At 45.9% G+C, this 144,179-nt stretch overlaps 2 protein-coding genes across 2 annotated transcripts; one reads left to right on the top strand and one right to left on the bottom strand.

The window, feature by feature from the left end:
• Positions 1–415: 415 nt before the first annotated feature.
• Positions 416–20,924, bottom strand: POLI (DNA polymerase iota). Its single transcript, XM_054986716.1, has 10 exons — positions 20,837–20,924; positions 18,037–18,162; positions 16,081–16,245; positions 13,773–13,925; positions 10,963–11,199; positions 10,118–10,296; positions 8,322–8,413; positions 5,840–5,973; positions 4,776–4,975; positions 416–2,100 (listed from the first exon to the last, which is right to left on the bottom strand). The coding sequence occupies exons 1-10, from the start codon at positions 20,922–20,924 to the stop codon at positions 1,273–1,275; spliced, it is 2,202 nt and encodes a 733-aa protein (XP_054842691.1). The 3' UTR covers positions 416–1,272.
• Positions 20,925–30,721: 9,797 nt separating this feature from the next.
• On the top strand, positions 30,722–93,548 carry MBD2 (methyl-CpG binding domain protein 2). The gene is made up of 7 exons (XM_054987313.1): positions 30,722–31,215; positions 56,179–56,338; positions 59,386–59,523; positions 70,689–70,779; positions 72,335–72,512; positions 90,137–90,281; positions 92,690–93,548. The coding sequence occupies exons 1-6, from the start codon at positions 31,100–31,102 to the stop codon at positions 90,264–90,266; spliced, it is 813 nt and encodes a 270-aa protein (XP_054843288.1). The 5' UTR covers positions 30,722–31,099; the 3' UTR covers positions 90,267–90,281; positions 92,690–93,548.
• The last annotated feature ends 50,631 nt before the right edge of the window (positions 93,549–144,179 follow it).

Genomic DNA, 144,179 nt, shown 5'->3' with positions numbered 1-144,179 from the left:
CACCGCCTGGAGGCTGGCAACCCGACCTAGTCTGAAATCAGAGAGATTATTTGCAGGATATTGAGAAGTTCAAAATGAACTAAGTACATACAAGGATAAAGACAATACAGACCCACCCTCAGTTGCTTTACAGGAACTAGGGCCTTATTGCAGGCAATATTTAAATCCAATCTATGAAGGAGAAGAGGCCTATTTGGAGGTTATACCCACCCCCCACCAAAGCAGGCAAGGCTTGTGTTTCTTTAACAGAGGCTGGTAAACATCTGGTACCTCTAATTATTTCCCCCAAATACAGCTTATGAATTGGTAAGAGGTGCTGCTATAAAACTTTTTTCCTATTTCAAAGCTCCCAAAGGAGTGAGGGCTCCTTCCAGGACAATCTTGAGGCTCGCTCCGGCAGGAAAGAAATATTTATTTGCCATAGAAATTTACAAGCTTTTAATGTAGGGAGGTATTTCTGTTGTAATAACACACGGTTTATTTGTGCAGTTCACATTTTAAGGACAGGATTCAAAACCTTGAGCGTTCCCCCCCCCCCACACACACAGACACACACAGAGACACACACACACACACAGAGACACACAGACAGTGCCAGAGAATCTACAGCTAAAAATTATTGTTGAGGTGGTTTCTTAACCATTGTTCCCCACTTTGTAGGGCTGACCTATAAGATGGGGGGGGGGGTGTTTGAAAATCAGAGTTCTTTGGAACGCTTCTGTTTCAAACTGTAGGTGGAGATGGGTTGCAATTTTGCACACACTCTTATGTTAACAATTTTTTTTAAAAAAAACCTTGCCATTCAGAAAAAATGGTACATTGCAAAGTTCTAGCCTAACTTCACATTTATATGCTAGCTTTCTATGTGCAGGGAGTGTTTTGCTACCATCCCCATCTAGTCTGGTGTATGCATACTGCCAGTATGTCTAATTTTTCTAATTATACACTTTCTTATCGTATTTCTTATGATGAAAAATATGACAAGAATGAGATAAATATTTGAGTCCAAGGAGATAGGGACCTAAAGACCTCACTGTACATCCTGCCGAAGTTATTTAGCATCTTCTCCCCTTATTAAGAGAAAATGTCTTTCCTTTAGGGCTGTCAGTCCTTATGAGATCTGGCAAACCACAAGCATAACATTATCGTTCCAGAATAACTCAGCCATACAAGTGGCTAAACGCACGGATTAGCTTTGCACCTCTTACTTTGCCACAGTCCTATTCAAACCAAATTTCCATCACCAACTACTGTGCCAAGCATACAAAATAATCAGGTCGGTTTAAAATATCTTAATAAACTGTTGGACTGCCGGGGCGAAGGCAGGCCTCCTGGTTTTTTTGTCTTCAGTTTGTTGGGAGTCGTAGCATGCATTTTGGAAACCGGTTCCCGGCTCTCCCATTCCACCAATAGTTCCTTTTGTATCTCTGTAGGTAACTCAGAAAATGTTTTGGCATCAACACTAGAAGGGAGGTTGCATTTTGACTCTCCTTTCCAACCTCCCTTTTGGGGTCCTCCATCGGTTTGTTTCTGTGGCTCCAGAACACAGGCTTGGTGAAATGGAGGCCGAGACGGAGATGAGTTTTTAAAAGCCGTATGCATTGCATGCTTGCTTGCCGATGCATTTTCAGCAGCCTCAAGAGGTCTCTGTGATGGAAGAAGACACCTGCAAACAGACCCAAGTGCAGCAGTTGGTGATGCCTCAATGGGGGATTTAATATCAGAGGATGCCAAAGAGCTCATGTTTTGATGGGTGCTTCTAGAATGCAGAGGAGCATGGCTCATTTGGTCTTGCGCCTTGTCCGACCGCTCTTCCCTTGAGGCAAACGATGGGTTACTCGAAACACTTGCTGCGGTATTTCTTTCCCCCTTTTGGCTAGAAATTATTTCTTCTTTAATTTCCCTCGGAAGCTGATTAAACACATCGTAGTCGATGCCAGCGGGAAGCAAGTGACTTGGGAATTCAAGATCTCTGGTTTGTTCTGGGAGGTTTGGGGTTTCCGGTGGCATTTGTGTTACCCTTGTGTTTCTGTCATCTGGCAAGATTTCACAGCTCCCCATTTGACCTTCTGGAGTTACACTTTCTGTGTCTTCCATTTTCTGCAATGCAACACAATGCAACACACAGTCTCAGACATTTAAAGAACAGCCTTCAGTTTACTGTAAGCAAATTACTGATCCCTCACTACAGTTACCGTATACTCCATAAACACAGTGCTGTGGCACCATCTTGAAAATAAGATCCCCCCCGCCCCCAAATTACTACTTGATAAAAATGTCTGCTAGGTTACCTACCACATGCATATATTTACCCATTTTGGTTCCCAGATCATGGAACTCACTAACTTCCAGTTTCCGAATGTTTCTGGTCACCTGGAGAAAATATTTATTCGCCAGAGGTGACCAAGCAGCTTCCTCCAGCTTTTAGAAGCAATTTTCAAAAGCAGATTAGACTATAAACAGAAAGCCCATCAGGATTACTGGGGGATTTGACAGGTCAATGACTGGGAAATTCCTCCCAACCCAAATCTTCCCACCATGTCACTATAAACTTTTGGGGGGACCGAGCAGATGGGTTTTTTTTCCATCTCCATGTCCCCCCACCCACAACTCTCAACAATGAAGGCAATGAGCATGCTCGGTCCTCAGATTGTGAGAGGGAGGGGTGATCTTAGCATTTCTGAGGCCCCAAGTGAAAGTACAGCGTGAGGCCCCAGAACCACTGCAACACCCCCCCCGCCACCCCGACACACTGCTACACCCATATGGGGCCCTTGCCCTGTGTGTGGTGCACGGGAGCCACGATTACCACTGGAAACCAGCTTCCCAAGCTCTAGATGGGGCAAGTCTTTTCCTTTGAAGGGGCAGGTCTGTGGGCTCTAGTCTCCCCTGTGTGAGGCCCCTGCTGCCCATTGGCTGAGACCTACCCCTGAGTAGGGGTGGGGGGATGATTTTTTAAAAATTTACAAATTTAATGTTTAACGTTTTTCTATATGTTTGATGAATCCCACCAGTATACAAAACTCCATACCGTCTCTCTCAAAAGCCCCATTTTGCTGCCTTCTGGATACATCCAGTTCAGGGAAAAAGCTGAAGAGGCCCGTGTGAAATTAAAAAGGGGGGGATAGCACAGTTTGGAAATTCTACCCCAACCCCAATTTTTACCCCATCTGTCTGGAGCTGGCCTCACGGCAGGGCCTGGACTGCCTGCAGGCCTCCCCCTCCCTGGCCAGCAGCACTCATTTGGAGGCCGAGCAAGATGGTGGTGATGACCAGCTGGGTTGTCACGGTTGGAGGAACCAGCCCGATGCCCGCATACAAGGCGGGTGGCGGGCCCAGCCTTGAGGGACGCTCACACTGGCCTCCAGATTTTCAGGCTGTCTCAAGCAGACAAATTCTTTCCCCTTTCCCCTTTAACATAGAGCAGAACCACAAGTGACAAAAGGCACAGGTTGGACACTTGTCTGCTTCCCTCAAGTTTTGATGGGAAATGTAGGCAGCTTGGCGGAATGTTGGACAAGTGACAGTTGAAAAGTTCACTGGACAGCAGTCAGAGAGCGAAGCTGCGAGACCAGGATGCCTACATTTCCCATCAAAACTTGAGGGAAGCAGACAAGTGTCCAATCTGTGCCTTTTGTCACTTGTGGTTCTGCTCTTACTCTCAACTCCTCTACATCCCTACTGGAACTATTCAGTACTCATTCTTTTTTTAGGAGACATGTTTTTTTCCTTTCATGAATTTCCTATGTCACGGTTTTCTAAATGCCTTGGGTGTCCCCCCATCCACATCTGTGGGTGGCCCAGTTGTGCTGCTTTCATTACCTGCACAGGGCCCAGCTAATTTACTACGAGAGTGATTACGATTTATACCATCCTGTAGGGACAGCTAAAGCTAGTGCTGTTATTTATTTAACCAGCATTATTTTAAAAGTTGCCCAAAATTGCGTTGTTTGCACCAAATATATACCATATGTTCAAGCAGATCATGGAAAGAAAATGAAGGCATAAAAATGTGAACAAGGAGTGTTTTTTTAAAAAGACTGTGGCCGTTTCCGCACGGCTTACCTCAACCCGGAACGCTGCGCAACATGCCAAAAAACCCGCGGAAGATCGCGTTTTCTTGCGCGAGTTTTGTGCAATGTTGCGCAGTATCACGCAAAACTCGCGTGAGAAAACGCGCTCTTCCACGGTTTTTTCGGCATGTTGCGTAGCATTCCGGGTTGAGGCAAGCCGTGTGGAAACGGCCTGTGTGTGGGGAAGGGGGTCTGCATTTAAGACTGTTATGAAGTAATTGTTAGAGTAGGACTGGTGTGAGTTCAAATCCTCACTTAGCCATGAAGTTCAATGGGTAACCTAACTCACAAGGTTGTAAGGGGTTTAAAAGGGGGAGAAGGGAACCAAGTACGCCAAGCTAAGCTCCTTGGAGGAAGTGCAAGATAAAAATGTGATGGACAGGAAAACTATATCCTGAAACTTGTGCCGCATATATCCCATAGAGAGAGGAAACAGTGAAGAATGTGGCATTAGGCACAGAACACAACTTTTGTGAAATGAAGGTCACATTTTTAAGCTGCCTCAGGCAGACGCCATGGAGAGGAAGTGTAGAAATTTCCTAAATAAATAATTTAACAGAACAAAGCAAAAGGCAGCTATTCCACTTAATTGGCTAAATGTTTTATATTCTGCTCTGCTGGGTTCTTTCAGTTCCTGTAACCTCTCCAGCGCCTTCAGGATATGCCAGGCTAGAGATTTCAATAAATCACTTCTGAACTGACCTGAACCAGTTTGCTGCCCTTTGAAGGAGATGGCCGAGTCAAATAAAATCCAATTGACTGCTTGGTGGAAGCAAGAGAGGATTTCAGGTTGGAGAAGCAGACGCTCAGAAGGGTTATGTGAAACGAAGCTTTCACATTTATCATCTTATGAAACAGTTTCATAGCTATGGCTACCAGCTGAGTCTGGACGCTGGAGTCATCTGAACATTTAAACCAGAAAAAAAAATCAGTTACTCAAAGTCTACAGTATCAAACAAGATCCAAGCTGTAATTCCAACAACGATTCTCTTTATTCTGTTATACCGGTGGTGGGGAAGCTTCTGGTACTGATTGGCTGAGCTGGTTTGGCAGCACGAAACGTTCAGAAGCTTCTGGAATTAAACACTTGGCAGTCCAAGTACCACGAGGAAAATGACAGTTATCAGTTTGGCTGAACAGAACCCACTAAACAGGGAAGCTAAGGCTTGGGTCCAACATACAATGACCGTCTACTCCCCTATTAATTTACCCAACCACTGTGGCCATGTTTAGAGCTCTTCTTTGGGTGCCCCTCATCATCTGAGGCTAAATACGTAGCAATCTGAAGAAAGGGCCTTTTCAGTTGCGGCACCAAAATAATGGGATTCCCTCCCCAAAAAGATCCAGCTATCATCCTCTGTCGTCTTAAGTTAAGACTTAACTGTTGCGAGGGGCATTCCTTCACGGACCCTCCTTCCTGTATATGTATGCGTTTTAACCATGTATGCATTTGAATTGTTTTTAATATTATGTATTTTTAAAAAAACTTGTTTTAATATTTTTGATTGTTCGCCACCTTGGGGGCCATAAGGCAGGTGGGAATGCAATATAAAAATAATTAATTAAATAAATCGATGCTGCTCTGAGCTCCTTGGGGGGAAAGCTGGGATAAAAGTATCAGTTGTGGCTTCTACCATCGCTCCAGCACTAGGAAAGGTTGGTACCCAGTGCTTGCAGAGGAATAAATAGGGATTTATAGTTTCCATTGCTTGACATAATTCTTTGCCATACTGCAAACTGTCATAGGGACAAAATGAAGCAATTACCTGCTCCAATCCTTTGGACCACATGAGATGGAATTGGACATTGGCGGCTCTCCCGACTAAGCCATTTATTGGTTGGAGAAAATTTACGAAGAGATAATCTTATTGTATGTGGCTTTCTTCCATCCTTGTATACTCTAAAAGACATGGAGAAATTGATAGAGACTTTTATGACCAGCATTTTGTACTTGTTCCAGTTGGCTCAAGAAAAGAATTCTTTTCCCGGATAAGGAAAACTAGCAAATGATTATACACATCTTGAACTCAAACTCTGTTGCTAAATTCTGCAACACATTTCATTTAATCCGTAATTCATATGAACATCCTAAAAAAGACAAGCTGTTGTGAATAGCCAGATATTACAGAGATGAGGAGCTGGGACTATGGGGTGGGGCTAGGGCCATTGGGGGCACAAAATTTCCCAAGCTGGGGTTGTTTGGGGTGGTAGAAGTTTACCTGACTCATTTTGTTCTGTTTCCTGGCACGATGTGTGTAATCTTGAGGCTTCAGTAACAGCTAGAAGCCTCTCCAGGAATATGCAGTCAACTAAATTTTTGTGACTTGAAATCGTAAGTGTTGAAGCAAGAGTACATTTACTAAGCTTTCTAGTTAAACCCATTCTTTGTGGTGGCTTCCCCAGATTAGAACAGGGGTCCCCAACCTTTTTGATCCTGTGGGCACATTTGGAATTCTGACACGGTGTGGTGGTTGAACCACAAAATGGCTGATGCAGGAGGCAGAGCCGGCCACAAAACAGCTGCTACAGTTTGCCTTCAGTCACACAGTGAAGATCCCTGTACTGTGGAAGCCACTTCTGTCAAAGCAATGTTTTTAGAAATCTGCACAGCTGATGAATACTCCAACAGCCAATATGAAGCCATACTTTGCAAAACCCCACTGGTCCCCACCTGTTTTCTAAAAACACTTGGTGGGCACCATGAAAGGTGTCAGTGGACACAACTGTGCCCATGGGCACAACGTTGGAGACCACTGGATTAGACCTATAGTAGAATGGGACAATGCAGGAAATTGCCTTTCAAGGGAAAGTTTTGTAATCTGTTACAATTGTTTTTGTATGTATCACCTTTGTTATACTCTACCATCTTCTAACTTTATAACCACTTTCTGGATTACGGTAGATCAGTCTTTAAACAGTTTTTTAATCTCCATTGTTTTCCAGTTTCGTAATCCTAGTTCTACTGCCTTGTTTATTGGAGGTCTTTGTTGTCTGATTGAACTTTTTATGTTTTGTAATCTGCCTTGAGTTTCAGCAAGAGAGGTGGGCTACTAATGAAATAAAAGTGAAATGAAAACAAGCAAACGGTTGGAAAGTGGATTGCTCTGGATTCCTAGAGAGAATTTTTTTTCCTATTAAAGGTTATAATCTCTCTTATTTAAACGAGGAAGGCCCAGCTGGAATCTTTTCCAAGGGGCCCACGCTGACTCTCAACTCCCACCTAAGACCAACCACAGTTTTCATGAGAGACATGAGATCTGAATTGAGAACTCTCTAGCTCATGCCTTTAACCATTATGTTATACCAACTTTAGATACCACAGCCCCTGCCCAGCTGGTTAGACCAACCTGGAAGGGAAGGAATAGGGAAAACGGAAACGGATATAGGGAAGGGTTAAAGCAGAGGTTCCCAACTTTTTTGAGCACGCGGACACCTTTGGAATTCTGACACCCACTAGTGGGTGCAACTGCAGAATGGCTGCCACGAGAGGTGGAGCCAACCACAAAATCTCAGCAAGTGAGACCATGCATATACTAATAGCAACTCTTCAACATGTTATGCAGAAGTTCTTTTTAACAGGATGCCTTTTTAAAGGAAATATTGTTTTAATATTTTTTTTTTGCATACACACAGCTCATCTTCAGTGAAGAGCTCTGGTAGCAACGGCTGCAGAAGCAATATTTTAAAATTCTGCACAGCCAATGAAAAGCCCAGCTGGGCAAACCCTCACCTGGCTCTACTCACTTTCAAAAAACACTGGGTAGGCACCATGGCACTTATGGGCACTATGTTGGGGGACCAAGTTAAAGCAATAGCAAAATGAGGTCAAATTAGAGAAGGTTCAACTCCTTTTTGCCTTTTTAAAATATTATTATTTTTATCATCATCATCATCATCCCACCCTCCCCACAAGCAAGGCAGCTATGTATTCTCCACCAGCGTATTTTAAAACAACCCCAATCACCGTTTTCCCACCAATTGCCTGTGAACTCATCTGTAAATGTTGTGTACAGATGATACGGGTCTTTCCAGGGTATCACCATTCAAACGGTAACGCGTGGCGAGGGGGTCTTTGGCATTTATACATGAATAATGCATGAACCCTTTGGCAAAACAAGCAGTACAGACTGAGAAAAATTAAACACATGCACAACTGTAGTGAGTTAACGTGAATCTAGTGTGTGCTCGGTTGCATTCTGTCGGATCACAGACTCGACTGAAGCCAGGCCATAGTAAGGTAACCATTACCTGTCCAAAAGATTAGCAATCAGCTCTCCAACTTTCTTCTTAACTTCTGCTTCAGAAGAGCACTTTTTAAAGGAATCTTCATCACTAAAAGACTGCAAAATATGCATTTTAAAAACTGAATCTAATTATCATAATAAATGGGACGACCAAATCCACAACTTGCAAATGAAGAAATGGAGCAAGGCAGTTATGTATTCTCCACCAGCGTATTTTAAAACAACCCCAATCACCATTTTCCCACCAATTGCCTGTGAACTCATCTGTAAGAGATTCTGCATTGGATAGACTGCAATCCACTTTTGTGATAAATCACCTGCAAGAATCTCACTGTGACAGCTGCTGCATGCTTACACACATGCTGTGTTATGACCAGGGGGAGGCTGTGTGTGTTTGCTGTGTCCGCACGGGAAAACGCCCACACTTCCTTCGGTTTTGCTACCACCAAACTGATTGGTCATGCTTTCCTTTTAGCAGCAGTTTGGACTTGGTGAGTCTCTAAGAGTGCACAGAGTGCCAACAATGAATGGGTAATTAGGCATGGAGGGAGGAATCTTGGACACAACTTAGTCTTAACCAAAGAAAGCTCTTTATTATACTAAACAAGCATAATTCAGAGCACAGAAGATGCAAGGAAGGAGATATCATGGCATAACAGTTAAGCAGCTAATACAAAGAAAAGAAAACATTCTAGCTAAATTAACCTGAGAGTCGCTGATGTTAAATCAGCATACCCAAGGGCATCTGCCAGAACATTAGGAAATAGAGGAAAGCTGTCCTCCTATCTCCCTTACTCCTAGTCTCCAATGAACACGCACAGACAAAGGTCCACACATCCTTTTTAAACTCTTCCCCTGAGAGGGTGGGTCCCCCCATACACCAAACCTGAGCTGGAAAACCTCCCTCTATGTCTACCATGGCACCTCTGTACTGTGGTTTTATTAGGCCATCAGAGAGTTGGAAAACCATTATTTCTCTAGCGCAGGATAACATTTGGAGCAAATGGTTAGAAACACGGCTGTTTTATGGCCCATCCTCTTCCTGAGAAGAGATCAGCTTTCTCAGGGTTTAATCCTAGTAGTTTCATTCAAGTCCAGCTTGATCTCTCTCTAACAACAACAACAACAACATTCAATTTAACACCCACTGAGAGCAGTTTACAAAGTGTGTTATTATTATTCTCACAACAATTGCCCTGGGAGGTGGGTGGGGCTGAGAGAGCTCTGAGAAGCTGTGACTGTCCCAAGGTCACCCAGCTGGCTTCAAGCGGAGGAGTGGGGAATCAAACCCGGCTCTCCAGATTACAGTCCTGCCGTTCTTAGCCACTGTACCAAATACAACACATAGCATCTACATTCTGGTCTGCAGGACCTCAGCCACTGATTGTCAGGGATGGAAGGAAGAATTTGCGCTCATCACTATCTTTCTTATGCAGTATTTTACTTCCTTCCTATAATAATAAATGACAGGATTCAATTTTACAAGAGAAGAAAGTGAAAAGGTTGCATTTGGGGACTCAGAATCGGGGGTGAGAGTTTAATTCGTTACCTCCAACTATCAGTCACATTTCAGAGTGACTAAATGTTAGGAATTAGCTTATAGACAGAATTTCTCAAGGTAAGAGACAATATCCATCTATCCAGTTTTATCTTGCTTTTCTTCCCCAAGGAGTTCAGGGCAGCTTATGTGATTCTCTCCTGACCTATATAAAATCACTATTGAGTCTCATAGATTGGAATCTGGTCTCTCCAGTCCTAGTCCAAGACACTAGCTGCTACACCACAATGTTACACAGATACCTGAGGAGGCCTCGATGGAGTAACCGGAGAGTCATCTTCTCCGTAACTCAGTTTCTGCAGATGCCGTGCAGCCGAAACTCCCAGCTCTCTCTCTAACACTGCAGATGAACACCTCTGGAGATCCCAAATGGTGAAAAGTCCCAGCACTGCAAGACGTTGTGCGGTTTTAAACCCAATACCTGTGCATGAAAAAAAAAACTGCTGTCACTGCAGTACCACAACAAGACAAACCTGAGAACTGCTAAAATTTTAGTAAGATTACGAGTGCAATCAATGGGCTCAGACTGAATGGGCTTAGAATAAAATCAATGGGCTTAGATTGCTCTATAAATGTTAATAACATAACATTCGATTTATATATCACCCTTCAGGACAACTTAATGCTCACTATGAGCAGTTTACAAAGTATGTTATTGTCCCCACAACAATCACCCTGTGAGGTGGGTGAGGCTGAGAGAGCTCTGAGAGAGCTGTGACTGCCCCAAGGTCACCCAGCTGGCTTTGAGCAGAGGGGAATCAAATCCAGTTCTCCAGATTAGAGTCCCGCACACTTAACCACTATACCAAACTGGCTCTATGTAATGTAAAACATTAAATGTTTTTAATGTTTAGGATTTAAACACAGTACAAAGAACACTATTTCTCCCTTGTCATACCTAGAACTGCTCTTGGTCATGCTACAGTATGGCAAAATAATGACAGAGAGAAAACAGGGATCCACAAAACACTATTTGGGAGGGGGAGAGAAGATTTTCTCATTCTCCCCCACCTGAAACGCCCCTTCTGTCGTAGATACACAAAACAAGGCAAAAGAATCCCCCACCACACACACACACACTTCATACCAGGCACTTTCGTTATGTGGTCTAGGCTGGCCATCAAGTCCTGCTGGCTCTCGGGTAACAGAACAGTTTGCTGATTTGGTTTAAAGGTCCCACACACCATCTTGGACAGGAGTTTGTTAGAAGCGACTCCTGCGCAACCCGTCAGGCCCAGCCTGGTGCGCACGGCCTCTCTCATCTCCGCTGCTATGTGAGATCCAGCTGCCAACCTTCTATGTGCCGAATCATGGAAATTGAAAGCTGCAAAGTAAACAGAGACTGGTGGTAACAACAACAACAACAACAACAACATTTGATTTATATACCGCCCTTCAGGACAACTTAATGCCCGCTCAGAGCGATTTATTTATTTAATTACACTTCTAGACCGCCCTCCCCATCAGACAGGCTCAGGGTGGTGTAACAACATATGATTTTTACATAAAGATTAAAAGCAATAAAAACATTAAAACATTCTTCCATATACAATTAAAATTGGCAGATATAAATATTAAAATACAGCATTTTAGACACAGGGCTTGGCTCTTGCATCATGCCCTGTGTCACACTTGTGAGCTCCTGCATGGGTGGTAGATGGTCTTCAGTGGTATGGCTGGCAAGAGGACAGCCTAGCCCCCACCAAATGCCTGGCGGAACAGGCATTTGGTGGCGTTTACAAAGTATGCCAATATTATCCCCACAACAAAACACCCTGTGAGGTGGGTAGGGCTGAGAGAGTTCCAGAGAGCTGTGACTAGTCCAAGGTCACCCAGCTGGCTTCAAGTGGAGGAGTGGGGAATCAAACCCGGCTCTCCAGATTAGACTCCCACGCTCTTAACCACTACACCAAACTGTATTTCTATTTATCAGGCTTTAAGTGTTCTTGACTTACTTCTACCTTGATATGTCATCTTAGACATGACAGCAATGTTCAACATTCTCATAATCCCATCACTAACGTAATTTCCAACAAGATCTTATACATTGTCTATTTTCCCTCTTTCTTGTTTCTTGATAGCAAAGACATGCCACCAAGTCGCAATCAACTTATGATGACCCCTTAAGGGGTTCTCAAGGCATGAGATGAACTGAGGAGGTTTGTCATTGCCTGCCTCTGGACTTCCTTGGTGGTCTCCCATCCAAGCACTAACTATGGCCAACCCCACTTAGCTTCCAATGTCTGACGAGCTTGGACTAGCCTGGACTATTCAGGCTGTTAACCATAAAATAAATACAATTTAAAAAATAAAATACATGTAATCAACAGGAGTCCTGACCTGGATAGCCCAGGTGAGCTGATCTCGTCAGATCTCAGAATCTAAGCAGGTTCAGCCTTGGTTAGTAATTGGATGGAAGACCTTCAACGAAGACTAGCTTCTGCAGAGGCAGGCAATGGCAAACCACTTCTGTTAGTCTCTTGCCATGAAAACCCCACCAGGGGTCGCCATAAGTCAGCTATGATTTGAGAGCAGGATTTCATTTTCAATCAACAGGGAATATATTCTACTTTTATCCCACTTGTCCTCCAACAGTTCAGGAGTGGCAGACACAATTCCTCTTTTCTACTTTATTCCATCCAGAACATTTATATCCCATTCTTCCTCCAAAGAGCTCCAGGCAGCACATGTTTCCCCGTTCCCATTCTCACAATAACCCTGCAAAAAAATTTAATCTGAGAAATATCAACTTGCCCTAAAGCAGCCAGCAAGCTTACAAGGCAGAGGTTTGAATCCTAGGATCCCAGGTATTAGTTTGGCACTTTAACAACAATATCATATTGACTCTCTAAGAAAAAGAGAGCCTGATCTCGTCTGATCTCAGAAGCTAAGCAGGGTCGGCCTTGGTTAGTAATTGGATGGGAGACCTCCAAGGAAGACCTGGGTTGCAGAGGCAGGCAATGGCAAACCACCTCTGTTAGTCTCTTGCCATGAAAACCCCACCAGGGGTTGCCATAAGTCAGCTATTACCTGAGGGCAGGATTTCATTTAAGGACACTCTCTAACAATGGATCTCCTAAGAGTGGCTGAAAAATAAAATAGTATAAAGAGTCCAGTAGCACCTTTAAGACTAACCAACTTTATTGTAGAATAAACTTTCGAGAACCACAACTCTCTTCATCAGATGCAAGGGAGGAACACTTTCCCACCATTATCTCTGAGTCCTCTCTTCCTCTCTTGAGAGAGGCACATGGACGACCTTGGAGGCACCAACATCATACCTGCTATTCTCCTGCTTTGCTGAAAGTTAGAAAAGGGGAGGAGGCTAAAACCTTTGAAAGCCTATATATGTTGATGCTTGCATGTAACTTATTCCTGGCAAAGATCCAGACGAGTTAGCCGTGTTAGTTTGTAGTCGCAAAATAGTAAAGAATCCAGTAGCACCTTTAAGACTAACCAGTGCTTTTTTTCTAATAAAATGTTTAGGGGTACTCTCAGATGGAGTTGGTTTAGCGGGAATTCCAACATTTTAAAATTTTTACTTTCTCCCATTAGATTCACAAAATGTTTAGGGGTATGCGTACCCCTGCGTACCCCCAGAAAAAAAGCACTGAGACTAACCAACTTTATTTTAGCATAAGAGAAGCTTTTGTAGCATAAGAGAAGCTTTTGAGAACTACAGTTCTCTTCATCAGATGCATCTGACGAAGAGAACTGTGGTTCTCGAAAGCTTATTCCTGGCAAAGACAGCGTAAGTCTATGATCCCTAACTTTTTGAGTAACTTGGTTTTGCATTGTTTATGGAAAGCCAGGACAGCGGAGGCTCTCCATGATGGCACGGGCACATCTTAGTCCAACTTGAGATTTCGGCCAACCCCCCCTCCCCTCCCCACTTACCCTGATTATTATATATGTGACCAGAGATAGAGATCTGAGAAGTAGCATCCTTTCCCCACTCTTCCAGCCTCTTCTCTACCATCTCAGTGACGTCCACAAAGTTTTCATCAGGTCCAAGCCTTTCCACCAGTGGAGTAAACTCTTCCAACAGTGCTAAGGATTAAAAAAGCAAACTGTGCAATGGAGCTAATGGGGTAACTTCAGAAGAAATCTTTTCACACACATGAAATTTCCATAAGCAGAACATCTAAGGCGTCTATAGTTTTCAGTATAAGATTTCTGAGGGAGAAAGATCACAGGAAAGTCAGAATGCCCGATGACAGAGCAGCGGGAAGGCAGAAACGCTAGGCCCCAAGCCTTGACCAATCCAGAGTCTTCAACCTGCCAAGTCAGAGAGGTGTATACTTAACATTCCTAGTCCCTTTTAACCTCCCGAATAAGATCTGGACGCCTGAGGACACTGAAGATCACTAGGTTAGACTTCAGCTTCAGATCTTGAAGTTCTTGGTTCCTTTCTGGAGTAACCAGGTTTCCTAGGAATTTGGCGTGAAAACTGCTTTCACTTCCATGGACCAAATGGGAGTTTCTCTCTGTTCACGGATGAAACTCATTCATGGGAGACCGGCAATATATTTCGTACATGGAAAAGAATTTGGCAAAAACCAATCCTATTTGGAGACAAGGGTGTTTCCCTGGACACAAGCTGTTCCCTTACTAAGACGTGTTAAAAATTTTCCTCACAAAAGCCCTGCTAGGCAAGTTATTCCTCTGGAGAAGCAACAATAAAAGACTGGAACTTGCGCAAGGATGACACGGGACAATACAATGGGAAGAGCCCATGGCTGAGTGGAAGAGCATCTGCTTGGCATGTAGAAGGTCCTAGATTTAATTCCCGGCATCGGCAGCAAGCTTCAGGTTGCAGTTGAGGTGAAAAACCTCTACCTGAAGCTCTGGAGAGCCACTGTAGTCTGAGTAAGACAATACTGACTTTGATGAAACAATGGTTCATATGTTCATGTGAGGGGGGGGGGACTTTCACTTAGGGCCAAGCTACAAGTGACGAATGACACTTGAACGGCAAGTGGATTGAGTGGAGGGCAAGTGAACAGGGAGAAATACACTTGCCGTTCAAGTGTCATTCGTCACTTGTAGCTTCGCCCTCAAAGCTTCAAAGTCCAAAACTCCAGATTGTCTCACAAGGAACAACTCTTCTCCAGGCCTTCCTGAAATGAACAGAAATTCTCTGCAGATCGCATCCTTTATTAACAAAGATTGTTTAGAGGAGACGATCTGTTGTTTAGGGACTGCTTTGTATCGCACTTTAGACCGTAACACAATGACATCATCCCTACAGAATGAATAGCCGCCTATGATCCCGCCTATGACACCACAAAACGGGGGGAGAGGGGACCAAAGAGATGAGACATGTAAGTCACCCGTTCTGTACATTAAACCAGAAGGGTGGTGAGAACAGAAGAGCCCCACCAGATCAGACCAGTGGCCCATCTAATCCAGCATCAGTTTCACAGTGGCCAGGCTAACCAGTTACTCCAGAGAGCCAACAAGACTGCATAGAGACTGAGGTCTTCTCTTGATGTTGCCTCCTGGCACTGGGCCTCTGAATATGGAGGGGTTTTTTGGACGCCAAGGCCACTGATAAGACCAATGCTCCATGAATCTCTTTGGTGGTGGCGGAGAACACGCTCAAGTCATAGCCAACTTGATGGGGTTTTCCAGGCAAGAGACTAACAGAGGTGGGTTGCCATTGCCTGCCTCTGCAGCCCTGGTCTTCACTGGAGGTCTCCCATCCAATTACTAATCAAGGCCGACCCAGTTTAGCGTCCGATATCTGATGAGATCAGGCTCACCTGGGCTATCCAGGCCAGGGTATGAATCTGTTTAATCCCCTTTTAAAGCTATCTACTTCCGTGGCCATCACTACGTCCACTAGAAATGAATCCCACAATTAAATTACTAATTAAGTTAATACTTACTTCCCCCCCACTCTAAATCTATTGCCCATCAATGACATTGGGTGCCCCTGAATTCTAGTACTATAGGACAGGAAGAAAATATTCTCTCTCTCCCCCCCACCGCCGCCCCTATAAACAGATCTATAAATGTCTATTGTATGTCCCCTTAGATAGAACAACTTGTGTTTATTGCAAACTCTGGAACAGAGAAGAGTATAAATATAAAGATGAACATGATTTTCTCTTTCTTTTTTGTTTTGCATCCCCGTTTTTCTCCCCAAGAGGAACACAAAGCAACTTATATCATTCTTACTTACAAAGAAGTAAGGCAATACCTGTAACTTTGTAAGACATTTCCCTGTATTTGGTCAAGTCTTCTCCATTAACTAACACCAGTTCTGGGCACTTTTTTTTGGCTTCTTTGAGAGACATGAGTTTCTTGACGCTGACACCCCTGGCTTCATAATTACAGGTGATGACATAGCTTTTCTGCTGCACACCTGAAAGAAGGAAATGACAAAACTGAAAGATCGCACCTGGAATTGTCAACATTTCAAAGCATTTTAAATAAACCCCCAGTTCTTTTTCTTTATATTTGTTCCCATGTTCCCTTTCCCCCTACAAGTACTATAATTTTTATTTTTATTTACTAATGCCATTTACAGTCTGCCCAAGGACATTTCAACAAACAATGCCATAGAGTAAATAAATGCAAGTTTACAAAGGCATAACATTAGCAAAAATCCAATACAGAGTTGAAGAAATGCTGAAACAGAGTGCAAGCAATTCTAGAACTGACACTACCCAATAGAATCATACTTAAAGCAACAGGTAGTACATAGAAGCACATACTTAAAGCAGTAGATAGGATGTACGGCAACATAGACTTGACTATTGTAATGCACTATACATACTTCTCCTGTCTAAGTAGGAGACTCCAGTTAGTGCAAAACACTGCAGCTTGGCTCTTATCAGGAGTAAACAAGAGCATGAATATTATTCCCATCCTGAAGTCACTCCACTGGCTACCTATCAGTTACCGTGCTCAGTTCAAGGTACCGGCTATCATATACAAAATTCTTCATGGCCTTGGACTAGCATACCTCCAGGACCGCCTCTCCCCCTATGTTCCTCCACAGCAGCTACGCTCATCTGAACAGGGTCTCCTGCAGGTGCCAGCTTGCACACAGGCAAAATCAACAGCAGCCCGTACATGGGCTTTCTCTGTGGTGGCCCCTGCCCTATAGAACGGCCTGCCTGAAGAGGTCAGGAGAGCCCCCACTCTCCTGGCTTTCCACAAATGATGTAAAACTGAATTATTCAAAGGGGCTTTTTTACACAGAGCTGTATTGTAGGGAGGTGGTCTCAAAGAGATGCTTCACTAACAAGTTAGGGACCATAGACTACACCAGACACACACAGTGCAATCCTATTCCCAGTTACTCCAGTCTAAGCCCATTGACTTCTATAGACTTAGACTGGAGTAACTCTGCATAGGATATAGATCCAGGAGTTAGCTATATTAGTCTGTAGTTGCAAAATAGTAAAGTGTCCACTAGCACCTTTAAGAATAACCAACTTTATTGTAGCATAAGCTTTCGAGAACCACAGCTCTCTTCAGCAGATGCATCTGACAAAAAGTTCTCGAAAGCTTATGCTACAATAAAGTTGGTTAGTCTTAAAGGTGCTACTGGACTCTTTACTATTCTGCATAGGATTGCACTGTCATTGTAGCCAAGGTTAGCAATTTGGGGTTTGCATACATGTAATAAGTTACTGAAAGAAAATCTCTCTACCAGGGTTTAAGTGAAGGTTATTAAAAGCCCGTTTCCACCAAGTTTGGAGTAGTAATAAAATGCTTTGTACAAGTTGTAAAATTTCAGCTTATGAAAAGGAATCCCATGCAGGTCGTACCTAGCTCTGCAAACCGACATCTATGATCAACAAAGGCTGCTAAAAGTGTGTTGTGATCTTGTATCACTGCTGCAAAGCTCTCCAGAACATTTCATTGTACCGATATAACTATACAGCACAAGTTTTTGTTCAGGACTTGGTGCACAGAACAGTCAAATAAGAACAGGAAGAGGGAACGTGACAGTTAACTTGTAATAGGATTTTCTTGAGAATGCAAATTCAGAAGAATGTTCGATAAAATGTATAGGGAATTCAGTATATTTTACTATTGTTGACTAAGTGCGAAAGAGCTAACGACACAGGGGGGAAATGGTAGAAATACACCCACAGTTTCAATACATCTGAAACTTCAAAAGCGTCCAATGACAAAAGATTACCTAAAGGTTTGCCTCTTAATTCAGGATTGCAGATCATTTCAACCTGCGCATAATAACAGTCTAGGTCCAAATGCACGACAACTCGGTGCAGGGAGCTTACAGACGACATCACTTTGCCATGACCAGCTGTAAAGAAAAGCCAGAGTTCAGTGGGATCATTTTCACAGCATCCTCATGGATGTTTCGCATTGCTTCCCCATTGAGCACTTTTTAAAGCATTCACACGGCATCATCGACCAACTGTCCACTTTTCAGGCTTTCCTCTGCTTTGCTCCGATCTTTCCCAAACCTGCTTTGTCATAATCTTTAAGAACACAGCCCAAGCACATTTGCATGGCATTTGGATGGGAAGGAGTGCATTTTCTAAGGTGCAATTTGCTTTCTTCCAGCCCTACACAGTCACCTTTTCACCACCTTAAAAAAAAAAGGTAACTGCTATTTCAGTATAGCAAAATAACATAACAATCTACTGTCATGATTTACCAATTTCTCTGAAGGCCAGTTCTCCCTGCCGCTACACTTTATTATTTACTTTTTATTTATATTCCACTTGTATCTCTAAAGGGGACCCAAGGGGGCTTACATAATTCGCCTCTCCTCTATCTTATCCCCACAATAACCCTTTTAGATAAATTAGGCTGAGCGTGTGTGAGTGGCCCAAGGTCACCCAGCAAATTTGCATGGCAGAGTAGGGATTCAAACCTAGTTTCTCCAGATTCCAGTCCAACGCTCTAACCACTATACCAAGCCAGTTCTTTAAAACTAAGCCTCCAGCCTTTTTCATTGCAGAGGTATAATGGGAAAAGTGCAGGCTTTTGGTCCAGGTTTTCTGGAAAGGAATGTGGAAACCGCAAGATGCCTGGAGCAGGACAGGAATTCACTGATCAACAGACCATACAAACGCAGCAACGAACAAGCCAGAGAACGGTTGTTTGGCGCATGCAGCTCGTCAAGAGGCAGCAATGATGTAATGAAAGTTGCCAGCTTTTCTTCTTAGCTCTGCTTCTGTGCCTTTAGCAACAACTACCCAGGATGCAGATGTTTCCCCAGCATGGGGGTCAGAGGCAGGAAAGGCTCCTGTTTGTCTAGCAGCTGTTTTAAGGGCACAGAAGCAGGAAAGGTAAAAATGGCAGCAACTTGAGCTATCACGATGCACCGCAAGTGAAACATTTACAGATTGCCATCACTGCTCAAGCCAAACTCTGCACGGCAATTCAATTGCCGATGCACAATTTATTATTTACACCCTGCTTTTCTCCCCAGCAGAGGACCTGATGCCCCTTACAACATCGTTCCCTGTTGCCTCCATTTTATTCTCACAACAGCCCTGTGAGGTAGGCCATGCTGAGAAAGTGAAGAGCTGCTGGCCCAAGATGACCCAAGCAAGTGGCCTCTGCAGAGGCCAGATTCCAAACTAGGTCTCTCAAATCCTAGTTCAACACACTAATCAGTACACTGGCCGTTGTGTTACCAAGCTATCTGGTCACAATGTAACAGACAACACTGAATGTTAAGATGTCACAAAACTTTCCAAAACGGATGCCAGGCAACAACAAAAATTCTGTTTAGGAAAAAGAAAGGTAACTATTTCGAGGAGACATGGAAAACACACACACACGGGAGTAAGTCCTAGAACAGTGGGGTTTACTTCTAAGTAGGCATACTGAAAGTTGCACTAAAAATACATTTGCTCAATGCACACAGGAGTTCCATACTGCCTACTCCCAAAGAGTTGCCTTATGCCTCATGCAGGGGAAGGAACTGGCAGCACCTATTTCCAAAAATTCAGCCCCGTTTCAAAGAGGATAACCTGCTGCAGTCCTTACAGGAGTGATTTGTTAAGTATGCTCCCGGCAAGGTCACAGCAAAGGGGGATGGTTGAAAGTGTGAGGGGGAGGGGTGGATAGACCAGGTGGGAAATTCTGTAGCAAAGGATCCATTGATTCACCTTTAACTTTGGGAGCATTGCCAGCCTCCAGGTGGAACGAAAACGAGAGTGACTGGAGACCTGGAATTAGAACTGATCTTGAGACAATACTGATCAGTTGCCCTGAAGAAAATGGCAGTTTTGGAGGGAAGAATGTCTGACACTATACCCCAATCAGGCACCTCTCTTCCTCACACACCCCGACCTTCACCCCTCAAGCCTCCCGGAATTTTCTAAACATGAGTTGGCAACTCTGGCAAACTCCTCTTCCCTCAACCAGCAATCCCGGCCAGGTTTTCCGAGCGCTGCAGCTTCATTCGACTAGGGCTACCCAACGGGCGTCCAGACCAGCGCCGATTTCTGTCTCATCCGGTAGAAAGGTTTGAAAAGGGAAAGGGAGGCGCCCTTTCTAACGCCAGCGCTGGATGAATGTCTGGATGGAAAAAATTTTTTGCACCCAACAGCAGGAGCCGTTGGGCAAGAATCTTTGGCGCACAAAAACGCCCAGGGACCGACGGTCAAAACAAGCTTCAGAAATCTTGCTTTCTGGTAACAGGAGTTGGGGACACCGTTCCCATGGTCGAGCGCCCATAAATATGGTTGCCAACCTCCAGGTGCGACCTGGAGATCTCCCGGAATTATATTTGCTCTCCAGTCTACAGAAAATGGCTGCTTCGGAGGATGGACGCATTATACCCTGCTAGGGTCCCTCCCTTGGCCAAACTCTGTCCCCTCCAGGCTCCACCCCCAAATGTCCAGGAATCTCCCAACCCGGAGGTGGCATCCTTCCTATTCCCGCCCGGGTCAGTTCGAGGCCAGCGAGAAGCAGGTCTGAGCCGCAGCAGAAGCAAAAGCCACGCGAGGCGCATTTACTCGAGCCTCTCCCAAGTCTGCCGTGGGGCGCCGGGAGCAGCCAATCCGGTTCCCCCGCCGCCGCCTCGTCCTCTCCGGAGCTCTCCATGTTACCCGCTTCTGCGCAGCGGGAAGCCGGCGCCGCCTCCGTCTGGGGCAGCCAGGCTGGGAGTGGCTGGGCAGGCTGGGAAGGCGGAGTTGGAGAGGAGGAGGCCGGCCGGCCTTGCCTTCCTTCCTATCGTTGTGCGCCTTCCACCCTGGCAGGTCTCTGCGAGTCGTTTCCTTGCCCTCGCCCTGGCCGGGTCAGCTGCACCCGATATGGCACAGTTGCAACAATTCACCTTTCCCTTGATGAGGATTTCAAGCGGGGTCCCGAGATATCCAATCACGTGTGGATCGAGCCGGGAAAGACGCTTCGAGTGCAATCTTAGATCAAGATGGGCAGCCCTGTTAGTCTCTGTAGCAGCAAAAAAGAGCAAGAGTCCAGTAGCACCTATAAGACTAACAAAATTTGTGGGAGGGTATGAACTTTCGTGAGTCACAGCTCGCTTCTTCACATTCTCGCAGTCTAGCTGTACCTGAAGAAGTGAGCTGTGACTCACGGAAGCTCATACCCTACCACAATTTTTGTTGGTCTTATAGGTGCTTACTGGACTCTTGCTCTTTTCTAGTGCAATCTTAAACTGAGTTACTCCCGTCTAAGACCATTGAAATTAATGAATTTAGACTGGGTTGATTCTGTTTAGGATTGCACTGTTACTCACGTATAGTCCGCCTTTCTCACTGAGACCCAAGGAAGATTACACAGTGTAAGCTATACAATAAAATCAACTGCTCGGATATTCAGTGAGCAAAATACAATATGAGCCACAGTTAGGATATTCAGTGAACAAATACAAGTGGGTACAGTAGCAGAAAACTCCAGAGAAGGCCTTCCTTCCTCTTATCACTGACTCTTCTCTTTCCACCCTGGCAGGACTCTAGAGCTATTCATTTTCTCTCAGTAGACTAATCCAGGTCAGTTACGCCTAATATTGCACAATTGCAACCATTCACCTCCCCCTGGATATTTCAAGCTCGCTGGCATGATTTCCAACCACGCATGAATCCAGCCGGAAAGTCGCTTACAGTGCAATCCTACACAGCGTTATTCCAGTCTAAGCACCTTATTTTCTCGCAGTTGACTAATCTGGGTCAGTTACACCTGATGTTGTACAATCGCAACCATTCTTCCCCTGGATATTTCAAGCACAGTCGCAGGAAATCCAACAACATGTGAAATCAGCCCCAAAGATGTTTGCTTGTTTGCTTGTTTGTAGTCCACCTTTCTCACTGAGACCCAAGGCGGATTACACAGTGCAAGTGAATACAATATAATTAACAGCAATGACATTCACTGAGCAAAGTACAGTAATAACCAACAATTAGGACGTGCAGTGAACAGATGCAATAGGGTATAGTAGCAGAAAACAAGCATCAAGCCGATTTCCCTTTCTTCCTGGCTGTCAGAATGGGTTTTTCTCTCTCCAGCCACGCACAAAATGGCAATGATCCTATGCTTGCTTCACCTGGGCAAAAGTCACGCTGGATTTCCTACTGAGTAAAACAGACGTGCATAAAAATCAGGCCACGCTTGGGGATCCTACTTCATCCCTTTGACTTGGAACTAGAAGGTCAGAGTAATGAATCCAGAGTAGCAAGAGTGTGAGTTTGTGTAGGATGTGCCACTCTGCATAAGGGATCCATTTAAAAATGACAACCCGGGTTAGCAAATTGATAAGGTACGAGGGGCTCAGGAGGGTCAGCCCTAGGGCTTTCTAGTCTAATATTCTGTTTCCAGCAGCAGTCACGGCATATGGCCCTGGACAGGTGTCTGTGATGATAAAAACCACCCCAACAATTGTGACAGGCAAGCTGGGAAGAGTTGCTTCCGAAGGGGGAAACGGCTTGTCTGCATTTACAAGCACACAGCACAAAAACTCAACATTGACGTTTTTTGTAGGCCAACTTTGCACCTTGATCACAGTGTGCGATGGTCGTATGGGAGAGGGTTCCCTTTTGCTTCTCACGTTCATACCCACAAATGGCTTTAAGAACACAACAGAGGAAGATCCCTGCTGGATCAGACCAGACCAGTGGCCCGTCTTGTCCAGCATCCTGTCCATGGCCAACCTGCTGTCCTGGAAAGCCAACAAACAGGGCATTGAAGCCGGGGTCTTCCCCTGCCGCTGCCTTCCAGCATTGGTATTTAGAAGTCTGCAGCCTCTGAATGTGGAGGTACCCTTTACTCACCATGGCTGGCAGCCATTGATGGACCTCTCCTCTGTGAATCTGTCTAACTCTCTTTTAAAGATGCTTGTGGCCATCACTATAGCCACGGACAGCGAATTCTACAATTTAACCACACATTGAGTGAAGAAGTAAAGTAAGTAAAGAAGAACTGCCGTGGCCTAGTGGTTAAATGGTTGGGTTGTTTTTTAATCATCTGCTGGTTCGACTCCCGTTACTACCTAAGCTCTGCAGGTGGCCTTGGGTAGGCCACTCCTCTCAGCCCCAGCTCCCCAGCTGCATTGTGGGGATGATAATAACATTGACGTTGTTCACTGCTCTGAGTGGGGGCTCTAATCTGTCTAGAAGGGTGGTATATTAGCACAGTTATTATTATAAGGTGCTGTAGCATAATGGTTAAGTGGTTGGGCTGTGCATCATCACTCTGCTGATTTGACTTCCATGACTGTCATGAGTTCAGCAAGTGGCCTTGGGGGATCCACTCCTCTCAGCCCCAGCTTCCTGGCTGGATTGTGGAGATAATAATAACACTGGCTTTGTTCACTGCTCTGAACGGGGCACTAATCTGTCCAGAAGGGCGGTATATAAGCACATTGTTACTATTATTGTTATTACTTCCTTTTATCTCTCCTGATGCTATTTCCCAACAGCTTCATTGCGTGCTCCCAAGCTCCAGTATTATGGGAGAGGGAGAAAATCTCCCTGTATCTATTTTCTCCACCCATGCATAATTTTATAAACCTCTCCATGTTCCCCTCTTACCCATATATTTCTAAACTAAAAAGTCTCAGATTCTCCAACCTTTTCTCATAGCCCTTAATCATCTTCTGTACTTTTCCACTGAAATATCCTTTTTAAGTTACAGTGCCCAGAACGATGCACACTTTTGCAAATGAGGTCATACCATGGCTCTGTACAACGGCTTTACAATATTGGCTGTTTTATTCTCGGCCTCTTTCCTAATAGTCTCTCCAGCATGGAGTTTGCCTTTTTCACCACAGCTACACATTGCACTAACATTTTCACTGAGCTATCCACTGTAAGCCTGGGATCTCTTTCAATCTTGGTCTCATCTGGTTCAGAACCCATCAGCACATTCTTAAAGTTAGGATTTGTTTGGTTGTTGTTCCAGGGAGAATCACCAAACACTTACCAGCTTTGAGCTTCATTTCCCATGTTGTTGTCCATTCACCCCATTTTGATAGATCCTCCTTTAGCTCTTTGAAATCCACTTTGGTTTTTAATCATCAGCAGCAGGGGTCGTTCTGTAGAAAAAGAGCTGGAGGAACTCATTAGCATAACTCATTAGCATAACTCATTAGCATATGCCATGCCCCTTGCCATCACCAGAAGTGTGTCATTAGCATAACTGATTTGCATATGCCACACCCCCTGACATCACGTATCCTGGCTGTTTTGTACCCAATCATGGGCATTCAGGGCCGAAATTGGGCCCAAAATGGCAAAAAGGGGTTGAAAATGGCCAAAAGGGGCCCAAAATGGTCAGGATTGGGCTGCTGCTGAGCAGGAGAGTGATCCACCACCCATCCTGGCCATTTTGGCCCCAATCCAGGCTGCAATGGGCCTCAAATGGCTGAAAATCAGGTAGGTGGGGCCACCTGACATGTGACCTCTTTGGAGAACTACCGGAACTGCATTCCTGTATGTTCCCCCTCAAAATGAGCCCTGATCATCTGGAATAATAGGGTGTCATCTGCAAACTTGGCTGCTGCGTTGCTTACCCCACAACAACAACAAGGTTGCTATGCAAACCATCCTTGAATGTCTCTTGCACTACTGGGTCGCCATAAGTCAGCTGCAACTTGATGACACTATACACACACACGTGCACACAATTCAAAATAATGAGTTTCACGGCCCAGTCTTTATCCTCTTAGGTGCTATCACATAAAGTGAATTCGTCACATCTATACTCATAAAGTTGAGAAAAAACTGAATTTAGCTGGGCTGGTCCATAGAAATAACTAGCTGCTATGCAATGCCTTCTGATTAGAACCAGCCAAAAGATCACAAAATAGCAAATGCTGTTTGCTACAGACCGACATGTCTGTAGCAAACAGCACTTTAGCTACAGACGTGTTGGGCTGTAGCAAAAGTGCTGTTTTTTATCTACATGAAAGTACAGGTTTTTTAGCTAATTTTTGAGTTCTCCAAAATGCTTGCTCAAGCTAGATGTTCAGTGCAAAAGCACAAACCTGTGTTATCACTAGAGCGTGTATATGAATAAAAAGTGGATAACATGTGTCGATTCAGTTCGGTCTTTTCTATGCTGCTCAGTGTGTGTGTTTGTTTCTAAGGCCACATCAAAAGTATGTCACCTCCCCATGCGTGATGTTGGTACCATGCACACACACAACTGGCTGACCGTTGCCTGGAAGCTTGATGCCTGCAGAGATTTCTGGAAGCCCTTCCGTTGTAGAGAGTGTTCCTTTGAAGCTGCCCTTTGGAGACTGGTTATCTGCTATCCAAAGATTTTTACTATTGAGCCAACTGGCTGGGAGTTAACCCTGAAAGGGTGCAAAATCTCTTTCTGTTTCGAGATATCTTGCGTACTGTTCATTTCCACCATGGAAAGCACTTCTGTGCAGGATACAGTATAAAAGCAGTACATAGATTATCACGATCATTGGTGAAAACAGGCAATAGTAAAGCATAGCACAGCAGGTGGAATGCTAGACTAGGATCTGGGTGACTCAATTAAAGATTCTCAATCAGCCATGAAACTTTCCTAGTGACCTTGGGCTACATATTCTCTCCCAGCCTAGCATCTTGCAGGGCTATAGGAGGATAACATGGACAGGAAAACAATCAAGATTGAACTCAATAGAAGAAGGGGGTGGGGGGTAAACAGTGCAATCCTAAGTAGAGTGGCTCCAGTCTAAGCCCATTGAAATCAATTAGCTTAGACTGGAGTAACTCTGTTTGGGATTGCAATGAAAATGCACTATGGTGCCTATCCTTTGTGGAGCCCAAGGCAGCATATAGGTGAAAACACAGATGGTGCTGCCTTATACTGAATCAGTCCACTGGTCCATCAAGGTCAGAATTGTTTACTCAGACTGGAAGCAGCTCTCCAGGGTCTCAGGTAAAGGTCTTTTACATCACTTCCTGGAATGGAGAGTGCCCTCAAGTCATAGATGACTTATGGCGCCCCCTGGCGGGGTTTTCATGGCAAGAGACTAACAGAGGTGGTTTGCCATTGCCTGCCTCTGCAACCTTGGTCTTTGTTGGAGGTCTCCCATCCAATTACTAACCAAGGTCGGCCCTGCTTAGCTTCTGATGATATCAGGATCTCCCGGGCTATCCAGGTCAGGGCACATCCCCTCCTATCTGGACCTTTTAAAACTGAAGATGCCAGGGACTGAACCTGGAGCCTTCTACAGCCAAAGCAAAGACTCTTCCATTGAGCCACAATCTCTTCTGGTCTGCCAGCCATTCTGCTACTTTTTACTAAGCACAGACTTTCTCAGTGTCAACAAAGTTGCCAAGTTGTTTACCAGTTATATATAATTTCTAGACTGCTTTTCCAAAACACTCAGGCTGGGAATAAAATACAATTGAGAGGATTCAACAGATGCATGGGTGAGAAGGACCCATCAATGGGGGTTAGCCATGATGGCTAAGAGGACCTTTCATGTTTGGAAACAGCATAGAATCAGAGGATCCTAGAGTTGGAAGGGGCCTTACAGACCGTCTAGTCCAACCCCCTGCCCAATGCAGGAACAACCTAAAGCATCCCAGACAAGTATTCTTCCTGTTGCTCCTTGAAGACTGCCAATAAGGGGGAACCCACCACATCCCCTGGCAGCCGATTGCAGTGCTGAATTACTCTTTAACATGAAGAAGTTTTTCCTAATGTCAAGCTGGTACCTTCCCTCCTGTCGTTTAAACCCATTGTTTTGAGTTCTATCCTCTGCTGCCAACAGGAATAGCTCCCTTCTCTCCCCTAAGTGCATACCGTTTTTTTGGGGTGGGGGTGGGGGTGGCACATCTCGGGGAGGCTTTGACTTCTGGCCTATTTTTATTGCCTTCCATGAGTATCTGATTGGCCTATATGAGGAATAGCATACTCCATTAGGTGGGCCGCTGATCTGACCCACCAGGGCTCCCTTGTATGTTCTTAACTAAACATCAGTTCAGATATGAAAAGTGGGTAGAAAACGGCACGTGGCAGCTCTATTGCCGATGTGTCGGTCTCCGCATTTGCAATGGCGATGAACACAAAATAAGAGAATCCTTCCTATGTGGGTGCTGCCACGCACAGGTTTGGTGCTAAATTCCGGGACAGAGAGCTTTCCTTATGGGGAAAAAGTCTTGCGGCACCCAGAAGACCAACAACATTGTATCCCAGCACAAGTTTTCATGGCCTACAGCCCACTCCTTCCAAAGCTGTGATTGAATTCTCTCTGTGCCGTCATGTTATATAGGTTTGAGGGGGACGGGGGAGCAGTTGAATAAGAAGCCAGTGCCCTCTTGTCTCCATTTGAGGGCTCTCAACATGGCGCTTGTGGGCACCATAGCACCTGCCAAGGGTTTTCAGAAAACTGATCGGCCTCTTGCCCCTCAGGGCTTCTGATTGGCCTTTGGAGATCTGATGGGCAGTGCAGATTAAAATCATGCTTTGTTGGCAGCTGCCACCAGTGTTGGTCTCATTCTGTCTCTCACTCCTCTTTCTCAGTGTATTGTTTAAAGTGCCCCTCTTCTTCATGCACTCAGGAGCTGCTGTAGCATGGTGGTTAAGTGACTGGGTTGTAAATCAGCACTCTGCTGGTTCAAATCCCACTACTGCCATGAGCGCTGCAAGTGGCCTTGGGTAAGCTACTCCTCTCAGACCTACCTAATAATAATAATTGTGGAGAAACGCCATTCTCTTGGTGAGTTTAACTTTCTAGGTGCTGCAGGAGGGAAGGGCCAGTTCTGGAGTGGAATGTGATTGGAGGGAGAGCGAGTCAGTTGGTGGAGGGGAGTTGGAAGTTGACAGTTGGTGGCTGGAGAGCGGAGGGGGAGATGGCTCTGAGGGAAGAGGGAGATCTAGTGTAACCCCAGGTATCAAAGGATTGGGCCTGCCCACACAACATCTAATTAGGGCATGAGGGAGAGAGAGTAGGGGTTTCTGTTTAGGTTTTATTAGTCCTTCTGTCCACTGTATATTTGCCTGTGTATAGTTAGCAGTTCAATAAATGAGTTTTGGAATTGATGACGGAGGAGAGCTCTTCTGTTCCACATGGTCCCCCAACCGCTTGGGCCCACTAGCAGAGGAGGGAGGTTAGGAGGCTGTCCCGCCTAACCAGGACCCCATACAGGGACAGTGGTGGCAGCAACTACCCGGAGACAGGAAAGGGAGACGGCTCCTCCAGGTGCTAGGCTAGGCAGGGGAGGGGTAGGCAGAACAGGGTCTACCAGTTAAGACAAAAAAGAAGGGAGAGGTCCCATTTCGCCACAACAACAACAGTGACTTTAATATAGCCAGAAGGGTGGTATATAACCACAGTTGTTGTTATTTCTCTCTCTGTGTGTGGGGAAGGCTCTGCCTCCCATGCCAGCCATTTTGTCATTGCACCCACCACCCCGTGTCAGAATTCCAGAGGTGCCCATAGGCTCAAAAAGGTTGGAGACTCCCGGGATAGCTAGTGTCCACTTGTATCTGTGTGAGATTTTTCATGAAGCGGATGGATTTTTCTATTGCATACAGGTAAAGGCAGCACCTTCCCGAAGAGTAGCTGGAAAAAAAGAAACAAGAGTCTTGGAGCATCTTAAAGATCAACAACGTTTTTATTCCAGTAGAAACATTTGTGGACCAACGTCCACTTCTTCAGATGCGATCGGAGCAGTTTTTAATAAGGGGAGGGTGAATCTGCTCATTTGACAACCATGTCTTTGAGGCTCAGAACCTTTCCCCAGTCCCAGAAAGGTAGGGTTTGATTAGGGCTAGCTGTAACAAGAGAAAGGATTTCTGCACGTGCTCAAAGGCAGTCTTTCTCTGTTGCTATCCACACATCACAGGCGTGAGACTTAAATTGTCAACGTGGCGGCACTTGGCCCGGAAGATGAGGGTTCACACCCACCCTCAGCCATGGCTTTCACTGAGTAACCTTGACCAGTTTCTACTATTTCAGAGGGTCATTGAAAAGACAAAATGGAGGACAGAGAACCCCCGTATGTTGCCCTGAACTCGTTGTAAGGGGGAGGAAGATAAAAATGCAGTACAGAAACAGAACAGATTCCAGGAGGCCTGATCTCAATCCCTTCTTGATTCCATGCCTGTAATTTCTTCTAAAGCTTCCCACAAGACATTAGCAAGGGAGAGCATGTTCAAAGCCTTCCCAGCTTGCACCTGAATCCTTAGGGTGCAGTCCTGTGCAGAGGAGCAAGGTTAGGCTCCAGTAGCACCTTAAAAGACCAACTAGATATGAGCTTTGACTCTTGAAAGTGCCTACCCTGGAAATCTAGTTGGTCTTTAAGGTGCTACGGGAGGCTAATCTTGCTCTTCTACTGTAGACCAACACGGCTACCCTCCTGATCTTATGCAGAGGTACTCTAGCCTAAACCCACTGGTTTCAACAGGCTTAGGGAAGATGGAAGTGTTTTTTGCAGGGGTGATTTTTTCTGCCAGTGGACTCCAGACCTCTTCAGGTTTTCTTCTGAATTCTTGACGATTAACTCCCCCTCCAGATTCCAATGTGGCGGTTCTTCCTAACTGCAGGCAGAAAATTTGGAAGAGAACCCTTGAAACCCCCCATTGAAAACTGGAGGGGGAGTTAATAATCCGGAATTCAGAAGAAAACCAGAAGAGGTATGGGGCCAGAAGCAGCAAAGATCGCCGGTGCAAAAAAAGGCCTTACTCTGCACAGGGCTGCAACTTGAGAATTGTGTTGACAGCTGCCTTGGCCAAAGCATGCCTTTGCGTGCAAAACATAAAGATGATTTGGAAATGTCAGCAGTTTCCCACCATATGTGAGGAGGACCCACCCTTAAGTCCACCTTCTTTAACAACCTTCACGCCTTTCCTTTGCATTCCATTTAACCCATCTCCATCCTTTGCGGCCACTGTCATCCCTGCGTGGGTTCCCCGTTTCACTCCCTATGTGCATCATCATCATCATCATCATCGGTAGTCTGTCTTTCTCCCTGAGATCCAAGGCAGATTACACCCTGCAATAGAATACAACTGGGTGGCTGACCGCTTTCGCACACGCTGGATAACGCCCTTCCATTGAACTTTCAATGCGCTTTAGCAGTCGCTCGCAAACGGATTTTCCAGTCCCGCAAAGGAAAACCCGCGTGCAAAGGATCGCTAAAGCGCCTTATCCAACGTGCAGGACAGCGGCCGCCCTTCCCGATGGCGCAGCCGAGCCGGACCCAGCTCCACGGCCCCGCGGCCGAAGCAGGAGCCCCGCGGGCGCGGAGGGCACTTCTCCCCACGTGGCGCGCCCGGAAAGCAGCAGCGCCGCCCGGGCTGGGAGCGTAAGGCTGGCAGCAGGCGCGGTCGGCAGGGCCGGCTCCGCCCCGGCTGGCCCGAGGGGAGAGGCGGGCTCGAGGGCGCAGCCGGGGCGGGCGCTGGCTGCTCGCCCGCCCGCCTGCGTGCCGTCATGCTCCCCTCCCCGGGCTGCGCCGCGCGGGCTCTATGACCCCGAGGTTCCGAGCGCCGATGACACGGATTCCGAGGCTCAGTTACGGAAGCAGCAGCCGGAGCCGCCGCCGCCACCGGGCAGCAGGGGAGCCGCGCGCGCGCGCCGGCCCGGACCCGGGAGAGTGCCGCGGAGGCGCAGGCGCAGGCGGAGGCGCAGGCGGCGGCGAGGGGAGCCGGGCGGGCGCCCCGACGGGCTCCGGCTAGCGGGCGCCGCCGGGGGGGACGCGGGCGCTCCTCTCGCCGGGCGGCCCCCCGCGCTCCCTCGCGCGCCCCGGGCGGGGAGCCGGCCAGCAGGCCGCGGCCGGCGCGCTCTGCCTCCGCTCGGGCTCCCGGGAGCGCCAGGCATGGAGAAGCGAGGCAAGCGGGTGGACTGCCCGGCGCTGCCCCCCGGCTGGAAGAAGGAGGAGGTCATCCGCAAGTCCGGGCTCAGCGCCGGCAAGAGCGATGTCTACTATTTCAGGTGCGCCCCGAGGGGAGGGCGCTTGGGTCCCGATTGCCTGTTGCCAATTCCGGGAGGGATGGGGGGGGGGAGAAGCTGTTCCAGTGAGGCCACTCTCCGAAGCTGCCGTTTTCTCCCGGGATCTCCGTGGCCTGGAGATCAGCTGGAATTCCGGGACAACTCCAGCCCCCACCTGGAGATTGGCAACCCTACCCAGCTCCGGAAGTACGAACTGGAAGGCTAGAGACTCGGCGTCACCGCCCCTCCCGGCAGCATGTTTCGCCTGGCTGCCCAACCAGATAGGCGGTGGTGCCTCTGAACATGGGCAGAGCGCCTTGCCTCCCCTTCGCCTTGTTTCCTATCTATCTTAAGGCGCCGAGTCCACGCATTTGGGCGGTAGAGGATTCTGCAAGAAAGACGGAACTTTCAGTCTGTGACTTCCCCCAGCACGTGTGGAGTCGGACTTTCCCATTTGACTTAGGGTTGCCAACCTCCGGGTGTGGTCTGGAGCTCTCCCGAAATTACAACTGATCTCCACACTACATAGATCAGCTCCCCTGGAGGAAATGACTGCTCTGGAGGAACGACTCTGCCACATTGCACTCTGCTGAGACCCCTCCCTCCCCCCAACTCCATCCTCTCCAGGTTCCACCCCCAAATCTCCAAGAATTCTCAGCCTGAAGTTGGCAACCCTAACTTCATGAGGACTAGCAATGTGGAGAGACTCTGCTTAGCGACTTCATGAAACCACTGGTCTGATCCAACCAGGCTCCTCTTATGTTCTTATGAAAATAAAACGGGGAAGGAAGAACGATGGACCCTGTCCTAAGATCCCTGGAGGAAGAGATGTTTGTGTGTGTGTGTCCCTTCCAAAGGCCTCTTTAGATTTTTCTTTCCCAGAAAATTTACACCACATCTCTGATTTGACAACTCCAGTGGTGTCTGCGTAGTGTGGAGTTGCTGGACTTTGCTGCTGGGGCGGGGTGGGTGGGTGAGTGGGTGGAGGGGTGGCATAAGATGCAGGGTAGGCCAGTCATGATAATACACCCCGCCGCCTCCTCCCTTTCCTTCCGGGTACCAATCCCTGAGCCCTACGACTTGGGTGCCTTCCTCTCCCAAACCCCAGTCCCATCTTTCCTGTACTTTCAGTCTCTTAGCTTCTAAAGAACTGCCTTTTCCGGCTCTTATGCCTGGAAGCCCGCCATCCTTGCTTACCTGTCTGTCTGGATGACTAATCAGAGGCCTAAGGGCAGGATCTGGCAGCTGAAGCTCTCTGACCAGATAGTTTTGCCACCCTTCGGTGTTTGTTTGGCTCTCACCCTGCCCTTCTTTTAAGCAGCAGTGTCGCCTCGTGGTGGCTCTCTGTGGTGTGCTAAGCATTGCTCACAGTTTTGTTGGCAAGGAAAAGAAAACGTGTTGTTTAAAAGTTGCCGGAGAAATGCTCCGCTCTTAAATGCTAATGTTGTTCGGTGGGGTTTTGTGCAAAATGCCCCTGGATGCGCTGTTCAAGATCTGCTCAGTGGTGAGCATGATTGTACAACCGGATCAGGGCGTGTGACGAGATGCGTCCCCCACTTCTCCTGACCTGATTCTCTCTGGAGGATGGTTGCCCCTGAAAAATGCAGACTGGCTTGCCAACTCTGGGTTGGCAAATTCCTGTAGGTGTGGAGTGGAGCCTGAGGAGGGCAGGGCTTGTGGAGGGGAGGGACTGCAGCAGGATATAATGCCACAGTCCATGTCCACCGCTAAGACAGCCATTTTCTCTAGAGGATCTCTGTACTTTTGAAATTGGTTGTAATGCTGGGAGATCTCCAGGCCCCACCTGGGGGTTGGCAACCCTAGCTTTCTCCATGCTCTCTGAGGGAAATGTGGAAGGGACTTGAGTCCACAGTATGGTACCATCCCCTCTCTTGTAGGAGGGACTCTGGCCTGGCCTGTATGTCACAAAGAGCTACTGTGACATAGCGCCCACAGGATGATATCACTGCCAGAAAGTGGGACAAAGCAGAAGATAAATGGCCCTCTCTGGGTCCCCTGACCCGTTTTCCCAAATGGTGTGTTCCCCACACCGCATACTAGCACCATTCAGCTCACTTCCATCCTTCACTAACCCCTGCCACTCCCTTGCTGTGTTCCACCTTTAAAACGCGTACCCCGCTTTTCAGGCTTACGGCAAAAAGTTACAAATGCAGCCTAAATGTGACAACGTGTTGCAACGCACTGTTCCATGCAACAGCCCCCATGCCCAGGAGCTCAGGCCATGCTTGAGACTATGGGCCTAGAACACACGAGGTAGCCTGACGGGAATTGCGTACCCCTGCGGCACTCCTCTGTTCTTGCTCAGCCTATCCCCAGGACAGGCTGTCCCACCTCTGTTTCCTGCAAGGAAAAAGGTCCAATCCGATGTCCATCCATCGACTCCTTCCCGTGGATCTGTTACCTCCAGATGCTGCCAATTTCACTCCACCTCCCTCCCCATTCTTGGCTGTTCCCAGGTGACACTGCCCCGCACCCCTTCTTCTGCTGCCACGTTGCATTCTTCTGCCACTGTGGCTGGGACTGCTTTTGTTGCTCAGCGTGAACACTTGTTTCTCACTCTCTAGCTTTTCCCTTTTTTTGAGGTTGTCCTTGCGGCCTCCTGTGAGTTTAAAGACCAAAGCTGTGTGTTATGCACAGCCCTACATAACTTTGTTCTGACTTTTTTTTAATGAAAAGGAACATTTGGAAGCTGCAGTTAGGAACGGTGGAAGGATAAGTGGGGAGAGGGGTGTTTAGCTCTTTGCCAGCTGATATTCTTCCAAAATATTTCCTCTGCTTTTTTTTTGTCCCTTTTTACAAAGGGAAAAAATACAAGAGTCTCAATATTTTTCACTCTAGGGAAGGGTGGGGACAGCTTGGGGAGGAAGAATAGCTAGTAGGGAAAGGGTTAAGCTTCTCTCAGTTGCCCCCTCCTTACTAATCACAGACTTCAATAACTTTTTTTAAAGAAAGCCACAAATCCAGGGAAAGTTACTCAAAATGCTGTGTTGTAGTTTTTTTCCTTCATAATATGGATTTTAAAAATCTACAGGGTTTAGAATGACACAGTATTTTTCAGGTTTTATGCATGGGGAACTGAGTTAGCAAGAGGGGGATTTGGCCGCCATCATACCATAGCAACAAGGCCCCAAACCACTTATCTGGAACTTCTCATTTCTTTCTCGGGTCTCACTTCCTGCAGCCTCGAAAAGGACTCTCCTACGTAAAATTGTGACTTCTGTTGTATCAGAATTCTGTAAAGCGTAACCCTTACAGCACTCGTGAGAGGTGATCTCCTGTCTCAGTTTTTATAGAGGAATTTGCGTAATGTCTGAGCGGTTCAACTCTGGGTATTGTGGAATTCATCCTGGTGTACTGAATTGCCTGTGAACGAGACTCGTGTAACTTGTTTCCCCTCTGCATAGGCACAGGTGATGTTCGCTGCCCGCATGTGCAACACTTACAGAAAGAGTAACCTGAAAATGTCCCCAGGGTAGCCCAACAAATCTGTACCTAGTTATATGGAGGAAGCAATGAAGGCAGGTGATAACTGTAGGCCCATGCTTCTGCCGCGCTCCTTTCATGCGCAGAAACTGATACACTGCGGCTGTTTTTCTGATGAGTGGCAAGTTCTGACCACTCCTGGATCCATTATGCAAGTAGCTAGGACGCTGACATAAACTTTTAAAAGCTTAATGGGTTAGGGGAACAGTGTGCTTCCATCTCACTTCTCAGCCACAGTTCGTTTCCGTCACGGATTTGTCTTTGCTCATTTCCAAAATCCTTTTTGCTGGCATTTGAGGATCAGGCTGCATTTGATCCTAGCACATTCCGTGCTCCTTTAAGAATGAGCTTGTCAGGGCCGGAGGCTTGTGCTACTTCGGAGGGAAACTTCCCTTTCTTTGGGCCTTGCCTACCTTTGTCCTCTAGTGACCCACAAAGTGATAGGAGGCGGGTGCAGGCAAGGGTGGGAGGAGGAGGGAGAGCCCAGCGAGAGCTGTTCCACCACTGCTGAGCACTGCACGCAACACAGGTGTGGCTCCTAAAGGCTGATGTCGCTTTGCCCAGTTTTGGCAGAACTCCCAACTATACTGGGGCGTATCCAGCCATGTGCAGCCTCTGAAGATGTGCCCACTTCTCCTTCCAGGTGCAGCAAACCCTCAGGAGCAACATGGGGGGGGGGCAAAGGGGAGAGTCTGCAGTAGTGGGAGAAGGAACCGGTGGAAATCATGACTCCCTCTTCTGCAAACAGAAGTGCCGTTCTGTCCGAGGAAGTGCATGGTTGAGTAAACTCCACGGCATCTAGTGTGGGGAGAGTTAGCCCAAAGTAGGTGGGGCTGTGGCCTGGGCACCGTAATGGAAATGCAGTAGCTTTTGACCAATCATTCTCCTGCATTTCCATTGTGGGCGGAGTTAACCCAAAGTAGGAGGGGCTGTGGCTCTGGTACTATAGTGGAAGTGCTAGCAGCAGCTTTTGACCAGCCCTCTTGCATTTCCAACCCTGTGCCCCTTTTTCTCCTTGAAATGTTCCCCAACTAGGTAGCTCCCTGACCTTTCCCCCTCTCTAAAGTTTTCCCCTGTGCTCCGAAGTTCAGGGCCAATGTCCACAACCATGGCAGGTTTGCCAACCGCTGCTCATGCTGTCTTTGTAGCTCCTTTACATGTGGATTCAGTTGTATGCAGACCCAACGGCAGGCCAGTTTTGTGCATGCCCATTGGTACACATGCCGTTCTGACTATGTGTGGCTAGATTTGTGCCAGGCTGCTGCGAGAGGGTGGTGAGTGCTGTTCCAGAGCACCCTGCAAAGAAACTAAAATTTCTCCCTCCCCCCTCCACTCCTAAGCCCTAGCGCCATCCCAGGTGTCTCTCCGTGTCCTTTTAAAAGAAGGTTAGCGCTGGGTTTTCCAGTCAGGAAAACAGCAACACTGTCTCATGGTAGTTGTGCCTGCGCTCTGTGCGGGTCAGTGCCACAATAATAGTAATTTTCTCTCTCCAGAGAACTCTGGAAGTTGGCAGGGAGTGTTGGGAGAGGGGGGAGCAGAAGCTGGCAGACGCTGCCACAGAAGAGCTATGTGGGAAATTCTTGGCCACCCCACCCAGACCAAGCGAACAGTTCCCAGGATCTCTTGAGGGAAGCCATGCCTGCTAAGAAGATACAGAAGTGGTGTACACTGGTAGTGAAGATATTTCCTCATGTCTCCTGGGGTGCCGTAGCTTAAGGGCTGTGAGTTATGATTTAGGAAAGCCCCGTTTTAACTTGTGCCTGTGCTGGGAGATGAAGCCAGTTCTTCCCCTCTCCCCGTCTCAATAGCAGCTTCACCTCTCAATTGCAATCTGGGTCTAAAAATCCTGACTAACTGTACATGCTTCCCATTTTAATCCTTTACAAGATAATGTATCGAAAGTGTTTTGGACTCTCTAAAGTGATATGAATGGAGAAGTGGGGGCAGCATGGATTTAAATGAACCAGAGTGGGGCTGAGAGATGAGATAGGACCCACCAAATCAAGATCTGCAAGGCTGGATTGCCTGTCGGGCGGCTTTTTAAGTTGTGGCGGCAGAGAAGCTGTTGTGTTGCAAGATGGTCAGGTAGTCCTAGGTGCTGAACACACAGCTCTGCTAGCAAAGAAGGGACAGGTATGATCAGGTGTTTGTCGGCCATCTTGGTTATGTTATAAAACTAGGAGCTGAACGTTTGGTGAAGAGGTTTGGAATGTCCTTGAGGGGGCCAGGCATCAACGTATGCCTCCCCCAGTTAATAACAACATCATTTGATTTATATACTGCCCTTCAGAACAATTTAACGCCAACTCAGAGCAGTTTACAAAGTATGTTATTCCCACGACAATCACCCTGTGAGGTGGGTGGGGCTGAGAGAGCTCCGAGAGAGCTGTGACTGACTCAGGGTCACCCAGCTGGCTTCAAGTGGAGGAGTGGGGAATCAAACCCGGTTCTCCAGATAAGAGTCCCGGCACTCTTAACCAGTATATGACCACATTGATAGCTGGTACAGCGCAGCAATTAGAGTGACACACTTGGATGGCTCATAGTGCAATCCTAAACAGAGTTTCTCAGAGTTACTTAGAGCAGAACCACAAGTGACAAAGGCACAGGTTGGACACTTGTCAGCTTCCCTCAAGTTTTGATGGGAAATGTAGGCAGCTTGGCGGAATGTTGAACAAGTGACAGTTGAAAAGTCCGTTGGACAGCAGTTGGAGAGCCAAGCTGCAAGACCAGGATGCCTACATTTCCCATCAAAACTTGAGGGAAGCTGACAAGTGTCCAATCTGTGCCTTTTGTCACTTGTGGTTCCGCTCTCAGTCTCATGGTCCCTTCTTACATCCCAGGGTAAGGCCAATTGCCACCTTGGGGTCAGGTAGCAATTTTCCCCAGGCCAGTTTGGCTAGAGACCCTGATGGTGTTTTGTTGTCTTCTGGGCATGGAGTAAGGGTCAATGGGTGTGTGGTGGGAGAGAAATTTGTGAATTTCCTGCATTGTGCAGGGGGTTGGACTAGATGCCCCTAGAGATCCCTTCCAACCTTACAATTCTATGATTCTGTAAGCCCATTGAAGTCTGTTAGGATTGCAAAGTTAGAACACAATCCGAAGCAGACTTCAGTGATCCTAGAAGTGCGTAGCTCTGATGAGGATTACACTAGCGGGTCCTAATGCCTTCTCCAAGAAACTCCTTATGAGACGTTAACTCTCTTTCAGCTGAACAGACCTCACAGAGTTGTTGTGAGGATAAAAATGATTGGACAACCGTCTGTGTCACCCTGAGTTCTTTGGAAGAGGGGAGGGATAAAAACGGGCAGGAGACTAGGGATCACTGCCTCTAATTTGGACTCATGGAGTCACTTTACATTTTTTCCCTCTAGATATAAAGGTATTTGAAGTGTCCACCTCCCCAAAAGCTTTAGTGAACATAGGTATCAGACAGGCAAACATGCCAGGGAGTTGGGATTGGTTGCAGTTGTCTGTTGAGTAGAAAAGCCTTGGATCTGCCCAGGTTGTGAAATAGGTTTCTTCTCTTGATCTCACAGGGCAACCCCTCTCAAACTTAAACTGTTGGCCCAGTTTTTTTGGGCCTGAGGGCCACGTTTGGGCATCCGCCCGCTTTTGAGGGCTCCAAGCTCTTCCTGTTGGATGTCACTTTTGCTCATGCTAGAAAAAGGAAGGGGTTGCATGCAACTTAGATCTCCAGAGTGGACTGAGACTTAGGTGTGGCTCACTTCCTTAATCTACTGCTTCCGGTGCCCTGCCAGTTGTTTAACCATTTCCCAGGATTTTTGGCCCACTAGCCAGGGCTGTGGTCTGGGGGTCCCTTTCTCCTGGCAAATAGTTATGCCACTCAGGTACCATATGAAAAGCTCCTGCAGGCTGGCTGCAGCCCCTAAGAGCCATGCTACAAGTGACGCCTGACACAGGTTGGATACTTGTCAGCTTCCCTCAAGTTTTGATGGGAAATGTAGGCATCCTGGTTTTACAGCTTGGCTCTCCATTACAGCTGCAAGAGCAGGATGCCTACATTTCCCATCAAAACTTGAGGGAAGACAAGTGTCCAACCTGTGTCAGGTGTCACTTGTAGCTTGGCTCTGACTTGCCCACCTCTGGTCGAGTTTGGCATATTCCCCAGAGAAGGTGGACGTGGACTTGTGATGCAATTGCTGCTTTCCCAAGAACCGCCTGTGAAACGTGTTGATAAATTCAACAAAGGGCTTATGCAATTAGCGCGAGAGAGCACGCTTTTAAGACCTTAACTAGCTGAACTGTAAATACTGTACGGAGACTCGACAGCGACTGAAGAGGCAGACCAAATTAGCAAATCTCCATGTTTTCTTTCTGCTGGAGGAAAAAAAAATAGAAACCTCTGGGCTTTCATGTCCTTGTAGGTCACGTCCTGTCTTCCTTCTCTGCCCCGAATCCTTTGCTATGGCCTATAATGAGCCACTGTGAAAAGGCCCTCCTGTTCGCTTTGTTTACTGTGGGGAAACGCTGGTTGTACTTAGCAAGCAAAGGCATTTGGACTTCGTCTGCCCCCTCCCCGCTCTCTTGGGAAGGGGAACGTTTGCATCCTGTCTGTCGGTCACAGCTGTCGGGTTCTTTAGAAAGATGCCTGTGCCGCACCTCTTAAATGTCTCACTGTCAAAGCTCTGTTTTTCCCCCCAAGTCGAAACCCTCGGATTTGGTCATTGTGTCTGCGTGTATTGGACCCGAGGCCACCAGGCACATGTAAATGCGGTGACATGTGATTGGCCGACGCCTGGCACCACTTCTTGGCCCTGCCCTCTGTGACGCAGGCCTGCCGGGAAGCTTGCCTGAAAATAGGAAATGTTGGAACCCGCAGCTGTATCATCAGCATTGATAAGACAGGAAGTTTCACTTTTATTCGTGGCAGTCTGTTTCCATGCACGAATCCTGGGACAGGGAAGACCTCTTGTGTTCAGTGGGGCTCACTTCCAAGTGCATGTAATTTTTGCAGGCTAAGATGTAATAGATCAAGATGCGTAGCCGTGTTAGTCTGTCTGTAGCAGGAGAAAAGAGCAAGAGTCCAGTGGCACCTATAAGACTGACGAAATTTGTGGTAGAGTATGAGCTTTCGTGAGTCACCAATCATTTTTCCAGATACCGTATCTGAAGCGATGACTCACGGAAGCTCATAAGATGTAATAAATTATTACATGGACTCACATTCTAGCGGTATCTGAAGAAGGGAGCTGGTTGTCAAATTAGATTGCACGTGGATGCTCCTTATCTATGCAGGAATAACCCCTGGCAACAGAGAAATGTGCTTGTATTGGTCCAGGAATGTGTGTTTGTGGAAGAATGCATTCCCTGGACAGTAGGGATTTTTGAAAAGGTAACTTTGGAACCACACAGTAGTATGTGGCTGGGATGCACTTCTGTCGTTTACGCTGCTATGACACCTGTGGAGGATGCAGGCAATGACTTTTTGACAGGTAAAGGTCTCCTAGGTACCATGGTTAGGATCTGAGGTTGTAGAGGACTGTAGGCCACTCTCTCAGCGGCTGACTCCGCACATGTTGGATAATGCACTTCCAGTCCTCTTTATAGATCATTTGGAACGGATTTTTTCATGTGCGGAACAAAAAATCCACCTCAAACGACTGATAAAGTGCATTGAAAGTGCATTATCCAACGTGTGCGGAATCAGTCCACCTTTTCGCTTGACAATCACTTTTTATATTCAGCAATGTAATTTTTATTTTGTGTGCCTTACTGCCCAGGTGCTCCATTGGAACTGTGCTACACCTGTGCGGTGAAGTGGTTAGAGTGTCCAACCAGGATCTAGGAGAGACCCCAGTTCGAATCCCCATTCAGTCGTGGAAGCTTACTGATCTGATCTTGGGCAAGTCACACACTCTCAGCCTAAGCTATCTTATGGGGCAGTTGTCAGGGTAAAATATCGAAGAGGAGAATGAGGTAAGCTGCTTTGGGGGTCCCCGTTGGGGAGAAGAGCAAAGTATAAATGAAGTAAATAAATATAATTTCCTTCTGGAACTGAACATTTTGTGTATAGTTCCACATTTTTTAAAGAAGTCCTGCTGAGTAGAAGGTGATGATGGAGGACTTGGGCCTGTGGGAGAGGGTCTTTCAATACCCTGTAAAATTCTGCTTTTGGTTTGAAAAAGGCCTTACTTCTTTGCCTCCTCAAAGATCACAATTGGAGGGGAAAGTCTTTCTGCGGTAAAAATGGTGAGCAGAGGGGGAACTGGGGATTTGTTGCAGAGGAAATGAAGGGACAAAAGGGGCCCCCTTACTTGTAATTCCCTCTCCGCCACTGCGCTTGAATTATCTACAAAATCATCTACAAAATTTGATTGCATTTATTTCTATAGGAGGGCTGTGGAACCGAAGATCTTCTTCTTTCACAGCTGTTTTTAATTACATTTTTTAAAACCCACCCTTCCACAAAGCAGCTCAGGCTTACAATGTTCCTTGTGCTTCTATTTTATACTCACAACAATCCTGCAAGGTAGGCCAGGCTGAGTGTGTGTGACTGGGCCAAGGTGCCCCAGCGAGCATCCATGGCAGAGTGGAGATTCCCACCTTGGTTTTCCCAGATACTAGTCTGACACTTTAACTGACACACCAAATTGGTTGCAATGCTGTGATCCTGCCCAGCACAGTAAAATTTATTTTATTTATCTTTTATTTTACTTCATTTATACCCTGCCTTTTCCTCCAATGAGGACCCAAGGTGGCTTACACAATTCTCCTCTCCTCTGTTTTTTCCTCACATCCAACCCTGTGAGGCTGCAAGTTTGCGACTGGACCGAGGCCACCCAACAAGCTTTCGTGACAAAGCCAGGAATCGAACCTGGTCCTCCCAGATGCTAGTTTGGCTAAGAGCGGCAGGACTCTAATCTGGAGAGCCTCGTTTTATTCCTCACTCCTCTACTTGAATCCAGCTGGGTGACATTGGGTCAGTCACAGCTCTGTCAGCCCTACCCACCTCACAGGGTGATTGTTGTGGGGATGATAATAACATACTTTGTAAACCGCTCTGAGTGGGCATTAAGTTGTCCTGAAGGGCGGTATATAAATCGAATGTTGGGTGATGTTGGGTCAGTCACAGCTCTCTCGGAGCTCTCTCAGCCCCACCCACCTCACAGGGTGATTGTTGTAGGAATAATAATAACATGCTTTATAAACCGCTCTGAGTAGTGTTAAGTTGTCCTGAAGGGCAGTATATAAATTGAATGTTATTATGTAAATCGAGTGTTGTTATTATGTTATTATAGTCTAGTACTCTAACCACTACACCACATTTCGGAAGAAGGAGGTTTTCTGCACGTAGCTTGGCACCCATTGGGCCTCATATACTTGCAAGGTGGTATTAAAGATTTGGGCCTGAGGAAAATGCACAGTGCATTCCTAAACAGAGTTATGCCCCTAACCCCATCGACTCGGCTTAGCATCGCACTGTCAGTATCTTAATGCTGCTTGGGGAATTGTTCGATCTTCCCTGGGCTTTGTAGTTAGGGGGGGAGGCAAGTGAAATGGAGGCCACAGCAGCCATTTCAGCCAAGAAGGAGTTTGTACGTAAGTGCTGCAGCTCTAGCTAGACTTCAAAAGATTCGTGTGGTGCAATCGGTATCATTTGCATTTTGGAAGTTTTTTTCTTTTTAGGCTTGCCCAATATAATTCTTCCATACGGTTTCATCATATGGAGGGGTGTATTATGCACAGTATAGAGCCCTAAGGCAATGTAGCATAGGATAAACAGAATTTCCCAGCTTTCAGATATGAAACAATGATTAGTTCTACAGATTTAGCTTATCAAAGGCTGTTATTAAAACGTGAGTTGGGAATACTGTCTAAGCAAAGATTCTCTAGATAGGCATTTTATGTATTTTCCCCTCACCCTATTGGCTTGAAATCTTTAATCAGTTGGGTTAATCCAAGAATGCTGTTCTGTATTGATTGGTAGAGGCAAATTTTAATTGGAAGAACTGCCGGTTAAGGACACTTTTTTATATTTAAGTGATTCCGATCCTGGTGAATTGCAATAATATAGAATGAAGAAGAATTAAAGATGGCTTTAAAGATGGCTTTTCCTTCTGACAAGGAGCAGCAGCTCTTTTTCATTAAATTGTACCACTGTCTTGTACTATTTTTCCTCTTCTCTATGCCTTGGTCTGAATAATATGGTCACTTGGATTAAACTATATTGTAACAGATTAATTAATCGTATTAAAGATTCTTTTAATTGGTTGATAGTCCTTAGGATTGCCAGGCCAGTTTGGGCAATCAGCAGGAGACTGGAGTGGGGGGAGAGGAATGGCATGATGTCACTTCTGGGAAAAATCAGGAAGTGAAATTGTACCCCTCTAGAAGTTACTGGAAACTCTATGGTAAAAACATACTCTGCCGATGTTGTAGCCCAGGAGTCCCCAACGTGGTGCCCGTGGGTACCATTGTGCCCGACAGCACCTTTCTTGGTGCCTGCCAAGTGTTTTTAGAAAGTGGGTGGGGCCAGGTGAGGCTTTTGCCAGGCCTGGCTTCTGATTGGCCATTGGAGAATCGATTGGTTGTGCAGAGTTTTAAAAACACTGCTTTGCCAGAAGCAGCACAAGGATCTTTACTATGTGACTGAAGGGAAGCCGTAGCAGCCATTTTGTAGTTGGCTCAGCCGTTTTGTGGCTGCGCCTAACACAGTGTGTCAGAATTCCAAATGTGCCTGCAGCCTCAAAAAGGTTGGGGACCCGTTGTAGCCGAAGAGCCAGACTACATCAAAATTCAGAGCGAGATCAACAGAGAGCCAGTATCAGAAAGCCCATTTACCTAATCATAGCTAAACAACTTAACCTTACTGATAGTTGATAAGTTTATAAATAATCCATAAAATTTATGCAGCCCAAATACTGGTGATTGTGAGTATTTAAGAGTGGCTCTCAGAAGGAAGAATAAATATACTGAGGAGAAACTTGCAGGGTTGCTTTAGTGCAGAGGCATAAATCTGCACATTTGCGCTTCGATGACCTTTATTGTTTCGCTTCTTGTAAATAACAACAACAACAACATTTGACTTATATACCACCCAGGAAAACGTAATGTGCACTCAGAGTACAAAGTATGCTATTATTTACAAAGTATGCTATTATTATCCCCACAACAACAATCACCCTGTGAGGTGGGTGGGGCTGAGAGAGCTCTGAGAGAGCTGTGACTGACCCAAGGTCCCCCTGCTGGCTACAAGTGGAGGAGTGGGGAATCCAATCCGGTTCTCCAGATTAGAGTCCCGTGCTCTTAACTGCTACACCAAACTGGCTTTTTAAAATGCCCTTTAGTCTCATAAAAAACTTTGCTTTCTATTCCCTTCATATTATTCTAGCCTCTCTCCTCCCTCTCCAATGTACCTTAACTGTTAATATTTCAATTTGCTTTTTTAAAAGAGCCATATTTGGTTCTGCATTGAGCCCAGGTTGTCAATTCCTATCGTCAAGGGTGAATCCAGGGCTGAAGGTCCCCAGCCTCAAATTCTCTCACTGATTTCAGGGTGCCTGCTTTGGCTCTTATAAATATGACTATATATGCGATGGAATAAATCTTGAACATGTTAAAAGGTAGACTGGATTATGTGACCTATATTAATAGTAAGGAGATCATATTCAACCACATCCTTCCCCCCTGCATGGTTCTGTGAGAGCTAGTAACCTGATTAACCTAAATTTGAGACTTTTGTAAATTGTGTACAATAGGAGAGATGTACAGTGGAATCTTAAGCAGAGTTACTCCAGTCTAAGCCCACTGATTTCAGTGGGCTTAGACTGGAGTAACTCTTCTTAGGATTTCACTGTTAAGCATGTGCTTAATTCTCCCATGGAAATCAGTCGGCTGTAAAGGCGACTTTTTTAGCTTTTCAGGGTGCTGAATTGTACACCCAAAACATCATATTGTACTGGCACAGGGTTGTGCAATACATACCGGCCAAGTCGCACTCTTTTAAGGTGAACTACATTATAGCTTGTGGACCCCTTTGGTAGGAGACTTCCCGTCTCCTGACAGCTCTTCCCACTACCACTCAACTCAATGGTAGGGGGGAATGGGAGGTGATCAGCATTATGGCGGCACTGTTGCATTACTTCCGGTGAAACCTAGAAGTGACATCATTGTGTAGTGGCGACGCTCTATCATTTGTCCAAAACCTTATGGTTGAACCATAGAATTTGGAGCGAGTGCTAGAGCATTGCTTCTACAAGATGACGTTGCACTGGAAGTAGCATCGCTGCCTCGCTGGTGATGCCACAACAGCAAGGCCCCCCTCCACCCGTAAAGTCTCCTGCTGGTTTTCAGCCGTGGGTGCTATTTCAGAATGGGGGCTAGGAGAACAATCCTAGGCCTTTCTACTTGGAAGCAAGTCCCATTTGATTCAACAGGAAAGCGTTCTTGGGATTACAGCTGTAATAGTTTACAATACCTTGAGAAACAAGTTATGCAGAAAGCTTTTCCAGTAATGCTGAAAGAGGAACCTTTCTGAACTAATTTTAACATGTCTGACTGTACATGTGTTTTTAAAAAATGACAAAAATGAAATCTTGCTCTGAGATTCCATGTGGGAAAACGGCTACGCACATATTTGATCCAGGGCCCTGAGCAATGCTGTAGATTTTCTGCCAAAAAAGAGGAATGAAATGAAATGCAAAACCAGGCAGCTCGGGGCTTGTTGCTTGATGCCTATTTTACAGACATGAGTGTCTTGAATGAAGGGCCCGCTCTTGCGAAACAGCTCTGAATATATTGAATGCTAATTGTGGTTTAACCCAGCAGCAAGGCATAACAGCGTGAGAAAAAGCCGCATTTAAACTGGTATCAACAAGCAGGGAACTTTTATGCCTGGAAAGTTCATAGCCGAAGCCTTCAACAGTTGGAAGCTGCAAAGCGGGATCTACTTAAACAACTGTATTTATTTGGTTATTTAAAACATAAGTTTAAAAAGGTTTTAGCAAAATATACCTCTCCCCACATGGGATATAGATGCCTTGTACCCTAAAAAGAGAAGGTACATTCCAAACCCCCCGTTCCAGCTTGCCCCCTTAAGCCATGGGTCTTATACAAGTATAGTTTTTCCTAACGTGCTAGCAGTTTACGGGTTAGTTTTAATTCTTTTAGGCGTCTCTTAATTTCGACGCTTCCACTCGTGTGTTATTATACGAGACTGCTCTGCTATTTTAAAATCTTGCTTAGGACCATCTTGCCCCCCTGCTCCTGGCTACTCTAGAGAAAAGAGGAGTGCAGGGCTGTTGTAGTTTTGATATGAGGGGAGGGAAGGAAGCTGTTCTTGTTTGCAACAGAGGACAGGACTTGAAACAGTGGGTTTAAACTATAGAAGGGAAGGTACCGGCTGGAGTTAGGAAAAACTTGGTCACGTTAAGAGTAAATCAGCAGTGGAATCAGCTGCCTAGGGATATGGTGGGTTCCCCCTTATTGGCAGTCTTCAAGGAGCGGCTGGACGGATACTTGTAGGGGATGCTTTAGGCTGTTCCTGCATTGGGTAGGGGGTCTTAGAGACCATCTAATCCAACTTTATGATCCTATGATAGCTGGTGAAGGAGGAGAAGAGTTAAGATTTCCTGTTCTCTGCACTTGTTAAAGTCCATGAGCTAGGGTTGCCTGGCAACCAGCAGGAGACCGGGGTGTATGTGTCAGCAATGGCATGCCATCATTTCCGGGTTTTCCTGGAAGTGATGCAACACTGTTGCTGATGGCATTTAAAAAAAAAATTCTTTCTCCTCTTAGCTGCTAGAGTGCCAGCAGGAAAGGCCTGCTGGGAGCAGGAGATGTCCTGCCAGCAGTGGGCACAAAGCAATCGTGCCTTGGGCCCCATTTAATCTCTCTGTGGGCCAGAGTTCCTTATATTCTGCCCCCTCCAAATCTTGAGTTTGAATAAATGGCTGCTGATAGAGGATGCAGTAGGGGCAGAGGGGTAGGCAAGGAGGGGTTGCGGAGTCTTTTATCCATAGGCTGTTTTTCCTATCAAAATCACCTGTAGCTGTTTTTCCTATCAAAATCAGGCCTGTTTTTCCTATCAAAATCAGGCCTGTATCTTTTCCACCTGCTGTGGGGGCTTGGCAGCTTCCCCGGGGGTGTCCTGGCCCCTCTTTTTAAATATTGCGTGGGTGTTTTATGTCACGTGTAGCTTCGTGACTCTTCTCTCTTTCCTTTCTTGTACCTTGAGAAAGAAAAGGCTGGTGTCACAGGCGAGACCTTCGTTGGTTTGGCTCATGGCCCTTTTCTGGGCCTTGATCCCCCCCACCGTTGAAGATTAGCGACTGAGTACGGCGCCACCTGCCTCTCTTGGAACCGTCGCTGCCTGTTCTCAGTTGCTGGCGCTGGAATCTGACGCGCTTTTTTCATGCTCTTCCCAGGTATTGGTAACTTGAGCTGGTTCCACAGCCGTGTTTTGACTGCTAGGTAATGAGATTTGGCAAGAGCGAAGTAAAGCTTGAAAGCGCCGTTCTACTTCAAGAAGTTTTCTCTTTCAAGCTTGGTTCCTTCTGACTGAACAAATCCGGTGCTTTGGGATATTGGGTTGCACTTTTCCTGCATCCCTTGTTATAGAGGCAGCCTTTGGAAGCAGCGCTGGCAACGGAGCCCTGTTAACAGAGCCCAGGGCTTGGCAGCGGAGGCTGGCACAGCCTCCCTCCCCCAGTGAACTTTCTGTGTCTGTTATATTGTGCAATCTCATTGGAAGAAAGGGGATTAACCAGGCATCCTTTAAAATCATAGGCTCAGAGGTGGTGGGCTTTACTGACGAGCGTGTGGAAAATAATTGTTCCTCAAGAAAGGCCCCAAACTTCTTTTTGTGGATTCTCGAAACAGTTCAAGTAATTACTGGTGTCTCTTCCTTCAAACCTGTTCAACAACAATAACATCAACACCATTCAGTTTATGTACAACATTCAGTTATATATATTAAGTTGTCCTGCCCTTCAGGACAACTTAACACCCACTCAAAGCGGTTTACAAAGTGTGTTGTTATTATCCTCACGACATTCACCCTGTGAGGTGGGTGGGGCTGAGAGAGCTCCGAGAAGCTGTGACTGACCCAAGGTCACCCAGCTAGGTTCAAGAGGAGGAATGGGGAATCATTGTCGAAGGCTTTCACGGCCGGAGAACGATGGTTGTTGTGGGTTTTCCGGGCTGTATTGCCGTGGTCTTGGCATTGTAGTTCCTGACGTTTCGCCAGCAGCTGTGGCTGGCATCTTCAGAGGTGTAGCACCAAAAGACAGAGATCTCTCAGTGTCACAGGGAGACACTGGAGAACTGTGACACTGAGAGATCTCTGTCTTTTGGTGCTACACCTCTGAAGATGCCAGCCACAGCTGCTGGCGAAACGTCAGGAACTACAATGCCAAGACCACGGCAATACAGCCCGGAAAACCCACAACAACCAATGGGGAATCATATCTGGTTCTCCAGATTAGCATCCTGCCGCTCTTAACCACTACACCAAACTGGCTCATAGGACGAGTTAGGGGGTAGAGATTTCAGCAGCCCTCCCAAAACTGGGGACAAGAGGTAACTTTAGTCTAGTTAGTTGTAATTGGATGCCCCTAGGCCATGATGTGAGCCTTCAGTTGCAAAACTAGAAGCAAAAAGAGGGGCGCAGAAAATTGCCTCTGGGGCAGTTGACCATGCTAGCAGGAGTGGAAAGGATGCCCCATCTTCCTTGCTTCCTCTCAAGTGTGGCCTTCCAAAGAAGTTCAGCATAGCAGTAACTGTAACCCTCAATCTGTGGTTGACTGAATTGGGCTAACAAATCCTCAGAACTTTTGGGTTGGGGTGGGTGGGTGGGGACCTCTGGAACTATAACCCAGACATGCGTATGATTCAGACCCCCGTGATCAGCTCATATGCTGTTGTCCTTGGCTATGGCAGCTTAATCATTTTGAGCCCTCAATATTCATTCAGTCACTTCAAGCGGTTTGGGTGGGCGTTGTCACGCTGGCTACCATATTCAGCGTCACTGTGAAAGAGACTTCTGGCATGCTTGTAAATGCTTGGAAAAAGTGAGCTTTGTTGAACCAAAAGAAAAAACTGTAAAGTATTTTTTAACCTTTAATTAATCCCTCTGTTTGGGATTTTGCTTGGTAGGCTTGACCGTTGCACACATATCCCCCCGCCCCTGCTTCTGTGTCTATCGTAAATAGATGAACAGGATCCAGAGTAGCCACACTATTAGATCTGTGCACCCAAGGAGAATTGGAATTGGTGTGCTGGTACATCAGCTCTTTATGTCATGTGGTGAATTTCAACCTTGTGGCTCTTGGTGCAGTGGGCATGCTTGGAACTCCCTCTCTTAATGCGCTGTAACATATCAACGAATCAAAGGTCATTACGCTGCAGTCATGTTGCTCGGTGGCTGCAAGAGGAAGCGACAGCATTAAGAAGCAAACGGCTTCAGGGGTCCCTGCCCCTCAAGGGGAAAAGGGGAAAGAAGAGGCAGCGGGGCCCAAAGCATTCTGCAGTGTGGATAGCATGCCAAGGGCACAGGCAAGACATTAGGCGGAGAGAACACCTTACATTGGGTTGCTTCCTCTCCCTGCCTGCTTGGCTGGCTTCCTGCCATTGCTGCCGCCACTGCCTCCCCACAGGAAGTGTGACCGTAGCGGATTCGGTTTCGTTTTCTCAGCCATGCCGGATGCTCCTCTCGGCTGGTCCGGGAGGAAACGACCGGGCACCCTGACCGGGCGGCTGATCCGCAAGGATTAGCCCCCAGGACTCCCAGGGAGGGAGCCAGGGTCCGGGACGCGGCGGGAAGAACTCCCCGAAATCAATGCGGGGGGGGAATTGCCCGTTTGTCCCTATGGAGGCCGGCAGATGTGCGCGGCGCCTCGAGTGCCGCCGGGCAACGAGAAACGGCAAGTAAAAGAAACAGGCGGAAGCCTGTAAACAAGCGAATCCCTTCTGTTTTACAAGCGTTTGTGAAGGAGAGGTTGATCTGAAGAAGACTCGCTCTTCCCCTTCGTTGAGTTCCAGAATTTTGTTGGCGCCCCCCCCCCCCCCAAAATGGCAGCAAGGAAGCAAAGTCCCGCTCTCGGTAAGTCAATCTCGGCTACTTTGAAGGGGGAGTCGCTCGAAGAGTTGGTGCGCAGGGCGGTGGTGGAAGCCATAAAACCCTTTGTTGACAAGCTGAACGAAACTGATCAAAGGGTGGGCTTAATTGAAAGCGAGGTGAAAACCATTAAGGCAGCAGCGGGGGAGGCAGAAAAGTCTGCTCTGGAAAGTGCGTCACTTGTGAAGGCTACAAAAAAGGAGCTGAAGTTGGTGGAGAACCAGCTGATCGGGCTACAGGTGGAACGAACGCAGACAATTTTGCGTCTCCAAAACGTGAAAGAGGAGGAAAATGAGGATCTGTGGGATTTGGTCTCGGAACTACTGGCGACACCCGCGAGGACGACTAAAGAAGAGGTTAAAAGCGCCATTTTGGAGGTCCGTCGGGCTTCTTCAAAATATGCAACAAAGCGACAGTTGCCTCGTGAGATCATTATTGACTTTTCATCTAAAAAGATTCGGGACACCATCCTATATAACTCATACAATGCGGATTTGGACTTTATGGGTTTGAAAGTCAAGATCTTGAAGGACGTTCCATTTCTAGTCCGGAAACGGCGTTTTAAATATAAAAAGTTTGCAGCTCTTCTGAGGGACCATGGAATAAAGTACAAATGGTTATTCCCGGAAGGAATATGGTTCAGATATAAAGATCAGGCCTATAAGATATTATCAGAAGATCAACTAAAGGATTTTGAGAATAAAAACCCAGAACTCTGCTGCACCGAGAACGAAGAAAAGGAGGAGCCGGAGGGGGGGGAGGAGGAGGAGGAGAGCACCGCAACAGCGGTTGCACAGAGAGAATTGCGTCCGGGACCTAGAAGGGGGAGGAAAGTTTAATCAGAATTTGAAATGTTTATTCTCTGTATGATTAACCACTCCATCATTATTCTATGGAGCTATTTTTGTATTATGACAGTATGAAGGGAAACATTGAAGTGTAGTGTTTAGTGTTTGTAGTTCATTCCCCCCCCTTTTCTTTTTCCACCCCCATTTGTCCCTTCCCTCTCCCCTTTCCTTGTGATAGTCTGGTGTAGTGTTTTGTAGTTATGAAAATAAAAAAATTTATAAAAAAAAAAAAAAGGAAGTGTGACCGTAGCAGAAGATTCACTGTTATGTACATTAGAGAGAGACCTCAAAGCACATACATTGCACGGCAACCCTCTTTGATGTATGTCTGGGTTCACTTGCAAAGGCTTTGCAAAAGCATCTCCTCATTGCCCAGATGTCTGCAGTTCAAAAGCCACAAATTGTACTTTTTGTGTGTGGGTTTGTGTGTGGTCAAGCCCTTGGGTAGGCCTAAAACTTCTCTTTGAATCTGCATGTGGATGCTGAACGTACTGTGAAAAGGTGGTGGTTTTGTCAGAAAATCTAAGGGAACGTCCCCACCTCCTGGTGTATTACAGTTCTTTATGGATTGAAATAGACATGTGTCAAGAACTCGCCTAGTTCAGTTAAATAGACGTGTCAAGAACTCGCCTAGTTCGGTTTAATTTTGAGCTATATTAAGGCTCAGCTACTTTCATTCTGACTCTTTCCTGTTAGCCAACAAGTGTGGCGCATTTGCAAAGTCGCACCGCTTCATACCAGACTCCTAAGTATATGGCTTTGTTGTGCAGTTCAAAGCCACACTGCAAAAACAATAAAACCTCATATTTTGCAGTCTGGGTGTTAATTTCTAAGCCCATGTTCCATTTAAAATGCTGAACACGTTTTGCATTTTGGTAAAAAGGTGCATAGGCTTCTGGAAACACTTTTGGCACAGCTGCAGAAGACATTTTGGGAACATGGAGGAGCCCCTACCAGTTTCTGTTGGCTGGTTCACACATGCAAGGAGCTCGCAAGATCTGGTTGTCTCATGTTTGCTTCACATACGCATGTTTGTCGCTTGATGAGACTAGCATGGAGTAATAGCTTACTAGTGTGGGTGCGCCATTACAGTTCTAGCCCCATGGATGGATCGTTGAGATGGCTTCGTATCATCTTAATAGTAATATTTTTCAACAGAGTCCGTTCAGCTGCCAGTAACTGTGCAGAGAAAAGGAGAGACGTGTGAATGAAGCCCTGAGGCTTTATGAATGTGTGAACTGAGTTGAAGAATATCCAATCTGTGCTTAATCAGGGAATTCTGAACAAATTATGGTATGTTGGTGGTAGCTACCTTACAGAGTTGTTGTGAAAATCAAATGTGTGCTGGTCTGAGCTCCTAGGTGAAAAAATGGGCACACCAGCCCCTCATTTGATGACCTGTTATATTTTCTTAATCCCGCCATTCCCTCAAGGAGCTCATGTTAACCTACATAGTTTTCCTTTGCTTTGTCCTCATAACAGCCCTGTGAGATATCTTAGTCTGAGAAAGAATGTGTGAGTGGCCTGTGGTCATCTTGCAAACTTAACAGGCGAGCGGAGATTTGATCCTGAGTCATGCTGGTCCAGCATGATAACTACTATACCACACACACGGTATTTATCACCTGTCTGTAGCTTCCAATAGTTGGTGGAGGGGATTCTTTTGCTTAGCGCATTTTTTTTGGTTCCACTCCAGTTTCTTCCTCTTCTTAGTTCACGTTTCTAAAGTCCTGGAAATTCTACCCTTCTCCCATTAAATTTTCCACCCAACAAAACAAGTATGGTATAATAGTTCACATGTTAGACTCAAATCTGGGAGACCCAGGTTAAAACCCCATCCTGCAATGGATACGTGTCAGGTTATCTCGGGCTGGTTGCTCTTTTCCAACCTCGACCAGCTCATCATAGTGTTGTGAGATTAAAACGGGGAAGGGAGACCCACGGATGCCATGGGTCTTTGGAGGAAGGGTGGATTAAAAATACAGAGATCAATGATCCCAAACTCAGAGAACAGAAAAACAATTATCGTACAATCAGATGGTGCCACGTTACATAGACCTGGCAACGTTTTTTTTCTTCTGGAGATGGAACCGAAAAAAACTATATGTAGAGAGCAAGCAGATAGTAACGGTGCCAGAGCTATGTAATATGGCACCATCTGGTTGCACCATAATTGTTTTTCTAACGAGAGACTTTTCTGATCTCTGAGTTCGGGGTCATCTAAGGCAGTATCTCGATACAGACTTTGCAATGTTGTTAGCGGCTCTTGAATTTTTCAGTATACAGCGAACGTAGCTGGTGAGCGAGTAGGCTTCGAGCTGGCCATCTGCTAAAAAAGTCCATGGCAAAACAGGGCTAATTTCAGAGCCAAGCTACAAGTGATGCGTGACACAGGTTGGACACTTGTCAGCTTCCCTCAAGTTTTGATGGGAAATGTAGGCATCCTGGTCTTGCAGCTTGGCTCTTCATTTAATTGAAGTTGACAGATCGGCAGTCTATGGGAGGGAGAACATGCGGTTGGGAGGGGAGTGCAGGCGTCAGGCTCTCGCCGGGCACCCCCCTTCCCCTTCACTGTGTGTGTGTGTGGGGGGGTTGTAAACTTCAATTAAATGGAGAGCTAAGCCGTAAGACCAGGATGCCTACATTTCCCATCAAAACTTGAGGGAAGCTGACAAGTGTCCAACCTGTGTCAGGCGTCACTTGTAGCGTGGCTCTCAGTCTTTATTGCAGCAGGCATCTGGCGTTGACTCCCAATGCTTCCTGCGAGAAATGTATAAAGGAGAGGTACGTGCTTCAGTTTAAGGCTGGCACATGGGCCAGTTGACAGAAACCAAATGCTGTCCCTTGGCTGGCCAACGGACTGCCTGTTTGGTTGGCTTCATCCATGGCAACTAGCCGTGGTGATTAAAGGGGACCTTCCATGTTCAAAAGCAGTAAGCCTTTGAATGCCAGTGCTAGAATTCAGCTTCGGGGACGGGGGAGGCCTCTCTGCCCTGGTTGGTTGGCCAGTGTGTGAAACAGGATACGGGACTGGATAGGCTACTGGTCAGATCTAACAGGGCAACTCCTAGGTTCTTCTAGCAGCAGTAGAATATTGTCAGGTATACACTGGTCTAAGAATATCACTGTATAGGCAACAGATCAAGATGGTTAGCCGTGTTCATCTGTCTGTAGCAGTAGAAGTGAGCCACAGCTCCCACTTCTTCAGATGGGCAACAGTTTACATTTTTATGTCATTTTGGTGTCACTTGTGAGCAAAGGGAAAAATATGGGCTGCTTGCCCCCTAGGATCTTTTACCAGCTGCCTGCAAGGTCTGAAGGTATTACCCAGTGGGAAAAATGGAGAGGATTGCCCGCTTATATCAGCTCTTTAAAAACATACTTTGGATTTTAATGTGTATATATTCACTTCATGTATACCCTGCATTTCTTCCCTGTTGAGGCCCCCTGTTGGAGAGCCTACAGCATTCTCTTCTCCCTCATTTTACCTTTACAACAACCCTGTGAGGTAGGCTAGGCCGACAGAGAGTGACTGGCCCGAGATCACTCGATGAGCTTCCGTGTCGGAGGGGGGATTCGAACCAGACTCACCCAGATCCAAGTTCAGCACTCTAAACATTACACCACACTGGCTGCTTTTCTTTTTCCTGTTATTTGATTTTACTTTTCCCTGATCTGGATCACGCAGGAGATCCTGATCTCGTCAGATCTCAGAAGCTAAGCAGGGTCGGCCTTGGTTAGTACTTGGATGGGAGACCTCCAAGGAAGACCTGGGTTGCAGAGGCAGGCAATGGCAAACCACCTCTGTTAGTCTCTTGCCATGAAAACCCCACCAGGGTTGCAGAGGCAGGCAATGGCAAACCACCTCTGTTAGTCTCTTGCCATGTAAACCCCACCAGGGGTCGCCATAAGTCAGCTATGACTCAAGGGCAGGGTTTCATTTTCAATTTCATTTTTAATTTTTTTTTTTTTTTTTAGAAATTGAGATTGATTCAGGTGTTCTAGGAAAGCAGTCCGGTAGAAGAATTTTCCCGTGGATTGTCCATATTTACACCCGACCTGACATTGTTAAGCGAATAGCGTTCAATTACAATTTCTAGCAAGTTAATTCCTTCCACAGTATGTTTTTGAAATGAGCTTAAGTATCGGATTTGTTGATGAGAAACGCCTCCCTTGTTCTAGTCGCTGCAGTGTTTTAAAAAGACTGGATGATGTGTTTTGACTAGTCTGATGGCCAACCATCCTGCCAATGCCTGTGAGATATGTAACGGGGAACCGGGGCTAGTTGCAGGAGCCAAGAATATGTCCTTCATGTGTCTCCAAGTATTTGGACATGCTTGTCTGTCCTTCCCACTTCACATATTCCATGCAGGAAAGGAAATGCCAAAACAAATACACTGAAGACGGTGCCGCTGCAAAGAGTGAATCTGTCTCGCTGACATTGTTTGAGGACTTCCCCAAATGCACCTTGGTAAATACATTTGTTTCAAGCACAGTTGGCAACCTTCCATGTTCTCAGTAGATGCTCTTATTTTCCCAAGACTAAACCAAGAGCTGGTGCAATCTGACAACCGTGTGGACGGTCAGGAGGCTCTCTAATAAAGTTGGCGCCGGTTACCACGAAAGGGTTTTGCTCTAATGGGGCTCGTGTGTTCAGATTTTATGAGATCAAGATCATTGGAGCAAAGGAGCCTGAAAGGAAAAGGAAAGGAAAGGATCATCAGTTATGGCGAGGGAAGGCTAAAGGATGCGCATATTTCCAGAAAGGTCTCCTAAAGAGTTGGGCACAGTTTTGGCTTTCTAGAGCTCTTGTAAAAGAACAAAACTTGGGTGAAATGCACACATCTTAAACAAAGAGTCATTGCCACATTTCCTTTCAAGCAAAACCACAAGCAAAAGGTTGGGCCGGAAGGTGGCTCAAACTTGGCATGACCACCGGGTGCCAGGTAAAGAGACCCAGTTTGGTGTAGTGGTTAAGAGCGTGGGACTCTAATCTGGAGAGCCGGGTTTGATTCCCCACTCCTCCGCTTAAAGCCAGCTGGGTGACCTTGGGCTAGTCACAGTTCTCTGGAGCTCTCTGAGCTCCACCCACCCACCTTGTTGTGGGGATAATAATGACATACTTTGTAAACTGCTCTGAGTGGGCATTAAGTTGTCCTGAAGGGTGGTATATAAATCGAATGTTATTAACGTTGTTTTGGAGCAGGCTCTGGGCTTAGTAGCTGGCCACCTCTCTTTCTACATGTAGATACTAAAATTATGGGAATGTAATCTAAGGTCTGAGCTTAACATTACAGGTTGAATATGGACTGAAGTTCCTTCTCCCCCTGCACTGTCCCAATCCTAATTGGGGCCTCCACGTTTGGGAAACAAGTTTCTTTGCACCTGACGTGTGGCTGTGAATCAGGTGGGGGGACCCCTGGCTCCGCTTACTAAACGTCATAATATGTAGTTTGGCCGTAATGAAAACCAAGACTTCGTTGCCTTGCATCAAGCATTTTTCTTTTCTGTGTTTATTTTTTTAACCATCTGTAGTCCAAGCGGGAAGAAATTCCGAAGCAAGCCTCAGCTGGCGAGGTACCTGGGGAACACGGTCGATCTCAGCAGCTTTGACTTCCGGACAGGGAAGATGATGCCCAGCAAACTACAGAAGAACAAACAGAGATTAAGAAATGATTCGCTCAGTCAAAATAAGGTTTGTTGGCGAATACGCTTTATGAACGTGCAAGTTCCAAAAAGTCTAAAAAGCTCTTTTTTATTAAAGAGGATATGCACCTGACATCTTTGTTCATGGTAGAAGTTGGTGTGTGTGTGTTTAATTGCCAAAATAAACAAGAGGAAGTGTAAAACCTGAAAGAATTGAAAAAATGAACATTTATACCTAATTAAAAGATACAATATCTAGTGCTTTTATCTTCAGACCTGCTGTCCAGTTAATATTCCACATCTGTTCTCCATTTTCATCTTTTGGCAAGTTCCTACAGCCCTTTGTCTTCATGTTGCCACCCCCTGTTGGCTCCTATCCACTTCCGGGTTGCTTCATGTAATCCCTGAAGATTGTTGTCCTGTCCCTGGTGGAAGTCATATCCTAAGAGTTTGCCTCTCTCTAAAAAGGAGAGCAGAATTCATAAGACGAAGAACAGATTAAAGGGAATTGAACAACATTTCTAGGGGTTGGCAGGGAAATGATGTGACATCAGTGCCCTGTATAAGCTCCTTTGCTATCTTCACTGCTAGCAGAAAAAGAATCAATTGTGCGAATGTGTATAATTTGATAGGTCACAGAATCTATTTCTGTTGTTGTTGTGTCGGAGCATTTGTCTATCCATTTATGGACAGTTGAAGAATCTACCACGCTGTGCCATGTCAAAATGCCATGTTGTGATTATCTGGCATTTTCTCCCAAGGAGCCCAGGTTGACATACACGATTCTTTATCTCCCACCACAGTTTTGATGTTTGATAATAAACCTGTGAGGCAGATTAAGCTGAGAGGTCAGGGAGCTGAATGGCTGAATAAGGATCCGAACCGGAATATGCCATTCCCGGCCCTGTGCTGTTAGGATTGCTTGCTCAAAGCAAGGGCATGGTGGCCTGAAACGTTCAATCAAAATACCCTGAAATCCCTTTTTTCATGGCTGTTTTTGCAGCTATTATTTTCTCTCTCTGCTGCTGTTTCAGTGGTCTTTGCCTGTGGTGGCACTGATTCCTCTCATGCCGAATTAACAACATTATTTAAAGTTGGAATGCTGTCTTTTTGATGCTGTTTCTGAAAATTTGTCTCTGTGTGTGCACTTCCTGCCACTGTTGAACAAGTTTGCAAAAGGTGCTCCCTCTCAGGCTCAGATTGCAATAGCGGGAGAGCTGGGGGTGGGGACAAGGGGGCATGCATGTGACATCGGTGACATCACTATGTCATTTCCTGGTACAACCTAGAAGTGACAAAGGGTAGCTCTAGCAATTGCCATAGAGTTTCTGGTAATTCCTAGAGCTACCACTGTCAGTGACATAGTGCCTGGAAATGACGTTGTGATGTCGGTGACACTGTGTTTTATTTTAGTTTTCTCCCCCCACCTCTCTGAGCAGTGGCCGGTTTGCCAACAGGAGGTCTTGGCAGGAGGCCGGGCAAGCCTATATTGAAAACATCCAAATCTTCCTGTTCCCAAATTTACAGTGTTGTGTAGTGGTTAGGGAAGGGGAGCTGGGAGTGTGTGCATTACGCGCCGTCAAGTCGCCTCTGATCTATGGCAACCCTATGAATGAAAGACCTCCAGAACGTCCCATCATTAACAGACTTGCTCAGATCCTGCAAACTGGAGGACGTGGCTTCTTTTATTGAGTCCAACCATCTCGTTTTAGGTCTTCCTCTTTTCCTACTGCCTTCCACTTTTCCTAGCATTATTGACTTTTCCAAAGAATCTCTTCTCATGATGTGACTGGGAGATCCAGGTTCAAATCTTGACTTGTCATGAAAGTCGACCGGCGACTCCGGGCCAGTTGTTCTTTCTTTGCCTAGCCTACTTCACAGGGTTGTAGTGAGGATAAGCTGAGGAAGAGGGAACCACATACAGAATCTTGGAGGAAGGCTTTGTTTTGGTAGTGGTCCAAGAAAGCTTCTACAGGCCAAGAGCTTACTAACAGTTATTCAGGTGAAATAAATTGTGGTGGGCGGTCTTAGTTATCACATACAAGTGTGAGTGGAATTGGGGACTGCGGTAGGGGGAATTATGTTGAAGCTACTGCTGGGGAATCCAGAGGTGGCAAATTTAGGTCCCTATTATCCTCTTAAGTTTGTGGCACCTGCCCACACCTTCATGGGAGGTGGCTGGACGGAGGCTTCTCCAGTTCCGCCGGCATCCTTGCAGCCTGTACCTATTCACTGAGAGCCAGCTGGAAGAATGGCATGTGGAGGGAGGTGAAGGACAGAAAGATTCAGAAGGGGGGCATGGAAGGGGGAAGGAATGAATGCAAAAGGTGACAAACGGAAAGAGCAGAAAAGGAAGCAGAGGGAAGGGGGCAGAGAAGAAGGAGGGCCTTGAAAAGAGGTGCAGAAGGGGTGGCAAGTAGGGCGGCAAGTGGGTGTAAGATGACACACAGGGCTTTTTTTCAGCTGGAACGCAGTGGAATGGAGTTCCGGAACCTCTTGAAAATGGTCACATGGCTGGTGGCCCCGCCCTCTGATCTCCAGACAGACGGGAGTTTAGATTGCCCTCCGTGCCGCCGAGCGGCGCAGAGGGCAATCTAAACTCCCCTCTGTCTGGAGATCAGGGGGCGGGGCCACCAGCCATGTGACCATTTTCAGCGAGGGCAACCCACTGAGTTCCACCACCTCTTTTACCAGAAAAAAAGCCCTGCTTACATGTAAAGCCGCTTCACCAGCGAGAAGTCTTCGGAAAGTCTCAGCAAACTGAACGCTTAAACGGGCTGCGTGTTTTGCCTCGCCCATCATACGCTAGAACTTCTGTATCTCTTGACATCCCCTCAAGCACGGTGCACTTTGAAAGCAGGTCACACATTAGCTGCGAGTCAGGTGTTGAGTGTGTGGTGTGTGTCAAACGGCCTGCAGAATTTCTGAAAACTTCATTTTATTAGATCTGTTTCTTGTTGAAAAGGTGTCTGGTGTCAGGAGCCAAGATGTGAAAGAAGTTCCTGTTTAACTGTTGTCCCCGTTTATTGCTTCTGCGTGTCAGGATAAATAATCCATTCCTTTCTCTCCCCCCTGCCCCCGCTTTCCTTTGAACAGGGTAAACCAGATCTAAACACAACGCTTCCAATTAGACAAACGGCGTCTATTTTCAAACAGCCTGTAACCAAAGTTACCAACCACCCCAATAACAAAGTGAAGTCGGACCCACAGCGAGTGATTGAGCAGCCCAGACAGGTAAGTGGGGTAAAGCAAGGAGGGGAGAAAATCGCTTAGTACTGCAGAAAAATAGAATCTCGCTAATAAGCCTCCATGATGTAGAATGCCGCGTCGTAGTAGCCCACTTTGAGCTTGGGTTCCAGTCATGGGACTGCGTAGAATTTAAACCCTAATACAGTTCTTTAAAATCTGGAAAATCCTTGGCATGTGTGACAGTCTATGGCTTTCTTTATTGTATCCCAAGAACACTGGGTAGGCGGCTTGGAGGCTGCCATTCTGAACTATCATTTTTACTCATAGAACCTCACCGGTAATTAGGATCACGGCCATGCAGGGCATTTGGGTTTTTTGATACTCATTGCGGGCGCCAGAGTAAAAAGGCAAGCAGTGGCTTGTTTGTGCATCTCAGACTAAGTGGCAGATGGGACAGGACCAAGTCCACCCCCACCAGCGCCAAGATCATTGTGGGCAAAGCCAGCCTTCTCCATGGGCACATACTGTTCACTGCTGATGCCCGGCCATGTATGTTTTGTTTGTTCCTGTTCTGCAAAATGCTTTCCACGCTTTTATCCCATTCGGGCATGAAGCGGCCGCAAGAGCCATAGCTGAGCCTGTTGTGGGATCCAAGACTAAGGCTGTGCAGCAGCTGGAGGGCTGAGCTGGGCTTTGAACTCCAGGATTAAAGCCCAGCTGTCCGCCTGTTAGGCTGCACCACGTTTTTCAGCCACAACATTTGCAGCCGAAAGGGCAGACACGACATAATCGCCAGAATGGTCTTGAAAGCAGACAGAGTTCACCTTGTGAGCATTGTCCAGCTAGAAGGCCACCTGAGAACCCTGTGAAAACCACTCTGAGGTCCTTAGAGGAGAAGTAGGGTGTGGGAACGGCTGTGGTTCATTGCAAGAGGCTCGGCTTTGTATGCAGAAAACCCCTGGTTCAATTCCCAGTATCTCCCATTACAAGGACCAGGTGATATGAAAGACCTCTACCTGAGACCTTGGGGAGCTGCTCTCAGCCTGAGTAGACAGTATAGACTTCGAAGGACCGATGGTCTGAGTCGCCATACGGCAGCTTCTTGTGTTCAAAAATAAGGGTTTTTTTAATGACAGCTGAACTCCGGCAAAGGTACAGTCTGTTGTTCCTCATAAGTCCAAAGATCCTGAAACACCGTAGTCTTGAGTAATGTGGTCTTGGGGGAGACAAAGACTTTTCCTGAATGTCTGTTTCCCCCTCTGGCTTCCAGATGTGTAGTCGGAAGTCGTTTTTTTTTAACAGCCTTTAATCTTCGAACAATTATGCCCTGCTAAAATAAGCTTATCCTTGTGGTTGACCTTGAACTCCAGAAGCCCTAGTTGATTTCCAAAATAAGTACTCCATTGGGAAGAGGCTCAGGAGTTACCTGTAATATCATCTCTCCCTGAGAACCAGCTGTTTTCCTCCTATATTTCCCTGCTGCCCAATCTTTTTTGCGTGAAGACACTGTGATGGCAACTAATGAACATACGGTGGTGCTCCAGATTCTCTACTTAGCTGTGGCAGTTGTTCCCTGTAAATTTGGATGGACTCGGATACACTGGCAGCTTTTTGCTTTTCTGGCCTGTAATTCCTTGAGAGAAAAAAAAACCCCTAGAGTTCAAACTGGCTTAAAACAGCAATCATTTTCTTCCAACCTGTTTAATTTTAATATGAGTGGGGATGTGTGTGCCCCCAATCAGGGCAACCACAGGGGGCAACAGCAAATGTGATGCCCAGGGATATGGCGAGACAGAGCAGGGGGTATGGATTTTGCAGCCCTCACTTACTTACTTACTTACTTTTCCTTCCTTCCTTCCTTCCTTCCTTCCTTCCTTCCTTCCTTCCTTCCTTCCTTCCTTCCTTCCTTCCTTCCTTCCTTCCTTCGATTTTTAGCCCTCCCTCCCCGCGAACAGGCTCACGACAGAGTACAATAAAATGCTCAATGAGCATTTAAAATATATAGACACATATAAATAAGATTTAAAATACAAAAAATGTAAATACCTAAAACAGCGTATCAGATGGCGTCCCCCTCCAATTTCCCCAACCTGAACATAACAAACCAAAAGGAGTGGGTGGGGTCCATACTTGATCATATTCTGGTGATAGCCCTTATGGGGGGACAGATGACTTTGTCGCCCTCCTGGCGGGAGACCGGTAGGGAGGCACCTAAGCAATCAGAAGGTCAAAGACTGGCCTCAGCCATATGCCTGGTGGAACAACTCCCATCTTACAGGCCCACCGAAGGGACATAAGGTTTTGGCGGGCCTGGGTGTCCTCCGACAGAGAGTTCTACCAGGTTGGGGCCAGGACTGAAAAAGCCCTGGCCCTGGTCGAGGCCAGCTGAGCCTCCCTAGGGCTAGGGATCACCAGTAAGTTCTTATTTGCATGCTCTCTGGGGTACATATGGGGAGAAATGGTACCGCAGGTATGCTGTTCCCAGTCTGTTTAGGGCTTTAAAGGTTAAAACCAAAACCTTGATCCTAATCCGGACCTCTACGGGGAGCCAGTGCAGCTGCTGCAGGATGGGAGTAATATGTGCCCTGTGCATACTGACACTTGTATCTTACTGAGATGGAGATGGGGGTGTTAAAAGGAATGTACTTAGAGCAAGAGGCAATGGGAGATTAATGGAAACCCCGTTTTTGTGAAAGGAGATGTCATAGGAGGCTGGGAGTGTTGTATACCCAGGAAAAGTACAATGAGGGAGGGGAGCAGAGCACGGCTCAATGGTAGAGCATCTGCTTTGTGTGCAAAAGGTCCCAGGTTCAGTTCTTGGCATCCCCACTTAAAAAGGAGGAGTAAATAATGTGAAAGACCTCTGCTTGTGATGCTAAAAAAGCACAGCTCTCAGAGTAGACAACACTGACCTTAATATACCAATGACTTGACTCAGCAGAAGGCAGTTTCACAAGGTGCTCATATTCGGGTGCCCTTAAAAAATCTGGGCTCTCAACACCATTGCACACCACATTCCCCCGCCCCCAGTGCGCCTGTATAGTCAAAGCAGAACAGAAACGCTAAATTTATTAGTTCCTCAATTTTTAACGGTATGCAAATGTCCTCTCAGTCTCCCCGCCACACCAGTTGGGCTTTCTGAAATGCACCAACTTGTTTTTCACTTCTCTGATCTTCCTCAAAATGACCGCGTGGCCTTTGGGCTCATGAACACCCTGGACAATCGTGTTGGTCTTCAAGGTGTGTCTGGACCCTAATCTTGTTCTGCTACTATATGGCTAATCACTTGCACGCTCTTGATGATGCCCTATTCTCTCAGTTGCCCGTAAGAGATTGTGGATCTGCCTTGGAAAAGATTCTGTCTGTAGGTTTGTTGATTCCAATGCCAGGCCAGGGTCCACGCTGCTGAAGCTCTGGGCGATGCTTTTTGACGAGATCCCCTTTTAGATGTGGCCCTCGTGCATTGTCTAGGAGCGGCTCTAGCTGCTGATCTGGCATCACAAGTTGCAGCACAGGCAAATTCCAGTTTCTGCAGCTGCTGGTCTTATTGGACATGTGAGTGCTGAGTTATCTGCCATGTGTATACATAGGCTGATACCGAGTGGTGTTTTTGTGTCTTCGTCTTACCCCTGTGCATCTGTGTCAATAGCTGCACATCCATCTCAAAAGTGCTTCTTTCTGTAGTGTGGGGCTCTTTCCTGATCTAATGTAGTGGTAGAGAGTGCCTTTTAGCTGACTTACAGCGACCCCTGGTGGACTTTTCATGGCAAGAGACGAACAGAGGTGGTTTGCCATCGCCTGCCTCTGCAACCCTGGTCTTCCTTGGAGGTCTCCCATCCAATTGCTAACCCAGGCAGACTCTGCTTAGCTTTTGAGATCTGATGAGATCAGGCTCACCTGGGCTACCCGTGTCAGGTCCCATGAGCCAGTAGGGGACCGCTTTGTCCAACCTAGTAGACCTGCTGCAGCATAATGGTTAGGAGGATGAGCTGTGATCCAGGAGGTCCCCTGTGAAAATCTTACCTCATTAAAAGCCCTTAGAGAAGCTGCATTGTCTCAGCTTTTCCTCTGTAACATGCAGGTGATGGTAACGGCCTACCTTGTAGGACTGTTGTAAGGCTTATAACATTAGCCTATGTCTGTGAAGCACCCAAAAAGTGTCATACAAATGTTTCTCATTTATACATCCTCTTTCCAGTTGATCTGAATGGGGTTTCTTGTTACTCTTTTGAGATGAAAATTGCCACAGGCTAACCGTGTTCCACTGAATGGTTTGGAAACTGGGTAACAAAATCTCCTCTTCTTCAAGCATTGTAAATGACCTTTTTATCTCCCCTCCTGGGCTGCCTTGAGTAGAATAGATTTTATTTCAGTTTCCATGCATGAGTTTGTGAGTGAACTTTGGTGGAGAAAACATCTTTATCTGGTTAAAATTTGCAGAATAGGGTTTGCAAAGGGTGGGTGGGATGAGAGCGAGTGGCTTGGGGGGGGTCTGTATTCTCTCTTTCTGCATGGTTTAAATTAAAAACAGGGAGCCATATTTGGTCCATTAGGGGCACAGGCACAGTAAAATACGTTTGTGTTGGGGCCACCCACTGTTTCCAATACAACTTGCAAGCTTCCATTATTACATTAAAATTTATCATTGGTAGTAAACTCAGTTAATACAATTACTATGTCCTGGCAGAGGGGTCGGCCAAAAATATTGTTGGCGAAACCTAGACAAAATATGAAGTCTATTCCATCACAACAAACAGTATCCTGTAATGGCAGCACAGTATCTTTCCTCAAGCAAGATGCTGAAAAAGAAAAAAAGATAGATGTATTGTCGAAGGCTTTCACGGCCAGAGAATGATGGTTGTTGTGGGTTTTCCGGGCTGTATTGCCGTGGTCTTGGCATTGTAGTTCCTGACGTTTCGCCAGCAGCTGTGGCTGGCATCTTCAGAGGTGTAGCACCAAAAGACAGAGATCTCTCAGTGTAGAGACTTCCCTCCTCCATGGGTGAAAGAAATTCTTCACTAACAACTTAGAGACCATAGACTTCACCAATATGTTGCCTTACACACTATCTGTTGCTTTAAAGGATGTGCTCCTATATACTACCTGTGCTTTAGGTATGACCCTATTGGATAGTTCTATGAGTGATTCTGCACACGTTGGATAATGCACTTCCAATCCTCTTTATAGATCATTTGGAATGGATTTTTTTGTGTGTGGAACAAAAAATTCACCTCAAACGATTGATAAAGTGCCTTGAAAGTGCATTATCCAATGTGTGCAGAATCAGCCAGTGTTGTCTAATGTTCAGTTTCAGCATTTCTTCAACACTATTGGAGTTTTGCTGATGTTACGTCTTTTGCAAATTTGCATTTACACACCCTATGGCATTGTTTATTGAAATGTCCTTGATACTGAGTGTGCTAATCTCACACTATGTAATTCGCCTTGAGAGTCAGTGAGAAAGACAGACTATAAATGACATAAATAAATAAGTAAATTAATTAACAAATTGCTGGGCAGGGTCCCTTTGTCTAGTGCTGGCTGTGCTCTCGGCCATGTGAAGGAAGTTGTCATAGATTTGAATGTCTGTACTGGCAGCCAAACCATGCATTATGCCATTTTAGGGGAGAATTTAGCTTTTTATAAATTGCCGCAAGGGCCCAATGCAGTACATTGGCACCATGCGTTTCTGTCTCCTGACCCCCATGCCTTTTCAAGTGCTGAAATAATCATGAGGGTTATTTCAGTACTTGAAAAGACACAGTGAGGGAGGAATATGATCACATGGAGCTGCTGTGCTGCAGGGCCCATCTGGATTGGGTCCTTTTGGCAATTTTTAAACAACCAGGGCTTTTTTTCAGCAGGAACGCGATGGAACGGAGTTCTGGCACCTCTTGAAAATGGTCACATGGCCGGTGGCCCCGCCCCTTGATCTCCAGACAGAGAGGAGTTTAGATTGCCCTCTGCGCAGCAGCGTGGAGGGCAATCTAAACTCCCCCCGGTCTGGAGATCAGGGGGCGGGGCCACCGGCCATGTGACCATTTTCACCGAGGGCGATTTAAACTTTAAAAAACTCCCTCCTTGTTCCAGCTGACCCAAAGTGACATCATTGTGCGGTCCTGAGTTCCACCACCTCTTTCCCCAGAAAAAAAGTCCTGTAAACAACTATGTTAAAATGGTATTGCCTGCTCTCCCATAACATGTAGTTTGGCTCTATGCCACTTGCTTTTTTACAAAACTCCTTTCCATTTTTAAAAAGAAAATCAAGGGCACAGCACCGTACCACATTGCTTGCCTAACAGTGCTGCACAAGGAACCGTCAGAAGAAGGCTCCGTGTGCCATAAGAATGCACCGCTATTGCTGAGTGGCATGGTAGGATATCAACCCCAAGTCTCTGCAAATGTAATACATCATTGATATTTGGGACCGATGAAGGGAAAGCAGGCATTAAATAATTGACTTGTCTTCCAGACATTTGTAAACAGTGAATGAAAGAAACTGCATGACCCAAGTGGTCACTGTCATGATTTCCTGTCTTAAAATTAATCTTAATTGGACATCAAAATATTAATGGCTTGTGTGGGAAGCACTGAAATTAACCAATTATGTGATGTACAAAGCTCATTCATCACATCGTCAACCCAAGCATGCTCTGCAGGGATCACCTAGCTCATCTGACATAATTGTAACCTAAATTGATTTAAAACCAGCTCAAATGGGTTGGAGGGGAGGGGGAGAGCATCGAAGAGGTCCGCCCAGTAACCATGCGAACGAAAGCATCTGTGAAATTTCGTTTCGCTTTCTTTCAACTTAAATGATGTTAAAAATTTACTGTCGTCTCATAACGGATTGCTAGGGGTAGCACATTTTCTCTTTGACGAGGAGCTGCTGCATTGGGAACACTTCGACTTTCAAGGGCAAAACATGATTCGGGATCATTTTTTATTTATTTTTATTGATGTCATTTATAGTCTGCCTTTCTCACTGAGACTCAAGGCGGATTACACAGTGTGAGGTTAGTACAGTCAGTATCAAGGACATTTCCATAAACAATGCCATGAGTAAATAAATCCAAGTTTGAAAAGACGTAGCAACAGCAAGAATTGCTTATCTTCTGTTTCAGCATTTCTTCAACTCTGTATTGTTGAAGAAATGCTGAAACAGGAGATAAGCAATTTTAGGACTGACTTTAGACAACATGAAGCACAGGTAGCACATAGGAGCACATATTTAAAGCAACAGATAGTATGTAAGGCAACATAGTGGTGAGGTCTATGGTCCCTAATTCATTAGCGAAGCATCTGAGACCCCCTCCCTACATTACAGCCCTCCTATCTGAGTAAAAATCCTTTTTGAATAATTTGCTTTTGCATCGTTTGCGGAAAGCCAGGAGGGTGGGGGCTTTCCTGACCTCCTTAGGCAGGCCGTTCCACAGGGCAAGGGCCACCACAGAGAAAGCCCATGCACGAGCTGCAGTTGATTAGATGCCATCATCATCTTCACTTGCGAATCTTTATACACACAGTCGCTGGTATCATCTTCAAGCACTGATAACACTAGAGGTGTACGGACACCTGCTCACATTTTCTCATTGTGCGGACCTTTTCCTTTTGTCCATTTTCGTTGCTGCTGGTTCCCGCTTGTTCACATGCCCTTACTGCAAAACAGGAGTCCATTTTAATGGCAATATTTATTTCTATCAGATTTCATTGGTACAGCAGAGTTCCGGTGGGGAGACAATTGCAGTTTCCTCTTGAGTGGGGAGGGAACCCATGTCAGAAACCTCCGTTGAAAAAAATTGAAATAGCGAGGCCACAAAACGCCTGACTTAAGACAAGATATGGCAGGAACAGCAGCAGGTGAAGGTTAAGAGTAATTCCTCTGGAGTGAACCCCTTCTCCTGGAGAGCAGTGATAGAAACACGAGAGCCACGATCAAGGAGTTCTGTTGTTTTATGAAGCAGTATTAGCCCAGCATGTTTCTTGAGCCGTGTGTATATCCTTTAGAAACATTGCACTTAATTGATGTGTCTGGCGGACAGCAGTACCTACGCTGGCTTTTTTCTGTGTTCAGCAAAGGGTGGATTTAAAAAAAGAGAGCTTTTAAAAAAATTTAAATGGGATTTGGTTTCAGCAACATAGTTTCTTTCTCTTTTGGTTTTTGGGAAAAAAGCCTAACATGGTTTGAAATCTAAACTTTAATGCAAACGTATCTTTTCTTAAAATGGAGCTCTTCTTTGTAAGGGACGAACTCTGGGAAAACAATTGTCCAAACAACTTTGGCACAATAGTTCATGGCCTTCTCTTGTGGCTTGGTGTTGGGTGCCGGGGTCTGGCAGCTACCTGCAGATGTTATCCACTAATTCATCTGGGTAAACTTACTCCTGTTCTATGCCTAGGAACCAGGGCTCATTTTGAGGGGGAACACGCAGGAACGCAGTTCTGGCAGTTCCCCAAGGAGGTCACATGTCAAGTGGCCCCGCCCACCTGACTCTCTGCCATTTTGGGCCCGTTTCAGCCTGGATTGGGGCTGAAGCAGCCTGGATTGGGCCTCTGACGGGTGGTGGGTCACTCTCCCGTTCAGCAGCAGCCTGATCCTGACCATTTTGGGCCCCTTTTCGGCCATTTTCAGCCCCTTTTTGCCATTTTGGGCCCAATTTCGGCCCTGAATGGCCAGGATTGGGTCCAAAACAGCCAGGATAGGTGATGCCAGGGGGTGTGGCATACGCAAATCAGTTATGCTAATGACACAATTCCGGTAATGCCAAGGGACGTGGCATATGCTAATGAGTTATGTTAATGAGTTATTCTAATGAGTTCCTCCAGCTCTTTTTCTACGAAATGACCCCTGCTAGGAACTACCTGATTTCTACAACTGATCCAACATTCTCGTTACAAATGCTTCTAAATTGATCTACCATTGAAATAACATGGACCTTTAAATCAATGTGTTTTATGATTTCAGCAACAAATATGCAGGTTTTTGTTCCATATATAATGCGTTGGAAATTTTGATTTAAATCAAAGGTTTTTAATTGCCCTGGTGATTTACACTACTTTTTAAAATCCATCTCTCTGCCAAAGGGTGATGTCGGTATGGAGTACTTCTGGGCCATATCATCTCTTCTTGCTGGGGGGAAGGCTCTTTTAACCCTGATTTGGCACTAAAGCTGTGGATTGGGAAGTGGTGAAAGAAAAAAGTTCCATATTCTAGGCCAGAGTTACAGCTGGGAATAGGGGAATCACAAAAAAGACCCTTTTAAAATTCAGCCTGTATGCTGGCCAAAGGAAAACCTATCAGTCCAGCAAGGAAGTCTTTTGAATAAACCAGGGCAGGGGACGAGAGTTGGATCTCTAAAAGATCTACATCAGATTTGCTCTAAGCAATGATGAAATGTAGCTTGCCCATCTTCTTGTCCACTGACTCTTCTTGTCTTGCCCTCACTTGCTGTGTTCTCAGGACCCCACAGCATCGGCCAATCAGGTGCTGGGTCTGATCGTCCCCTCCAGCCATCCATTATTCCTTTATTTGCCTCGGTCATTGTCCAAAGCAAAATACAGCTGCTTTTAGCTTGGATATAGGGGGCAGCCTAGGCATGTTGAAAGTAACCCTTGAGCTGATCAGTACTAAAACTGAAGGATCTTAATTGCAAAAGAATTTGAAGCCGCAAAGCGTGTGTGAGAGAGAAGGGCTTTTCATGTTACATCATGCAGGCCTATGTTTGTGATGAACGAATATATAGTTTGTGTGAATATCTGGACACATATTCCAATTTTGTACTGTTTGCTAAAAAATCCTGGTTCCCAATCGAACATCAGATATGTTTGTGAGAGATTAAATTTTTCTCTAGCTCTTTTTGGACATTCAGTTCTCAATGAGTTTTTGAAAAATGCACACAAGTCACTGATCAGAACTATCTGCTAAAAACCTCCCCTTGTGGAAGTCCCATTGAAATGAATGAGGGGCAGCTGTATTCTTGGGTTGCCTCTGTACATTTTATGGGTCTTTTCTAGAATAACTCCTTTGAGGAGCTCCCAGGACACATTATGTTTTACACTTGTCTCCCGTGGGGGACTTTTAGTCACTCAATGGACGGGGGCTGACATACCTACGGGACCGTCTCTCCCATTTTGTCCCCAGCAGGGCCTTGTGCTCTGCAGATAATTACTAGTGGTCCCTGGCACGAGTGGTCCCTGGCATGAGCCTGTCCCCAACTAGGGCCAGGGCCTTTTTGGCTCAGGCTTCAGCCTGGTGGAACACACTCCTGTTGGAGATTTGGGCTCTATGGGATCTGTTGCAGTTTCACAGGGCCTGTAAAATGGTGATGGTCTATTGGGCCTTTGGTTGAAGACCGACATCTATCCCCTCTTCCATCTTCCTGACCGCCCTGCCCCGTTTTCCATCCTGCTCTGAGTGCCATTCCACAGCTGACCCTGTAGAATTTAAACGTATGTCCTTTATAGCGGCCTATGTATTTTAACAACACCTGGAATTGAATTACTGTGATTGGTGATAACTTCTATAGTTTTATGTGTTTTTAAGACTGCATTTATTGTTTTGTTGATGTTAGCTGCCCTGAGCCTGTTCATGGGGGGGGGGATATAAATCTAATAAATCTATTAAAATAAATAAACGCATATCGACTGTGAGTCCTCCACTGGGAACTCGGTTCTCAAGCACACAGGTTCTTGATTCAGATCAGGACTGTGGTGCATGAGGAGAACGGGCTTCGACTTCCCTCCTGAACCAACTGGGTGCTGTTCGCCCATTGGGGTTGCACATATATGGATGTGCCACATGTACAGCTGCCAGTGGGATAGATAGTACCCCTGGAGCCATTTTGGGCCAGAAAAATGGTATGGGGAGGCAAGGCTGAATGAAGTTCCTTCTCACGTGCCATGATCCCTGCGCACTTGAGAATAGAGTTTCCGGTAGGCAGCTACCATCTGACTGAAAGTCCCCGCAGAGGACAAGCATGAAGCATAATTTGTCACTAGGCCCTTAGAACTCCAGTAACAATCAGCATGCATAAAATCTAATCCCGTGTTAATCACATATCACTCAAAAACTTCTCTATACCCCTAAGCGATTGACCCAGGAATGCTGCAGATGGTTAAACTTAATACTGAAACGCTGACGATTCAGTCTTTCCTGCAATGCTTTGCCATTTTGATACCTTCTGTATTAATCGGGCCTTTCAATCTTTCAGCTTTTCTGGGAGAAGAGGCTGCAAGGCTTAAGCGCATCAGATGTGAGCGAGCAGATCATAAAATCCATGGAGCTGCCGAAAGGCCTTCAAGGTATTCTTTGCCTCAGTGATGTGTTATGCGCGGACTTATGGGTAGCTTTTAAACCAAGATCCGTAGAAATGCGGGCTGGTCTGCAGCGGCATGTGTGTTGCTTGAGTCCTCATTTGATCACTCGCAGCTGAATGTGTGCAGGATATCCTCGTCTGAATGTGTGAATGATACCACTGAGTGGTGATCAGGAGATGACAGATACTATTCTCCTCCTAGATCAGCACCGCCACTGGCTAGGCTCAGGATAAGTCCTTAAGGCGCTGCCTGGACCTAGAGCTGCTGTAGTACAGCAGTTAAGTTGTTTGGCTAAGAAGCAGTTCTCTCCTGGTTTGAATCCCACTACTGCCATGAGCTCAACAGGTAGCCTTGGGTACGCCATTCCTCTCAGCCTCTACTACTACTACTACTACTACTACTACTACTACTACTACTACTACTACTACTACTACTACTACTATGGTGTTTCACCATCTTCTGGGCATGGAGCAGGGGTCACTGGGGCAGTTGTGCGGGGGGTAGTTGTGAAGTTCCTGCATTGTGCAGGGGGTTGGACTAGATGACCCTAGAGGACCCTTCCAACCCTATGATTCTATGATTCTGTGATTCTAATAATACTGACTTTGTTTATCGCTCTGAGTGGGGCACTAATCTGTCCAGAAGGGTGGTATATAAGCACAGTTCTTATTATAAGGGAGCTGCTGTAGCATAGTGGTTAAGTGGTTGGGTTGTTAATAAGCATTCTGCTGGTTTGACTCCCACTACTGCCATGAGCTCATCAGGCGGCCTTGAGGAAGCCACTCCTCTCAGTCGAGCTCCCCAGCTGCATTGTGGGGATAATAATAACACTGACTTTGTTCACTGCTCTGAGTGGGCACTAATCTATCCAGAAGGGTGGTATATAAGCACACTGTGTTATTATTGTTATTAGACCTATTCAGACCTGGCCAACAGAAGTATGGGAGGAAGCATGGGTATACATTGTGTGGGGTGACAAGACAACCTTGAACAAGCCTTGTTTACAACTGCGGATTATCGTTGCAGCTCTCACATGCCTAATGGTCATTTGAATAACCAGTCTGTAAGAACTGCCATGCTAGGAAACGTAAAACGGTCTATTTCATTCAGTGTTCTGTATATTGATTGTGGCCAACAGTAGCCTTAAAGAGGCTAACGAGCAACACCCTGGGAGTGGTGGTGGTGTATAATCCAATGTGGTGTAATGGTTATAGTGTTGGTCTAGGGCCAGGTTAAAATCTGTGGTCAGCCACTAAACACTCTTGAGTTGGTCACACTTTCAGGGTGGAACCTAACATTGTGGTCTCTGCCTTCTGCTCTACCATGTGCCTTGGCTCACTTGCTGGAGCTACCCAAGAGGGTTTTGGGCACATGTTGAACAATGCCTCTTGTCCTTCTCTCTGTTTATTTTTAGGGTCGTTGAGAAAGCTAGGTATGGAGTGTTCGGTCTTTGGGATCTGAGATCAGATCAGTTGTCCTTCATTATCTAACTCTGAAGCGTATCGAATTGTAACGGGCAAGTATTGTGTTCTTATTTTAGGAGTTGGCCCAGGAAATAATGACGACACCCTCTTGTCGGCCGTTGCCAGCGCGTTGCACACCAGTTCTGCACCCATCACTGGGCAGCTTTCTGCTGCCGTTGAAAAGAACCCAGCCGTGTGGCTTAATACGTCGCAACCTCTCTGCAAAGCTTTCATTGTCACAGATGAGGATATTAGGTAAGCCTCTTTTCAGTCAAATGGGGGCCTCTAGTCTCCCAGCATGGTGCTTGTTCTATAAGATGGAGCAGTTTGTTCTTGTTGTTTTTTGTTAATTAGCAAGCAAGTATAACTCGTTCAGGCTGGATAAGTCCTTCTTTTTATCCTCAGGTGCTCTAAGATGGCTGCCAAAACTTTTTCCTCCTGGTTTATTCTTCCCGATTTCACTGCTCTATGGTTTCTCCTGATAGGTGGGGCTGGATTAAGCTTCCTCACAAGTATGCCAGGTTTTACAGATGATGTCGGAGTGTATGATAATTGTTAGGTTGGGCAAGCGCTATGTTATACATACATAGCTACCCTGAGACCCTTTAATGGGGAAGCCTAGGCCCGAACCCTAGGACCTTCTGCATTCAAAGCAGCCCCTTGAATTTTCTCATCTGGTTTATCCTTCCCTCAGCATCAGTCCCAACATTTAGATTGTAAGCTCCCCGGTGTGCAGAGACGTGTACTTTTAGTGCCATTGGTGTTAGGTTCTTAAAGATCTTCAAGGATTTATCCTTGGTTTGCGTGGCATCTTAGCCAGGCCTGTAAGACCCCTCGCGCTGCTTGGATTGTGAACGCTCACTAGAGCACCCGAGGCTGTGCATTGCAGGAGGAGATCAGACTTTTGAGGAGCAAAGTGTGGTTCTGAGGAGGAGAGGAATCCACAAAATTCCCAGCGCCTTTGCAAAACGAGGCCGGGCTTTTTCCCCTAAGGAGATGCCAGCAGTTTAAATTGGTACACTGAGAAGCAGGTTTCAAGCTGGCAGCATAAAGGGCTCGAGGTGTTGGTTACATGTGTTTTTGTGTGTGTGTGTGGTGAAATTCTCCTTACCATGTGAAAGCATGCTCTAGACCCCAGGCTTATATTGTGTGGCTGTGTGCGCCCCAGGACAAGCTATCTTGCATCTTCCCTTGGTTTCCGTAGCAACAGTGCCACAGTAGGGTGAGTTGCTGACTGCCACTAAAGTGGCCTGCCCTGCAGAGAGAGGTAGAATTCTGCCCACGCTTTTGGCAAGACAGTGCTTCCATCTGACAAAGCTGGTTCTGCTGAAAGAAACAAAGTGGGATAGTTGTTAGAGCATTGGACTTGCCCCGGGAGTGGTGCGTTCAAACCCCTACTCGGTTACGTAGCTTGTTGTCAACCTCTGTCTGCCTAATCTACTGTTGTGAGCAGGGCTTTTTTATGGGAAAAAAGGTGGTGGAACTCAGTGGTGGAACTCAGGACCGCACAATGATGTCACTTTGGGTCAGCTAGAACAAGGGGCGAGTTTTGCCCTTGGTGAAAATGGTCACGTGGCCGGTGGCCCTGCCCCCTGATCTCCAGACAGAGGGGAGTTTAGATTGCCCTCCGTGCCACTGCTCAGTGGGTAATCTAAACTCCTCTCTGTCTGGAGATCAGGGGGCGGGGCCACCGGCCATGTGACCATTTTCAAGAGGTGCTGGAACTCCATTCCACTGCGTTCCCACTGAAAAAAAGCCCTGCTTTTGAGGAAGACTTTAATGTACTTTGCTCCTTGGAGGAAAGGTAGGGCACCAACATAATGTAAATATTTTTCTTCTGAGCCACCAGCTTGGTGAAACCGAATTGTCAGCAAGTACAAGTGATTGAAGAGAAATAACAATTTTTTGTAATGTCCCTTAACCTATCTGTGTGTTATGTGCCGTCATATGGCAACCCTATGAATGAAAGACCTCCAAAACGTCCCATCATTAACAGACTTGCTCAGATCCTGCAAACTGGAGGACGTGGCTTCTTTTATTGAGTCAAGCCACCTTGTTTTAGGTCTTCCTCTTTTCCTGCCGTCTTCCACTTTTCCTAGCATTATTGACTTTTCCAGAGAATCTTGTCTTCTCATGATGTGACCAAAGTACAATAGCCTTAGTCTTGTCATTTTAGCTTCTATATCCATGTGCTAATCTGTACGTGATACCTTGGCAGACCACCTGTCCGTCTAGTCAATGTGGATATCTCTGACTGCACATTTTCAGTAATCGACTTACCTTGTTACTTTTTAAAAAAAAATCCTGTCCTTCCTCCATAGAGAAGAAGAATCAAAAAAGTAGACACAGTCTCTTATCTTCATTAAATACAATTCAATAACCACGTACAAAGTTAGCTGCCATCAAGCACTCCGGGGCACAAATGGTCAACAAGCAATAAAGTCCTTATATCCACCATAAAGTGCACAGCGCAGAAGGTAATAAATGTCAATGAATAACTGTTATACAAAAACTCTAGTAATTTAATATTAATTAAATAATTAATTAATATAAAATTTAATATTTAAAGTGACCGTGCCTAGAGCAACAAAACATGTATAATGCAGTCAAACAAGGAGATGTCCATCAATTTCAACTTTTAATGCAAGTGAAGTTCTGTTGAAGAGTAGCTGAAGAAATCCATTGAGAAGTAACTGCGACGGAGGTACCAGTACGTCCACCTGTTTCCGTCTTCCTTCTTCCTGGCAGTTACCACGGATAAATAGTTCCAATTCAAAATACAGAACATGTCCCAATCATCTCCAATCGGTAAAGAGGCAGCTCCGTGATTTTAGTCAGTTGGTCACGGTGCTGTGTGAGCTTACTGCGTGGTTGACTTTTCCGTGATTCTCTCCTATTACTGCCTTCCTCCATAGAGTTCAGGGCAGCATACATGCTTCTTAGTTAACTTCACGACCATCCTGTGAGGTAGGTTAGGCTGAGAGATCATGACTGGCCCAAGGTCACCCAGTAAGCCAAGTGGGGATTCGAACCCTGATCTTCCAAGTTCTAGTCCAAGATACAGCCACTGCGCCACTCTGATAGAGGGCTTTCCAGAACTTGCCAAGGGAGTGTCTCTAGGTGAGCGAGTCATAGGCTGACCCTGTGACCACTTCCATGCACAGGATATACTTTTGCACGATGAGCAAATTCTCTAGTGCAAGGTGGAGACAGAGGTGCAAAGACGGTGCCAGGGTGCTCTGGGATGTGCCACTGTGGCTCTGGTCAAATAAATTTGCAAGCTTAGGGGGTGGGGGCCACTTCAGATCCACTTTAAACAGATTTGAGCATGAAAGAAATGAAGCAATCTTCTCACGATAGGCCATTTTTCAGCTCTCTTTGAAACTGTTTTCTGCCTCTTGATTTACAGTCAGCAAACATTCTAAGTCACTTACTCTGGGTGCCGAAATGTTTTGGAAACACAATGAAGATGCAGGCATGCTGACGTCCAGCTGTGCTCTCATGCTTGTGTCTGTCGAGCTGGCTTGCCAGATGTTTCTTGACCCCAATTCTCATGATAATCTCTCGTCCAGACTGGAAATGGCTGCAGATGACTGGAAACAGGAATTGTGCTCGAATGTCTGCCCAGGTTCCTTATCACATCTGCAGCCACATTTTTATTTTTTTGGGTATGCCTGCAAGGGAACATTCAGAGCCGTATTATGCAAAGAGGCATCTATCCGAAAGTGGTAACAGGCTTAGGGGATTCCAGTCTGTATGTTGTAGGAAATGTCCGACTAGTTCTTGCCAAGGGTGGTAAATAGGGGTGGTGCACTGAGAAAAATGTTGTTATAACTTCAGATTTGGGCCTTGGGTTGGGGTAATAGTTTTTTTTACTATTTCCAGTTAGAATATTACCAGTTTGGATTCAAATTCATATATATATATTTTAGATTCTGCAGTTTGGGACCATTATTTTCTATGAGGGTCTAGGGCAGCTGTTTATAGGGCGCCAAATTTGCACAGCACAAAGCCCCTCTAAGTTTCAAGCATATTGAACAAAGGAGATTGATTTTACAGATTCCCAAAGTCGCTTCCTTTTTGCACCTGTATGCTCCTTCCATATAGAAAGCTAGCATGTCTGCGACAACGGCTGCGGCCTTGTATTTTCCCTGACATGCTAGTTTGAAACGTGGACATTTTTTATTCTAAAGGAATATTCAGACCTTCCCTGTAATCTGAAGTATTTGGCGTACATGCAGTCTTTTTCCTATTGCCAGGGGCATCTCCCTTGCCCTTCAACCCAGGAACTCTGCTGTTTTCAACTGGGCCTTTTCTCTGGACTCAATATTCAATCCCATCCGATCTCCTCCGCTTCTCAGTACCTACACCCTCATGAGACAAGAGGGGCCATGACTTGGAAAAGGCCCCAAAGACATTTTATTTGATTTACTTTTTTATACCCTGCCTTTCTCCCCAGTTCACAGACCCAAAGCAGCTGACATTGTCCTCCTCTTCTCCATTTTTATCCTCACCCGTTAGGCCCAAGGTCATCCAGCAAGCTTCCATGCCAGAGTGGGGATTCAAACCTAGTTTCTCCAGGTCCTAATCCAACACATTGACCACTACACCTTTCTTTTTAATAATAACATTAATAATAACATTCAATTTATATACCGCCCTTCAGGACAATTTAACACACACTGGCTGAATCCACACACCCTTGGCGTGTCCCGGCGTCACGCTAAATGTTTGCTAAACAACCGGAGGTATAGCATCTTTTGAATCGTGCTAGAAAGACGCCATACTTCCGGGTGTTTAGCGAACATTTAGCACAATGCCGGGATGCGCCAAGGGCATGTGGATTTGCCCACTCAGAGCAGTTTACAAAGAGCATCATTATTATCCTCACAACATTCACCCTGTGAGGTGGGCGAGGCTGAGAGAGCTCTGAGAAGCTGACTGACCCAAGGTCACCCAGCTGGCTTCAAGCAGAAGAGGAGTGGGGAATCAAACCCGATTCTCCAGATTACAGTCCTGCCGCTCTTAACCACCACACCAAACTGGAGAGAGTCGCGCTCCTTTCTGTTCCTATCAGGCTCGGATTCTGTCAAATGTATTTGGAGCTGCTGCTACATCAGCAACGATGCGGCAGAATCAGCCTTCCTAGGATCTTGTGTGTTTTCTGCTGACGCCACAGCAAACGGCTGTGCCGCTTCATAAACAAAGAAATAAATCGAAAGGGGTGCGTGTATGTATATGTGTGGCTTGAATGATATGGAATATGGGAGCAGTCAGACTCGCAATGGAAATTCATCTCATTGAGGCTGCACTGGTGTGTGTGTGTGTTTTGTTGACAAGTAGTCCTTGAGGCCGACTTTAAGCCAATGAAGCTACTGAGGCAGGCCATTAATCCATCTTGTTTAATGTGGCCTGCTTCTGACTCTCAGAGAGAGAGAGAGAGAGAGAGGTCTTTGCTAGAAGCTACTGCTTGGGGAGACCAAAGATTGAGAGCCAAACTAAAAGTGACATCTTACACAGGTTGGACACTAGTCAGCTTCCCTCAAGTTTTGATGGGAAATGTAGGCATCCTAGTCTTGCAGCTGTAATGGAGAGCCAAGCTGTAAAACCAGGACGCCTACATTTCCCATCAAAACTTGAGGGAAGCCGACTAGTGTCCAACCTGTGTAAGACGTCACTTGTAGTTTGGCTCTGAGCTTAACACCTGCAGGCCAACCAGGTGCTCTTACAGAGCCTTGGCCTCTCCCCAAACTATGTTGCATTAGCTGAAAACGAGCAGAGCAGGTTCTTGGCTGGATTTTTTTCCCCATAGGAAACAATGGAGGCGAGTGGATGGCTGGGGGCACCTTGTTCAGGGGCCTGTAGAATTGGACTCCTTGATTCCCCACCCCCAAGTGGACAAGCAGGGAGAGGTTCCAGGCAATTTTTCGTGTCATTGGCTTGAAAAGAGCCGCTCCATCCCCCATAGGGTATAATGTACATGAAAAATGTCAGAATTCGGGGGGGGGGGGGAATCAAATTCGGAATTTGTATTGGAGGCCTGATTAATCCAGAATACCAGTATGGACACCCTTCCTGAAATCCAAATTCGAAAATTCCAATTTTTTTTCAAGTGTGCACCCCTCGTGGGTGGTCCATGCTTTGTTTTTAAAAAGGGCGAACCTTGAGTAATGCAGTAACCCCCCCCCCTCATGTAGAGCCTGATGTGGTGCCATTCCAGAACAACTTCATCCCATGATGTGCTCTTTCCATAGACCAGGCCTCATTTGTTTTATCTTGCTCTGCAAAAGCTCTCGCCAGCCACTTGCTTCATCTGAGCAAAGAGAGAGAGAGCAGTCCTGCTTGCCTAAACACATTTTAACAAAGTAGGGGAAAGTTTTGTTGAATATTGAACAGGCTTAGAACTGTTTGAACTCGAGAGACACGAATGCAGCTTTTGATGTCGTAAATCCCCCAATCCTCCTCTTTCCTATTGAAACTTACTTGGCAGTAATAGGCTCCGGCATTTTTTAAAGTTCAGCGCTAAGCATTTTTTCAGCTCCGCTATGTCCTGTACAGTGTAATGGAAGCATAAAAAGTTAACACAGCATGGTTTTTCCTCCTTATTATTTCTGCCTCCAGCAGGAGTGAAAGAACTCGTAAAATCCAGTGTTATGGTTGAAATGCCCTACCGCCATCGGCAGAGGGCACTCTTCAATCACAATTCTCTGTCGTTCTCCACAGAAGTCAAATACTGATTAATCAGAAAAAGAGAGTTTCCTTGCTTTGGCAAATCTCCTGCACCCTTTCTCATTGTTCTTCTCATTTTCTCTCTCTCTCTCCCATAGCGTGGCATTGCACAGGAAGGGACCGCTATCGATTCAGTTGCCTATAGTGGCAGTTCTCTTCCCTCACTGCTGCATCTGCAAATTAGCATAAGAAATCAAACCGAACACTTTAATGGGAAAGTCGTTTACTTCAGGCCCAGAATTCTTATTTAACTTGCTGTACTGCATTTTCGCTTAAATGTGGTTCCTTCAAGCACAAGTGGGTTATCATGATTTTATGGCCTAGGGCCTCTTCTCTCCACTGCAGTTTTGTGAGGGAGGATGAAGTTGAGCCGCATTTAGAGAAGGGAAACTTCTGCGCTGTTACTTTTTATTATTACTCCATTTGAAGCACGCTCAGGGTATTTCTACTCAGTATCACCTCCTAAAATATTAGAAATTGGAGACACCCAGTGAAGTGGAGGGACAGTTCAGGATAGAAAAGAAAAATCTTTCTTCAAGCAGGGCCTAATTTAACTTGTGGAACTAGGTGCTGCAGGATGCAGTGATGGCTACTCTCTTAGATTACTTTAAAAGGGGACTAGACAAATTCAGACAGCCGGGTCCATCTGCTAAATGGAACCACTATGTTCCAAGGCAGTTTGCCAGTGCCGGGACGGGAGGGCAGGGACAGCAGAAATCGGCCTCTGTATCCTCCTTGTAAGCGTTCTGGTGGAATCTAGTTGGCCACTGGGAAACAGAATACCGGACTAGCTGGGCCTTCGGTCTGGTCCCATTGGACTGTTTGCATGTTGTCCAGGAATTCCATGTGATTTCTGTGCATGTCTGATGTCAGCATCCATCCATGTGTGGTGGAGAGTGCCCTCAAGTCATAGCAGATTTACGGCGATGCCTGGCAGGGTTTTCACGGCAAGAGACTAACAGAGGTGGAGTGCCATTGCCTGCCTCTGCAACCCTGGTCTTCTTTGTAGGTCTCCCATCCAATTACTAACCTAGGCTGACCCTGCTTAGCTTCTGAGATCCAGTGAGCTCAGGCCATCCCAGTCAGGGCATCAATTGCTTTTGAATGCTCAGTTTTAAAAGGTGACCCTTGCTTATTGTTCTCATTGGTTTGGGCCTGACTCTGTTGAGTGAGAAATCTGTTATTTCCTGAGCTTTTAAGCTCCCCATATAAATGCCTGTGGATGATTTGGAAGCATTTAAAACAGCTTTCACGTCCAGTGCTTGTCCCTCTCATCCATCAGGTACTCAGCATGTCGTGGGCACCTCTCTTTGATTTCCATGACATTGCCTACCCACTGCTTAAAAATAAATCTCGTTCCTCAGAACTCACACACACACCACACCTGCCAAGCTTTGCTAAAGTCTGACCTAGTGCAGTATTCTGAACAGAAAGCTGAAGTAAAATCTCTGTAAACAGGAGCATAAGCCATCTTTCTTATTTAGCGATAGGCTTTTACTGGGCACGTCCACAGCCTCGGCACCAACTCCACCCGCGAGCTTTGGAAATAAACCAGTCGCTCGGTAGCTTCCAAGCCGGGATGCAGCTGCGGTAGCTTTCAGGGCATTATCTACCCTGAAGCCTTTAAGATGTTTGACATTTTAAGAGATTGTTTGGGGGGCTTATTTCAAAGCATCGCTGAGTCTTATGTGCTGGCGTAGGCAGGGGAGAAAGGTCGGCCTGCGTTGACTCTCAGCTGTGCCCCAGGCATATTTTCTCAGTGCCGCCACAAGGGTGGCATTTTGAGTCTTGGTAGCAGCGTGCATGTGGCAAGAGATGCAGGCGACTGCCTGTGGATCGCTGCAGTTGGAAAATTGGCTCTATGGCACTCTGAGAGGGTCATGAGAACAAGCATCTTACATTGGAGAGGTATTGAGAGGGCCGTTTTATTTATGGAGCAGGGGAAAATGCTGAGTCTCCTTTAGGGTGTACGAATGAAGTAATTAAATCGCATGACCCCTAGGGGGCAGTGTAGGGAGGAGGTCTTCCCTGTGGATGGGTGGAGATGAAGCAAGACGAAACTAGGGTTTATGCACAGATGGGTTTGTTACATCTGTTTGGTAGTCTAACTAGAGTTGGTCGCACAAATCAGTTTTCTCATGATGTCTGAATGCTGCCTGAGTCCCCTCCAGCAAGGCTTAAGTGGCTCTCGTCTCAGCAAATAAACACGAGGAGCATTCATGCTCACAGTTTTCATTTCCATGCAAACTGTCCCAGGCCAGCATCTTTATGCCTTTAGATGAATATGCATGCATACTCATGGAAATCATAGAATCATAGAGTTGGAAGGGGCCATACAGACCATCTAGTCCAACCCCCTGCCCAGTGCAGGATCAGCCTAAAGCATCTCTGACAAGTATTCATCCAGCCTCTTCTTGAAAACTGCCAGTGAGGAGGAGCTCACCACCTCCCTAGGCAGCTGATACTGGACTTGACCTGCCCGCTTAGGCTGCTCCCAATAAGGCAGATGGCTACAGGGAGCAGGGCCTTCTATGTGGTTGCCCCCCTTGTTATGGAAGCTGCTTCCCAAGTGTCTTGCCAACCTGATCCTTATTAAATTTCCAAGACATGGATTTGGGGGTAAGGTTTTTTCCCTTGTTCCAGATACTGCTTTGATGGGTTCTGTGTTTTGATAACAAGTTTTAGCCAGTTTGTTGTCGGATTCTGTTTTACTGTCTTTACTGTGATGTAATAATTTGTCTTTAAGCTGTAAAAGGTAAAGGTCCCCTGTGCAAGCACCGAGTCATTACTGACTCATGGGGGGACGTCGCGAGATTTGGCTCTAAAGTCTGGGTATACCACTTCCAAACACAGTTTCGGGAAGGTAGCTGTGTTAGTCTGCAGTAGAACAGCAGGATTTGTGTCCAGTGGCACCTTAGAGACCGACTCCCTAAAAATCTTGGTGCCACTAGACTCAAATCCTGCTCTTCTACATCCAAATACATTCAGCATGACTCAGCCAAAATTATGCACCTTTAGAGGTCCCCCTTGGCATGCTTGTCAATTGGCCATGAGCAAATATTGTCAAATATTTCATGAAGACAAAGAATGCCACTGTGTCGGTGGCAGCTTACTTTTAAAAATTTCAGCATGATGTGATGTTATACCCCTGACTTGGGTAGCCCAAGTGAGCCTGATCTCGTCAGATCTCAGAAGCTAAGCAGGGTCAGCCTTGGTTGGTAATTGGATGGGAGACCTCCGAGGAAGACCAGGGATGCAGAGGCAGGCAATGGCAAACCACCTCTGTTAGTCTCTTGCCATGAAAACCCCACCAGGGGTCGCCATAAGTAAGCTGTGACTTGACGGCACTCTCCACCAAGGGCAGAAATGAATGCTGCTTGCCTCCTGAGTTTGAAGCAGACAGGCAGACTTAGTGGTATAGCAAACCCAGGCTTCCTTCCCACCCTTTCCTCCCAAGGAGTTCAAGGTGGCGTTTGTTGCTCTCTCCATTTCCCAAGTAGCTCCTGTTAGCCACCTATGAGAACTGCAGCCACCAGTGGCAAAGATCACTGCCTAGGACTGTCCAGGACTCCATCTTAGTTGCAGTATGAATCACACCCTTCTGTGTGATCCATCTGTCTGCTTTTGGAAAGCTCCTGTTTTGTAACTAGTAGACCAAGTATTAAATCTGGATACGATGAAAGTATTGTTAATGCTTGACCATTATTTGACCAACCCTCTTTTGACCAGTCGATGGCTCCCCCCTCCCCCCCCCCCGAACCACCGATTTTCAGTGTAAGCATTAAGTATGTGAGACAGGATGCTGGACTAGATGAACCACTGGTCTGATCCAGCAGGGCTCTTATAATTTTGGTTTCTGATTCCAACATGATTTGAGTCCAGTGGCACCTTAAAGACCAACAAAATTGAGTTTTTTTTTTTTTGGAAAAATTTTTTTATTGGGTTAGAATCCATTATTTTTACATTTACATTCAATTTTCCCCAATTTTTTCATCTCTAACCCCCTCCCTTTCCCCCCCTTTTTGTTGACTTCCAACAGCTTTCCAACCCTTTGTCCCCTTTCCCTTACTTTTATTAGTTTCCTCTATCTAAAACAAATATATATTCTCCATTATTCTAAGCAGTACATCCTTAACTATTTTTAACATTATATGCCCAAACTGTAAGTCTTTGTTTCCATCTTAGATAAACAATTTATCCCATTTTTCAATTTCAAATATTTCTATATATCATAAACCATATAGATCATACATTCATTTATATCAAACAATTTGACTTATTCTCTATATATTACTCATTCTATCTTTTTGTAATAATTCTATGTATCTCTCATCACGTAGTCAATCAAGTTGACTCATCTATATCTTCAGACATTCAGTTTGGTACAAAACTTACCAAGAAGAAAGAAAATATTGTTAGTTAATCAATCCTTATATTTAAACCTTATAGTTAATTATTTTCTATCTATGTTCTGTTTGTTAACCTATATATATCTCTATATATATCAATCTATTAATCTGACTGCTTATTAATTCACATTTATCTCTTCTCCCCCCGGTAAAGTCTCCCCCCTCTACTTCAGTGCTTCAGTAGTTCTCAAACTGCCACAGTTTTCCTCCCACCTCCCATTTCTTCTCCAGGTGTTGTTTCAGCTTCTCCCAGTCTGTGTTGAACTGCCCTGAGTCCAGATCTCTCAGTTTTCTTGTCATCTTATCCATTTCAGCCATATACAGCAATTTGTAAATCCAATCTTCAATAGTTGGCACTTCTTGTACTTTCCATTTTTGCGCATACAAAAGTCTAGCTTCTGCTGTCATATAAAATATCAACGTCCTGTATTGGGCTGGAATTCCCTCCATTCCCAAGTTCAGTAGCAGGAGTTCTGGGTTCTTATTAATTTGAAATTGTAAAATTTCACTCATTTCTCTTATTATTTCCCCCCAGTACTGCCTAGCTACCTCACACGACCACCACATATGATAGAGGGAGCCCTCATGCTTCTTACATTTCCAGCATTTATTAGAAGTATTCGAATTCCCTAGCGCAATCTTCTTTGGTGTCATGTACCAACGATAGATCATTTTGTAGATGTTCTCTTTGATATTAATACATGTCGTTGTCTTCATTGTAGTTTTCCACAAGTATTCCCATGCCTCCATTGTTATTTCTTTATTAAAGTTTATAGCCCATTTCACCATTTGTGTTTTAACTATCTCATCCTCGGTATACCACTTCAGCAGTACTTGGTATACCTTGGATATTCTTTTCTTATCTTCTTTAAGAAGGGTCTGCTCTAGTTCCGAGTTCTCTATTCGTATACCTCCCTTTACAGAGTCCGAATTATATAAGTCTTTGATCTGTCTATACTGGAACCAGTCGTAGTTAGGTGATAGTTCCTCTTGTGTCTTTATTCTGAGTGTGGATGCTTCAGTTTTAGTTATTTCTTTGTACGTTAAACATTGTTGTTCATTATCAACAGCTCTCGGGTCTATCACCTCATACGGAACCACCCACAAGGGAGTTCCTTCTTGTAGATAAATTCTGTACTTCTTCCAGATTATGTATAGACTTCTCCGTACAAAGTGATGCAGGAACATCGAGTTGACCTTTACTTTGTCATGCCATAAATATGCGTGCCATCCAAATATTTTTTTATATCCCTCTAGGGCTAGTAGTTTCTTGTTCTTTAATGTCATCCATTCTTTCAACCAAACTAGGCAGATTGCGTCATGATAAAGTCTCAGATTGGGCAGTTGCATTCCGCCTCTTTCCTTTGCATCTTGTAAAACTTTCACTTTCACTCGAGGCTTCTTGCCTGCCCAAACAAAATCTGATATTTTCCTCTGCCATTTTTCAAATTGTTTAGAGTCTCTGATGATTGGTATTGTCTGTAGCAAAAACATTACTCTTGGTAACACATTCATCTTAACTGCTGCAATCCTGCCCAACCATGACAAATTCAGTCTATTCCATTTAATCAAGTTTCTCTCTATCTGAGTCCATAGTTTTTCATAATTGTTTTTGAATAGATCTATGTTCTTTGCAGTTAATTCGACTCCCAAATATTTCACTTTACTTGTTACTTCACAGTCCGTTGTTTCCGTTAATAATTGTTGTTTCTGCTTAGTCATATTTTTACATAATATCTTTGACTTCTTTTTGTTAATATAAAAACCTGCCAAGTCTCCAAACTCCTTGATCTTATCTATCACTCTTGGCATGTTCTCCAATGGGTCCTCTACAATTAACATTATGTCATCCGCAAATGCTCTGACCTTATATGAATAGTCCTTTATTTTTATTCCACGAATTTCCTCATCTTGACGTATTTGTATCATCAGAATCTCCAATACTAAAATGAACAACAATGGAGATAACGGGCAACCTTGTCTTGTTCCTTTACTTATCGTCAATTTCTTGGTCAATTCATCATTCACCACGATTGCTGCAGTCTGGTCTCTGTAAATTTCCTTAATTGCTCTGATGAATCTTTCTCCCAATTGTAGCTTTTCCATAGTGGCAAACATAAAGTCCCAGTTTAAATTGTCAAACGCTTTTTCAGCGTCTACAAAGAAGAAACCAACCTCTTTGTCACAACGCTTGTCATAATATTCAATAGCATTGATCACAGTCCTTAAATTGTCTCTTATTTGTCTGTCTGGCAAAAAGCCTGCTTGTTCCTCCTCTATAACTTCCGAGAGCCACCCCTTCAATCTCTCCGCCAATATCTTCGCAAAAATTTTATAGTCATTATTGAGTAGTGATATAGGTCTATAATTTTTCACGTTAGTCAGGTCTTGGCCCTCTTTTGGGATCAATGATATGTTCGCTTCACTCCAAGTGTCTGGAATCCTTTGATCCCTTAAAACCCCATTCATCACCTCTTTTAGGAATGGTGCCAGTTCATTAGCCATTGTCTTATAGAATTTAGCCGTAAGTCCATCTGGCCCTGGCGCCTTTCCTAGATTTGCAGATTGTATTGCCTTACTTATTTCCTCGTCAGTTACTTCACTGTTCAACTTATTTCTCCAAGCTTCCGAGATTTCTGGAAGTTTGGTTTTCTCCAAATATAACGCTATTGATTCTTTGTTTACTTCTTTTTTATTATACAACTTAGCGTAGAATTTATAAAAGGCTCTACTAATGGTAGTCTGCTCCAAATACGTTTTGTTATCTTCACAAATTTTATTTATTATTTTCTTTTCCCTTTTCTTCTTCAATTGCCAAGCCAGGTACTTCCCAGGTTTATTAGCACCCTCAAACGCTTTTTGATTCAGTCTTTTAAGATTCCACTCCAATTCTTTGTTGCTCATTGCTGTTAGCTGTTCTTGAAGTATTTTAATTTCCTGGTATACCTTCTTTTTCCCTGGTCTCTTTTTAAGCTGTATTTCTTTGGCTTTTATTTTCTCCTCAATCTCTCGTCTTTTCTCCTCTTTCTTCTTTCTTGCTCTACCATTTAAATCCATTAGTATGCCCCTTACAACCGCCTTATAAGCATCCCAAACTTTATTGGTTGGTACTTCTTTATTCACGTTGTATTGTATAAAAAACTTTGTCTCTCTTCTCAATATTTCCATATTCTCTCTTTCCTGTAACAAGTCCTCATTTATTCTCCATGCTTTCCTTTTTCTCCTTTTTCCAAATTTCCACATAATTGGGTTGTGATCTGAGCCTACCATCGGCATTATTTCTACCTCCTTAGTCCATAACGCTAAGTCTTTTGAGGCCCAGATCATATCAATTCTTGATAATGTAAAATGCCTTGCAGAATAGAAAGTAAACTGTCTGCTTTTAGGATATTCTCTCCTCCATACATCTTCAAGAGTCTCTTGTTGAATCAACTAAAAAAAAAGCTTTGGTAATAGTCCTCTTTTCTTTTGTGCCGTTGTAGTGTTTTTGTCTAGTTCCAAGTCTGTCACTCCATTGAAGTCTCCAGCAAGAATTATCTGGTCATATGCAAGATCGTCTAAATGCTTCCTTAAATCCTCAAAGAAGCTTTCTTTTGCACCGTTAGGTGCATAAAGTCCGACTACCAACACTCTCTTTAAATTCCAAATACATTCCACTGCTACAAATCTGGCTTCCACATCTCTCATAACAAATTTTGGCTGTAGCTCCTCTTTTATGTACAACACCACTCCTCTTTTTTTCTTGTTGGAGGCCGCTACAAATTCTTTGCCCAGTTTTCCGGATTTTAAATATTTTACATCCTGTTTTCTAATATGGGTCTCTTGCAAACAAACAATATCACATTTTTGTTTTAGTAGCCAGTGAAAAATATTTTTCCTCTTATTCGGTGAGTTTAGTCCATTTACATTCCAAGATAATACTTTACACTCCATACTCATGATCTTGTTGGTAAGTCTTTTTCATTGTCCTTAATAAATCGCTCCATCTCTCGCTCAGATCTGATGCGTTTTTTGGCCCCTCCAAACTCAAAGGACACTCCTTCCGGTAACTCCCATCTGTACCTGATTTTCATGTCCTTCAAAATCTGAATTAGCACTTTATATTTTTTCCGGTCCAATAACACTGATCTGGGCAGTTCCTTCATTATAATGATCGTCTTGCCATCAATCTCCAATGGATCTTGAAACTGTTTTGTCACAATCCTCTCTTTCATATTTCGTGTTGTAAACTGCACAATCACATCTCTTGGTAGTTTCCTTTGGGTTGCTATTCTCGAATTCACACGGTATGCCACATCTAGGATAGCCACAACTTCCTCCTCCTCCTTCCCCAGGTATTCAGCCAACACCTCAGTCATCTGTTCTTGCGCTGACTTTCCTTCCACTTCTGGCAAGCCACGAAAACGTAGCTGCTTCTCCATATGTTTAGTTTCTGCAACTGACATTCTCCCCTTCACCAATCTCATCTCTGTTTGTTGCGTGTCTGCTAAATTCTCCATCGCGTCTTCTACTCTTTTAACTCTCTGCTGCGTTCCTTGTAATTCACTTCGTATTGTTTCCATACCTTTTTTCACTTCTGACAGCTCCGATTTTACTGTCTGTGTAACCTCTTTAACCTCTTTTATCAGCTCCAATTTCGTGTCCTTAAGTTCTTTAATCATATCTAAAAGTTTTTTGTCCAGGTTTTTATCCAGGTTTTCTATTGCCGATTGCCACTCTTTTTTTGACATCGTGGGGCTTGCTTTAGCTCGCTCCCACGAATCCGCTCTCTTCCTTAACTCCGTGGCGTAAAATTTAACGTTTTTCTGTTTTAAATGTCCCGGTCTTCTTGCAAAAATTAAATTTTAAAGAGTCCAAAATGTCGGGCGTCTTTTCTCTATGGTTTCTCTATGATTTTGTAATCCAAGATGGCCTACTTCCTTTTCCGCTGAAGCCGCGACCCTTCCCCTTTCAAAAATGGCGATTCCCTACTTCCTGCCCTCCAGCAAGGGCCGCTTCTCTCCAGCCGCTCTATTGTTATTACGCACTTCCTGTCTCCCGTCTTCCCACAGCAGATCTCGCGATGGTGTCTTTTTCTCACAGCTCCAAAGCCACAGGTATTCAAAACAATAGTCCGATTTCTTTAATAACTTCTTTAAACTTAGTCTCTTTTCAAATACAATTCCTGCCGAGTCTTCCCCTCCTTTTCGCTAGTCTGTTGCAGTTTAAAAATCTACTTTTTTTCCTCTCTGTTTTTATCAATCTGTCCCGTATCAGAAGATAATGATCTTTACCTTCTCTTCACTTTTCTCGGGTTGTAATCGCTGTTTCGATTTTAAGTTCTCCTCTCAGCTTCTTCCCCCAATCGAAGCTTGGGTATGTAGGTCTTATGCCAGCCGAATTGGCCCCAAAACTGCCGCAGAGATTATAGCCGACCCGTCGCAAGGTGGGACCTCAAGGATCGGGAGGGGACCCGTTGTGTAGAGCCCCCCCTCGTCCGAGATCTAACTCACCCTAGGGTCTTGAGCGTTCTTTGCCTGCTCCCCGCCTGAGAGCAGTCGGCCGCGGGCTATTTTCACCTCACCGGCCGGTTAAAACGGCAGTCCGGTCAGCTCCGCAAGTGGAGCTGCGTTAGACCTCCATGAATCCCAAACCGGAAGCTACAAAATTGAGTTTTTGAGAGTCAGAGTTCCCTTCAGATAGGAATTCCAACAAGTGGAAACTCCTTTCTTCTCAGTGTTTGTCTGTCACTGGATTTGAAATTGGGCTGCTCTTTGCTAAAAGTGAACTGAAAATTACACATGCTAAAGAAAACTGCAACTCATTTAAATATTAAATATCCCAGAGGCCTGCGGTCAGATGCCATTTTGCACCTCTTGCTTCTCTTGCATTTCACCTGACAGCATCTTGGTGCCTTCTGTAGGAAAATATAGCAGAGTTAGTGCGAAGATTGCACATGGGACGTAATGAGAATAGACTCACACACACTCCAGTGTAGCTCTATAAGATTACTTTACTAAAGGATAAAAATAGGGTTACATTTGGAGAAAATAATAAATTGCTAAGCTGACTACATCTTGCTAGAAAAGTAACTTAGAGAAGGCTAGAAGACAAAGTGGACAAAGAGCAATAAAACTTCAGTACATAGCATCAATTAATTGCCCCCAATAAACAAACTGCCCAATAGAAAATCTTAATCCTACTTCATTAGGCTTAATGACTCCCCTTTCTTTTTTTTATAATATTTTTTATTGTTTTTCAACACATATATATACAAACATGAGACAGTTATCATTTTACTTGTCAATATCTGTTTCTTTCTTTATCTCTTATATTCCATCTTATTACATCAGTTGTGAGTTCTATTATGTCATTATACAGTTAATCTTAGTATCATATTTATGTTTACCGATTATTGTTATTTGTCATCCATTTGTAGAAGGGTTCCCATGGTACAGAAAAATCTTATTCCACTTGTCCTTTCATTAACAATATTACTTTATCCATTTCCACTTTATCCATTATGACTCCCCTTTCTACGGAGGGAATCTCATTCAAAGCTCTAATGGTTACATTCAAAGTAAGTTTACTAATTAAGTAGGTAACACAAACAGTTTGACTCTTTCATGACTGAAATGAAAACACTTTTAAATCCCAGCACCTTCTGGCCTGCCTCTTGTAGTAGCCATATCTTAACTCTTTAAAAACAAAAAAATTAAATGTTAATATGTTCAGATAATGGATTTCTGAATTATTTCACAGGAAACAAGAAGAGCGAGTGCAACAGGTACGCAAAAAACTAGAGGAGGCCCTGATGGCGGACATCTTGTCACGAGCTGCAGATGCCACTAATTTAGATGAGGTCGAGATGGACCATGGAGGAGAAGCATAGGAAACCAAGAATCAGGTATGGTCGTTTCAAAAGGACAAATGTTTATATTTCTCTTTGCTACCACAATCATTGCGGCTCTTAAATGGATAGGAATGTGTTACGTGCTGTATGGAACAGAGACGTCACCTAGACCATCCATCGCAAGGCTTATGGAGTGAGATGGAGAGGTGAGCAGCAGACTAAAGATGAGTAGATCTTGGGACAGGGAGATAGTTAGAATTGATCGGAAGCGGCTGAGAGCCATATCGGACATGCCGCGCTGGTCGCAGACTGTAATAATAAACTTGACTTGACTTGACATGCCGTATCAGACATGCATTGGGAACGCCATTTTCTCAACATTTTCTGTCCCCTGCACAGCATTACATCAGAAAGGCAGGCTTGGTATAGCCCTTTCCTGGAGATTATGCTAGCTGCTGTATTGGAATCCTGTACGTCTCCCTACTATTGAAGTGGTTTTCTGGCAATGTTGTAGAAAACAGGAAGCGCAAGAATATCGTGTGGCTCTCTTTTTGACTTGGGTGGAGAATCTACAAATTTTATAGAGATAATAAATATATGGTTGAGTAGTTCAGAATAGACCACTTTGGTGGGGTCATAACAAGCCTTAAATAATTACTTCTCTTTGGCCTTTCAGTTTTTTGGTGGTGTGAACATGGCTGTGCGTAGACTCTTTGTGCGTGCTTGGTCAGTTATATTGAATTCTGGCTTCGACTTAAATGTGCCCAGTTCTCACTAAATCATTTGAGTTTCTGGGGCAAATTAGGGGGAAAGCAATTTCCCCCCCTGTGAGTTCTGCAGGTTCTCTACCAATGGATATCCACATCATACCGGCACAGCACAGTGAGTTCTCTAACACTATGCTATCTGTTCAGCACCTGGGAGTATCTCATTAGCATATTATCAGCTGGACACCATGGCGATGAAATTGTGCTGTTTGACTGAATGATGATAATTTATCTCTACTTTCTTTCCTTCCGCTTCAAAGGCATGGAAGCATTTTTTTAATACATGGATGCTGCTCTAGTTTACTGTTAGGATTAATGGCTGGTTCATGCAGGTGCCCATGAGCACGTCTCTGTTAAGCTAGAAGGCTTGCTCTGACTGTTGTGGCTGTCTTATCCAGGCATTGCTACAACCAGCCATAGACAATCCCCTTACTGCCTTCTCAGTCTCTCTCTGGCAGTGCCTGATTGCTTGCCACAGGCTCAGAGGGTGAGAAACTGAGCGGATGCTAGACTAAATAAACTACAAGAGGGCTTCCGATTTTCTCTGTGGCAAGTATAAATAACATTTTCCATTTTTTTCTTTAACATAGGCTCTCTTTTTTCTAAAGTCCATAGTCCTTAATCCATAAATCCATAAACTATCAAATCGTTATTATCTATTTCATATAAAAAGTCTATAAGAGGTTTCCATTCAGCCACAGACATATATGCTGTCTTCTCTCTGATCAACAAAGTAACTTTTGCCATCAATGCAAGTTCCAACACCTTTATCAACCATTCCTCCATTGTAGACAATATTGGACTCTTCCAATTTTGTGCATACAGTAATCTTGCTGCCATAATCATATATAAGAACAAAGTTCCAAAACTTCATTCCGGCTGAATGTCCATCATTCCCAATAAGAAGGTCTCTGGTTTCAATTGTATTTTAATCTCAATTGTATTTGAGGGCCAAGCTACAAGTGACGAATGACACTTGAACGGCAAGTGGATTGAGTGGAGGGCAAGTGAACAGGGAAAAATAGAGATCTCTCAGTGTCACAGTGTGGAAAAGATGTAGGTCATTACTGTGATGACTTTTCCACACTTTTCCACACTGTGACACTGAGAGATCTCTGTCTTTTGGTGCTACACCTCTGAAGATGCCAGCCACAGCTGCTGGCGAAACGTCAGAAACTACAATGCCAAGACCACGGCAATACAGCCCGGAAAACCCCCAACAACCATCGTTCTCCGGCCGTGAAAGCCTTCGACAATACAGGGAAAAATACATTTGCCATTCAAATGTCATTTGTCACTTGTAGCTTGGCCCTCAGTCTTTTTCTTTCTGTGTTTTCTTTTTCTCTCTTCTTTTTGTTAGTTTGGTCTGTTTGTTAGGTGAGGTTTTTTTGAGTGAGTTTTTGTGTTACTGTATCCAATAAATAAAATTAGAAAAACAAACAAACAAAACAAAAAGAAATTGAGTGGATGCCACTGGCAAAAAGAGGATTAGAAGCAGGCTTTCTTCGGGCAGCTGTTAGAACTGATACAACTACTACAGTCACTCAGAGGCTTCTGACCAAGTGGAGGTATTGTTTTTGGGCTCAACTGTGAATCCAGAGCAGAGGTGGTCACTGTAAGAATAAAATATGTATAATATTTTCCAGTTAAGAACAATAACAAAAAGACTTTCTCACCATTTCTTTGACCTCACAGGTACTTAAACAGAATTATCCCCAGAGGAAATTCCTGGAAGCTGGAGCGCTTTTTTCGTTCTCATTGGTTCCCTGTTGATAAGAAGAGGACCCACGCACATTATATAGCTTTCTAATAGCATTAAAAACCAATGCCTTTTTTTGGCTCTTATTTTTGATGTATATATCTTCTTCAAGACAGAAAAGGAAAACCCAAACTTTATTTTGTGTCTTATGACTTTAAAAGTCTCTCTCTTTTGGATAATGTCAGTTTTCTAAAAACAGAACGGCGTTTTTGATGCCAAATTGCAATCCTACTGGAACTTTACAGCTAGCACTAAATATTTTTTTTCTTTTGTGTGTGTGTGTGTGTGTGTGTGCGCACGTCTAAGCGCGTGCTTGTAATAATGCATCAGGAAGGTTCCCCCAATTAAAAGAAATTATGGCACGTGTGTGTGTAAATATATATAATAAAGATTTTATACTGCACTTGGGTGAAAGCATTTGTACATTGTCCCACTGGCATTCTCAAACGAGAAATAAATAATTATATTCGGAGCAAATACATTTTTAATCTGTGATTCACTAGATAGAATAAACGCAAGTCGGTGCATTGTGTGGGCCCAGACTCTTTTAATAGTGACATTGATCATGGGACAGAGATAATTTTAAATTCAGTGGGCAGCAAGGATCCGGGGCACCTGGGTTCAGGTCACTGTTTCTGATCCAGCTGTGTTGTGTTTCGTTGCCACTGGTGGGCTTGCATGGGCATGTCCTTTCCTGTTTGCCCCACGGGCATCTGTTAAGCTCTGTGGGAAACTGGATACATGATGGATGGGCATCCATGGAGCATGTGGCTCTCCCATGCTGGGTTTGGGCAATGGTCTCTCCACCTCAATTCTCCATTTATAAAATGGGAATAAGTGACCTACCTCACAGGGTTGTTGTGAGGATGAACCTAATAAAAGAGTGTAAAGCACTTTGCAAATGATGCGTTCTGTATGATTAATAGATCCAGAGGAGTCAGCCGTGTTAGTCTGTAGTAGCAAAATAGAAAAGAGTCCGGTAGCACCTTTAAGACGAACCAACTTTACTGTAGCATAAGCTTTCAAGAATCACCTCCATGCATCTGATGAAGAGAACTGTGGTTCTCAAAAGCTTATGCTACAGTAAAGTTGGTTAGTCTTAAAGGTGCTACTGGACTCTTTTCTGTATGATTAAGTATGTTAAATACAAAACGTGTTCACTGGTATTCAGCGGGGGATAACATGCTTAATAATGCCAGTCTTGTTTTGAAATGACTTGTTTTGGGGGGCGACTTATGGCTGGCAACAGTGCATCATAAAGCTGAAAAAGAGACAATGAAAGGGAAATTAAGATGATCAAAGACTTGGAACACAATCCCAATGAGGAAATGCTGAAGAATTTGGTGCTTTAAGATGTAGAGGGAAAAAGAACTAATGGTGATGGGATTGTAGCAGGGGCGGGGAAGGATGATAAAATACATGAATAGGGAGAGAGAAGTAGGAGAAGGGACATTTTTTCTTATCATACTGGAATGGCTATCCAGTATGGGTAGCATGAAATAGTATGGGTAGCATGGGTAACATGGAATGGCTATCCAGTATGGGTAGCATGGAATAGCATGGGTAACATGGAATGGCTATCCAGTATGGGTAGCATGGCTACCCATGATGCTGATTAGAGGTAGGTGCAAGTCTGTCAAAGGCACCCTCTTTCTTTATGCGAATACTTAACACTCCATTCAAAACATAAAACTCCCTTCTACCGAACCGAACCATTGGCCCATCAAGGACTGGCAGCGCTTCTGCAAGGACTCAGGCAGTGGTCTTTCACATCACCTGCCGCCTGGTCCTTTTAACTGGTGGTGTCAGAGATTGAACCCGGGACCTTCTGCATCCCAAGATGATGCTTTACAATTGGCCAGTGGTCCCTAAGAAACACTAATCATGTGGATGGCTTTAATACAAGAACTGGACGAAATCACAGAGGATAATTTTTGTTCAACTTCTGTTAACCTGGATAGCTAAATGGTAGGGTTGCTAAGTGGAATTCTCATCGCCAAATTTCTCCCCGCAATCCAGCAATCCGTTTCTATTCCCCTTTTTAGGAATTTGAGTCAGTTTCAAATCCTCAGTCATTAAGAGGAAGATTCATTTTAGATCTCTAATTGGACGTGAGGGTGATCTGGCTGCGACATCTGTCACCCCATTGATCGCCAGGGTTGATTTGGGTGACCTTGCTGGCTAGGCGGGTGTCCCTCCCTCACTGCTCCATGTGCGTCCCTCCCGAAGCTGCGTGCTCGGTGGAAGAGGACGACCATCCCAGATAGAAGGAGTGTACCATTCTTCGGTAAAGGGTATATGATAGCTGCACTCCCCTGCTAGAACCTCCAAACAAGTTCAAGGTCCATTTGTAGGAGGAGATCTCTTAAGTAGTAATGTATTTATTTATATACTGTGACTATAGTTGAAATTTTAAGAATAAGGTGAGCCATTTGAAAAACAATACCCAAGCAAGAACTTGTCTGAACATACCTTTTCCGCATCAGACTGCTTTTACACTTTGTATCATATTACAGTGGTATTACAACAGGCAGAAATCCACAGGTGAGGAAATTACACTATCCCATGGTCAAAAAACCCTGAGAGATACATTGTTTGTGTGCTGTCAAGTCGCCTCTGACCTACGGCAACTCCATGAATGAAAGACCTTCAAAGCATCCTATTATTGACAGACTGGAGACGGTGACTTCCTTTACTGAGCCAAGCCATAAATTGAGAACTCAAAGAGAATTCCTCTTCTGAAAGAGGAAAAGAGGAGAAGAAGTATCAATTGCTATATCTAAAAAAAGAAAATTTTGGAAAAAGAAATCCCACCTGCTGTTAACAACTCTAATTGGAACCTTCAAGTACTGTGTCTGGGTGTGCAGAGGATATCAGAATGATAGGAACAACCAGCACAGGCATGTCGTCAGGCCCTTGACTGGAAATGTGTCAAAACAGAATAATGGTCTTGAGTCTAATCCAGCAAAGCCCTTGTTTTTAATTAAACCATGAAAATATCTAGGTCAGAGCTGGTTTTGGACCCTGTGTTTCACTTCCCTCCCATCTCCACTGCTGGTGAAATGAGGCTTGTAGTGTGCCTAGAGGCTCAGAGCTCCTGTGTTGGTTCTGCCGTGGGATCTCCTCAGCCTTCAATATTGTAGGTCCAAGATGGCGTCCCAAGATGATAAGGTAATTTGAAGAGTTTTTTCTCTGAATAAATCTCCTATATTAGCCGTTCTTTGCCAACATTGTATCTGATACCACGCACAATTCTGTCCCTTATCTGAGACAGTTTTTACTGAGCCTTTCCTAGTTAGATCTGCTTTTTGTATGGTGAAAAAAAAATGTTCTTAGGCATGCAATATTCTTCCAACTTGTCAATTATTACTTCATATACTTACCTTTTGCAAACCTGGAATTACTGTAAACAAGCAGGGGACCTGTGAGAATTGCAGGAGAAGGGGGTTTCCATCTTAGTAGTAATTTGTTCTTTCTTGTTCAATTAGTAGGTGTCTTCAAAAGAATCGTCAATATTGCAAACAAATTCTGGAACAATTGTATCCAACCAATGGATGCCATCGTGGCTTTAGGATACTTTTTGTACTCTCGTTAAAATTTGTATTCATTGTATTTATTGATATTCTGCACTTTTTGCACTTCCTTATAAAATATTAAAAATTTGATAAAGCTAGCTCAAGTTTCGGTCTTCTATATTGTACATTTAGTGCTACTTCTGGTAGGGTTTCTGCTGGGATTTTACAAGTGTCATTCTCTTCAGTCATGAAAGAGTTAATCTGTGTTTAGTTAGAGGCAGCTAGTTAGCACAAGGCTAGTTAGATGTCGAGTTGTTCTTCCTGCCAGGGTAAAGGGGAGTTGCATGCTTAATGAACAGATCTAGGATTGATTATTGGCTGACCAGGTTTATTGGGGGGCAATTAACATTCTTTCCTTTACTCAGGACACCATTGCTCTCCAGTTAGTTAGATCGTTATCTCCAGCATGTAAGGACGTAGGAACTAAGTTAGCTCTTCTTTATTTTATCTCCAATGTAACCTTCATTATTTTACCCTATATGTAGTAAAGATTTATTTTAGAAAACACGTGTCTGTGATTCTTTATGAGCTGTGCAAATTCTCTACTCTGCAACAACTAAATTTACCCAACAGTTTCCCTTTGTGTTTAGTGTGCCTTTCCACACTTGGCTGTCCTGCTGTTTCTCAGCCCAAGCTACCTCGCAGGGTTGATGTGAGGCTCAAATGAGAAAGAAAGAACAACATAGGCCACCCTAATATCCCTGGCAGAAAGGCACTCGATGAACTTGATATTGTGGCATAAACACAAGAAGCCTGTTCAGTCTTTAGGAAGAAAACCAAGATCACCATAAAGAGTGCACCAGTGAATTGTAATCTCTCTCAAACTCATTGAGCTGTTGTGAAGACAACATAGGCGAGGGAAAGCACAGGATCTCTGAGCTCCTCCATGCATGAGATTGCTAACCTCTGGAGATATCACAGAATTACAGCTGATCTCCAGATTAATGAGATCAGTTGCCCTGGAGAAAATGGCTACTTTGGAAGGAGGACTCTATGGCCATCATACTCCCTTTCCAGACCCCCACCCTCCCCAGGCTCCACCCTCAAATCTCCAGGTATATCCCAAGCAGAAGTTGGCAACACTCTGGAGGAAGGGTTGGGTTTTTAAAATGGCCCCCAATGATGCAAAGGCTGAAGCCTGCTCCTCCCCTGGTCCTTTGGCAGAGGTCTGACACCCTCTCTCCATCTGCCCTTTTGCTTTAAGAGGACCGAGGGAATGTCTGGGAGGCCCAGTCCTCTTCTGCAGCACTGTGGGGTGGAGTGCAGGTGAAGGCTGCAGGGGCTGGGAGGGGACGTCACTCAGCAGAAGGCAGCTAGCTGCCCTCCCTGCCTAGCAAGCTGAGGCTGCTGCTGCTGCAGGAGCTTGCCGAGGCTGGCTGGGAACGGAGCCCTGCACCTGGCATGAAGAGATCACTGGGCAGCCGCAGATGAGAACCTCCCCCTCCATGTGCCCTGTGGTGCATGAGCCATACATTCCCATTAGCCACCCCCACAAGGGATGCTGGTCCCAGGGAAATTGGCAACTCTTCCATGGTTGTAGCAACAGCACACTGCCTGGAGCAGGGCTGCTTTGCAAGGTGGCCCCCCTGAGGAGGAGGGAGGATACATGCTCGTGATGTGGCTGCATGGCAGCTCCCTCTCCTCTTCCCATCCACATTGTCCCACTGCCAGGCAGCAAGCTGTGGTTCTTCCTCCTCCTTCACCCAGCTGCCCATCCACTAGTTGGCCTACAGCCAGTTTGGGGTAGTGGTTAAGAGCAGCGGGACTCTAATCTGGAGAACTGGGTTTGATTTCCCCACTCCTTCCCTTGAAGCCAGCTGGGTGACTTTGGGTCAGTCACAGCTCTCTCAGAGCTCTCTCAGCCCCACCCACCTCACAAGGTGTTTGTTGTTGTGGGGATAATAATGACATACTTTGTAAACTGCTCTGAGTGGATGTTAAGTCGTTCTGAAGGGCAGTATATAAATCAAATGTTATTTCTGTTGCAGCCACCTCATCCTCCTCCTTTCTGGGATGGGCGGGAGCCCAGATGCAACTTCTGCTCCACTCCAGCCCAGCAGACGGCCGCAACTCCTCCTCCCCCACCCTGCAGCTTTGCCACTTCAGTGGCAGAGCAGGTGGAGAAGGAGTGTTGGAGCATTGTGCTTGTGCAGACAACAAATGCTCTTGTCTTTAGGAGATTTAAATCCTCTTCCTTTAAAAAAAAATCAGATTTTGTCTCAGTGGCCCTGATCCATAGATTTAACCAGGGCTTTTTTTCAGCTGGAACACGGTGGAATGGAGTTCCAGCACCTCTTGAAAATGGTCACATGGCCAGTGGCCCTGCCCCCTGATCTCCAGACAGAGGGGAGTTTAGATTGCCCTCCACACTGCTCCAGCGACCCAGAGGGCAATCTAAACTCCCCTCTGTCTGGAGATCGGGCGCAGGGCCACCAGTCATGTGACCATTTTCGCCGAGGCCGATTTAAACTTTAAAAAACTCCTCCCCCCTTCTTCCAGCTGACCCAAAGTGATGTCATTGGGCAGTCCTGGGAGTGTGCATGCCAGGGGTCATTTCATAGAAAAAGAGCTGGAGGAACTGATTAGCATAACTCATTAGCATAAATCATTAGCATATGCAATGCCCCTTGACATCACCAGAAGTGTGTCATTAGCATAACTGATTTGCATATGCCACACACCCTGACATCACCTATCCTGGCTGTTATGGACCCAATCCTGGCCATTCAGGGCCGAATTTGGGCCCAAAATGGCCAAAAAGGGACCCCAAATGGTCAGGATCGGGCTGCTGCTGAGTGGGAGAGTGATCCACCACCCATCAGAGGCCCAATCTGGGCCGTTTCAGCCCCAATCCAGGATGAAACGGGCCCAAAATGGCCGAGAGTCAGGTGGGTGGGGCCACCTGACGTGACCTCTTTGGGGAACTGCTGGAACTGCGTTCCTGCGCATTCCCCCTCAAAATGAGCCCTGCTACTAATACTTTAGAGTTGGGCATTTGCTTATCTACTTTAACCGGTCTTCCAGTCATGGCTTTGTACCTTTCTCCTTCCCCCAAACAACTTCCTTGGAAAACCCCACAAATTTTAATCAAGCTTGTAGATGGCTAAAGTGGGAGGAAAGCTGATTGTGAACGCCAGAGCATAGGAAACCCATCACTCTAGTAGAGGCTGTTTCCGATGAGCCTTGCAAGATTTCTTGGTAGCAAGGAAGATACGCTCATTGCACAGTGATTTTTCATAAACGCCACCCATTAAGACACAGTGGTGAATAGATTCTAGTGGCTTTATAATAATGTGCATTGAACTCCTGCAGCCAGAGCTGTTTATCTTGGGCACTGCTGTTTCCAGCGATCTCTCCTGGGCTAAGTTGTTTCCAAATAAGCCATTGATCATTGGACTCCTACGGTCTTGCAAAGCAACCTTGCTCCCTGAGTTTACCTCCCCCGTGCTGCTGGGTAATTTATTCTTGTTAAAGAGACACAAATGGAAGCCCCGTTAGACACGCATGGAGCAGTGACAGGAAGAGCATTAAAGGAGGACTTCTCTGCTTTGCAAAGAAATGAGCTGGTGAAATGTGTTTAGAGTGAGTTGGAAGTTGATGCCTTTCTAAAGCGATGAGGCTGGATCACACATGACAGTATGACAATGTTTCACTCAAGGTGGAACTCATCTATCCCAGCACTCTCATCCGTGTAGTGTGGATGTGCTTTCAAACACTATTTAACATTACGCTGTCTCATATTTATTCAGAAATAAAATTCGGAGTCTGTGTCCAAGGCTGGACTTTTTTTTTTATACCTCTGTCTAGTAGCTGAGCGTCACTGAAAGATCTTGGAGAACAGAACAGCTTGGTGCCTCTTGCGGAAAAAAAGCTTCTCCTTTTCTTGTCTGGTGAGCTCTTCCATGAAATTGGTGGAGTCTGAACTGTCAGTGACTGAGAACCTGTTAGAAGTTGCACAGCAATTAGATATAATAATAATAATAATAATAATAATAATAAGTTTGCAGAGTTGCAGAGTTTGATAATAGCGCAGTGGAAATAAGTAGACAGACTTCTGTGATTCTAGCTCTATAAAAATACTTTACTACATAATAGAGTAAAAAGGGTACATTTGGTCGGAAAAACAACAACATCTTGATAGTCTCAACTAGGTACTAGAGAGAGAAAAGCTTAGACTGCATGGTCTAGTGAAGTAGTAGACCCAGACTGCTGACTACTAAACAAAGAGCAATAAAACCTTAGTATATGTTGCTAGCTAATTGCCCCCCAGTAAACTGGCTCATCCAATAGACAATCCTGGATTCCCTCATTAAGACTAAAGACACCCACTTTCTCTGGCGGGAACTTCTCTCGAAGCCCAAGTGGCCCTATGCTAACTAGCTATCTGACGAAACAAACAGAACAACAATTTAACTCTTTCATGACTGAGCATAGGACACCTGCACAGATTCCAACAGAACCTATGTACTTATGTATGTGTTGTCAAGTCACAACCAACTTAAGTTGACTCCAGCAAGGTGTTTTGGAGGCAGGTGAGAGGCAAAGGTGGTTTGCCATTGACATCCTCTGCACAGACTCCCAGAAGTTAATGTAATGCATATTTGTTGTTTTGGCAAAAACTGTAACTTTGCAAAGAGACAGATTCTCTATGGGAGCAGTTTGAACATTTTACTACATTGATTCCGAATGCTTCTTAGTGGCTTCTGTGAGCAGTTCCATGTTGGATGTAGCAGTTGTGCGTGCTGTGCATACACTAATATTTACAGTCATGTTTCCTAGACCAAACTGACAAAGTATGAGTGACACATAAGCACCCATATGCGTGGGAGCTCTGTTTGGATTTTAAAAGCGCATACCATTATTCTGCCATGTTCTTATGCCAGGGATTCTCAAATTCTGGTAGAAAGGATTCAAGTTAATGGCAGGGAACAAACCAAAAATAAGAAAGTTTAGACACTTGTTTTCCATCCTTACTTCTCTGGAACTTTTTAGAATCAAATTCAAACATCATTCTATATCGGCCAGTTCGGGCCTCTCTCTTCCTTTCTGCAAATGCATTAGTTATGTGGAGGTGGCAAGGAACTGATGAGTCTTTGGTTAACCAGAGTATGCAACCTCATGGCAGCCTTCCGGGATGCTACCATGCACAGAAGTATATTCCCCAAGCTTCCCCGTGTGATTGTTCTGCACATATTCTTAGTAGCAGAGGGTCCTAAGCCAAAGGTGCAATGATTCTTAGAACTAAGCCTCTGTAATCTCCTGGTCTTCAGTAATAATAGGAAAGGGAGTGGAAGGGAGGTCTCTTGGCAGAAGATGGGGTGGATAATGATAGCAGGAATAGGTGATGGCTCTGTAGTGCTCCTGATACTATTGACAGTGCAACAACGTCCTCAGACCTTCTCAATTTGCAATTGGTCCAAATGTTAAATGGAGAAATGTATAACTGAGAGCCAGTTTGATGTGGTGGTGAAGAGCAGCAGGACTCTAATCTGGAGAACCGGATTTAATTCCCCACTCCTCCTCTTGAAGCCAGCTGGGTGGCCTTGGGTCAGTCACAGCTCTTTCAGAGATTTCTCAGCCCCACCCACCTCACAGGGTGATTGTTTTGGGGATAATAATAACATACTTTGTAAACCACTCTGAGTGTGTGTTAAGTTGTCCTGAAGGGCAGTATATAAATCAAATGTTATGATTATATTATTATTAACGTCATTGGATGTTCTCCAAATTTATCCATTTTAACAGGTCTCACTCTGCATCATACCAGGTGGCTCCAACCATTGCTGAGGGATATATTACAGCCTACCAATGGGCAGATCCACTCTTTCCCAGCCAACTCTCTCCTGTAGCTCCACACAGGGTTTCCTGATGCCCCCAGGGGGCTCCAGATAAATTGCTTCTATCCTCACCCTCATACGACCCAAGACAAACATAAACATATAAAAGTAAATCACATATTTTTTGGTGCATGATTGTGACTAGGAGAACATGACTCGTGCATCCTCTTCAAATGATGAGATAAGATAATTAAGTGATAATTGTCTTTTTTTTCTCCCTTAGGGAAAGATAAATGGCTCAACAATAAATAACAAGGCCACAGGCTGAGCTGCTGATTCACAAGCAGTTTACCTCCTAGCTCGAAAACCTAATGATCTGTTATACTTCAGCGGCAATGCTAATTATTATTACAGCTGTTTATGTAATTGCTGACACTGGCTGGAGGAAGAAGAAGAGATCTAATAGGTCATCTCATTACTTCCCATTACTTCTCATTGCCAATGCTGGATCGTTTCCCGCTGGATTAAAAACCAAACTTTCATTGAAAATTAGAACACCAAACTCCTAAACACTTTCATCAAGATGGCTCTATCACTATCCAAAAAAGTTGATGGAATGTCCCTGGAATTTGAGGTTTGAAGGTATTTCAAGAAACCTTTCTATCTAGAGCATATTCATCCTGCTTTTCCTCCAACATCAAGGCAGATAGTTGTACCTTTCCCATTTTATCCCCACAAGACTTCTATGAGATGGTTAAAACTGAGGGACAGTGACTGAGCCAAAATCACCAGGTGAGTATCATGACAGAACGGGCATTTGAATTTTAGTATCTCTCATCATGGTTTGATACTCTGACCACTGCACAACACTGTCTCTCAATACTGAAACGTTTGTTTCTGAGCACAGGGGGAAACAAGGTTTAACCGCATATATAGACCTGTATCTTCGTTTTAAACTTTTAATGTTTAAAAAATATGTAGCTGAGCACTTCCTATGGTTAAGAAAATAAAATAAGCACTCGCGCATAATATAATGTTAGCCAAACTGCCTCAAAGATGGGGAATTAATAGGCCATTGGCGTATATTAACGGACCACAACCTGTGTATATCAGGGTCAGAGTTTCTGGAGCCCGCACAACAAGAGAGGGGACTAATACTTAAATGAATCAAGGCTTTACTTAATAACGTTTGAGCATGCAGTGTCCAAGAATCACACACACATTCAGTACATGACTAGGAAACAAAGTTGGGAAAAATATAGAGACAGTTGCATTAGCAGGAATATCGTTGTTGGGTAATGCACACCTGTCCTGACGAGAAGCAGAGATTCAGCAAAATCAAAAAGAGTCCAGTAGCACCTTTAAGACTAACCAATTTTATTGTAGCATAAGCTTTCGAAAATCAAGTTCTCTTCGTCAGATGCATGATACAGAGACTGGTCAAATATAGAAGAGAAGGGAGGAGAAGGGGAGGAGAGAGAAGAGGCAATTGGGGGGGGAGGGTGCAACCAAAACATTCCTTTGCTAGTATATGTAAACATCTCCTTTTGGTGTGTGGATCAGTTGGCTTCAAAGGAGTTTGCCCTGTTAGTTTGTAGCAGCCAAACAGCTAGACCATCCAATTCCAATGCAGTATGAGCCTTCGATAACCACAGCTCTCCTTGCCAGATGCATCTGACAAAGAGATCTGTGGTCCCCGAAAGCCCACGCCAGGTGCCACTGAGCTCCCCCAGACCCAAGCAGAATGTCTAGTGGGGTGCCTGCACTACACTAGGTGGGATGGGATAAAAGGAGTGGCTGGGGAGTTTTAGTATCTCCCTTAAAGAGTCAATTTCAGACCCAGGCTGGGCTTCATACCCTGTCAAATGGTTCTCAGGAAATTTAACAAAAGCAATTGATGTGCCACTTTGTCGGGACACAAGAGATCTGGGATGGGTAATTTGAAATCTAATGTTTTTCTTTGTGACACCTTGGAAATGACAAAGGGCAGAGAGCAAGAGCGGATGGGAGGTGATTGGGTTTTATGATGGTCCATGGCGACACTTCAGGAGGGATGAAAGGACAGAGAGGAAAAGAGGATGGGGAGGGGGGGAAGAGATCTGCATTTTATGATAGTCCATAGTTTGATACATGGATTGATTGTCTCGGTGGGGTTACCGGAGTCCAGAGGCGCCTTGCCTCCCAGCCTCTGCTCCTGGCATCTGGACATCAAAAGGTACAATGTATAAACAGTTCATGACAGCAGTGCTGGTAGGCTATGGCTTCCACAGGGAAAATAGTTGTCCTTTTAAACTGTCTCTGGAACATGGCTTCTCTCTGTCTCTCTACTGGACCCAGTTGCTGTAGGGATCTCAGCAGTGCTTGGCATCTTGGCAGCAGGCACATAGATCTGGGCTTCCCCAGAGTGTTTGCAGGGAGGATTGCTTGTGGGTACTGGCTAGGGGTTGCCTTGCCAGTCCCATGGAGTTCCCTCTACTTATATAGTATTGGCCTCAGTACCAAGTTGTGCACAGTTCATATATAAAGTCCATGTCCAGGTTATGGGAGAGTGCTCTAGGCAACAATAAATGGGAACACACACAACATCAAAAATGTCTGATGGTTACTTCTGATATCACCGTTACCTACTTGTATCTTCACAAGATCAGCTTGGAGAAATGGTGGGGCTGTGGTTCAGTGATAGAGCACTCGATTGTCATGCAGAAGGTCCCAGGTTCAATCTTGGGCATTTGCAATTCAAAGGACCAGGTTGTAGGTGATGTACCCGCTACCTCTAACTGAGGCCCTGGAAAGCCCCTGCTGTGAAAAGTACACAGTATTGACCATCATATGGTCTCACCATATATTCCCCAGAGAGCCCTTCGTTCGGCAGACCAACATCTGCTGGTGGTCTCTGGTCCCAGGGAGGTTTGTCTCACCTCAACCAGGGCCAGGGCCTTTTTTGGCCCTGGCACTATTCCAGTGGAATTCTCTGTCTGTAGAAACACAGGCCGAGCAGGATCTATTAATTTGAAGCCGGGCCTGTAAGATGGAGATGTTCCGCCAGGCATATGGTGGTTGAGGCGAGCGTCCTCCCTCTTAAATGGCCTCCTGCCAAAAGGGGCATACCCCCCGGTCTGCCGAACATCAAGCAGCTCACTACTCTGCCCCATGGGTCTTTGGTTGCTGAGGGATTGTGCAATAGGAATGCCACTATGTTTATTAACTGAAATTGTTTTTAATTACTTTGTTATCCTGTTTTATATTTTGATGTGACCTGCTCTGAGCCTGTTTCACAGGGAGAGCATAATACTTGTGGAGTAAATAAATAAATCTCAGTCTAAGGCAGCTACATGTGCTCACGGCTAGGATTGTGTTGTGATGGCAAGCTTTGAGATTAGGGTGTGCAAAATGAAACAAGCAAGCAGGAAATACACCCAGAAATCACTGTTTTGTTTTGTCAAAGCTCCTTCTAGAATGGTGAATCAAATCCAGGAAACCAAGTTATAACAGCACCCTCCCTTTTTCTTTTTGGATCTTACTGTGCAGTGGTGGCAGCAGACAGGCACTGGGCCAGCAGTATTTTGTTTTCCTTAACGCTATTCTATCAATTGGATCCCAAGAGGAGAGAGCCCTTACGTTATACCACCTAATTAACTCTGTTGGAGGGAAAAAGGAATATGCACAGAAGTGCATCCAGTTGGTTACCCCACTGGGCAGGGTGCAACTGTCTGTTCCGTCAACTGAACTACAAACAAATCCCTGGAAGACTTACATCATAGGCTGTAATCCTGAAGACACTTCCCTGGAAGTAAGCAATGTTGAATAAAATGGGACTTACATCTGAGTAGACCTGTTTAGGGTTGCTTCCACAGTCTTTCAGGGCTGTCTCTTTTTCTGAGTCAAATGGCAAACCTGTACCCCATTGAAACTTCAACTCTATCACAGTTCCCACCTACATATCAACCAATATAGTTTTTTCTTCATCTTTAAAAAACTACTGCAAGCCCCACCCCATCCAGCATCTGCCAAAACATTATTTAAAGAAAGAAATTCTCAACATCAAGTAAAATCAAAAAGAGTCCAGTAGCACCTTTAAGACTAACCAATTTTATTGTAGCATAAGCTTTCGAGAATCAAGTTCTCTTCGTCAGATGCCTGATACAGAGACTGGTCAAATACAGAAGAGAAGGAGAGAGAAGAGGCAATTAGGGGGGAGGGGGAGGGAGCAATCAAAACATTCCTTTGCTAGTATATGTAAACATCTCCTTTTAGTGTGTATATCAGTTGGCTTCAAAGGAGTTTGCTAACACGGCTAACATGACTAACACGGCTAACTCCTCTGCATCAACATCAAGTGTAAGTCAAGTCCCCTGTGAGTACTTGCCTACTCTCTCCTTTAAAAATCAATCCTGCCTGCCCCTTAGGGCTGCCAGATCCCCCAGTTGGGGTGGGGATCTGTTGCTCCCACTTTTACTCCTTGCCACCATTCACCTGGCTGGCAGGTAGGAAAGGGAGGGAACAGGCCTCCTGAGATGGGCAGGAACAGCAATATGAATTTTAAAAAGCCACGAACAGCCCAATCTGCTGTTCGCAAACAAGCTGTTGGTGAGTCCTCATTCTAAACGAACAGGTGGTCATTGCAAGCCTCGTTCATTGCTGTTCATCAAGCCAGACAACCTGGCACCTGCAATCAATTCCCTTGGCAACCAGAGGCAGGGACTGCCTGAACTCTGTCTGAACTCCTGCTGTTGCCCTGGAAACCCCAATCTAAGCCCAATTTAGCTTGATAGGCAGGTCTTCCTTTCAAGTGTGGAGCTCCAAATTTGTTACAAGGGAGCAAAGAGCAGGGCGGAGGGGGGCTCCCAGCTCTGGTTTTGCAGACAGAGACAGGGAGAGCACATTGGAGCTTGAATTTTCTTTGTGTGTGGTGGGATAGGGATCTACCTCTTCAAGTTCCAGGGCTGCTGCCAGGCTCTGGGCCAAGCTATTATTTATTATTGGTACATTTCCTGCTGTTTGCTCAGGTAGGGTTTCTGGGAGTGGTGTGGTAGGGATCTTGATGGCTAAAGGAGAGCCTGCTAGCCCATGCGAACAACGAACTACAAACATGTTCGTGAACAGGTCATGTTCGTCAATGTTTGTTGTTTGTGGATGGCAATGAACAACAAACACCATGTTTGTTTTTTTTCTGTTCGTGCCCATGTCTACTCCTGAGTGTGCTTCCGATGTGGTATGATGACATCACTCCAAGGAGTGACATCATCACACAGGGCTCAGGAGCACTCCCATGCGTCCCACTGGGCTAATTTGGGCCCCACTCCTGGGCCCTGCATGATGATGTCACTTCTGGAAGTGACGTCATCATGCAACACTGGGAGCGCATATGTGTAAGAGAAGAAGAAAAGTGGGTGCTGGGTCCCCCCTCCTGCTAGGAGGATAAGAGGACCTGGTAACCCTACTGCCCCCATGGTGAAAATAAAAGTTATGAAAAAACCCCAGATCTGTTGGGACAGGTGTGTGGGATTCAGACGATCATTCTGCCTCTTTGCCTGCACTTGAGTGATTGAGAAGACTGGCAGTGATTAACATGAGAACATCCCATCTTGTAGTGGAACACTGAGTGTCAAAAGGAAGGTTTTGGATTCACCCTTCAGTACATAGCACTAGGAAATACGACAGCAACAAGCAACAGCAGGATGCAAAGGTATTAATTTACAGGCACTATAGGAAAAGACAAAAGTGAACACGAAGCAGGATTGTTTTTAATGCCGCTGCACTGTGCTGGTTGGAACGCTCACCTGCTTGGGTGCTGTCAGAAATACAATGTCTTGTGTACAGAGAAGGCAGAAGACACAGAATACCTGCAGGGGGCAGCAAGTCTGACAGTTAGGTAGGTGGTAGAGATCCTTCTTTCCTCCTCTCTTCTGTCCTTCTTGCATGCCTCCAGATTGGTATTCTTAGGGTACTTCTTAGGGTACTTCTTAGGCTATTTCCTGTTTCTTCCTGGAAGTCTCTCCCTCTACTTGTTTTGTGAGGTAGTTAGTATCTATTTTGTTTCTCTGCTTTCTGTCAAAGTTGTAGTTCCTGAATAAACTCTCTTCATTCACTCTTTAATCAGACTCAAGATCATTCCTTAGATATACCAGAGCCTACAGGTGCCACCCCACCGCCACCACTGCTGCCCTGCTACTGCTTTGCCAGCCAGTTTCCTGCCAGAGTGTGCACCCGCTCACACTTGCCTTCTTTGGGGTCCATTGTTGTTGTGTGTATAGCAAAACTGAGGAAAAAATTAGTGGATCAATGGTTTAGAGGGAGGGGGACTAATGGACAATGCAGTTTTGGGTTTGGAGCGAAAATAACTGCCCCAAAGCCTCACTTCTGCACCCCTTGAAAAGAACAGTATGTGTATGCTCAGATAACACCCACCTTGATACCTTCCCCAAGTATTCTTTGGGGTCTGTAAACACCGAAACCTGTTATTGTATGTGCTGTCAAACTCAGTGGGTCTGTGGTTTAGAGGCAGGACTGTGTTCTGTGTGTTTTTGGTGTCATTAACTGCAAAGACAGCTGCCCCAAACAGCCTGGAAGGGCTCGTTGAAAAAACAGTGTTGAAATTCATGATAACGAAAAGAACCAAATGGATTCGAGTCAAACCCGCAATGCCCACCCGGAAAACTCCAATAATGGTAAATAGTTCATTCAAAAAACCCAGGTTTGAAACTGAAATGAAAACTTTCTCAGTGCACACCCCGACTTTCAGCTTTGCGGGCTTTTGTCATGTGCATCATTCTAGGGGAAGATTACATGCCCATGGATGAGAAGATCATCTTCCTCTCAGAAATTTAATTTTTAGGAGGCCAAGGAGAGGCAGCTGGAACGAGAGGGGCGGAGTTAGGGTACAAGCATACATAACAATGAAGGTTGTTGCCAAGTAGGCCCCCTCCCCTGCTTTAAGGCCTGCCATGAACTGTGTTAAAGTTTCCTGCATTGCTGTTTCACTGCTACACCAAAGATTGCTTTGCACATGTGTGCTCTGATACACGTGTCCGTTTCCTGCCTGCGTGTCAATTGCCTTGCTGCTGCTATAGACTGTGTAGGTTGCTGACTCCATGTTTGGTTAACTGCACAAAGGACTCTCTTTCTGGGCAGCCCTGCCCTGACCTGTATCTGGAATTCCCAGTGTGTGTTTGGACTTTATTACAAGTGTGCCCCGTGCCTGCATTGCCATCTGCCACGGACCGTGCCTGTTCCCTGCTTTGGACTGTGTTTTAAAGTGTTGCTCCCCTGCCTCCATGGAAGCCTGCCTCATATGGGCCCAAGCCGCTGCTAGCAGCCGGGCGCCTGCCGGGGAAACCTCCAGCGAGCCTGGCTAGGCGCTCCCTGGTCAGTTCCCGCCTGGAGCCTCCCGCGGGCCGGTCGCCGAGCTTGCCCTCGCTACCGGGCAGCCTGCTATCCAGCCCCAGCTATGCCCAGCCGGCATCCATGTTCTCAGGCACCCAGAAGACCCAGAGGAAGAGACTGCTTTGAGAAGCCATTTCGGCGAAGCGGGCACACCACGTCCGCAGCGAGAGCCCCTCGCCCCGCTCTGCATATCTTAGGAGCCGCCCCGGAGAAGAGCTAAGTGCTGACCATCCCAAGCACTTAGAGAATGCATCTCAAAGAAACCTCCGCATTCCAGAAGCTGATGACATCAGAACAAGCCCTGTCCGCTGGAACATCCTTTCAGCCCACTTGGATTTCCCCCTCCCTCTTTTGTCCCCTCTTCCTGAGGTGTCACTTATCACAATCTGATTACCAAAGTGGCCCATCCAAGCCATTCAGTAGCCCATTAGAACCTTTGTTTTAATCTGTGAGAACCACCAAGTACAGCACCAGCCCCAGGGTACGTTTTGGGGTATTTAAGCTGGTCTCCCAGACCACTCGGTGCTTAGGCCATTCCTATCCAGACTTCCTTGCTGTCCGTCTGTGGTCCCAGTGCTGGCATTGGGCCACCCTCGCTGCTGTGTCTCTGCTTCGCTCCAGGATAAGTGAGTATTTCCCCTATCATCGTTGGGAACCAGCTAATGCGAACGTCTCTGTATTTCATACCCTGTATTTCTTAGGTCTTGTGTGTTCTCTGTATGCTTGTGCAAGTTTAGGCATTACGCCACACTAAATACACGTGTTTGGAACCTATTTGTAGTCTGCCTCTTTTTCACTAGAGAGTCTGGGATCGGGACCTCCGTATACATAGGTTATGATCCGCGCTTAATATATAGTTACAGACTGCTACAGCTAATTCCCCATTATAATAAAGAGCAGTTCTGGTAACAGTTTACTGGTGGAGAATGCGGGCATAACCCAGTTCGTGTGAATGCACGTGAGTCGACACGCGTGTCTTCAGCGAACTGACTTAGAGGAAAATTTTCCAGACCTCAGTGTAAAGAGCGCAATTTAGCTCAGGGAATTATAGGTGTGAGTGTGTGTGGCTCTAGTGAGCATTTCTATCTTGTGGGTTGGTTTTTCCCCATTTCCTCCTTCAGCCAGCTTTGGACTACTTGCCTTTTGTGGTGCACCGCGAGGCCCTCCAGCCGTTATAACCGGTGTACTGTGGGTGAGGACCTCTGAACTGGTGAAGTTCCTGGCCACCTTCCGGGCCGCCTAAACGCGTCTATGTGGGTGGGATCCCAGAAGTAGGCTCCATAGATATATATATATCCTGAAGCAGCACATATAAAATTCTCTTCCGCCCTCCCCCGTCTCTCCTAAGCCCGTCCAAACCCCGCTCCTGCCAGCACTTAGGCTTCAATCCCCGCTCCGGAGGAAACGTGAAGGGATTGATAGTCCGTTCATTTAGTTTAGCTTTGGGAATCTGAAGCCAGGTTCCTGAAGCCCCGCGGCAGCCGGCCGCACCGTGCTTAAGAGTTTTAAGTTAGACTCTTGGGCGCCTTTCCGCTTGCGAGTTTTAAGTCAGACTCGTGGGCGCACCTCGCTTGGGAGTCAGTGGGACTCTTGGGCACACTTTTGCTTGGGAGTTGTTAGAACTCTTGAGCGCACCTCGCTTGGGAGTACAGTAAGCTTTACTCCTGGGCACTTTCGCTTGGGGACTTGCAGAGGCAGTCCTTGAGCACATTTAGTCTTTTGGTCGAGGCTTGGAGACAGTTTAACCGTTTGTCTCTGAGCACGAGGCCTGGGGACACTTTGAGTTTAGTTCTTGGGCAGAGAGCTTGAGAGCATTTTGGCTTCTGAGCAGAGGCTTGGGAGCATTTCTGGTTGCCTGAGCAGAGGCTTGGGAGACCCCTTAATTGCAGCTTCTGAGCAGAGGCTTGGGAGCACTTCAGTTTCCGAGCAGAGGCTTGGGAACACTTTCTGGTTTTCTGAGCACATAGGCTTGGGAGACCCCTGAGCTTTGGCTTCTGAGCAGAGGCTTGGAAGCACTGAGCGTTTTTTTTTCTTGGGCTTAGAGAGCTTGAGAGCACCCTCTGAGCCAGTAAACTTTTCCTGGTCCCGTGGCTTGTAGGCAAGCTTGAAACGGGAATAGGAATTTTCCCTTCTCCCCCGATGGAGAAGAACCGAGTGTAGGACCCTAAAAATACCCTTGTGAACCTAAAAGTAGAACCTTAAAACCCCCTGGTAAAAACCCTTGAGGACCTGAGGGAAGGATAAACCTCCCAAAAGGGACATAGAGAGGAAGAAGTTGTTAAAACCCTTGAGCAGCTTTAATCGCCCCACCCCTGGTGTCGCTGATCCACTCTTTAACCTCCCCCGAGATCAGCCTTAAACTAAAAAAGAAAAATGTACCGGGCAGCCCCCACCGTGCCCCGCCTGGAGAAGTGGCTAGTTAAGAAGGGAGATTGCCCTTGGGAAGCCGGTTCCTTCAAGGGACCCGACCCGCTCCAGATAGTCAGAAGTGCCTTCCAGGATTTCTGTGAGAAGGAGAAACCTAGGTCCAGTAAGAAAGATAGATATGGAGCCTGGGCACTTTTCACCGCCCTACAGGACAGCGTGTCCCTAATCAATAAGCTACAAGTAGCTCAGGAAGAACAGGAACAGGAGATAGAAAAGCTAAGGAAAGAAAAGAAGGAACATGAGGAGAGAGCAGCCGAGTGGCGTTCAGAACGCGTTAACTTCATGCTGGAGAAACAGGGTCTAGCCGCTGCCCTCCAAGATGCCCAGCACAAGGCTGAAGTAGCCACCGCTCGTGCCGATATGGCTGAGCACGCAGTAATTGAAGGACAAGAGAAAATTGCAAAATTAACCCATGCTGCTCAGTTCATGGCAGAGCAGAAAGTCGCTAAGATAACCGCAGCAGACCACTCCGCTTGTAAGAGGGAGCTAGAGGCCCTAAGACAGCACCTGGGGATGCAGCAGGCCGTAATTTCTGCCGTGCATCCCGCAGCCCTCTTGGCCCTCCCCGAAGGTAGTACCGACAGTTGGTCACCTCCTTCGCCCCAGCCCGAGGAAGCTCCACAGCCCCTCCATCCGATAGCTACCAAAGAAATTGTCACCACAGACGAGGACGGTAGGAAGACAGACCGGGTCATTAAGGAAACCCGCAATTGGAGGCCCGATGAGCTCCAAGCCATAGCGGACCGCATGGGACCCTTGAACCGGGACTCAGCTATACAATGGTTTGCACACGTGACCATGTCTCAGCCCTCCGCCAGTGGCTCCGATGTAGCTCAGCTGGCTCGCCATTGTGCCAGCCCCGAAATAGTCACCTCTCTTAATGCATACATTTCTAACCGGAGACTAGCCACTCGCAGTCAGTATGGTGCCATGAAAGAGTTGTGCGCATTCCTGTGGCCCACCAAGAGTTTAAAGGCCCTGTATATTGCAGAGTCTCAAAAACCCGGAGAGGATCCAGAGGCATATTTAGCCAGGAAGCAGCTCCTAGCCGAACTAACAGACGAGGTAGATTTAGACTTGAGCGACATGCCGGACTTCGACGACTTAGAATTTAGGAGGGCAGTTATAGATGGACTCAACAGCACCACTCGCCTGGCCCTAGCAGGAGTAGAGCCCGGGAGCATTACATGGGGAGAGCTGGAATCCCGCATCAGGAGCATTGCTGGCCTGTTGCGAGAGACCGGCGCCATCCGCCATGTGAAGTCCCCGGCCTCTCGTAGGAAGGAGAGCGAGCCGATAAGTGCAGTCACCTATGCCAATCATGGCCCCCACTCTCAGTACCGACCGCAGGGACGCAGCCCGTACCCGGAGGCAAGGGGAGGGATCCTGAGGGGAAGGAGCAGTAGCTTTAACCGAGGAAGAGGGCCAAGGGACTACCGCCCGGGAGTTTCCTTTGCGCCCACCCCGAGTTACAGTTCCTCCTCCCAGCAGGGACCCCACGAGCCCCGATCACAGGATGCGCCCTTAGCCCCTTCTCACTCGCGAGCCTCACACCCATACAATCATCAGGTCTATCCGCCTCCAGATCAGTCTAACGCTTGGGGAGCATCGCAGGGCGACCACGAGGGCTACCGGGACCGCGGCAGCACGCCCCAGTCCAGGGACCCCCTCCGTTGGGAACTATGGATGCGCCTCAAAAACATTGGAGCGAACATGGAGCTATTCGACGGGAAGCCCACGTCCGTTCTAATGAAGGCGATCATGGAGTGGGAAGACCAGCAGCAGCCCCCAGTACCCCCGTCGGCGCCCTCTTTACCGCCTGACCCTCCCTTCTCGAGTCCCCCGATAGCTGCGGTCCGGGAACGCCCGAGCCCCAACAACCCCTTTAGAGGAAGCGCCGCTTCCACCGACCAGGGTGCAGGATCAGAATAGGGTTGCCCCGAGTCCCAGTCTCCCTCCGTGGGCATAGTTGCCAAACTAAAGCCGGACACATGGGGGAGACCGACAGTAAAGGCAGGGATCGGGACTCCCGGGGAAAAGAAGAAGCCTGCCACCCTCCTCATAGATACCGGAGCCTCACTTAATATACTCCGGCCCACCTTAGTCACAAAGGGAACTCAGACCCCCACCACCATGCAGCTCGCCGGTTTTGGAGGCGGCATGCAGGAATCCCCGGTCTGGCAGGATATCCCCCTCTCCGTTGGGAACCTGGCCACCCGGATTTCGGCATGCGCAAACCGGGGAGAAGATGATGGACTTTTGGGCATGCCATTTTTCCGTGCCGAGGGACTGACCATTGACCTAGCAAATGGGCTCCTGTGGCGCATCCCAGGAGGCCCAGACTTTGTCAATGCAGTCCATCGATGCGCAGCCCTTAAGGCCCCCCTTCCTCTCGCCCCCATCACAGGAGACCCCTGGGTTCAGGACTTCCCCGAAGTTTGGGTGACAGACAAGGCCGAGTGTGGGATCGTGAAGGGCGCCTGCGTCCTGATCGAAGGAAAGGACCCCCCTCCCCAAAGACAGTACAAGTACCCAGCGGAAGCTGAGGCAGGGATAGCCAAGACTATAGAAGGACTCCTTGAGTGGGACGTCATACTCCCGATGCAGTCCATCTGCAACGCCCCATTGTGGCCAGTTCTAAAAGCAGATGGAGTGACCTGGAGAATGACGGTCGACTTCCGTGCCCTGAATGCCACCACCCCTCCAGTTGCCCCGGTTGTGGCCGAGTACAATGAGATCCTGACGGCCATTGCCGCGGGGTCCCGGTTCTACTCGGTCATAGACCTGGCCAACGCTTTCCACTCCATCCGGTTGCATGAGTCTTGCTGGTACAAGTTCGCGTTCACTTTCCGCGGCCAGCAATACGCATTCAAGCGGACACCCCAGGGATTCCACTCCAGCCCCAGTATTTGTCATGCCCATGTAGTTCAGATGTGGGAACGCCTCCAACCCTCCTCGAGGCCCCACGTACTGAGCTACGTGGATGACATTTTAGTCCACGCCCCCACGGAAGAATTGGCCCGCCAAATCACCAGGGAAGTCCTGGAACTCCTCCGCGAGACTGGGTTCAAGGCAAGCAGGGAAAAGGCCCAATTGGTTCAGACCAGCGTCAAGTACCTGGGTCTGACCCTGGGACCCGAGGGTCGCACCCCGGACGCCCAGAGAATGGAGGTCATTTCCAAGCTGCCTGCACCCACCGATGTCCCCTCCCTCAGAGCCCTTCTAGGAACTTTTAACTTCTCCCGAGACTTCATCGAGTCCTTTGCAGACAAAGCTCGCCCCCTTTATGCCCTCCTCAAGAAGAACACTCCCTGGGAGTGGGGACCGAAGCAACAGACAGCCTTAGCCGAGCTGAAGCGCAGTCTGGCCGCAGCCCCGGCCCTAGCCCATCCAGATGTCACCCAGCCATTCTTTATTCAGTTAGCAGTGTCAGACAAGAGCATAGGAGCCACGCTCACCCAGCAGCAAGCAGGAACCGCTAGGGTAGTAGCCTATGCCTCTCGCAACCTAACCGCAGTAGAGACCAAGTTTAGCCCATGCGAAAAGACATGCCTTGCTCTAGTTTGGAGTCTGACCCATTGGGAATTTATCATAGGAGGTTCACGTACAATAGTTCAAACCACTCACACGCCTCTCAAATATATTCTGTCTGGAAAGATACAAGACGGACAAATCTCAAACGCCCGCATAGCACAGTGGACCCTGGCCCTGGTCAACCGCGGAGTAGAGTTTAAAAAGGAAACCACCGAGCCACCAGCTCCCTATGGCCTGTTAGTAACCAGGACCGAGCACGAGTGCCCCCTGGACCCGCCCCCGCAGGTTGTCTGGCCAGTCACTTGGGGAGTCCCGCTAGAGGAAGCCCGACAGAACGGCTTCACATGCTGGTTCTGTGACGGCTCCTCCTTCCACGTTGGAGGCTCCCCTCGGACAGGCTATGGCGCCGTGCGAGTGAGCGACGCCCATACTCTTAAAGGTCCAGCCCGCCCCCATTCCAGCCAAGCGGCTGAGGTGCAAGCGCTTCTGGCAGTGCTCGAGTTTGAGCCCCCAGAAAGCCCACTGGCCATCTACACAGACTCGGATTGGACGGCCAAAGCCGCCACGGTCTGGCTCCCGGTATGGCAGAATCAGGGGTGGAGAGCTAGTGATGGGAAACCCGTAGCCCACCTACAGCTATGGCAGCAAGTAGCAGCACTCCTTCAGTCCCGCTCAGGCCCAACGCAGGTGACCCATGTCAAGGGACACCAGAAGACAAACTCAGAGACCGCTTATTGGAATGACCAGGCAGAACTTGCAGCCAAGGCAGCCGCCACTGAAAATGATCCCCTACCGGAACCAGCCACCGATTGTCCCCTACACCCTGTCACCACCCGCGCACAAGCCCGCAGCCAAGCTCAGGGAACCGCAGGGACACTAGACCTAGCACAACTACAGCTATCTGACCCAGAAGTAGCTGACCTCCTAACCGCAGGACGAGATCAGACGGGAAGACTAATGATCCGAGAGGAGGAAGGCATAGTTTGGGCAGTAGATACAGCCGGTGAACGCCACTGGGTAGTGCCATTGGAAGTTAGGGCTGACTTAATTCAGTTTGTCCACGAGCAGGGACACCGAGGCAAGGACCTGACTCTGGAACGGGTAAAAGAGGTTGGATGGTGGCCTGGCATGCGCACCGAAGTAGCGCAATGGGTAGACAACTGTCTGTCCTGCGCTATGGTCAATGCAGACCCCACCGGACCTAGAGCTCCCCTCCAGCATCAGAGAATTGACGGACCCTGGGCTCGCATACAAATTGACTTTATCGGCCCCCTTCCCCCCCTCCTCGCGGCAATCGCTACTGTCTCACTGTCATAGACCCCTTTAGCAAATGGGTCGAAGCGTTTCCTTGTAAGCGCAACAATGCAGCCACCACAGCCAAACTACTGTTCAACAATGTCTTTTCAAGATGGGGCATTGTGAGAGTCATGGACTCTGATTTAGGCTCACACTTTATCGGAGAAGTCACACAGGAGCTTTGCAAGGCGCTAGGCATCCAGCAACGTTTCCACATAGCCGGCCACCCTCAAGCTTCAGGCGCCATAGAAAGAACCAACCGGACCCTCAAGGAGGCTCTCCGCAAAATGGTTCGCTCCTCCGGGAGAGACTGGGATGAAAAACTCCCCATAATCCTAATGGCCATCAGAGGCACCACCGCAGTTCACGGGCTCACACCCCATATGGTAATGACAGGGCGAAGAATGCAGCTCCCGGAAGCCTTCTGGCTAGATACGCAGCTCCCTTCTGATATGCAGCCCGTAGTGATTAATGACGCCTGGGTCCAGGATCTGCTCTCATCCATACACGCCGTCCACCTGCAAGTGGCCCAGAAGTTAGGCACAGCTCAGAAAGATATGGACCGCAAATTAGGATGGGTCAGGAACCCCAGGCAGTGGGAGGAAGGACAGCTCGTTCTGTACAGGAAGTTCTCGCAAAAGGCGCATTCACTAGCAGCTAAATGGCAAGGCCCAGTCCCCATCACGAAAAGAGTCTCCCCAGCCGTCTATCAGGTAGCTATCCAGAGAAAGACAGGAGGCACTTGGCTAAAATACTTTCACGCCTCTCAATTAAAGGAATGGAAAGGGAAGCCGCTGCAAACCGCCCCTCCTGTGTATGACCCTGGGGGAGCCGCCACCAGCCCAGCCCCCCTCTGCCCAGTGATTCGCCAGATATCCCTTCACCCTGGGCCAGAGATACCCTGTGTCCCCTTAGACCAGACCTTTGTAGCCCTAGTATAAAAGAAATAGTAGAATACGTAGATATAGGTGTGAATGTCGAAAGTTTTTTCAGTTCTATTCTTTAACTTCATTAGGCGGGCCCCACAGTTGGGACCCTTGGGGAAGACACGGCAACCAAAGCCAAATAGGACCACCACCGAAAGTGATTCTTAATTGGATTTTAAGCCGCATGTTCGGAAAAAAATTGCACAGGCAAAAGAGATTTGCTGTGTGAAAGTGGTTGGAGAGGCTTTAGCCCAAGAGTGGATGCATTTCCAATATTGGAGACACACCAATAAAGGTGATCTCTGTATTTGAAAACATTTCACCCGCCGTGCTGGTGAAGATTCCGCATCTACGTAGATTCGGGGTCTCACCTGCCAGACCCACGCTTTCGCATGATGGTCGGCTTTGGCTTTGAGGGCCGTGCCTCCCCTGGAAAAGGACCCCCAGATAGCCCAACATCCCTCTTTTACTAATGTTCATATTCGTCATGGTGAGTTGCTATACGGCGCCACCAGCCAGTACGCTTTAGTGCAAAGGTAAAAGACCCGCCAGTATTTTGTAAATATGTTACCTCTGGAATGTGTTATTGGGGTGCGTTCGCCACGCACAAGGGGCAGCGTACCTCATTTACATAGCCAGAATCCCCCGCGCCAAGATGACCCCCGAATAACCCAGACCCAGTGGCGCTGGCAGATCTCGGCCGTCTCCGCCGCTTTTCGATAAACGCCGCCGAGCGCCCTCGGCTCCACTTCGGCCCTTTCCGCCAGCAGCCGCCCGCCCCACGTAATCTTTTCCCTTGCCCGTACCGTACAAGGGAAAAGAAGGGGGGGAGACATATTGAAGTTATAATGAAGCCCTGCCAGGCCTTCCAAGTGAGGGCAACCTGAAAATAACCCACACCCGTGTGCTTTTGCTTTGTGTGTTTCTTTCTTTTAACATGAAAATGGGGCCTCCCGAGGGAGTCCCTCCAAAAATTGATCCTAGGAAAAAATATGGTCCGCTGAAATACATACATGAGGTCCTGCAAAAAAGCAGAGGGAAAAAGGCAAAGCAAAAGCAAACCATCATAAAACATACCTTCAACCCTAACCACCCCTACTTAAAAATTATTTTAGAAAAATGGAACGAAGGTCTCCTTTAGCAGCAACCCTTATAGTTGCTGGAAACCGCTCTCTAGCTTTCTTTTCTTTTCAGAACGGCAAGGCCAGGCCGAGCCGGACCGATAGCTCTCAGCCCGCAAAATAAAAACAGCCTGCCACCGAGCAAGGGGCACCTGAAGGCCCCATAGCCTAGGCACCCAGGGACCCCTGGGGCGAGTTTGCATAATCCCGCCTAACGCGCAGCCGAACCTTGCTCGACGTAAAGACGTTTCCCCTAAACGTACACGCTTTAGAAAGAAACCTTCGCACAGGAGTTCCCCAGAGCAACAAGCTGGAAGGCTCGCTTAGTGCTCCGGGACTTCTCGTTCGAGCCCCACCTAATAGACAGTGCTGGCAGAAAAACGCCCTCCCTTTTTCTTTTTCCCCCTTTACTTCATTTATTTTGCTGCAATAAACTCAGGGAGCCTGTACTTATACCCGCAGGTCTCCCCAGGATATTTTCACTACAGAAAGGAAAAGGAAGGCCAGGAGATGAGGCACCTGGCTACTCTGTGTTTGCTCATGCTGGCAGGCACCCTAATAGAGGGACGCCCGTCCAAATTAATGCCCTACCCCCACTGGAGATGTATTAATACCCTGGCAGGAAATGAAATGATGGTCTGCAAGGTTGTGCAGCAGATCAATATGACCACCCCCACGGATCGCACAAACTTCCGCAGTTGCGAAGAGCAGTGGATCCGACCCCCAGAGCTCGTTATTTTATGTGTGGGAGTGAAAACTCTGTCCCAAGAGCTAGTATGCTACTCGCCTACCGATACAGTTTCACCTCTCGCTCCAATTCCATGTATGTTTCTCCCCCGCATCAGGCCAGCCCCCACCGCAGTCCCGGTGGTAGACAAATATACCACCCCTGCCAACTTCGAAACCTCGCCATTTGTCACTGAGGCTCTCGGACCATACTGTGAAGTTATTTTAGTGTCGGCCGCAGTATGGAAGGCAGGAGACCCCTTTAGAATGACCATCCTACTAGGCACCACTGCCACTGAAACTGCATCAGTCACTATCACGCCCCCTTCAGGCACAGTTCTCTCCTTTGCTATAGAACGCTGGGAGAACCTGACCTGGATTGTAAAGGAGGAAGACCTAGCCAAACACGGCCCACCCGATTGGATACTGGTTCAACAGACGCCCGAATGCCAAACCAAGCCCCTAGTAGAGAAATTTCACCGGCTTGGGCTGCTCTTTGTAAATTTGACTCACGAACCAGGCAATTATTCCCTGCTGATCCGGACCCAGGAGACCCACACCATCCAAATTGACCCTTTGATTGCTAGCAATGAACAATTAAGCCAAGGCGGCACGCATATAGTGGGCTCCCATGTTTTGAAGACTGACATTCGAGAGAGAGTTCTAGTCCGCCCGCAAATGTCTTTAAAAGAGATCCGCATAGACTTAGCTGAGCTAAATATAACCCAGAGGCTGCCGCAGTGCGCTCCCTATCTGGAGGCCGGTAGCAAGGGTTGGAATGCATGGCTACAACTGTGGATCGATCCCTCCCCCTCTCTCTCGCGTGCCAGACGAAGCATTGCCGACTGGACTGCTCCTGCAGCCGGAGGCTTAGCAATCATGGATTCGGTCAACATTGAGACTCTCGCTAATAAGTTTGCCCATGTTACGACTAGCATCTCTGACTTAGGTAAACCAGTGGTGCAGTCCCTAAATTCCATTTCAAATGGGCAACACGAGATCAGCTCCATTTTAGTTAACTGAGAGAGTCAAATTGAAAGAGATTTTTCTCTACTGCTCAAAGGAACACAGTCTTTTGAACGCAACGTGTCAATAGCCATGGCATGTATGCAAGCCCAACAATTAAACCAGGCTGTGGCCATGGGGCTAATTCGGCAAGCCACGGACGGGCATTTGCCCCTGGAAATTAAAAGATTGATTATGCCCAAATTGTCACCCATAGAACTGGAGCTTGAATCCTGGTGGTCTCTCGTAAATTCCTCATTCTCACCGACCACCCAGGAGCTTAAATTATTTTTATTAACGGCCAGTGCGCACGAGTCATTCCACGTGTATCCAGTCGTGCCTCTGGGACTCCAAGTCAGCGACACCGAGGTCCTCTATGCCCGCCACCCCGACCATTGGGCCCGCTTCACCCCGACCGGATGGCAGCTCGTCAGCCTCCAAGGGTGCCAGCATCGAGACCAGACCGGCTTCATTTGCCAGGACCAAGCCTTTGCACCTCATCACCCCTGTGTAGCCCCGCAAGTCGACGCCCTCAATGAGTGCCCTTTCGAGGTCGTCCAGGAGAACAGCTCCGCTGTGGTCTATATTGGGAGAGGATGTGCCTGCGTGCGAACGGCCTGCGATTTTGTGATCCTGAACTCGTTCCAGCTCAAGCCCGTGATCCCGAGAGTCAATCGCTGCTTTTGCAACCTGTCTTCGGTGGCAGCCTGTGACTTCACCTACACGGTACCGGTCTGGACCCAAGAAGAGATCTTGGTGGCACCCTCCATCTATCGCTATGTGAAGCCAGTTTCCCTCGGCATCGGTCTGGAGCTAATCCACGAGCTCCTGGCCCACCCGCAGCTCCACCGCACCCTCCAGAGCATCCAGAGGGACGGGGACACCACTGCCTTGGTTGTGTCCCACAACGGAAAGGAGATTTTGGATCTTGTCCAGCGGATTAAGACCACCGGCAAGCATTCGTGGTGGGAGACCCTCTTTGGCTGGAGCCCCACTGCCACTGGAATTTACAATTTGGCCCTGCACCCGATCATTGTTATTTTGGCCTTTCAAGTTTTGTTATGTGCCTCACTACTTTATTTGGGCTGTTGGAGCCGCCGACAGCTCCAGCAACTCCAGCTGTCTTACCGTTTGGATCATTACAACCCCGACCTCCTCTTGCCCTAATGGTTGTTCTTGGCGCCCTCCTTTAACCCTTGTTTGTTGGCTTATGTTATTATGAACTATGCTTGGATTTTATTATGTGTACGGATCCTGGACCAGCCCCATGGACGCTTTGCTGCCGGACACCGCTCCGAGGCCCTCTTGTGGACTAGGGGGGGACATATTTCCCTGCCCCCCAGCCCACGGCCAGCCTACGAACGACTGCTAGCGGCACTACCTCCATGAGGACTAGAACTGTGTGCCTGAAGCCCTTCTTGCCGCCTGCCGACCCTGCTCTGCGGATTGACGCAGACAGCAAGGGGGGGTGGAAGTGTGTTTTAGAGCACATGAACTAAGCTTGCTTGTTCTTGTAAATATGCAACCCAGTCCAGCAGCTGTACTGCGGACTGAGCCGTCTGTGATCTTTATTACTCTATGGTCTTATGAATTTCTTGCCATTGCTTTTTATGAATTTTACCCCCATGAATTTAGCCCCGAACTAGTCCCCCCCCTCTATCTATTGCAAGTGCGCCCATGATCTTCCCATGAACTGGGATCTTTTAATCATCCCCTATCAATTTTTTTTCTTTCCTATGAATTTGATTTTAACCTTAGGAATTGCCTTTTTAACCCAACTCCCTCCGCCGAGGCAGTTCTAGTCTATGAATTTGATTTTAATCCAGCCATATTGATTTGGTTTTTAATCGCAGAGTTTATTTTTCTGTCCCCCATGAGCCCTTCCGCCGCTTACCCCCCATGAATTATTTCCCCGCACTTGCTTTTACTATTGCTGCTATCATCTATGAAATCGGTTTTAACTTCCTGAATTATCATTTTAAACCCTATGTATCTATGTATTTATGATTTTAACCATTTATGAATTAGCCTACCCTCAATGAATTATGCCATGCTTGCACATTTCACTTTACCCTGTATGAATTATCCCTGCTTTTAATCCTATGTATTTATGATTTTAATTATCTATGAATTGATCCATGTATATTAATTGCCCCTGGTTTTTAGTGCTTTTAACCCACCATGAATTCCGTATGAATTACCTCCCGCCATGAATTGATCAATGTACCCAAACATGAATTGTTGTTGTTTATATGCATGAATTGATCATTGCTGCCTATTACTATGAATTACTATTGCTATGAATTATTACTATTTATTCTGACGATTGCACTTAGCACACCCCCTGGTGTGAACCCAGAGACCTGCAGCCCATTGGCTGATCTAAATTGCACTTATTCGGTTAGGTTGTTCTCCAAACTAAATTTTTGAGTGACGCCTCCCCCTCCTTCCCTTCCCACTCCTTCTTCGCTCGAAGCTCGACCACCGGACATTGCCGACCACCTCACCTTTGAAGTCAAGTTCGGAGACCCGCGCGCCTGACGTCACGGGGTCTCCGAGGGGGGGAATTGTTGCCAAGTAGGCCCCCTCCCCTGCTTTAAGGCCTGCCATGAACTGTGTTAAAGTTTCCTGCATTGCTGTTTCACTGCTACACCAAAGATTGCTTTGCACGTGTGTGCTCTGATACACGTGTCCGTTTCCTGCCTGCGTGTCAATTGCCTTGCTGCTGCTATAGACTGTGTAGGTTGCTGACTCCATGTTTGGTTAACTGCACAAAGGACTCTCTTTCTGGGCAGCCCTGCCCTGACCTGTATCTGGAATTCCCAGTGTGTGTTTGGACTTTATTACAAGTGTGCCCCGTGCCTGCATTGCCATCTGCCACGGACCGTGCCTGTTCCCTGCTTTGGACTGTGTTTTAAAGTGTTGCTCCCCTGCCTCCATGGAAGCCTGCCTCATATGGGCCCAAGCCGCTGCTAGCAGCCGGGCGCCTGCCGGGGAAACCTCCAGCGAGCCTGGCTAGGCGCTCCCTGGTCAGTTCCCGCCTGGAGCCTCCCGCGGGCCGGTCGCCGAGCTTGCCCTCGCTACCGGGCAGCCTGCTATCCAGCCCCAGCTATGCCCAGCCGGCATCCATGTTCTCAGGCACCCAGAAGACCCAGAGGAAGAGACTGCTTTGAGAAGACATTTCGGCGAAGCGGGCACACCACGTCCGCAGCGAGAGCCCCTCGCCCCGCTCTGCATATCTTAGGAGCCGCCCCGGAGAAGAGCTAAGTGCTGACCATCCCAAGCACTTAGAGAATGCATCTCAAAGAAACCTCCGCATTCCAGAAGCTGATGACATCAGAACAAGCCCTGTCCGCTGGAACATCCTTTCAGCCCACTTGGATTTCCCCCTCCCTCTTTTGTCCCCTCTTCCTGAGGTGTCACTTATCACAATCTGATTACCAAAGTGGCCCATCCAAGCCATTCAGTAGCCCATTAGAACCTTTGTTTTAATCTGTGAGAACCACCAAGTACAGCACCAGCCCCAGGGTACGTTTTGGGGTATTTAAGCTGGTCTCCCAGACCACTCGGTGCTTAGGCCATTCCTATCCAGACTTCCTTGCTGTCCGTCTGTGGTCCCAGTGCTGGCATTGGGCCACCCTCGCTGCTGTGTCTCTGCTTCGCTCCAGGATAAGTGAGTATTTCCCCTATCATCGTTGGGAACCAGCTAATGCGAACGTCTCTGTATTTCATACCCTGTATTTCTTAGGTCTTGTGTGTTCTCTGTATGCTTGTGCAAGTTTAGGCATTACGCCACACTAAATACACGTGTTTGGAACCTATTTGTAGTCTGCCTCTTTTTCACTAGAGAGTCTGGGATCGGGACCTCCGTATACATAGGTTATGATCCGCGCTTAATATTTAGTTACAGACTGCTACAGCTAATTCCCCATTATAATAAAGAGCAGTTCTGGTAACAAGGTATAAATTACAAATATCCCTCAAAGGCAAAACAGAGAAAAATAGTGATTTACTAGCGACAGGTACCAGAAAATCAGGTCTGTACCTACTACCACCACGAACAACTGGAATGCTTGCATTGCTAAGTTTCAGTATCTCGCACAAATTCAAGCCTGAGTAGGTCGTCTTGTGCTATCACTAACATGATTTAAGTGGAATGTTTGCCTCAAGGGACTGTGTACCTAAGAAGAATTTGGACTGCTTAGACCTCCAGTTGTGTTTTGGGCCCTTTCCGCCTGAGCAGTCGGAGGGGGGAAGTGTCAACATTCTGATAGATAACTGAGGATTATTTTGAAAGGAACCTTCAAAAGGTCTGCTTTGTAGAGTGATTCCACATCAGGGTGGAAGAAGGACTGCGGAAATTGGATCTTCCCATTTTCATCTTTTAAAAGATCAGAGGATGGGTAAACAGTTGGCTGCTCCTACAGAAATAATCTTTTTAGGACTTGAAAAATTCAATGCAAAGTATAGACATAAGAAGCTGTCTTATGCTTGAGTTCATCTCTGCCAATACTGTTTATTTTGCCACTGGCTCCCTTAGGTAGCAGGCAGCCGTCTTTCCTAGCCCTTCTGTCACGTATGTTATGTGTGTGTGTGTTATGTGCTGTCAGGTCACCTCCAACCTGCGGTGACCCTATGAATGAAAGACCTCCAAAATATCCTATCATTAACAGACATGCTCAGATCCTGCAAACTGGAGGACATGGCTTCTTTTATTGAGTCCAGCCATCTTGTTTTAGGTCTTCCTCTTTTCCTACTGCCTTCCTCTTTTCTTAGCATTATTGACTTTCCCAAAGAATTTTATTTGATGTGTTGGCAGAGTGCCTGTGCAGCACTAAGGACATGGAATAGGTTACAGTAAAACAAAAGCTTTATTATTAGAACTGATAATCTGGATAGGAAACTGGAGAGAAACTAGCTGCCTTGTTAGCTTACAGCAAGAGCTAGAAGCAAGTGTGTGGAGAGTTCTAGGACAGCCAAAGATTAGCATTTTGCAGATAGACAAGGGAGGAAGATCCCTAAGAAAAAAGGTATTCCTTCTACAGTCCTCCTGACGATCTACAGCAGGGCCCCCCAACCTTTTTGAGCTTGTGGGCGCGCTTGGAATTCTGACACAGTGTGGTGGGCACAGCAACAAAATGGCTGCCACAAAATGGCTGCTACCTTCAGTCACACAGTGAAGATTCTTGTGATGTAGAAGCAGCTTCTGCCAAAGCAAAGGTTTTAAAAACCTGCAGAGCTGATCAAATCTCCAATGGCCAATCAGAAGCCCTGTTGGGCAAAAGCCCCACCCACTTTCTAAAAACACTTGGCAGACACAAGGAAAGGTGTCTGTGGGCACAATTGTGCCCACGGGCACCACGTTGGGGATCCCTGATGTAGAGCTTGCTGTCTCCCGCAGAACCTTCCTCTCTTCTGCTTTGTATACTGGACATTGCTATGTTCCAACATGATGCACAACAACAACAACATTTGTGTCCCTGTTGATATTACTCCTAGCCTGTTTCTTGAGGTTTTGATCTACAAAAGTGGCGCACATTTCTTTTTCAGTCCCAAGAAGATTCATTGTATTTATCCAAAAGGAAGAAGACCCTGAATATAATATGACTACCCTCTTTAAAAAAGTTATACATACAGATTTTTTAAAAAAATCACTGTACATATCTGTAACTTGTACATGAATTCAAGACAACGTAACAACCTGAGAGTAGGCTCTGGTGTAATCCAAACTGTCTGGACCAATTTAGATCCTATATGAACTTAGTCTGTGTTAGCCGTGTAGCTGTGTTAGTCTGTCTGTAGCAGTGGAAAAGAGCAAGCGTCCGGTAGCACTTATAAGAATAACAAAATTAGTGGTAGGGTAGGAGCTTTCATGAGCCACAGCTCACTCCTTCAAATACCCCCTTCTGCATCTCTTCCAATTCTACAATGTCCTTTTTGAGATGAATCACAACCAATTTAGATCCTATATGAACTTAGTCTGTGTTAGCCGTGTAGCCGTGTTAGTCTGTCTGTAGCAGTGGAAAACAGCAAGAGTCCAGTAGCACCTATAAGAATAACAAAATTAGCGGTAGGGTAGGAGCTTTCATGAGCCACAGCTCACTTCTTCAGACACCGCTCAGATTCTTCAGATAAATGAACGCAGAAATCTTGATTCAGAAGTCATAGCATTTAACAAAATAATGAGAATGAGCCGCTAGAGGGCACTGCAACTCAAACAATGAATGGCATTTGCAATGTGACAGCAAGCCTTCATTTCAATATGAATTTTCTTCTTTTGTCCTAATGAGAAAATAGGCACTTTCCTTCACAACTTCTTGTGATAAAACCTTTTTCTCCCCCTCACTTGATGGTCACATGTTGCCTGTGTTCGAAGACTCAGAAATAAAAGATCTAATTTCAGTTAAACACTTATGTCAAAAAATCATTCCTTTTCCGGCTTGGATATTTAGATCACTCTTGGATGTCTGTCATCTTATGTCCTCTGAGATTTTCCCAGTTAGCACCCAGAAATAACTATTAAGAGTATTTAATACAGCCAAAGCTATACTTTTTTCTAATTTTGTTTGGTACTAGCATTCTCCCGTCGCTTGTCAGGAGTACATAAGCCACATATTCTCCAGTTTTGAATTCAACCTTCAAATAATAATTTGAGAGCGGGCTAACATCAAACAACTTTGTTGCCACAAGCTCTTAATTCTAATCTTTTGTGGCTATTTGCAACTGTTTCACATTTCTTTGGCAATTACTTCCCCCCCTCCCACCGTTTATTCTGCCACAAGAGATGTTAGCCAGTCAGGAATCACATTCTGGGCATGACAACCTCACAACACTGTCGGATTTAAGAGCTTGTTAATAACACTAAGGGCAAATTAAGCCAGGGGCAATGCTTCATTCATAAGTCCTACAGGCAGTCCCAGCCAATCAGGGATCCTTCTAAGCATCAGTTACTGAATCCCTTCGCAATGACCTCTTATCTCCCCATTGTCAAACTACGAACTCCCCTTTCGATTCTTGAAAAGCTTTGCATTTCTCCATTTCAGATCATTACTTCTACAGTCACCATGGAGACTGGCATTACTAAGATGAGTTGTCCACTTCACAGCTGTAATGTGACCATCCGGCACAAGCAACCTCAAGTGAATTTCCTGTGTTCCGTCCCTTCATTGCCCTGTGTGTTTGTTCCACCCTGTGTCCCCTTTTCTCAAGTTAACTAGGAGAACGTTGTCTGCTTATGCTGGCAGAAGATTTTGACGTATTCCTGGCAGCACCATCATGCCTAGATGTAAACATGAGCACACTGGAGCTGACAACTGGCACCTGGGAGGGGAGAAGCCTGCTGCCTCCTGTAAACACTTCAAAAACTTCTGGAAGGAGCAGTTGGGGAGGGGGGGCAGAGTATTGTGTTGAAAGTAGCTCCCAGATAGAATTGACTGGGCAGGTTTTTGCTGGTGTCGCTTCTACCAGCCAGCTTTCAGTCCATTCAAGTCTGGAGTACTTACCTGTCTAGCAGGACTCTAGCTTGACCTCGAACGAGAAAAATATATGGTTATGGAACACGTAGGCAATTTATAGACACTTTAAAGCACTTGCAAGCTCATAGGAAATGAAGGAATGTTAGAACATCCACCACTTTGGCTCATATGCTGTCCTCTGATTGCAGACAGAGAGCTGATTTTTCGATAATCGGTTCAACTGTTTATCGCCAACCCATCTGTAGTTGTTTAGCAGGTTGGTTTACCATATTCCTTCCTAACCACACCGTACAGTACAATTGTTTTTTTGTGCATGCACATCCTCACACACCCGGATCATGTTTTATGTTCTGCTGCATAACTGTTCCACGCAGCAGGCAATCTTTTAAATAGACGATGAAATCAGTCATGAATCTTATAAATCAGTCATAAATAAATGCTGTATTTTAATGAAATTCCACCCTTCTGCATCCATCAAAGTAGTCTGCAGTGACTCTAATGGCTGTTGGGCAGGCAGTTTTTCAACAATCAGCCACAACTTTTGGCAGGTGTTTGAAAACATTTGTGGCAAAATTTGCAGCATCCCCAAGAAAAAGAAGAACAGCCTGGAAGTCTTCTCTGGCTGTTGGCTTGTGTCTTGAAGCCTGCATTTGCTTGACGTAAGCCACCCGAATAATTACTTTGGAGGCTTTCTTAAAATAAAGGAGGAAAAGCCTGAGGTTATTTCCCTGTTGAAGTTCTAAGAAGCCTTTGATTTGTCGCAGAGAATTTCTGAAATTAATTTCAGAATTAGGTCCAGTTTTCTGTAATTTTAAGTCCCTTCTTTTCCGATCATGTCCCATAAGCATGGAATTAGGGGTGATCGCATAGGATCATTTTTGTTCTTTTTAAGTTTTGCATGTCATTGTTATAATCCGTTACAGCCCGCCTCAATTTTGGTACTGTTCCTTTTGTTTCTTTTATGCCATTAATATGCAATTACTGCAAAAATTACACTGAATGACATGCTCATTTTAATGAGAAAAATTCAACATACAAAGAGAAATTGATGTGAAAACAAAGTCCCAGATCTTGTTTCTCACAAGGGGGATATGAAAGTAAGGGGGGAATAGTTAAATTGGACCAGCCAGCTTTTGAAATTCAGTCTGATCCTTACCTGGAATTGGTTTATGAACTCAGTCCACCATAAGTGGCTGGACACATCACACGTTGTTATATGCTTATTCACCCGACCCCATTCAGTTCCTGTCTCTAGCCGCTCTTCTTAACCTCCCCCCTCCAAAAGAGGATCAATTCTCAAATTATTTCATCTGTGTGATGTATCTTGCCTAAGACACAAACCGCCAGGGGGCAATGACAGCAATGACAAACATATCGTAGTAATTATCTTAATTTTTCTCATTATCATGATCAGACCAGAATAATAAAAAATGCAGTCATTGTTATTCAAGCCCATAAACGGAGAGTATAAAATTCTGATAACTTGTACTCTGGATGTCTCATGAAAATGATACATGGTGGATAGAAATCATGCTGGGGCCACTGGCACATTCCACTTTGGTCTCCTCTCTTGTACGTGTTGTTAATCACTCATTCCAGTCTGAAAAAATGTTCATAGTAACTTATTTGAAGAATGTTTGGTAGCCGGCTGTAGGCCTTAGGCTTTCACTCCGGGACACTTTCGGATGGCTCAGTCATTCCTTTTCAACAATGAGCTGCAAGCAGAACTGCAACTGGACTTCCGCATGGCACTTAATATTCTGTTATATTCAGGGTGGTGGAACTCAGTGGTGTAACTCAAGACCGCACAATGATATCACTTTGGGTCAGCTGGGACAAGGGGGGAGTTTTAAAAAGTTTAAATCACCCTTGGCGAAAATGGTCACATGGCCGGTGGCCCAGCCCCCTGATCTCCAGACACAGGGGAGTTTAGATTGCCCTACGCAATCTAAGCCCCCCTCTGTCTGGAGATCAGGGGGCGTGGCCGCCAGCCATGTGACCATTTTTAAGAGGTGCTGGAACTCCATTCCACCATGTTCCCACTGAAAAATAGCCCTGGTTATATTTCATGAAAAATCTTGCAGTGTTCATTCCTCTATAGGGAAGATCCTATTGTATGTTTACATGGAAATGACCCATTAAATGGATCTGCTTCCTCTTGCAATTATTCCCTTATTTACAGTACAATTAGTTATTTCTTGTGGATGTAACATTCCAAAACCAATAGTTAATTATCAGTTCCTGTTGGGGGAGGGGTGTGTGTCTGCAGGCTTACGTGCTACTTTTCCATCTGCTGTTGAATCAATTGCCTGTTATTCTTGATTTTATGTTTAATTATCTTAATTTCATAACATCTCTAAATAAAATAACTAATGAGTGGTTTTAGCTACAAAATGAAAAGCAGCATTTAAGCCTTCTTGCAAAAAGAATTAACAATAGGTTCAAGAATGCCACAGCCATAGCATGGGCCCAAGCAGAAGATACAGCCAATTAGGCTAGAATCAGAAGGAAATTTAAAGGAACAGCAACCTTGAGAAATCTCAGAAATACTTTAGCATTTACACTGAACAGCCTGAAGCTGTGACTCTGTTTTTAAAAAAAGATAATCACAAATCAAGTATGAAAGATAATGGGAGAACAGAAGGGAGAACACTGGAATGAACAGGCTGTCAACTGGATTATCAAAATTGAGCAAAAGTGGGCAATTCTAGACTGAACAGCTGGTGTGGAAGCAACCTTAATATCAGCATGCACTTGGTTGTTCCCAGGGATTTATCTTCAGCCCACAAACTGACAACAAGTCAGTGATCGATCCTGTACTTCCTGGCTGTTCCTCCAGAGAGTATATGCTGTTTTGAAGAAAAGCAAATAGTGGTGTATTCCCGACCATTAGCGGACTTTGTGGAATGAAACTTTCCCATTTCTCCCTACTGCTCCCTACTCCTGAGCCCCCTGACATTTTTTCCCCAGGAGCCTCTCTGTGGGCAAAGTAGAAGTCTACAGACAGAGAGGGGTCTAGCAGAAAGCATTACCTCTTCTTCTGCAAACAGAAATGCTGTGCTGGGGGAAGAATTGTGCGGGGAGATGCATGCTATTTACTGCAATATTCCATGTGATACCTGAACAAACATCACATGGAATAGCAGAGCTGCTGGCTGCGAGGTCTCCATCCTCACGTGAAATAAAGCCCTCTCTAGCTGGCAGGACAGATGCAGCCTCTTTAAGTCTGCTTGAAGACGTGGAGCGAGAACGAGCTGCTTGACATGCCCCTCCCTTCCCTGCCAGCAAATTCTCAAGGGCTTCCACAGATGGGCCTGCTAAAGGCTATCCAATGGCTGGTGTCCTTATGGCCTTTATTAAGCCCTCTTTCCCCTGGAAAGACTCAATCGGGTGCATGCTCATCCTTAACAGCTAAGAGTTCAAGACATCTCTCAAGATTATTGGTTTTAAATGACAAACGCTGTGGCTTACATTGAGCTGCCCTGACCTGGATAGCCCAGGCTAGCCCAATCTCGTCAGATTTCAGAAGCTAAGCAGGATCAGCCTCGGTTAGTAATTGGATGGGAGGCCTCCAAGGAAGACCAGGGTTGCAGAGGCAGACGATGGCAAACTATCTCTGCTTGTCTCTCACCTTGAAAGCCCCACAGGGTCATCAAAAGCCAATGGGGACTTAAGTGTTGACTTTGGACATGGGAGACCAATATTCAAACCCATGTGGTGCCGAGAAGCATGTTGGGCATTCCCAGGCTAGTCGCTATTAGGGTTGCCAACTAGCCTGGTGAAAAATGTCCTGTTCCTTGAACAGAGGCTTAATGTATGGAAATGGGCAGCTGAAGGTTTGCATGGCATGGAGATAAAGAACATTTTGTTAAGCCTCATTAAGTAGAAGGGGGTCTTCTTTAATAGAAAAATCCACACACACACACCTCTGTACCTGTGTAAGGGGCCTCTTCCTCCCTTGGGGGGGGGGTCCCATCCTCCTCAGATATACACAGGCAAAGGAGAGAAGACTCTCTTCTAACAGAAAAAGTCCCCTTTAGCAGAAGAAGAATGCCCAACTAGGGAAATCTGGAAAGACAACGTGGCAGAATACGCAGCGATGGCAAAACTGACAAGATATTTAAACAGAAGACCAATGAGAGAATTCGAAGAGAAATGGGGGAACTATTTTACTTACAAAGGAGAAAATGCATAAAATGTTTTAGTTTTAGAAATCTGAATAAGATAGTATATTGAAATCTGAATAAAATAGTATATTGATATATTATATTGTCGAATAGTTACCAGCCACAGTTGATACAGTAAATGAACTAGAGGCCCCATGGCCGTCTTCGGGACCCATATTAGATCATTTCAGCCCTCTTTTCGGGGAAGAGGTGGACAGGATTCTGCAGGTGGTACGGCCTACCACGTGCCTCTTGAACCCGTGCCCGTCATGGCTGGTGAAAGCCAGTGTTGACAGGCTTCGGGATTCCTTGGAGGCGATTATAAACCTGTCCTTGAGCTCTGGGGTTTTTCCAAAGGCGCTGAAGGAAGCTGTGGTACGGCCTCTTCTGAAGAAATCATCATTAGATCCTGCTGACCTGCTCAATTACCGACCGGTTTCCAACCTTCCGTTTTTGGGGAAGGTGATTGAGCGGGCGGCAGAGAAGCAACTGCAGAATTTCCTGAAGGAGACCTTGGCCCTAGACCCCTTCCAGTCTGGTTTCCGCCCAGGACATGGGGTCGAGACATTGCTGGTCACCCTCACAGACAATCTCCGCAGACATCTGGATCAGGGCGGATCAGCACTGCTGATTTTGCTGGATCTGTCAGCAGCGTTTGATATGATCGATCATGAGCTTTTGACCCACCGCCTTGCCAATGTGGGGATTCAGGGGACAGCAGTGCAGTGGCTGGTCTCCTTTCTCCATGATCAGGGACAGAGGGTGGCGCTCGGGGAGAGGGTGTCATCTCGTAGGCCACTGGTTTGTGGTGTGCCACAGGAAGCGATACTCTCTCCATTATTATTTAATATCTATATGCGCCCCCTCGCCCGGCTGGTGCGGAGTTTTGGACTTGGGTGTCACCAATATGCGGGTGACACCCAGCTTTATCTGTTGTTGGACGGGCGGCCTGGATCGGCCCCTGATGCCCTGGAGCGTGCTTTTGAGGCTGTGGCTGGTTGGTTGAGACAAAGTCAGCTGAAATTGAATCCCACGAAGACGGAGGTCCTGTATGTAGGTCGTGGGGAGATGGCTTTGGGACCCCGGCTTCCTACACTTGATGGGGCAGCACTTACACTGGCCCCGAGAGTTAGGAGCCTGGGGGTGATTCTGGATTCCTCCCTTGAAGATGGAGGACCAGATCACTGCAGTTGCCAGGTCTTCCTTTTATTATCTTCGGCAGGCCAGGCAGCTTGCCCCTTATTTGTCTCCCCGTGACTTGACTACAGTGGTCCAAGCAATGGTCACCTCTAGGTTGGATTACTGTAACGTGCTCTACGCTGGGCTTCCCATGGGCCTGATCCGGCGGTTACAGCTGGTACAGAATGCAGCAGCGCGGGTCATTGCTGGAGCACCAGTGTGGGAGCATATTACACCGGTGCTACGCCAGCTGCATTGGCTGCCAGTGGAGTACCGAATCAGGTTCAAGGTTTTGGTGTTAACCTACAAAGCCCTACGCGGACTGGGACCGACGTATCTGAGGGACCGTCTCTCACCATATGAGCCCCGGAGGACTCTCTGCTCTGGTGGAAAACATCTTTTAAGTGTCCCTGGCCCTAGGGAGGCCCGCCTGGCGTCGACCAAGGCTAGGGCCTTTTCGGTCCTGGCCCCGACCTGGTGGAATGCTCTGTCTTGCGAGACAAGGGCCCGTCAAGATTTGCTTGCATTTCACCGGGCCTGTAAGACAGAGCTATTCCGCCAGGCATATGGCTGACGCCGGGCAGTGCCCGCCTCCCCGTGAAGGGGGGGGTTAAACCATCACCCCTATGCGAACACAGAGGCATGTATGAACCACTATGCAGCATGAATTGCAATATTTAATGTTTTTAAATGTTTTTAAATGTATTATTTAATGTTTTTAAATGTTTTTAATGATGTTTGTATTTGTTATCCGCCCTGAGCCTGCGAAAGCAGGAAGGGCGGAATATAAATATAATAAATTAAATTAAATTAAATATATTATACTAAGATAGTATATTGATATATTGTTCTAGACTGAATATAAGGTTAGGATCCGATAAGACGGAAAATGCTTAAATATCATAGATGAGGTAGAATACAAGATATGGAAACTTTGGTATAATAGTTAAAAGAAATAGAAATGATCTGTATAGAAGCATTAGACTATATTAAGATGTAGCAGTAAGAATGTGCATGGAGACCACTCTTATGATCTTTAGTTGATCTAAAAGTGAACACTCGGTAGAAAAAGAACGCATTTAGTTAGTAATATTAGATGCAATCTTCATTTTAACATTGATGAACTCTGATGAAAGGTATGTTGCGTGTACGCTGTGTGTTAACAACCCTTGCAGTGCAAAATTTTACCGTTCCTTGGACCCTGTTATCCCCCTCCCTTCTTTCTTCTGTACCTTTCTTTGTTTTGAAAAAATAAATAAATAAATAAAAACAGAAGTCATAGGCCTAGAGGCTAAGCTAGCGTATAGATGCTTACTTTAAACAAAGATGGATTTTCTTCCTTATTTGCCTCAAGCCCGGTCCCCAACCCCATTCTTAGAAGGGATTCCATAAACTTTACGGCAAATGTGTTTGATACTACATCAACAGTCAAGATCACCCTTGAGCCGAATCCCAAGCTGTTCATCCGTCTGCCATTCACTTCAAATGGCTGTCAAACAGCTTTGCACTTGCAGCCCCAAAGGAACGATGGCAGAGGAGCTGAATTGTCTTGCCTCACATGGGCTGTGCTCCTCTGCGATAGGCAAGATGATTCTACTCATTCATGACTGGTTGAGTCAGGTAACTGAATGAAATGCAAGAGGGGGGACTACACCTCCCATAAGGCTGTACAAAATCAACTAAGTAACAGAAATTTAAACAAACACAAAAAAGTTAAACATACACGATTTAGAATCACTGATAGATTTGCTCCCTGTTTATAAAATTAGCTGCAGAGTGCATGCACTGGGTGGGTATGGCAACCACCTTTACCCATTGCCACCTACCCTCAACCTCCCTCCATAGGTTTGGGGGTTTCTCAGGCTGTCAAGGGCAGCTGCAACAAGCCACCTGTCTAACCTCTATCAGGCAGAGAGCCCTGACCCAAATACCCACAAATTTCCCTCTCCCCTCTTCCAGAGGCTCCACAGACACACAACTAGTTCCCTATACACAGAGCTATTGGGGAAAGGCAACTTAGAGTTTGCTTTTCCTTATATACTGCCACCATATACTTAAACTTGGCCCATTTAACGTAACCAGAGCATTTGAGGTCTCTGTGTGTGATATTTTCCCTCAGCCAACAATTTCAAGCCAAGCAGGATTAAATAAAACAAAATTAAACTTTGTTTATAAGATAGATGGTCTCATCATAGGGTTTTCAAGGTAAGAGATTTCTAGAGCTACCTGAGTCACAGCTGTTTTTTTAACCAGAAGTGATGTGATATCACAGCCAGCATTGTGTCACCCTGTATCCCTGCCCACAGCCCTCCTGCTTGTTGCCAGGCACTGCCTGTCCTTAGTTGCCAGGCAACCTTGATGTAGCCTGCCCCTGCCTCAGTTTCCCTTCCCGCCAAATCCAGGAAACTTTCTTCCTAGTAACACGGCACTGGAGCGAATGAAGGAAAAACAGTCTGTGTGAATTATGTCTTGTTTTTTCTTTGATGCCATCATGAGACTCATTCCTTTGCTCTGTGTTTTACCAAGAGAAAGTGAGAAATGGCCTTTCCTAATATCAAGATAATGAAGCAACTGTCTCCCACATATCTTTGTACGAGGTGTCAGAAAAAATATTTATGAAATGTTTTGCCACTCTGTCAGCCGACGAATGATAAACTGTTAATATCTAATCTTTTACGGGCTCCTTTTGATGCTGCAGCCGCCCTTTCTGAATGAGACTTAAAAGAGAAGTATTGATTCCTGCTTCAGATGGGACAAATTTGCTCCTGAATTGTATTGTATTGACAGACATGAATCTCAGGAGAACATTTTGTCATAAAGAGCAATTCCTTAGCTTCCCTTTCCAAGTACGACCTCTCCCCAAAGGCTGAGATCTGTGTCATGTGTGTGTTTTGCAGAAAGTTTTGTATGTTCAGATTTTGCTGAATAAAATATGTTCTTTTTGCTCAAGAGTAAATGTAAAATGAATTAACATTTTACAATAATGCGGTCAATTTGGATAAGAGCGGCAGGACTCTAATCCAGAGAACTGGGTTTGATTCCCCACTCCTCCGCTTGAAGCTAGCTGGGTGACCTTGGGTCAGTCACGGCTGTTTCAGAGCTCTCTCAGCCCCATCCACCTCACAGTGTGCTTGTCGTGAGGATAATAATAACACACTTTGAAAGCTGCTCTGAGTGGGCGTTAGGGTGTCCTGAAGGGCAGTATATAAATCAAATGTTATTATTATTTATTATTAATTTATAAATGTCTTCATCACATTCAGTACAAACATAACTCTTTCTGGTTGTTGTGGGTTTTCTGGGCTGTATTGCCGTGGTCTTGGCATTGTAGTTTCTGACGTTTCGCCAGCAGCTGTGGCTGGCATCTTCAGAGGTGTAGCATCTTCAGAGGTGGTGCTACACCTCTGAAGATGCCAGCCACAGCTGCTGGCGAAACGTCAGGAACTACAATGCCAAGACCACGGCAATATAGCCCAGAAAACCCACAACAACCATCATTCTCCGACCGTGAAAGCCTTCGACAATACATAACTCTTTCTGTCATCAGAAAACAAAATCCGTTTTGCAATGCCCAGCACAGGCAATTAAACTGGCTATGGAGGGCAGTTAGTGGCTAGCATTTTTGTGACATCAACACAAGTTAAAATCCAGGAATATAATCCAGAGAAAATTAAGTACATGCTAAAATTATTTAGAAAAATGTGTCTTAAAGTAAGGAAGTCCTGACTTTGATCTTAGGTATTCTTTCCCAGCTCCACTTAATACAACTTGACTTACTCCTGAGTAAACACGCACAGGATTGTGCTGCATGTTCTATCCACTGCACCAATGCTGGTTCATCACTTGATCTAATATACCTGATGACTGTCAATCAGATGGGAGAACTTTCTGAAAAATGTTGCCTTTGAGGTGGCAATAGTTAATATTAAAATTCTGCCTGTGGCAATTAATCTGGACTGGCTCATTGCAACATACACGACATCTCTTCATTTTTGCAGCTGCTGACTGATTAATGTGTGCATTTGAACCAGTACTGATCTTTTCCTGGTATGCTCTTAAGGGCTGCAACTTAAGACCAAACTGGAAGATATACTAAACTGAATGCTGCACAAATGGCAGCTATCGATTTAATTCTGAGCCTCAATTTGTAATGTCTAATAGAACCCATAAATGTCCTGGCTCTTATACCAAAAGCCACCCTAAATTCCCAAATCAAGATTCCTTTTGGGCCCTCATCACAAAACTTAAGGCCAATGATTATATGAAAACAAACCACATCAACTTGCCTGGCTTGCTGAGCAACTATGGACACAAAATCTTGTCCACAGCCGTGCCAGTAGCCATGTCAGTAGCATAGAGTTGCCAGATCTTTGTTAGAGATCTCCATGAAGATTTAGGGGGTGGAGGCTTCTGGGATATCAATTCCTGGTTTAGAACAGAACCCAATGATGCCTGGACCAAAAATTTGAACATTCCTAGAGTGTCACGATGTCACTTCCTGTTCTAAAAAAGGAAGTGATGTGCAGCCAGAAATCAATCTTGTTTCCCACCCATTTCTCTCTACCTCTACATTGAGGGACAGAGAGGAACAGGAAGTATCACCAGAAAGCCTCTCACCAGAACGGGGTAAGTGGAAACCCTTCAGAAGCAGTCCATGATGGAGAGTAAAGAAATGTAGAATTTCATGATGCAAGGACACAGATGTTCTACTTTTTAGCTAAATGTATGTCCTTTTTGGCATCAGTCATGTGTTTTGCTTGCGTTGTATGTTATGTGCCGTCAAGTCGTTTCCGACCTATGGCGACCCTATGAATGAAAGACCTCCAAAACATTCTATCTCTAACAGACCTATTCAGATCCTGCAAACTGGAGGACGTGGCTTCTTTTATTGAGTCAAGCCACCTCGTTTTAGGTCTTCCTCTTTTCCTGCCGCCTTCCACTTTTCCTAGCATTATTGACTTTTCCAGAGAATCTTGTCTTCTCATGATGTGACCAAAGTACGATAGCTTTAGTCTTGTCATTTTAGCTTCTAGGGAGAATTCAGGCTTGATTTGATCTAGTACCCACTTGCTTGTCTTTTTGGTTGTCCATGGTATCCGCAAAACTCTCCTCCAGCACCACATTTCAAATAAATCAATTTTTTCCCTGTCAGCTTTCTTTACCGTCCAACTTTCACACACATACATAGTAATGGGGAATACCATAGTTTGGATTATCTTGATCTTGGTTCCCAGAGAGACTATCTTTAAGGATCTTATCTAGCTCCCTCAAAGCTGCTCTTCCAAGTCTCGACCTTCTTCTGATTTTGCTTATGTTTTTTTTTTTTGCAGGAACATGAGATATTTAACAGGATCATTGATGACATTGCAGTGCCAATGTGGAGGTATAATAACAACCTGACTAATTTACACTATTTTGTGCATGCATTTGTTAAAAGACATATATTTTTAAGTTAGTCTCCATTTATTCCCTTCTCTTTCCATGATTACATAACAGTATAGTGAACCATATTGAAATCTGGGAAATCTTTTAAAAGAATTTTATGGTATGGAGAAAGAGCAATTAGGAGAATAAATTGGCTTTGGCAGGGATTGAGTTGGTGCAAAGATAATTGAGGGAATTGATGGAAGTGAGATTAAGCTTGATTCTGTTTGTGCAAAGTATTTTTATATGTTGTCTTATATAATGCTGGTTGTGAAATGTATTGTAATTTTTGAAATACAAAATATACAAATAATTCCCCCAACAGATATGATTTTATAATCTAAATACAGATCAACAATATTTCTTATGTTATTATATCACTAAATTTCATGCAAAGGGGGATAACAAAGATCTTCCAGTACAAATCAAATGTGGTTATGGAGTTGTACTTTCAGAATGTTAAAGGACTGTGTGAGATTACATCTGATCAGTAAAATCTTCAGAGTAAAATTTGATGCATTGTCCTAATGGAGTTCAAGCTGGCTAGGTGCCCAAAGGTCATGTGACTTGGCTTTAAAAAAAAACACCTGCATTCAGTTCATTTTATTAATCAGACCTTGGAGGCCTTTTTCTCCCTTTTTGTTTCATGCTTGCGATTCATGACCAGAAAACTTATTGGCCAATAACTACAGAATTATTCAAATGAAGCCAACTTCTACAAAGGACTTATTTTACTGTAGAGCGGAGGGACGAGGGAATCTTATAATGTTATAAGGTTATGAGTTTTAAGGGCTCTAGAACTTTTTGAAAAGTTGTAAAAATTTATAAAATGGTGGAATATTAATGGGGGAAAGTTTTAGCTCTTTGGATAGCTGCTGCATTGGCAGGGAGAATGTAATTGGCTAACAAAGGCCGTTTCCACGTGCCCTTAAAGGGATGGCACACAAACGGAACACTGGCGATGTCTCCATTTCCGAAATGGATGTGGATCGTTTCACTTTCTTTTTTTCGGTGCCTTTTCTGAGATCATGGAAAGTACGTTCCCAAAAAAAGGTGCTGAAAAAATGGTAGCCAAATGGTCCTCAACTGTTTTGCAAACAGAGACATCTGGATTTGTGAGGAAAAGCTGTCACCATTCAGTGACTGGGCCCACCTTTTAAGGGTGTGTTGAAGTGGTCTAACAGTGCAAGAACTTACTAGTGTTTGTACAAAGTCTTGTGTGTGAGGACCAGGTCCCAAATTACATCTCCAGATCCTAGCCAATTTCTCCATAACTCTACACCTCTGTTCCTTCCATATCTCAAGGCTCTTAGTTTCTGGAGTCTCTGGACTCATCCTGAGGTTGCTCGCAATGTGGGAGGCTATGTAATGGCTTGAAATGCTAGCAAGCCATATGGCAGAGTGTTTGCCGAGTTAGATGCCCTGATTCCAACTATTAGGCCTTCTTGCGATACAATCATACATTATATTTAAATGAGACCTAGAGACCAGGTGGACTGGGGAACCCACAGTGGCTACAAGGTCCTATCGACAAATGGAAGATAGGTCTACCAACAGCTATTTATCATGGTGGCCAAATGAAATCTTCTTGTTCAGATAATTACTTTTCTGGATGTTGCGGTGGCTGTCTCCATCATGGCTTGCTTGTGAGATCTCCCAACGCTTCTGGTTGACTACTTATTTGTTGAGACATTTGGTGGTGGAAAGTGCTATCAAGTCATAGCTGATTTACGGCAACCCCTGCTGGGGTTGCAATGGCAAGAGGTGGTTTGCCATTGTATGCCTCTGCATAGCAACCCTGGTCTTACTTGGAGGTCCAATTACTAATCAAGGCTGACCCTGGTCTGCTTCTGAGATATGATGAGATTGGGCTAGCCAAGGCCATCCAGGTTAGGACATTGAGACATTTACACCCCACTTTTCTCCTCAATGGAGAGAAAATAGGGACCCACAGTGATTTACAACATCGTTCTCCCTTCCTGCATTTTATGCTCACTGCATCCTTGTAAGGTAGATTAGGCTAAGATAGAATGACTGGCCCAAGGTCAGCCAGTGATCTTCCATTTCAGAGTGGGATTTTGTGTCTGGGTCTCCCAGGTCCTTGTTTGACACTTTAATCATGGCACCATGCTGGAAACACAATGCTGGACCAGACAGACCTTTTGTCTGATCACCCAAAATGTTCCTTAGGTGCATGTGACAAAATATGGGATGACAGGTGGGGAAGGGCTGTTGTAATAGAGTAACATTGCTATGCAAAAACAGTTAGAGCTGCACCAACTAATGAGGAGGCGACTCCAGTTGGTGCAAAATGTTGCAGCTCGACTATTATCAGGAGCAAACAGGAACATGAACACCACTCCCATCCTGCAGTCACTCCACTGGCTACCTATCAGTTACTGTGCTCAGTTCAGGGTATTGGTTATCACATAAGAAGTTCTTCATGGCCTTGGTCTGGCATACCTATGGGACTACCTCCCTCCCAATGTTCCTCCACGGCAGCTTTGCTCACCTGAACAGAGTCTCCTGCAGGTGCCACCCTGCACATGGGCAAAATCAATAGCAGTCCGTACATGGGCTTTCTCTGTGGTGGCCCCTACCCTGTGGAACAGCCTGCCTGAGGAGGTCAGGAGAGCCCCCACCCTCCTGGCTTTCCACAAATGATACAAAAACAAATGATTCAAAAAGGCTTTTTACTCAGATAGGAGGGCTGTATTGTAGGGATGGGGTCTCAGATGCTTTGCTAATGAGTTAGGGACCATAGAACTCACCACTATGTTGCCTTATGTACTATATATCCTCCTGTGAGCAACCTGTGCTTCATGTTGTCTAATGTCAGTCCTAGAATTGCTTATGTTCTGTTTCAGCATTTCTTCAACTCTGTATTAGATTCTTGCTAATCCTATGTCTTGTAAACTTGCATTTATTTACCTTATGGCATTGTTTATGGAAATGTTCTTGATACTGACTGTACTTATCTCACACTGTAATCCACCTAGAGTCTCAGTGAGAAAGGCGGACTATAAATGACACAAATGATAGATAGATAGATAGATAGATAGATAGATAGATAGATAGATAGATAGATAGATAGATAGATAGATAGATACTGATCAGACATCTCTTAATGGTACTACAGATGGGTTTGAATGCAATCAGATCCCTGGTTTGGGTGCATTGGACTTCTTGCCAAAGTCTTTAGATCCCTTTGTTCTTCAAAATGCAACTCAGATCTTGCATTCTTTGTGAATGTAGTTCAGGGGCCCTCCAGGATGGGCAGGGAAAGATGCAATGCTTTTAATCTCTGCATTGCAATGAGAAGGCTCAGTTTCTCTTCCTCCCTGTCCAAGTTTGGTGGGGACGGATGAAATTCTTTAACTCTCTGCATTGCAAAAGGGAGAAGGGAAAACACTTTTTCTTCGGAGCTCAAGATGACAGCTTGGGATGAGGAGACATAAAGTGAAACCAGCTGGGCTTTTGATCACCGTTCTCCCTGCATTTGTTGCATTTTAGCAAATCTGGGGTGTAATAAAGCTTTCAAGGTGGGAAATCTGAAGAACCAACTGATCATCTGGGAGTCAGCTGCTGATTCCTCCCCGCCACACACACACCTCGCTGAGAACAGAGTGAAATTTCCCCCAGAAGCTGGAAATCAGTTTCTGATGGCTGCAAGTAGCCTCTTCTTGCAACTATACAAAAACAGGTTGCAAACAGCAGCTGAACAGGCTGTCAATTAATTGGCTGCCTGGTCACTGCTGGCGAATGGGAAGTGATTCTAATTGGCAGGTGTTCCAGCAGCCCTACTTCAGATGTCTCATTCATTGGGAAACGTTGAAGACATTTATTTGTCTTGGCAAATGGCATAAGGGGAGGACGGAGGAATGAAGGAGTGTGCAAGCCCTGTAGTGAGATAAGATTGTGACCATCACAAACAAACCGAGATTTATTTGTGACATCTGGATGCAACCAGGCTCATCTGGTACACATTTAAATAGTGTCGAGGCTTTGATGACTGTGGTGAATAGGTTTGGTCTGCCGGCACAGCCCATGACAGCAAATGCTAATGTTCCCTGTTTGCATTGTTAGGAGAAGGTCTCCTGCTAGCTCTGGATCCTTCCCAGCTGACTGGAGGATGTAGTTGTGTACTGTGTGAAGAAACTGCTGGGTTTGAGTTTGGGGAAAGCGCAGCAGACACAAGCTGTTGTAGATCAAGATAGGTAGCCATGTTAGTCTGTCTGCAGCAGAAGAAATGAGCAAGAGTCCAGTAGCACCTATAAGACTAACAAAATTTGTGGTAGGGCATGAGCTTTCGTGACTCACAGCTCACTTCCTCAGACACCACAGGTATCTGAAGAAGTGAGCTGAGAATCTGTTGTGTATCTGAAGCAAGCTAGGATGCAGCCCCCCCCTCTCCTCCTTGGCTTCCTCCCTCTCTCTTCCCCTCCATCTCTCTTTGGAATCTGATGTGGATTACTGGATTGGCTGCTCTGAGGGAGTGCCTCTTTGCTTCTACTTGTGCTCTATGTGTCTATTTGTAAATGAAGCAAATAGTAGAAAGAAACCATAATTCCCCAAACACTCTCTCTCTCCCAAGTAGCACAGTCCCTGGCACTTCTAACCACTCAGAGCCCCGGAGAGCAGGTAACAATATTGTGATACCCTGCATACCTGGGTGATTCATTTCTGCCCCGTTTCCCTGACTATTGTTGCCAGGTAATATATTATTCTATCAGTGCAGCAAAATATCCACATCGGCATCTGCATCAAGGGGGGAAAAACCCACACATTCTACACCCAGGGTTTGCTAATGAAGTCACATTAGACACATTGCTATAGACGTATGCTAATTATATGCCTGTTTGTCTGACTACTTTGAATGATCTTTAGTGCTTAACTAACAGGAAAAGTGCTGGGAATCTGTATGTCCTGGTAGTAAAGAAAAATGTGAAATTTAGAGAGGAAGGAAGAGGGAGGCTTTGAAGGTGATGTCACTCAGCCCAAATTAGGACAATCGACGCATGCAAATTGGCATGTTCTTACTTTACATGCGTTCGCTTCACAGATTCGTTGGGGTTATTGGTAGCCTTCTTCTTCCAAGCACTGAGAAGTTCCTACCAAGTGGTTTTCAATCCAGGCAGCAGTCAGGCAAAATTTGATTTGCTTTCAGAAACAAAACTTCAGGAGATGTCTTCAGAGTTGACTAGTATCTATCCTTCTTGGTCTGCATACATTATTCTGTATTTTGAGTTTCTGCAATTTCTGTAAAGTGAAGAGCAGGGAAATTGCAAGAAGAATTAAAAAGAACATGCCTTAGAGCACAGGTCAGCCCAGCCCGATACTATTTCCTCAGACTAGGAACAACTCTCTAAGGTGTCAGGACGGAGAGGTCTCTACCAGCTCTGCTTTTTGAAC

The sequence above is a fragment of the Eublepharis macularius genome, chromosome 8, assembly GCF_028583425.1.
Source record: "Eublepharis macularius isolate TG4126 chromosome 8, MPM_Emac_v1.0, whole genome shotgun sequence".
NCBI lineage: Eukaryota > Metazoa > Chordata > Lepidosauria > Squamata > Eublepharidae > Eublepharis > Eublepharis macularius.
The sequence above is the reverse complement of the archived record's forward strand: the minus strand, read 5'-3'. Positions and strand labels throughout refer to the sequence as shown.

Bases quoted from the DNA above. Each gene is read 5' to 3' on its own strand.
- POLI (XM_054986716.1), bottom strand. From the start codon at position 20,924: ATGGAGAGCTCCGGAGAGGACGAGGCGGCGGCGGGGGAACCGGATTGG. The intron at 8,414-10,117 runs GTATCTGTGTAA...CATATTTTGCAG, and splicing joins CTCCATCGAGGCCTCCTCAG to TCTTTTAGTGATGAAGATTC. The intron at 5,974-8,321 runs GTAATGGTTACC...CATGTCTTTTAG, and splicing joins ATTGCTAATCTTTTGGACAG to AGTATACAAGGATGGAAGAA.
- MBD2 (XM_054987313.1), top strand. From the start codon at position 31,100: ATGGAGAAGCGAGGCAAGCGGGTGGACTGCCCGGCGCTGCCCCCCGGC. The intron at 70,780-72,334 runs GTATTCTTTGCC...TTCTTATTTTAG, and splicing joins GCTGCCGAAAGGCCTTCAAG to GAGTTGGCCCAGGAAATAAT. The intron at 72,513-90,136 runs GTAAGCCTCTTT...ATTATTTCACAG, and splicing joins GTCACAGATGAGGATATTAG to GAAACAAGAAGAGCGAGTGC.